General features: G+C 44.9%; 4 protein-coding genes and 1 long non-coding RNA gene across 31 annotated transcripts; 2 read left to right on the forward strand and 3 right to left on the reverse strand.

Annotated features, from left to right (window-relative positions):
• Positions 1-2142: 2142 nt before the first annotated feature.
• RUSC2 (RUN and SH3 domain containing 2) lies at positions 2143-72616 on the forward strand. 11 transcript variants are annotated; one of them, XM_072841819.1, is made up of 15 exons: positions 2172-2476; positions 20439-20529; positions 30236-30385; positions 34194-34310; positions 57911-60007; positions 65510-66139; positions 66374-66559; positions 66729-66869; positions 67809-67885; positions 68090-68264; positions 68353-68458; positions 70331-70377; positions 70798-71605; positions 71698-71835; positions 71917-72616. In XM_072841819.1, the coding sequence occupies exons 5-15, from the start codon at positions 57979-57981 to the stop codon at positions 72116-72118; spliced, it is 4539 nt and encodes a 1512-aa protein (XP_072697920.1). In that variant the 5' UTR covers positions 2172-2476; positions 20439-20529; positions 30236-30385; positions 34194-34310; positions 57911-57978; the 3' UTR covers positions 72119-72616. The 11 variants fall into 11 exon arrangements, with proteins under 11 accessions (XP_072697926.1, XP_072697923.1, XP_072697928.1 ...); XM_072841826.1 differs by having other exon boundaries at positions 65900-66139; XM_072841825.1 differs by lacking the exons at positions 30236-30385; positions 34194-34310 and adding an exon at positions 22135-22188 and having other exon boundaries at positions 2143-2476.
• Positions 59559-66133, reverse strand: LOC140641652 (uncharacterized). The gene is made up of 2 exons (XR_012038276.1): positions 62441-66133; positions 59559-61792 (listed from the first exon to the last, which is right to left on the reverse strand). It is a non-coding gene; the product is annotated as an uncharacterized lncRNA (long non-coding RNA).
• Positions 69146-93778, reverse strand: CIMIP2B (ciliary microtubule inner protein 2B). 16 transcript variants are annotated; one of them, XM_072841859.1, is made up of 12 exons: positions 92570-93778; positions 90710-90793; positions 89742-90214; positions 78409-78522; positions 76201-76348; positions 75434-75566; positions 74524-74653; positions 73909-74099; positions 73602-73819; positions 73337-73388; positions 73065-73262; positions 69146-72812 (listed from the first exon to the last, which is right to left on the reverse strand). In XM_072841859.1, the coding sequence occupies exons 7-12, from the start codon at positions 74583-74585 to the stop codon at positions 72724-72726; spliced, it is 810 nt and encodes a 269-aa protein (XP_072697960.1). In that variant the 5' UTR covers positions 74586-74653; positions 75434-75566; positions 76201-76348; positions 78409-78522; positions 89742-90214; positions 90710-90793; positions 92570-93778; the 3' UTR covers positions 69146-72723. The 16 variants fall into 16 exon arrangements, with proteins under 16 accessions (XP_072697960.1, XP_072697949.1, XP_072697947.1 ...); XM_072841848.1 differs by having other exon boundaries at positions 73909-74132; positions 89808-90214; positions 92570-93777; XM_072841846.1 differs by having other exon boundaries at positions 73909-74132; positions 92570-93777.
• TESK1 (testis associated actin remodelling kinase 1) lies at positions 92856-98652 on the forward strand. Of its 2 annotated transcripts, none has more exons than XM_072841836.1 (11): positions 92856-93067; positions 93754-94543; positions 94656-94777; positions 94908-94956; positions 95480-95626; positions 95954-96036; positions 96214-96304; positions 96557-96640; positions 96793-96882; positions 97024-97138; positions 97472-98652. In XM_072841836.1, the coding sequence occupies exons 2-11, from the start codon at positions 94325-94327 to the stop codon at positions 98356-98358; spliced, it is 1887 nt and encodes a 628-aa protein (XP_072697937.1). In that variant the 5' UTR covers positions 92856-93067; positions 93754-94324; the 3' UTR covers positions 98359-98652. The 2 variants fall into 2 exon arrangements, with proteins under 2 accessions (XP_072697937.1, XP_072697938.1); XM_072841837.1 differs by lacking the exon at positions 92856-93067 and adding an exon at positions 93159-93310.
• On the reverse strand, positions 98588-106407 carry CD72 (CD72 molecule). Its single transcript, XM_072841843.1, has 9 exons — positions 106178-106407; positions 105984-106091; positions 105255-105326; positions 104619-104708; positions 103739-104074; positions 100816-100967; positions 100073-100191; positions 99210-99356; positions 98588-98938 (listed from the first exon to the last, which is right to left on the reverse strand). The coding sequence occupies exons 1-8, from the start codon at positions 106257-106259 to the stop codon at positions 99215-99217; spliced, it is 1101 nt and encodes a 366-aa protein (XP_072697944.1). The 5' UTR covers positions 106260-106407; the 3' UTR covers positions 98588-98938; positions 99210-99214.
• Between the last annotated feature and the right edge of the window lie 6504 nt (positions 106408-112911).

The raw sequence follows: 112911 nt of genomic DNA on the forward strand, positions 1-112911 counted from the left end.
ATCTTACTGGCTTCCTCACTAATTAGTGAATTTAATATGTGGGCTTTTTTTGTTTTTGTTTCTTTTGTATAAGACTCATGATTTTACCTTGTTAAAAAGTATCCCTTAACACAAATAACAGGGGTAACCTATGCTTCCTGAAGACAAAAATGAGACTATATGAAAGGATAGAAAGATGTGCCATGAACCCAAGGCAGGAATCAAGCTGAACCTCAGAAGTGGAACCTACTGCTAGAAGATCACCCAAGAACCTGAGGAGTAGTCTCTTTGTATCTAGACTTGGATCCTCTCTTTGCAACAGATTGATCGTTCTCAGCAAACTGGTTTTTTCTTTGCTACTTAGGCCATTTGGAAAGTAAAAGATGGTCACGGCTCTCAAATTTCCATTGTAAGTCCAACCATGAGTAAGGGTATAGCTCTGCCCCAATTCCAAATTCTCAGGGAAGGGATTCAATTGGCCTAGTTTGGGTTAAGTCCCTCTCCTGGACCACTTAACTATACAAGCATACAGCTTTTGACTGGTCTCCCTACTAGCAGTCCTAGCCCTCTCCACGTCCCCCTCAGAATTTTATTTCTAAAATTCAAATTTGACTTGTCATTCCTCTGACTGCGTAAAGCCCCTCAGTGTCTCTCCACTGCTTACAGGATGACCCATAACTCTTTAGTATGTCATAGGAGGTTCTTCAACACACACCTGACCATTTCTGCTGTGCTCTCTCCATTGTATCCCACACTTCAATCATATCAGTTATTTTGCTACTCTGTTCTTTTGCACGCGCTGATTTCCCCACACCTTTTATCTCCTACTCATTCTTCAAAACTTCTGTGAAACCTGAGGATGCATTACACAGTATAACATTTTGACTTTGACCCAAAACTATGTGAGTGGTAGGATCTCAGTCTCTAACTCTTTCACTGAGCATGGAACCAAGTGAGCTAATTATTTGCTGAATGACTGCCTGCCCTCCCCCCACTTTGGCTGGAAGAAGGAGACAACAGATCCTCAAAGTCCCACATACATCCTGCCTGCCATGAGAAGCAGAAGAGCATGAGTTCTCTTAAAGAAAAAAAAAAAAAATTCTTGACACTTGTTAAAGATGGTAAGGCAGACCTTAAGGAGCATCACAATAGGTATGGGACCCATTGCAATGGAATCTTGCAGTAGGGGAGGCTGAGCTCAACTCAAACACCAAAAAGCACAGTGGGCATTTTATAGCCAAGGGGCAGAGTAGGGGTCAGCGGATACAAAATTAGTCTTTGGTCTTTGCAGACAGCTATAATATGATTCTGTAGCTTATAAACAACAGAAATTTATTTCTCACAGTTCTGGAGGCTAGAAATCCCAGATCAGAGTGCCAGCATGGTGAGGCTCCCTTCTCCAGATGTGGATTGGGCTAGGGACTTCTGAGAGATGTCTTCCCTAAGAGCACTAGTCCAATTCATGTGCCTCAAGAGATTTATCACTTCTCAAAGGCCCTGCTTCCTAGCACCATCACCTCTGGAGGTATTTCAGTGTGTGAATTTCTGAGACACACAAAACATTCATACCACGGATAGCAATGCCAGGAAGGTCTCAGAATTCTTGCTAAAGGCCAGGGTGGTAAGATATGGAAGGTGATCAGATACCAAATTGGGTGGGGGATTCTCACCAGACTGACTTAGCAGGATTCTTGCTCAAACTGGATTCTACAGGGAAGCCCAAGGTCAGGCCTAGTCCAGCAGAGGAGCCTGACTCAAGTTTTGGTCCAAGGAGAGTGTCTTTGTCAGTTCCAGGTTTTACCAGGGCTTCTTAACCCTGGCGATTACACGGGGTACTTTTAAAAACATCAAAGCTTGGGCGCCACCCAACGACCACTACACTCCCATCCCAGTGATCCTGACGGAGACCTGAGGTCAGGCCTTGGTTTTACTGCTCTATTGGGAGTTTCTGCTCTCCCGAAGAGGTTGTGCTGGAGTGCCAGGGTTAAGAACTGCTGCTTCGGGCGAAGGTGGGTGTGCAAACACACCCAACTGCGAAGCTATTAGCCCCGCGCCCACGGTCCACGGGGTTCCCGAGCACCCGAGCGGCGCAGGCGGCGCCCCACCCCGCGGGGGGGCGGGGCGAGGCGGGGGCGGGGCCGCGGAGGGCGGGGCCGCGGCCGAAGCCTCGCCGCTCCCCTCGCGGGAAAGCACTGCGCGTGACTCGCTGCGCCCATCGCCGCAAGAAGCGGGGGAGGTGGGCGAGCACCGCCGGCCGGGAGGACCGAACCAACGCGCCGTCCGCGGGGGCGGCATGAGGGCAACCCAGATCGGACCATCGGTGCCGCGGCTGCAGGGGGGACTGGACATTACCACCCCGGCTGGAGAGGAGGGGGACGCCGGCCTGTCCCGGCTGCTGCGCGACCCCAGGAGGGCGCGAGACGCCGCCGCCGCCCCGCCGCCGCCGCCAACACCCTCACCGCCGGCACCTTAGGATCACGCTGAGGCGAGAAACGAGGTAGGGACGCCTCTTTGGGGTTGGCGGGGTCCGGAAGACCCGTTGCCCTCACGTTCCAAGTGATCCCTTAGGAGAAAGCCCTGGGTGCGTCCCCGCCCTTCCCCTCACCCTGCGCGCTGGCCCTTCATCCGCACCCTCCGGGTCCGCTCCCACCCTCCGGACCGACCAGACCTGCCCTCCTCCTGACCCTTCTGCTCTACCATCCGCTGAACCCTCAAGCACCAAGGACCAAATATTCCTTTGGGCGTCACCCCAGATCCACCCCAACCGTCTCCTCAAACTGTCCCTTCGGTGGCACCCTCAGCTGACTCCCCCGTCATCGTTGTACCCACATCTCCTGTGGCAGCCCTGGGGGGGAGCGCAGGCGCCGAGCACCGAGCCCCAGGACTGTTGACGGGATGGGGGCCTCCTTGCAGCCAGTGCCAGCCGGGCCCTCTGTGCCCCCCCGCCCCTTTGACCTCCCTAGCGGGTATCCGCCTGAGCCAGGCTAGATCTCTCACTCTCACCTTCGGAAAACGCCTGACATTTTGCCCGACAAGTCCCGCCGCCACTGCATTTACCAGCTTCGAAGGGCATGGTGATCCCGCGCCCAGGGCTGGCTGGGGACTGCCAGGCTGGCCCAGCAGACAGCAGGGAGCCGTCCTGGAGGCAAAGACCACACTCTATTCGTTTGTACCCCAGCTCCCCAACACTGTGCCTGACACACGTTTGCACTCAGTTAATATTTGATGGGTGGATAAATGAATGAAGGAGCCCAATGCAGAAGGTACAAGGCAGAGTGCTTTGGTGGGAAAGGTGTCTCTAGGCACATGAAGAGGGGAAAAGGAAGAGCATCTGGAGGGTTATTTGCGCTACTCATATCAGGAGCCTAAAACTGAATATACTCAGTCTTTCAATTCATGAATCTAATTTAATCAGGTAGGACCTTCTATGTATCAGATGTTTTCCACTAACCTTCTGTGTACTGAAAAAAAGTCAGAGCTGGGTACTGCAGAAATTCTTACTGGTAAGTGCCTTAGAGGCTGCCCAGATAATCTTGAAAGAGCTTTTGCCCAAGCGACCTGCTACTCTTGTCCTAGAGACTAACTACTCCCTGTGGGGAAATATTCTGGAGGTCAGCCACAGCCTTTAAAGCTGACTCAGTGTAGCCTGTCAGCTGGTGCTTCAGGACAGGTTGAGGAATAAAATCCCTCATTGGTTTTTGCCCTTTAGCTCCTGGATACCCCCACCGTCGCCCCTGAGAGATTGGAGTGGTAGACATCCCAGGCAGGCCTAATATGATTAAGATCAAATATTCCTAAATACTACTGTAGTATGATCAGGCCATATGGGGCCATTTATGGCCTCTCAGTAGACCTGAGTCAGACAGGGATTACCACTATGTGAACAGTATCAGTAATATATGAGAATGTGAGCCTTTTAAAGATGGAATTCTCAAAGAACAGCCTGAAACCTGTTTTTGTTGATTCTTAGGAGGATAACCTGAACAGATTCAGATTCCTGAAGGTGAGACAGGGTTCAGAGACCTCAGTTTTGGCCCAGGTTCTGTAGGGGAAGTAGATGACACTGCAGAGTGATGAAAAAATGGCTGGGAAGCTGTAGGAGTTGATAAGCTGAAAGTAGTTGCCTGACCAGTAGTGGCATTATTGTAACTGGGGCTCAAAGTATTAGTAAGTACAAATAATTATTGGAGTTTCTAGGAGGCAGTGATACAGCTTTGGGGAAGGAAGAGAGATCCCACCACTATCCCTATATTGTTACCTATGCTCCTCCTTTTGCTTACGCTTACCACCTTTGTTTCTCTTCCACTTTGAGCCAGGTCAAAATCTGATTTCCTCTGATTGTTTTAAGTGTTGAAAGTTCTTTTTTTTTTTTTTTTTTTTAATTTTTTTTTTAAATTTTATTTATTTATGATAGTCACAGAGAGAGAGAGAGAGAGGCAGAGACACAGGCAGAGGGAGAAGCAGGCTCCATGCACCGGGAGCCCGACGTGGGACTCGATCCCGGGTCTCCAGGATCGCGCCCTGGGCCAAAGGCAGGCGCCAAACCGCTGCGCCACCCAGGGATCCCTGAAAGTTCTTTTTTGAGGCCTGGCCTAACAAGAAGCTGAGTATGTCCTCACCCATTTCTAGCTTTGATTTATCCTTCTCCATTTTCTCTTTTTTCCCACTCTCTGATCTGCCTTTATAAAGTAAGTCTTGGACCATAGAAACCCAAAGCAGGGAGGGGCTCCCAAACTGGAGTCCACATGGGCATTGCATCTGGAGACCAATACCTTTTTTGGTGGGGAAGGTAAAACCAATACATTTTTTTTAAGATTTTATTTATTTATTCATGAGAGACAGAGAGAGAGAGAGAGAGAGAGAGAGAGAGAGGCAGAGACACAGGCAGAGGAAGAAGCAGGCTCCATGCAGGGAGCCTGACATGGGACTCCATCCTGGGTCTCCAGGATCACGCCCAGGGCTCAAGGCGGCGCCAAACCACTGAGCCACCCAGGCTGCCCGAAACCAATACATTTTTAAGGAGCTTTTTTACTTTCATCTGTCTAGGCTCCCTATTAAGTAAGACCTCAGCCCAGAACACTCTGGATTTTTTAATTTATTTTCTCTTCAACTTACAATACTTCAGAGTGTTGCCAGATAAAATACAAGATGCCAAGTTAAATTTGAATTTCAGGTAAACAATAAAGTGTCCTGTATTTTTGTTTGCTAAATCTGGCAACCCTAGTTCATGGGGAGGCTTGTGTGTTCTAATTTTCTCTCTGCAAACTTAGGACAATAACTCACCCTTCTGTTACTCATACACAATGACTGAGCACTCTATTAAAAGTCACTTGACTGGGATGGTTCATGACACATTAGGTAAGGACAGGCTCTATAGAGATAGTATGATTGATCAATGTTTGGGTTACCCGAAAAACACTTACTCGGACACTGGCATATAATATTATAGTACTTGTCAAATGAGTCTGTCATGTAAAATGACCATATTATTTTGAGTGGCCAGATGTCAACATGGCTCTGAGAGAGATAGCTAGGAGTGGAGATGAGAGTGGGATAGGGGGTAGATTTCTAACAAAAAAGTGTAACTTGTAGCAGAACCTCTCCTACTGCATTAACTCTTTTTTTTTAAATTATGGTTATATATATATATATACACACACACACACAACATAAAATTTACCATTTTAACTATTCTTTTTTTTAATCCTTTTTTTTCATCATAATAACTATACTTTTGAATTTCCATCCCTTATCCCCCCATTCCCTTTCCCACCTCCTCTCTGGTAACCATCAGTTTGTTCTCTATAGTTAAGAGTCTCAGGGCTCCTGGGTAGCTCAGTCAGTTAAGTGTCCAGCATGATTTGGGCTCAGGTCATGATCTCAGGGTTGTGAGATGGAGCTCCATGTCAGGCTCTGCACTGGGGGCATAGTGCCTGCTTACTATTCTCTCTTCCTCACCGTCTGCCCCTCCCCCACTCCGGTCTCTTAAAAAAGTCTGTTTCATGGTTGTCTCTTTTTTTTTCATTTGTTCATTTGTTTCATTTCTTAACTTCCACATATGATTAAGATCTTATGGTATTTGTCTTTCTCTGACTGACTTATTTTGCTTAGCACTATGCTCTCTAGTTCTATCTGTGTTGTTGCAAATGGTAAGATCTCATTCTTTTTTATAACTGAATAATATTCCGTTATATATATATATATATATATATATATATATATATATATCTCACATCTTCTTTGTCCATTCATCTCTTGATGGACTTAGGCTGCTTCCATAGTTTGGCTACTGTAAATAATGCTGCAATAAACATAGGAATGGGAGTACCTGAGTGGCTCAGTAGGTTGGGCATCTGCCTTTGGCTTAGGTCATGATCTAGGGTCCTGGGATCGAGCCCCACATTGGGCTCCCTGCTCAGCTGTGAATCTGCTTCTCCCTCTGCCCCTCCCCCTGCTCATGCTTGTGCATATGAGTGCTCTCCCTCTCTCTCTGAAATAAGTAAATAAATTTTTAAAAAATAAAAATAAAAAACTTAAGAATGCATGTATCCCATGAAATTAGTGTTTTTGTATTTTTTGGATAAATACCGAGTAGTACAATTACTGGATCATGGGGTAGTTCTAATTTTAATTTTTTGAGGAAACCCCATACTGTTTTCCATAGTGGCTGCACCAGTTTGCATTCCCATCAACAGTGCAACCTTTTTTCCACATCCTTACCAATGCTTGTTGTTTCTTGTGTTTTGATTTTAGCCATTCTGACAGGTGTGAGGTGATATCTCATTGTGGTTTTGTTTGCATTTCCCTGATGAGTGATGTTGAGCATCTTTTCACGTGTCTGTTGGCTATCTGTATATCTTCTTTGGAGAAATTTTAACCACTCCGAAGTGTACAGTTCAGTGGCATTAAGTATATTCACACTGTTATCCATCCATCACCACTATCCATCTATATATAAAATTTTTCATCTTCTCAAACTGAAACCCCATACTCTTTTCCCCAGAGCCTCTGACAACATTCTGCTTTCTTTTTTTATGAATTTGACTATTCTAGATACTTCATATAAGTTAAACCATATTATATTTCTGTGACTAGTTTATTTCTTTTACCATAATGTCTTCGGGGTTCATCCATTTTGCAGCTCGTATCTGAATTTCCTTCCTTTTTAAGGCTGAATAATAGTCATTGATATATATACCACATTCTACTTATTCATTCATTTATTAATGGACACTTGGGTTGCTTCCACCTTTTAGCTATTGTGAATAATGCTGCTATGAACATGAGTGTACAAATATCTATTCGAGTCCCTGCTTGTAATTCTTTTAGATATATACCCAAAAATGGAATTGCTGAATTATATGATCATTTTATGTTCACTTTCTTTGAAGAACCAGCAGATTGTTTTCCACAGGCTCTACTATTTTACATTCCCACCAGCAATATAAAAGGTTCCAGTTCTTCCACATCCTTGCCAACACTTGTTATTTCTGTTTTTGTTTTTGTTTTGTTTTTAGTAACAAAAGGTTGTGAAATGGTATTTCATTGTGGTTTTGATTTGTACTTCTTTAATGGTTAGGGATGCTGAGCATCTTTTCATGGGGTTATTGTCTACTTTTATATTTTCTTTAGAGAAATGTCTCTTAACATCCTTTGCCCATTTTTTAAGTGGGTTACATGTCTTTATTGTTGAGTTGTGGGGGTTCTTTATATAATCTGGATAGAAGTCCTTATCAGATATATCATATGCAAATATATTCTCCCATTCTGTGAATTGCCTTTTCACTTTGTTGATTGTCCTTTGATGCACAAAAGTTTTAAATTTTGGCGAAATCCAGTTTATCTGTTTTTTCTTTTGTTGCCTGTGCTTTTGGTGCAACATATAAGAAATGATTGCCAAATTCAGTGTCACAAAGTTTTTCCCTTATATTTTGTTCTAAGTTTTTTATAGTTTCATGTCTTATGGTTAAGTCTATGATCCATTTTGAGTTAATTTTTGTATATAGTGTAAGACAAAAGCCCAACTTCATTCTTTTGCATGTGGATATCAATTTTTCCAATACCATTTTTTTTCCAATACCATTTATTGAAAAGACTGCCCTTTCCCCATCAAATAGTCCTAGCATTCTTTTTTTTTTTAAGAAATTTTTTTAAGATTTTATTTATTTATTCATGAGAGAGAGAGAGAGAGAAAGGCAAAGACACAAGCAGGCTCCATGCAGGAACCCGACGTGGGACTCGATCCCGGGTCTCCAGGATCACGCCCTGGGCAGAAGGCGGCGCTAAACCACTGAGCTGCCCTAGTCCTAGCATTCTTGTCAAAAATCATTTGACCAGATATGCCAGAGTTTATTTCCAGGCTCTCTATTCTATTCCATTGGTTTATATGTCTGTATTTATGCCAATACCACACTCTTTTGATTACTATAGCTTTGTAGTAAGTGTCACAATTAGGAAATGGGAGCCTTCCAACTTTATTCTTCTTTTTAAAGATTGTTTTGTGGGATACCTGGGTGTCTCAGTGGTTGAGCGAGCATCTTCCTTTGGCTCAGACCATGATCCCGAGGTCCTGGGATCAAGTCCTGCATCAGGCCCCCCTCAGAAAGTCTGCTTCTTCCTCTGCCTATGTCTTTGCTCTATGTGTTTCTCATGAATAAATAAATAAAATCTAAAAAAAAAAAAACTTGTTTTGCTATTCAGGATCCCTTAAGATTCCATATGAATTTTAAGATAGATTTTTCTATTTCTGCAAAAAATACTATCAGGATTTTGAAAATGATTGCATTGAATCTGCAGATCACTTTGGGTAGTATTGAGATTTTTTTTTTATTAATGTGGAAAGAACACTTAACGATGTATTGTTGACTATAGGTACTTTGTTGTACAGCAGATCCCTAGAGCTTATTCATCTTACTTGTCTGAAACTTGATACCTATTGAACAGCAACTCCCCATTTCCCTGTCTCCTAGCCCTTGGCAACCATAATTCCACTTTTTTTCTCCACTTTTTCATTAATTAATTATCTATTGTATATACCTCATGTAAGTGAAATCAGGTTTTCTTTTCTGTACTTAGATTATTTCACATAGCATAATGTCTCTTTATGTTGTCATACATTGCAGGTTCTGACATTTTACTGTTTTAAGTCTTATAATCCATGAACACAGGATATCTATTTATTTGTGTTTTCTTTCATTTTTTCCTCCAATTTTTTTATAGTTTTTATTGTACAAGTCTTTTACCTCTTTGATTAAACTTACTCCTAGGTATTTTATTCTTTTTGATGTTATTGTAAATGAAATTGTTTTTTTTCATTTCCTTTTCATATTGTTCTTTGCTGGTGTATAGAAACACAACAGATTTTTATGTGTTGATTTTGTATCCTGCAGCTCTGCCAGATAATTTACTAGTTCTAAGAGTTTTTTTCCTTGTAAGATCATGTCATCTTTTTCTTGCCTTTTGAATAGAAGTATGTTTGATGATTTGTTATGCAAGTCCTTAACAGAGAACAAAGAACAAAAGAGAACAAAACTGAGAACAAAACTATATATTAGCCTAGTATATCAGTATTCATAGTGAATCATTAAGAAAAAGTTTTAAAAAATAAAAAGTTAAGTTATAACCTATATACTGTATACAAAACAAAGTGTATAAGTAAAAATGTACCTTTAAAAAAAAAAAAGAGGGATCCCTGGGTGGCGCAGCGGTTTGGCGCCTGCCTTTGGCCCAGGGCGCGATCCTGGAGATCCGGGATCGAATCCCACATCAGGCTCCCGGTGCATGGAGCCTGCTTCTCTCTCTGCCTCGCTCTCTCTCTGTGACTATCATAAATGAATAAAAAATTTTAAAAAATAATAAAGTAAACATGTGGCTTAAAAAAAAAAAAAGATTTTATTTATTCATTTGTGAAAGAGAGAACCTGCGCGCATGTGCGGACGTGCACATGTGCTAGCTGGGGGAGGAGCAAGCGGACCCTACCGTGATCTCTGACACAGGCCTGTATGACCCTGAGATGATGACCTGAGCTGAAATCAAGAGTCGGGCACTTAACCAACTGACCCACCCAGGTGCTCCAGTAAAAGTGTATTTTAAAAGGAGTTTTACCAAGGGTCCCTGGGTGGCGCAGCAGTTTGGCGCCTGCCTTTGGCCCAGGGCACAGTCCTAGAGACCTGGGATCGAATCCCACATTGGGCTTCCGGTGCATGGAGCCTGCTTCTCCCTCTGCCATGCTTCTGCCTATCTCTCTCTCTCTCTCTCTATCATAAGTAAATAAATAAAAGGAGTTTTACCAAAATATCTAAAGTGGTATTGTTTTTTTGTTTTTTTTGTTTTTTTTTTTTTAAAGACTTTATTTACTTATTCAAGAGCGGGGAAAGTGCCAGAGAGCACAAGGGGGTGGGGGACAGCAGAGGAAGAGGGAGAAGCAGGCTCCCTGTTGAGCAGAGACCTCAATGTTGAGCTCCATCCCAGGATCCTGGGATCATGACGTGAGCCAAAGGCAGACACTTAACCAATTGAGCCACGCAGGCACCCCCCAAATATCTGAAGTTTCTTAAAAATTAATTTTGATACTTCAAGAAGAAATCCTCTGTTCTCTAGAATTCTTGATTTAATAGGATAATCTTTTATCTCCTCCAGGAAGATAAGACATCAAGCTTTGAAGTATCTGCTGTTTTTCATTTGTGTGAAGTCCTATAGTCAAGGGCAATGGATTGATAACTGAGTAGAGAGAAAAACAGGTCCAGGCAACTTCTGGCTAGACTTTAGTTATCTTAGGATCCAAAGTCTATACTTAACTTGCTTAACTTAGTAACCTAAAATCTATATTTAACTTGTTTATTGTTTTTTATACTTTTGTACTTTCTTTTCTTGTACAACTCTTTTTAAAAATAAAATATAGGCTTATATTTATTTAGTGTACTCAGGGAGAAATGGAAAGTTATTTTTATCCATACTCAGGTAAAGAAAAAAAAGGATAGCAGTCTTCCTAAACTCAGAATAGATAGGGTTCAGGTGACCCTAAGGAAAGAAAGCAAAAACTCAAGAAGGGAAAGTTGAGGACCTACTGCTGATCCCATTCATTATGGAGTTCTCTTACAAAATATTATTTCCTTGTTTTTTAAAGTGTTGTGTTCCATTTACTTAAGGATACAGCCAGGTTTTGGGGCACTTGGGTGGCTCAGTCAGTTAAGTGCCTGCCTTCAGCTCAGGTCATGATCTGGGGCCGGGGTCAAGCCTGGTGTTGGGCTCCCTGCTGAGCAGGGAGTCTGCTTCTCCCTCTGCCTCTCCCCACTACTTGTGCTTGCTCTCTCTCCAATAAATAAATAAATAATATTAAAAAATATATATACAGCTGAGCTCTTTTTATCCAAACTAACCTATTCTCTGCGGGTTCTGTATAGCTAGAGTTTTTTCTATAAGACTAATCATTTCCTTTAAATACCCCCCAAAGCATAATAATTTAAATTTTTCTGTCTCACTTATATATTACTATATAACAAACCACCCCAGAACTTAGTGACTTAAAACAATGATTGATAACATCCCACAATTTTGTGAGTTGGCTTGGTGGTTTTTTTGCAGTTCCAAAAGGGGAGTTCTAGAAATATTTTTATATATATATATTTTTAATTTTTATTTTAAGTGGGCTCCACACTCAACATGGGGCGTGAATGCAAGACCCTGAGATCAAGTCACATGATCTCTCCTGACTGAGCCAGCCAGGCGCCCTCCCCCTTCTTTTAACGTAACATATTTTTTTAACTTTTTAAAATTTTTATAGGAGTTCTAGAATTTTTTTTTTTTTTTTTTAATATAGAATCCACACCCAGTGTGGAGCCCAACTCGGGCCTTGAACTCACTACCCTGAGCTGAGATCAAGGTCTGAGCTGAAATCAAGAGTTGGATGCTTAACTGACTGAGCCACCCAGGCACCCCAGGAGTTCTAGAAATATTTTGAATAGGAGCCCTACTGGAATGAATTAAATCTTTTAAGGTAACTACTTTGAAGCATGTCTCTTACTTGGTTGTACTAGCCTACTAGTCTATTTCTTTAAAATTTTATTTTCTTTCTACTTATGGCTATAGTTAACTTCTGAGATAATGTAGTGGTTATTTCAGTTTATAGGCTGATTTCTGTAATGTGCTTTGCTTGAGATCCAACACAGCAACCTACAACATCATTAGTTTATTCATCCCTAATGATAGTGATTGGAAAAGGGAGGCCTGGAAGCCTGAGGCCTGCCTCATTATGTATTCGTGAGTCCTTTCTAAACAACCAAGTGGTAGTAATAGTTAACAAGGGTCATTGATCTCTGGGGAACAAAAGACAGCTGTGGCTTTGTGTTGGTTTGTGAAGATCTGTAGTAGAGAATCGCAATCTTGTTTTAGAGGGGAGTTCTTTGTTTAAATATTCCACAAGAAAGTGGAGACAAAAAGATAAAATCTGAGCTGTTTTGGTTGAAGGCAAGGAGTTGGGGAAATAGAGTCTAACCTGGTTCTCTCTTTCCCTCCTTTCCTCTCCATCCCCTTCATCTACCTTTCTTTCAGTCCCCTGAAAGAGCTTTGTAAAGCACAATTTGAAAGCCACTGATAAAGATGTTTCTCCTGCTAAGCCATGTCTCCAAAGTAGAAACATGTTCAAATAAATGGTTGAATAGGAGTTCCCATCATCTTCGATTGACCACCCACCAATAGCCAATCATGGTTTGAGAGAAGGATAACCAAAATGTGCTCGGCACATTTGATTCCTAAATTCCTATATGAAATTGATAGCTTTAATTTAACAGACTGCATCAAACTAGGAAAATGAATTATAGATATCTTTTGCCCCTTAATCTAAGACCTGTGCTAACTTGTTGACCCTTTTTAGCCCAAAGCCAAGGAAAATTTTTCTAGCCATACTTTCTTGTTTATAGTATATTTAATATCTTTTATTCCGCTTCTTTTTTTAAAAAAAGATTTTATTTATTTATTAATGAGAGATACAGAGAGAGAGAGAGAGAGGCAGAGACACAGGCAGAGGGAGAAGCAGGCTCCATGCAGAGAGCCCAATGTGGGACTCGATCCTGGGACTCCAGGATCACACCCTGGGCCAAAGGCAGGCGCTAAACCACTCAGCCACCCAGGGATCCCCAGTATATAAAAAATTTTGTTTTTTAGACTATTTCATAATAATGTATATGCTTTAAAATATATACACTGAACATTGGGGAGCTCTGCACCTCCTTCCTTTTGAGTACTCTTAGCCTCTTTGCCCAGTTTCCTCTAGATGTCCTTTTCAAACTTGAGTGTGCATAAAAATCACCTAGATCACTTTTGAAATTCTGATTCAGTAAGTCTGGCTTGAAGCCAAGTATTTACCTTTCTAATAATAAATTCCCAATGAAGCTGATTCTACTGGTCCATCGACCACACTCTGAGAACTACTGTTAGATCCACACTCTAATCTCAGCCTCTTAATCAGTGATTCTCAGAGTTGATCAAGTGTAAAAGCTTTTTTTAGAGGGTGGCGGGTGCAGGTGGGGGAAGCTCCATGTAGAGGACCCAAGAATTGAAGGCAAATAGTGCCACTGTCTAAGAGTGTTATTTGGGGCATATCATTTCCACACTGGATTTTCTTCCTTTGGAGATTAGGACTATAAATCTCTCACTCATTCAAGATTAAAGGATTGTGGAGAACAGTTCTCAGGAAATGCTATTAATTGCCCAGACTTTAACCTAGAAAATATTTAAGCTTAAATGTCTTTTTATGGAGAAAGATGAAGTGAAAGGTATTGTGACATTTTCCCTTTGAAACTTGAAGCAAAATCTTGTCTATTTTTAAGAATGTTTTCTGAAAAATATATTGTATTTTTTTCTTATTATAGATAAATATGCTCACCATGGAGAATCTAAAAAATAAAGACAAGTATAAAGTAAAAGTATACCACTGAACAGTTCTTGAAAGCTACGTTTTTTTAAATTGAGGTGTAGTTGACATACAACATTAGTTGTATTATATATTAGTTTCAGGTGTACAACATAATGGTTTCAGAGGTGATGAAAATATTACAAAATTAGATTGTGCTGATGGTTGCACAACCCTATGAATATGCTAAAAATCATTGAATTGTACATTTTTATTTTAAAGATTTTATTTATTTATTCATGATAGTCACACAGAGAGAGAGAGAGAGGCAGAGACACAGGCAGAGGGAGAAGCAGGCTCCATGCAGGGAGCCCGATGTAGGATTCGATCCCGGGTCTCCAGGATCGCGCCCCCGGGCCAAAGACAGGCGCCAAACCGCTGCGCCACCCAGGGATCCCGAATTGTACATTTTTAATACGTGAGATGTATGGTATGTTAATTATATGTCAGTAAAACAATTTTACATTTATATAATTTACATATAAAAATTCATTTGTGGGATCCCTGGGTGGCGCAGCGGTTTGGCGCCTGCCTTTGGCCCAGGGCGCGATCCTGTAGACCCAGGATCAAATCCCACGTCAGGCTCCCGGTGCATGGAGCCTGCTTCTCCCTCTGCCTGTGTCTCTGCCTCTCTCTCTCTCTCTCTCTCTCTCTCTCTGTGACTATCATAAATAAATAAAAATTTAAAAAAAATTCATTTGTACATAAGGATAAAGGCAAAGTTTGAGGCCCTTTGTGAATGTCAGACTGAACCAAAGGTCTGGTCTCCCTGTTCTTTAGGCTGTTTTCTATCATATATTCATGTACCTCACACAATGTCTGACAAATAATATAAGCTCAAAAAATATTTATGTAATGAATGAATTATGGTAACTGAACTGACTTAAACCTTGTTAAGCAAATCTACATTCCTGAGGGTTTTTTTTTTTAAGATTTTATTTATTTATTCATGATAGATACACACAGAGAGAGAGAGAGGCAGAGACACAGGCAGAGGGAGAAGCAGGCTCCATGCCGGGAGCCTGACGCGGGACTTGATCCCGGGACTTGATCCCGGGACTCCAGGATCGTGCCCTGGACCAAAGGCAGGCTCTAAACCACTGAGCCACCCAGGGATCCCTCCTGAGGCTTTTTTGCTTTCACCAAAGATCCATAAATTTAGTAAACATCTACAGAAATTCTAGCCTGGCCCCAGGATGAGTTTGGTTTTGACCCTATAAAACAAGTTTTAATGAAGATAGAATGGTCAATTAACACTAGTAGACTGGATAAAGATCTTACAAAAAGAAGATCTATAAATCAAGCTGAACATGAGCATAAGTAGAAGTTTTAAAAAATAAGATACATTAAAACAATTTAAAAATAAAATAATAAAATAAATTTAAATCACCTGTAATCCCATCTGCTTATCCTTTCTGTTTACACACATATATAAATTTTTTTAGGAATGTAATTATAGCATTAAAATTATTTTGTAGGGACGTCTGGGTGGCTCAGCAGTTGGGCGCCTGCCTTCCGCCCAGGTCGTGATCCCGGAATCCGGGATCAAGTCCTGCATCAGGCTCCCTGTGAGGAGCCTGCTTCTCCCTCTGCCTGTGTCTCTGCCTCAATCTCTCTCTCTCTCTCTCATTCTGTCTCTCATGAATAAATAAATAAATAAATCTTTAAAACAAATTATTTTGTATTCTAGTTTCTTTTTTTTTAACTTTTAATTTTTTTTTTTTTTTAAGATTTTATTTATTGGGCAGCCCTGGTGGCGCAGCGGTTTAGCGCCGCCTGCAGCCCAGGGCGTGATCCTGGAGACCCTGGATCGAGTCCCACGTCAGGCTCTCTGTATGATGCCTGCTTCTCCCTCTGCCTGTGTCTCTGCCTCTCTCTCTCTGAATAAATAAATAAAATCTTAAAAAAAATTTATTTATTCATTTGAGAGAGCTTATTGAGAGAGCACAAGCAGTGGAGAGGGAGACACACACTCCTCACTGAGCAGGGAGCCCCATGCAAGGCTTAGTCCCAGGAACCTCTTAACTGACTGAGCCTACCCAGGCGCCCCGTATTCTACTTTCTTTTAACTAATATTATTTCATAAGCATTTTTCCATGTTGCTATGTAGGCTCTATGGTTTATGGCTTAGTGTATTCCATTCATTTGTTGGAGTATCCTCAATGGTAGCCCTTTAGCTTCATTCACATTACAATTATTCTCTTAAAAATATATTTGTCTAGTAAAACCCTAACCCTGAAAGAACATAACCCCTCACCTTCCCTCTGTCTGTATTCAAATAGCTACACATTGCTGGAGAAAATTGTACAGCCCAGCAGATTTATTATCACTTTAAATTCATTATCACCCAATTTATGTTGGCCAGCAAGCTTACTATATTTTTCTAAGTTGTTCCTCCACTCTTTATAACAAACATTTTATACTTTCACTACCTTTATAACCTCTTACCCTCCTTTTTTCCTTCCATTCTCTCAGTTGATGACCTTGACTCATGAACTGCAGAAAGAAAAAATAAGTCCTAAAACATGAACTCTCTGACTTTCTACTACCAATCTGCAAATATCTATACAGCCATCCTCTCTTCACTAGTTGGAATTAAGGAAATATCCCAGGTCCCAACAAAGGCTAATCCCTCCCTGATACACTAGATTGCACATCCTCCTACGTTATCTTTTTTTTTTTTTTTTTTAGATTTTATTTATTCATAGAGACACAGAGAGAGAGAGGGGGGGGCAGAGGAACAGGCAGAGGGAGAAGCAGGCTTCATGCAGGGAGTCCTATGTGGGACTCGATCTAGGGTCCCCAGGATCACACCCCAGGTTGCAGGCGGCGCTAAACTGCTGTGCCACCGGGACTGCCCCTACATTATCTTTTTAATCATTGTAGAACCCTGAAATGTTTGCAGTTGATTCGCTGCCCCATGACTCTTTCCCCATTGAAACCAAACAGAGTTTATTTCGGAGAGTTTATCTAACTTCTTCCCCACTGGCCTCTGAAAGTTAACATAGCTGGATATGATGGTTGAGATGATGATAGCCATCCTAATAGAATATCTGAATGACGTGCTGAGGCTCTGAGTTAACTATCCCCACAATAACTCTACCTCTAGCCTTCTTGATAGATATGACTAATAAACTTCCTCCATTGTTTAAGCTGTTTTGAGATTGTTTTTTATGCCCATGCAACACAGAGTATTATACCTAAATGATACATTGTTTAAGCTACCCCAAATAAATCTGTATCCTGAGTAAAAAAAAAAGTGTGATTGCTATATAGATGGAACCTCAAGACAATTACCACTCCTGCCCACCCTTTCTGATCTGTTTGCTGATCCTAAGTTCAACCTATTTAGAAATTCTGGAGCTACTACTGCTTCTCAGGATATTGCTTATCATTTAATTCCTCTCTTTTCTAAATCTTCAACATCAGTGGGGAAGAAATAAGAAAAAAGAAGGAAAGGAGGGAAGGAAGAGGAAGGAAAAGAAGAAAGGAAGGAAGGAAGGAAGGCAGATAAGTGCATTTCCCAGAATTGAAGAACATGAGACTCCAAATTGAAAGTCTGGGCCCACTGTGTACCCAATACAACAAATAGAAATAACCTACCCAAGCGTACCTCAACATCACAGTTTGGAACCCTGGAGATTTGAAGAAATTCCAAAACTCTTCTTTAGAAAAAAAAAATTATATACAAATATCAGGAATCAGAATGGCATTGGGCTGAACAATAATGGAATCTAATTAGCGAGCAATAGAGCGGTGCTTTCGAATTTCTGAGAAGAATTGATTTCTGGGCACCTTTGGCTCAGATCGAGATCTTGGGGTCCTGTAATTAAGTTCCACATCAGGCTCTCCATAGGGAGGCTGCTTCTTCCTCTGCCTATGTCTCTGCCTCTCTCTGTGTGTCTCTCATGAATAAATAAAATCTTAAAAAATAAAAATGAAAAAAGAATTGATTTCCCTCTCTCTTATTTTTTTTAATTTTTATTTATTTATGATAGTCACACACACACACACACACACACACAGAGGCAGAGACAGAAGCAGGCTCCGTGCACCAGGAGCCCGACATGGGATTCAATCCCAGGTCTCCAGGATCGCGCCCTGGGCCAAAGGCAAGCGCCAAACCGCTGCACCACCCAGGGATCCCTTCTCTCTCTCTCTCTTTTAAATTAGGCTCCATGCCCAACATGGAGCTTGAACTCATGACCCTGAGATCAAGACCTGAGCTGAAACGAAGAGTCAGACACTTAACTGACTGAACCATCCAGGTGCCCCAGAAGAATTTCTAGCCTAGGATTTTATGCACAACCAAATTATCATCTGTGAAAGTTTAAGCTATATATTTTCAGACATTCATTTAAAAAATGTTCCTTCTGTGTATTATTTCTTAGGAGACTACTACTAAAGGATATGCTCCAGCAAAAAGGGGAGAGTAAAGAAGAAAGAAAAAAAAAAAAAACTGTGGGTTCTAGAACCTAGAGCAACTAGCATAAGAGAAAGGCAAAGGAAATTCCTAGGATGATGATAAAGAGAAGCCCAGCATGATAGTAGTGTCATAAGTGCAGAAAGGAGTCCATTCAGAATGCATCAGGAGAACAGAAAGTTCCAGGAGGATCTTTCAGGGAAAAAGCCAAAAAACCTGTATTTGACCATTTGGAAAATTATATTGAGAGGGATTTTTACTATTCTGCTATACAATTTGGGAAGAATTAGGGACAAATGTGTACCAAACTAAACCAAAAGAGTCTCAAGTATTAAAAACTATAAATTAGGGGATGCATAGGTGACTCGGTGATTGAGCATCTGCCTTCTGCCCAGGGCATGATCCCGAGAGTCCCAGGATCGAGTCCCACATCAGTCTCCCTGCATGGAGCCTGCTTCTCTCTCTGCCTATATCTCTGCCTCTCTCTGTGTGTCTCTCATGTATAAATAAATAAAGTTTTTTAAAAAATAAAAACTATAAATTATATAATAATAGTGAGGTCCACTGACTACCAAGTCACAGTAAGCAGATGTTATAGTTTAACCAGAAATTGTGAAGAAGGTGGGTGTGAAATTGCTGAGTGTTTATCTTTTATATTAGGAGTCAAAAGAAAATGTTTAAAACCAAGAAATAGCTAAATAAGCATATTATTTATAAACATGGACATAAATGCCAGCTGAGACAGCTAAAAGATTTGAAAGTAGTGGTCTCTGGAGAATGACACAGGTGAGAAAGGTAGAGCAGAGGATTGTTATTTTTCATTATAAGTGTGAAATAGTCTTTAACTTTGTAACCATATCCATCTATCAATTAGATAAAATAAATATTAATTTTTAAAAAATCCTTTGACCCCACATCACCCTCGTGGTACTGTCCCATTTCCCTACTCTCTACTTTTTACTTCTCTACTCTCTTTAACAGCTAACCTTCCTTGGCCATCTGTGCTGTCTCCGCTACTCAATTTTTTTTCATTCATTCATTCATTCATTTATTGAGAAAAAGAGAGATGTGCAGGGCTGGAGGAGGAGGGAAGGAAGAGAGAGAGAATCTTAAGTAGGTTCCATGCCTAGCGCATAGCCTAACGTAGGGCTTGATCTCACAACCCTGAGATCATGACCTGAGCCAAAATCAAGAGTCAGATATTTAACCCACTGAGTTACCCAATCACCCCTACATTCACTTTTGAACCATCTTCTGTCTAACTTCATTTCCCACCACTCCCCTGAAATGATTTATATCAAGATCACCAGTGAAATCCAGGTTGTCAAATATGATGAACACTTGCAGCCACAGTGGCTTCCTTTCACTTTTCCCAAGATATTCCCAAGTACTAACCATTTTCTTCCTCCAGCCTTTCCCACATGTCATTCTCTCTGCCTAGAATGTTTTTCCCCCACGCTTAACCTGTTTAACTTCCTTTTAACTCACCTTTCATGGATCAACTTAGACGTTTTATCAGAAAGGCCTTCCCTGACTTCTTAACCAGTGCTTTAATTAGTCTTAAGCAAGTCCTCCTAATACCCTATACTACTTTTCATGACATTTATCACACTTAGTAATTATATTTTTATTTGTGTGATTGTCTGTTTTCCTTCAGTAGTTTGTAAGCTCAGTGAGGACAGGGATAAAATCCCTTTTGTTCACCATTGTATTCCTAGCAATAGTCTCAATTCCTGACCCATAGGGATCTTTGCCCAGAGATTGAATATAACCCTTGAAAATGATGTAGAAGGAGAGCCTAGAATTAAAGTAATAATTATAGGAATTGAAAGAGAGGATAGACTAGAAAGACTTTTCTACCACAGAAGCTATAGGGCTTGGGGAGAGTCACCCTTGGGGATGGTACATGTCTGGAAATAATTAAATCTTTTTAGGAGACTGTTGTCAGTCCATGAGTTTATGTGGAGGACTCACTTTCACTATGTTCTGCTGACACTGAGCGATTCCGGTAGTCCAGGGCCTGAATTCACTGTGTTCACTGGTTAGGAAATTCTTGATTCACAGATAAGTTGCAAACTTACTCTAATGTTCTTTCTTTGTATTCCTTTGGGATGTTTCCTGGGACAGAGCCACTTTACAACTTAGGGGATAAAGAACAGAGCCATGAAGAAAGGTTAAAGGAATTTGAGATGTTACGCCTATTGAAAAGAAAACACAGGTATGATGGTGACAAGATTCCCTGTTGTAAATTAGTAAATTGAATAGTAGTACAGTCTCGAAAAGGTAATAGGAGGGATTGGGTTCAAGAAGAGATTCTTGACTCACGTTTATTATATTTGCCATTTACCAAGCCCTCACTAAATACCAGTCACTGTACCAGAAGTTTTCTGTACTTCTAACTCCCACCACCACCCCATAAGAGAGGTATTATTATCCCCATTTTATAAGTGAAGAAAGTCAGGCTGAGGAGAATCAAATAACTTGCCTTGGGGCACCTGGGTGGCTCAGGTTGAGGGTCTGCCTTTGGCTCAGGTTGTGATCCCATGGTCCTGGATCAAGTCCCACATCCGGCTCCCTTCAGGGATCCTGCTTCTCCCTCTGCCTATATCTCTGCCTCTCTCTGTGTGTTTCTCATGAGTAAATAAATAAATAAAATCTTTAAAAAAAATAACTTGCCCCATGCTGCAGAATTAGTTCTTAAGAGCAGAATTACATACCAACCTTTTCATAACTCTCTCTGTTGACCAGAAAGAAAAAAAAAAAAATGAATGGTCTATAGCTAGGAAGAGCAAACCAGGGCTCTGTTTCTTCACTGTAATGGATGGTAATTTTCTAGCTGAAGTGATTTCCATAAACAATATGAAGTAAGCAGGGACTGAACTCTAGCGAAATGAATGGCCATAAAAGTAGAGTTCAACTGGGAGCAGAGTATTGATAGAGTCTAGTGACTCCTTCAAGGACTAGAGTTTTCAGTTCAAATACAGATCATTTCAGTTGCCAAATCAGTGTAAACTGATCTCTCATTAACAAATATGTTAACTGGCCTCCCTGGACAGAGCTTGCTTTTATGGATTAGCTGTCTTTCCCTTGAATGTAGCATATTCCAAAGGCCTACTTCATAGATCATTTGGTCATAGTTATTATTTGTTTAGTCTCCCCGGGTGAACTATAAGCTCCATGAAGGAAAGCACCAGGTCTGTTCTGATGGCATAATACAGTATCTGGCACTTCATAGTATTCAGTCAGTTTATTGACTGATTCATCTAGTCCTTGTGCAAGACTTTGGCATCTGAGGTTCTTCAGGCCACAGGCAAATTCCTCTATACATCTGCCTAAAGTATGGAGAAAGAAGCCCTTCCAAAGCCCTGCTGGTATGCTTCTAGGTCAAGCTATTAGATTTCCCAGACCTGGCCTCTTTTGAGTGAGCCCCAAAGACTTGATTCTGTTTGGGCTCTGGTTTTGGCAATGGGGCTTGTCCTTGTTCTGAAATTTTAACAGCGGGTAGATCAGGCTGTTTCCAGGAGAACTCAGTGGGTCCACAACTCAGGGACAATGGATGGAGTTCAGTTCCTGCTTTCTTTGCTGGAACCTCCCCATCTCTGCCCAGAGATATCTCCAGTATAGGTTGGCCAGTCAGGAAATTCCAAGCTCTTTTCCTGAAACTCTAAATAGCTTGAGGAATCTCTCCAGCTGGAGTTGGAAAAGCTCCCAGCAGAGAGCTGGGTCTTACATAACTTTATAGACTGACCATTTTTAGGAAAAAAACAAACTGTTCCTCAGCTAGCGCTGGACTCTTAGAGATACATCCTGCATTCTTTCCTAGATGCTCAGCAGCCCCACTGGAGGCAGCTCATAGAACGGAATTGAAGACCAACGGGTGAGGTTAAAAGGGGGGAGATGAAGAAAGAGGAGGAGGTGTGGTCTGTCATTCTGGCTGGAACATGCTGTACTAGTTCTGTAGCTTCAGCTCTCGCTAGCAGTAGAGGGAGTTCAGAGCTGTGTGTGAGGGAGGCTCTGGGAGAGGAATTATACCTAGGCATACTCACCCTGCACTTCCAGAACCCAGCCACTGCACTCACTTGGTCCTCCCAGCACCCCACACCCCAAAAAGGAGTAGAACTAGTGTGTAAATATGTCTACCACGGTCATAAACCAAATTCTGCTCTGGAGAAAAAAGTTTTTTTCCAGTTTAATTTGGTGAAGATTCAGTTCCTCCTTAGTTCAATTCAGTGAACATGTTGAGCTACATGGCAGGTTCTATACTAGGTTAAGTGACTACTGAGATGAGCAAGACTCTATCCTTAACCTGCAGCCAAGAAGAGAGGAAATGTATATACTAATTATAATGTACTTCTTTGCTTTTTTTTTTATTAAGATTTTTATTTATTTATTTGAGAGAGAGCATGTGAGAGAGAGCAGGAGCAGAGGGAGGGGCAGACTCCCCACTAAGCAAGGAGCCCCATGCTGGGCTCAATCCTAGGACCCCAAAATCATGGCCTGAGCCGAAAGCAAAACACTTAAGTGACTGAGCCACCCAAGTGTCCCTATACTTCTTTGCTTTATAGTTCTTTGTACTTCATGTAATTCTTGTGTTCTTAACTCTTGTAAAGATAACCATCAAGTTTATGTCTACCTGTGAACTAGCTAATTCAAGATAAACAAAAATACAAGAAAATGTCCCCTCTTCAAAGATGTGACCAGTTACTTTACCAAATTATTCATGAAAGGGGCAGGCACAAGTTTTAAGAACATTCTCACCTTAATTAGTTGTTTTTATTTCCATAATTTTCTCAAGCTAACGTAAGGCATTTTAGAACTTTGAATATAACTTAGATCTTCTAAAATAACGAATAGCTTTCTCAACAAATTATAATTTGCCCTAGAACATGCCTAGAGTTTCTTCTTCTCTGAAATAGATGTTAGGCACTTAATAAATACTTGTTGCCTCAGTACAGGTGTCTGTCCTCTTTTGGCTATAAATGGGTGGTCCCTCATGTCTCCTATGATGATATGGTCCATGAGGCGCAGACCCTCCAGCCTAAAAGGATCCTAATTGGCCTAAAAGAATCATCAGCCCATTTACTGCCAGAAAACTCAAAATACAGATAAAGAAAAAGAACTAAATGTGTATACATTTTTAAAAAATAAAAATGGGAAAAAATAAGAAATAAAAAAATAAAAATAAAAATGGGATCACACCATGAATTGTACCTTATAAGTTACTTTATTAAAAAACTATATCATGATATAATTAATTTTAAAAACTATATCATGGAACATAGGGGAAGGGAAGGAAAAACAAAATAAGACGATAAATAAAACCATAAGAGACTCTTAACAATTAGAAACAAACTGAGGGTCACTGGAGGGGAGGTGGGTGAGGGGATGAGGTAACTGGGTAATGGGCATTAAGGAGGGCACTTGATGTGATGAGCACTGGGTGTTATATGCAACTGATGAATCACTAAATTCTACCCCTGAAACTAATAATACATTATATGTTAATTAAATTGAATTTAAATAAAATGTTTTTAATCCTGAAAAAAACCCTGTATTATGGACATAGTTTCTTCTCAACAACTGTTCTAAAACAATATTTTTTTTATGTGTTGTAGAATATTTCATTATGGCTACCTCATAATTTATCTAATCAATACACTAATGACAGAGCACTTAGAATAATTTTTTAAATTTTTGCTTCTATAAATGGTGCATCAGCAATCATCCTTATGTATATATCCTAATGTACTTTTATCATGTTATTTCTTTTAAATTTATTTTCTAGAAGTAGACTGAGGAGAATACTTATTTCAAATTCTGATACATGTTGCTTAGCTGCCCTCTTGAAAATTTCATTCATTCAAAAATGTTTATGTATGCCAGACTCTGTCTGGGGATATAATAGTTTTGGGAAATATAATAGTGAATAATGAGGGCAGCCCCAGTGGCACAGCAGTTTAGCGCCGCCTGCAGCTCAGGGTGTGATCCTGGAGACCAGGGATCGAGTCCCACATCGGGCTCCCTGCATGGAGCCTGCTTCTCCCTCTGCCTGTGTCTCTCCCTCTCTCTCTATCGCTCATGAATAAATAAATATAAAAATTAAAAAAAATAGTAGATAATGATAGACAAGGTTCCTGTCCTATGGAGCTTGCCTGTCTAGCATTACAAGCTAAATAAACAATTCTAAAACACAGTACAGAGAAGCTCAAGGTGCTTTGGGAGCGTGTAACCAGGGCACATAATGTGGTCTAGGAAAAGCCATTGAACGTGTAATGTTTCAACTGAAAACCTGAAGGATGAATAAGAGTTGGCCAAATTGAGGGGCCATGTTCCAATCAATAAAGAGGTAAATTTAGATATAACTACAGGGCAAGGTAGGAATGGCAAAAGATGAGACCAGAGAGGTAAATTATGAAGGTCAGACTACAGAGTTTGAATTTTTTGGAAAATCTTTGAATATTTTTAAGCAAAAAGATGATACAAATAGTCTTCATTTTCAAAGAATGGTGCTGGGAAAGGAGATCAGGTTAGAGGTTGATGTAGGAGTTCAGACAACTGGTAAGTATAGCTTAGTCTTGGGTAGTAGCATTGGGGGTGGAGATGGGTGGATAGAGACTTAGTGGTTATTGGGATGTAGAATATATAAAGTGGAAGTAGACAGGAGTAACAGAAACCCAAAACTAAGGACTTAAATAATATCAGAGTTTATTTTTCAACAAAAACAACAAAAATGCAGAGGTAGACAGTCCTAGGCTGGTATGCAGCTCTGTAGTCTAAATGAGAGACTCAGGCTCCTTCTGATTTTTTTGCTCTAATATACCTAGGCCATCTTTGTGGTTCAAGATGGCTACTATAGTTCTAGCCATCATACCTACCTTCCTGATATCAGGATGGAGGAAGGCAAGAAGGATATACTTTGTTCATCATAAAGAGATTACCCAGAATTCTCACAACACTTTGACCATAACTTAGTCAAATAGTCACTCCTATCTAAAAGAAGAAGAATTTTCAGTTGGAAAACATTATACCCAGCTGAATATCAGGATTCTGTTAATTCGAAAGAGAAAGGGAGAATAGATGTTTGACTGGCAACTAACAATCTGGGGCTTCGGAAGGTGGGGAACTACAATTCGGCCAAATTGATTACAAGATAACATTGATTACACAAAGATATACCACTATTGAAAAGAGACTTATTTGGCAATTAGGCAAAGATTTACATGGTAAAATCCTATTTATTGTTGTCAAAGAAGAAACAAGTGTTAGTTCAGATAAGGCCCCAGTTTACGTGTGAATATACCTATATTGATTTGACCTGAATCACTGTCACACAAAATCGTCATGCTTGTGATTTTAAGCACCTTGTCATTCATTAGTATTCAGACTATAGAAAAGAACCAACCAGGACACCTCACTGGCCTAGTTGGAGGAGCATGAGACTCTTGGTCTCGGGGTTGTGAGTTCAAGCCCCACATCAGGTATAGAGATTACTTAAATCAATAAATATTTTAAGAAAAAGAAAAGAGCAGACCAACAGATTGCTGCTATTTAGAACAAAAAACTAAACAGGACTCAGATGAAGACATTTGCTTATTGTTCTTCTCCACCAAGGATATTAGGAGTGTATTACAGTAGAAAAAGCAAGGGCTTTGGAGCGAGTCTGACAAGAATTCCAAGCCCAACTCCCCTACTTTCTAGCTCAGTGGCATTGGATAAAGTTATGTCTGCCAGAGCCTTGGTTTCCTCAGCTGCAGAATAGGGGAAATGATAGCTACTTTGTTGGGGTGCCTGGGTGGCTCAGTCAGGTAAATGTCTGCCTTCAGCTCAGGTCATGGTCTCAGGCTCCCTGATCCTGCTCTCTCTTGCTCTCTCTCTGTCTCTCGAATAAGTAAATAAAATCCGTAGAAGGAAAAAATAATAGCTACTAATACTAAAATCTTTAGTTGTAAGTCTTTTACTTCTTTCTAATCCATTTTATGTGGGGAGGCATAACTCCCAACTATTCCTGACCCTGTGCACACTGTCCTTAGGTTGCTTCTGTAGCATTTTGAACCAGTTTATAAAACCTGTAGCTGTGATAGAGGCTAAATTCACAGTCATCCCTAAGTTTTTGATCAAAAATGAGTTCATCTCCCCTACCCCCCCTCCACCACCTCTCATCCATATTTACCATGTCTACACCCTTCTGACTGTTGATAGTTTCCTTGCTATCCACAACCATACCACATACAGAAATGGAAGGGATGGGGAAGAGAGGAGGACTTGGGACCTCAGCCAATTCAAGTGTGGGTTGGGACCTCGGAGCAAGGAAACAAAAACAAAAACAGGCCTTGCAGAGGCATGGTATAGTATTATTAGGCAGAAATAGAAAGATGAGACTGTTTATGGCTCTGTCTGCACTCCAGAATGCTAATGCAACACGCTAAATTCCACAAATGTTTTTTAGGTGCTTTTTTTAAAAAAAGGAATTAGCCTGTCTGTTAGCTCCAATGCAAATAACCTTAGAATTCTTCCTTCACATTCCTCAGTGGCTCCTTAGAGGGGAGTGCCTCTGAAATACACACATCAGCCCTGCAGGAAGTGGAAAGAGGATCTCTGGGCAGGCTCAGCAGATCAGAATTTGGAGATCCAGACCTTGAATAGATAGGCCTTTAAGGTCTAGAGGCAGCATATTATGGCCCACAAACTGAAAATAGTTTTTACGTTTTTAAAGAACTGTGAAACAAAACAAAACACACACACGTGGCCCATGAAAGCCTGAATATTTCCTCTTTGGCCCTTTACATATCTACACATAGAGTTTGCTACACAGAGGGTGGGTCTCACCAGAGGCTGCAGGATGTCAGAACATTTGTTTTGAATCCCAGCATAGACACTTGCAGAACAAGAGGTGTCAGCATCATTGAAGAACAGATTTCTAGTTCTCCTGTTCATGAGTTCTGGAGACCTGGCAAACTAACCCCATAGTCAGAGATTGCTAGGCTAGAAAGAGGGAAGGCTTGTGTTGGGTTTGGAATATAGTGTTGCCTTTGTTCTAACTGAGCAGTGGAACTCATCCTTTCATTAATGTTGCTTTCTCAGGCCTTAGGCTAAGTCCAGTTGCTAAGTACTGATGCTAAATGCTGTATCACTGGGATACAAGCCTCAGATCAGTATCCTGGGCTTGGGCATTGGGAGAATTAGATTTGTAGATAGAGCAAGTGGATGAGTCTAGGTGTTTCTTTCTGCTTGCATGTTTTTACTTTCTCCGTTACACATTAGTGGAAATTAATACCTTCTGTCTAGGTAAGCAGATTCCTAACTATTTCAACTGTACTTCAAACCGGAAGTAGGGGTTATAGGCCTGAAGGAAAGAAACTACACTTTCCAGCATGGCCACCATGACCTGAAAAGCCAGGGCTCCACACCTATATGCATGAATGACAATTATATTTCTAGAATACTTTGGTTCAGAGAATTTACAGCATTTACATTTGCTACTACTTTTTTTTTTTTTTAGCTTTTATTTACTGGGGTGCCTGGGTGGCTCAGCGGTTGAGCATTTGCCTTTAGCTCAGGTCTTGATCCTGGGGTCCTGGGATCAAGACCTGCATTGGGCTTCCTGCAGGGAGTCTGCTTCTCCCTCTGCCTATGTTTGCCTCTCTTTCTCTCTGTCTCTCATGAATAAATACATAAAATCTAAAAAAAAAGGGGGGGGTCATGTGTTTATTTATTTGAAAGAAAGAAAGAGAGCGTACACAAGCAAGGGGAGCAGCAGGCAGGAGAGGAAGAAGCAGGCTACCCACAGGAGCAGGGAGCGTGATGTGGGTCTCAAACTCAGGACCATGGGGTCATGACCTGAGCCAAAAGCAGATGCTTAACCAACTAAGCCGCCCAGGTGCCCCTGTTGCTACTTATTTTTTTTTAAAGATTTTATTTATTCATTCATGAGAGACACAGAAAGAGAGGCAGAGACATAGGCAGAGGGAGAAGCAGGCTCCCTGCGGGGAGCCCGATGCGGAACTCGATCCCAGAACCTTGGGATCACACCCTGAGCCAAAGGCAGATTCTCAACCACTGAGCCACTCAGGCATCCCTCTACTTATTATTTTAATTTCTTAGATATTTTGCCTTGCCACAACTGCCAGAAGATGGATACAATGAGCCCCTTTACCTTTGAGAGGATAGGTACTCTGCCCCGAGATGACCCAGCAGGTCTGAGAAAAACCAAGAATGAAAGCAGTGTTCCTGTCCTTGGGCATCTTGCCACTATCCTGGGCATGAGTAGCTTCCAGATAAAGCTGAGCTCAAATCCCATGTCTCTAGTGATCAAATCTGGTTGTTTCTGAGACTGCATTGTTGTTCTGATGACCAGGTAGATAAGCCTTGAATAAAAGGGAAAAAAAAATGTATTGAATGAGTGGCTCACCAGCCTACCTTCTTGCCAGCACCCTGGATGCCGAAGGTAATGATATGTTGTGTCACTGATGATGGTTATGAGTCAGCCACAGGCAGGAAGATGATGGAGTCACTGTTACTGTGCATTTGGCTGCTTGGCTGCTTTCTTTGTACTTCAGCATTCCTACCTGGTGTGTGGTACATTTTTATCATTCCACAGCAGTCTGCTGTGCACATGGCCCCTTAGTAGGTTATTTACATTGGCTATCCAGCTGTCAGACTTCTCACATCCCTATCTGCCTAATAGGGCAAGATGAAATCTGAATTAGAAGCTGCCTTTCTTTTTTTTTTTTTTTAACTTTTTTTTAAAATTTATTTATGATAGTCACAGAGAGAGAGAGAGAGAGGCAGAGACATAGGCAGAGGGAGAAGCAGGCTCCATGCACCGGGAGCCCAACGTGGGTCTCCAGGATCGCACCCTGGGCCAAAGGCAGGCGCTAAACCGCTGCGCCACCCAGGGATCCCTAGAAGCTGCCTTTCAGAGAGACTAGTGGGATATCCACAGAGTTCCAGAGACTGTAGTCAAAGTGCAAGGTCCCTAAGACAGACCCCAATCTATAGGCCTTGAGGGATAAAAATGCTTTCAGGAAAGATTTTCTGGGTACTGGCTCCAGGTCAGAAAGGTGAGGGCTGGTTTCTTGGTGTTTCTCTCCTGTTGTGTCATGTTTAGGAAGAGCTCTGGCAAAATAAATTTTCAAGGGATTTGATCTGCCTGCTAAAAACTCTATGCAAACCAATTAAGGATCAGCCTAACCAATTATTGTTTCAGATATCAGCACTTATCTGGGACTTGTGACTGATAAGGCTGAGCTTCTGGTTAGTTGAGTAACAGTCTTTTTTTTTTTTTTTTTTTTTTTTTAGATTTTATTTGACAAACAGAGAGAGTGCGAGCACAAACAGGGGGAGAGGCAGAGGGAGAGGGACAAGCAGGTTCCCTGCTGAGCAGGAAGTCTGATGTGGGGCTCAATTCCAGGACCCCAGGATCGTGACCTGAGCTGAAAACAGATGTTTAACCAACTGAGCTACCCAGGTGCCCCAAGTGACAGTCTTTTCTTGACTTTATTCAGATCATTTCAGTGCAGCTAGTTTATATCACGTATATATGTGTACACCCTTCCAAAACAGTGTATTAAGTCTTTTGTGCAGGGCCTGTATGACTCTTGCTAGAAAGAGCAGTTCTCAGTTGAAGTCTTCCTGCTCCCAGAAATTTTGGACCAGACAGCTGGACGTGTGACAGCTCTGTTTGTTTCCTTTTCCCTTCCTTGTCTCTGTGAATTCTGAACTGTTTTTCAACAAGGCTCACTTCCCTCAGAATCCAACTTAGCATCCTAGAGAAGAAGCCTGAGGCCACTCTTATAGCAGGAAGCTGTCCTAGATTTGAGCAGTAACCAGTAGAACTTGATACTGACGCCAGAGTGTAAAAATAAACACCTCCTACAGTGCTGTCTTAATCCGTTGGCATCAGAGTTGCTATTATTAACCCATAGGCCTCATAGGCAGCTGTGATGGGCAGACAACAGCCTGGACAGACCTATCCTGCCAGCTTGGGATCAGACTGTTTCCTTGCTACATCTACTGGGATCTGATCTGGGGCCCCTGGAGAAGCACCATCAGTCTGGGAGCATGCCCCACAACAGGTAATACTAGAGATGGATTAGTATCTTTGGTTTAGGAGAGTTTTAGGCTTTACAGCCAGCCTGCCAGTCCTGCCAGAATGAAATCGGCACAGGCTGACTGATTGAGTCCTAGTGCAGGGGAAGGAGAAATTAAACATAGCTCTTTCCATTTCCTTTGGATCTTTTTAAGAGGTTTTGCCTACCAGTTCCCTGGATCTGGAGTCTGTAGGTTTTCTGGGAAATTGAGAAAGAAGAGAGGAAAGGATTCCAATGATCATCTGCCAAAAGTATAATAATAGTGACCATGACTGACTGAGTGCTTACCTTGTGTAGGGCACTTTGCATGCAATATCTTATTTAATTCTACCTCAAGCCTTTGTTTTTATTTTTTATTTTTTTTTATTTATGATAGTCACACAGAGAGAGAGAGAGAGAGAGAGAGAGAGAGAGGCAGAGACACAGGCAGAGGGAGAAGCAGGCTTCATGCACTGGGAGCCCGACGTGGGACTCGATCCCGGGTCTCCAGGATCGCGCCCTGGGCCAAAGGCAGGCGCCAAACCACTGCGCCACCCAGGGATCCCCCTACCTCAAGCCTTTGAAGGAAGATATAACAGCTCTACACATGAGGAAGCAGAAGTCTAGTGAAGTTGAGTAACTTCTCAAAGTCCATAGCTAGCAAGTAGTATGTCACACTTGAATCCAGCCCTGTCAACATCAAAATCCATGCTCTGAATCATTCAGAACCTATGCTCCTGAATACTCAGGATTCAGGCCAGCCCCTAGCCAACCTGCTTTTAAGATTTGTTTAAGTATACATCAGTTACTCTCCTTTTAGTCTTATAACTAAAGCAAATATAGTATCTGATACACAGAAATGGTCTTTGCTGCCACCTGCTAGTGAGGCAGTCCCAGTGCTCTTCACCAAGCATGGTGAGCTGGACTCAGAGACTATTTTCTAAAGTCTATCAGAAGATAACTCACCTTTGGGAAAAGTCTTTGACTCTGACAGAGAATTCTCAGGGACTAGGACCCCTCTACTAAGAAAAAGGCCAGACTGGAACCTAGTTCCCTAAGGGAGCAAGGCTTTAATGGCTTCTAGCAGTCATGCTGAGGGAGGAGTGTTCTTGGATGGTAATATTTCCTTGAAGAGTAGCTAGACTTCTTTTTTGTTTTTTTTGTTTTGTTTTGTTTTTTGTTTGTTTGTTTTTTAGACTTCTTTTTCTTCTTTCTCTTATCTCCCCCACCCTGTCTCCACAACTGGCTTGTGTAATTCAATCTAGATTCTTCTCATAGTCCACTGTGCACTTGTGGCCTTTTATATACAGCTTTTGATAGACTGATAGGACGGCAGTTTACCAGCCTGCGTGCCTCAGTCCACTGCCTTGGGGGAGGGGGAGCAGAGAACACTCTGACTTTGCTTCCTGGAGCTTAGGATCCAAAAGGAACAGCCAAAGAAGAAACATTGGGCCTTTTTTGTCCCATTGAACTTGTTCCTGCAAATACACACTTGAGAGCTGTCCTCTTAGCAGAGCACCCCGAGCTGGGCCTTTGATGGTCCATCTCTGACACACTGTCTCTGGTTTTGGTGGTTTGCTCCTCCCTTGCTGCTCACCTACAGCCAGCATTGGAAGGTTTAATCTCCCTATCTTCATCCTCATCCCCGCAGCTGAAGAACCTGGTCTGTCAAGGTAGGAACTAAATCTTTCCTAATTCTCTGTAGTCTTTCTCTCTCTCCCTAACCCACATCCTCAAAACAGATAGGTAAGTTTTATAGGAAATCCTCAATCTCTAGAGACTTCTAACTGTAGGAGTGAGAAGGCAGGCAGGCACTTGGAGGTAGGGGTGTGTGTGTGTGTGTGTGTGTGTCTGTGTCTGTGTATTTTTGTTGTAAGGCAAGAGGGTGAACTGAAGGACATTAATTAGCACCCTGCATAGGAACCTTTCCTTGGGCCCAAGGTTTTAATTTGGCTTTGTTTGTAATTAGAGCTGAAAGGGATCCTTAAGAGGTCATGTGATTGAACCTTCTGCCAAATAGGTGCTATGAGTTGAACTAAGGAAGGAGTCAAATAGTTGACCTACTGGAGAATGTTATACACTTGCTGGCTGGATGAGTAGAAGAATTTTTTTTCTAGGTATTACCTCTTTTGAGCAAAGAGAGACCCTGGGACAAAGCTAGGTTTATTATTACCAGATTTTGATGGAATAAAGGAAAGGAGGAACCCTTTACAGCTCAGTGTGGGCCAGTGGCTTCTAGTTTATTCTTTTCCTGGTTGTAATTCCCAGTGCTGCAGTCTCCATTCATTGAATTGGAGCCTTGGGAGCTTCACACACAGCTGAACCTGGGAAGGAAAAGGCTTGGTGCCTACCAGAGGTTCCACCTCTGGACATTGTGCCAGTGATTTTTATTACATTAAAAGTGTCTGCATATTTCCAGTCCATAAGGGAGGAGATAGACTTGGGGAAAAGAAGATATACCCACACCAGGTGGTCCTAAGAAAAAGCCCATTCTATTTCAGAACCAGGCCTTTTCTCTAGTGTTTGTATTCGACTTTAGGGAATGGACTTTGAGCTGAACCTTTCTGTAACATAATTTGAGAAGCTGAAAGCAAAACAAGCCCTGTGCTTCGAAAGAGGATTCTATATTAGGGAGTCCTGATAAGGAAGCAGCTGGGTGTGTCTGGGACAACCCTTCAGGCCTCTTCCAGCACGCTCCCAGCATGCTGGCTGGCCTCATTTGGAGTCCAAAATAACATAATATCAGTTCAGAACAGTGGCCTCCTCAGCTAGGAGTAGCTACATGAAACCAGGAAGAAAGATGATTTCTGGGCATTCGCTGCTATTTCTATTTCATTTGTGGAATCAGACTACTGATGCCATAGCCAGATGCTCTCAGGCCTCCAACAGCCTGTTTTTTCTTTGCTTGTAACTCAGTGCAGACACCCACAGGAATCACTATCACCACCAATTCAGAATCTCTGAATTCTTTTTTTTTTTTTTTTTAAGATTTTATTTATTCATGAGAGACAGGCAGAGACATAGGCAGAGGGAGAAGCAGACTTCCTGCAGGGAGCCCGATGCAGGACTCAATCCTCGGACCCCAGGATCATGCCTTGAGCCAAAGGCAGGTGCTCAACCACTGAGCCACCCAGATGTCCCTAAATGTCTGAATTCTCTGAACATCTCTCACACATTTCAAAGAGAAGTACTTATCTTCTGTACTCAGAAGTAAATCTACTATTAATGTAGCTAATAGACCTTGTTTTCCAGACCTGTTTGATTTGGGAGCCATGAAGAAAAAAGAAATGATTTCTATCAGTTAATCATTTGTTTCACATTCCATTTCCCCAACCCAACAAAGCATGTTGGTCAGTCTTGCCTTTGCCTTTGCCTTTGCCTTTGCCTTTGCCTTTGCCTTTGCCTTTGCCTTTGCCTAGAGGTTTTCAGAATTTCTCCCTCTAAGCCCTGGGGTTCTCTGAAGTGCTGTTGGGGACCCACAGTGGAGAGAGAGATTTGGAGTGTAAGGGGCATCAGGCCTACCCTGCTTCAACCAGAGTAGCTCTATTTTATGTATGAGGGCTGAAAAAGTTTGAAACCACTGTTCTAACCCTTATCTCACATCCTGAACTGTCTTTCTTGCTGTCTTAACCCTCTGCAGAAATATGTTGGTAATGATTTTAACAAAATTATGAGCCCCTGAGGTTGGGCTCTTACCCCTGAACATCCAGCACAGCATTATACACAGTAGGATGCTTGTGGTTTGATTGCTTGCTTGTTTGGCTGAGTAACTCCTGAGATATTAATTAATTGCTTCAATATGCTTCTAAATCAGGGAGAAGTATACAGTAGTCATCCACAGTTTTACTCTCCGAGGTTTCAGTTAACCCATGCACGTTTAGCCATGGTCCCTCCAGAAGCAGATGGTCCTCCTCCTGATAGTTGTCAAAAGGTCAGTAGCTGCAGTGCTTTATCACAGTGCCTATGTCTTTCATCTCACTTCATCATCACAAAGGAATTTTGTCATCTCACAAGAAGAATAAATGCAATACAATAAGGTATTTTGAAAGAGACCATATTCACATAACTTTTATTATAGTGTGTTGTTAAAATTGTTCTATTTTATTAGTTATTGTTAATCTCTTGCTATGCCTAATTTGTACATTAAACTACCATAGGTATGTATATATAGGAAAATATATATATTTTGTTGTTGTAAGGCAAACAAGGTTGGTATTATTGATTTTGATGCTCACATTGTCATATATATATATAGTTTGGTGCCATCTATGGTTTCAGGCATCTACTAGTAGTCTCAGAACATATCCCCTGCAGATAAAGGGAGGCTACTGTAGAGTATATCATAGTTTATTTAATTTGGTATGATTTGACTACTTCTGATCTTTCCTATTGGAATCAATCATGCAGTTTATGGTGAAAACATGGCCCAAGGTGTTACCTAATATAGGTTGTTGCTGGTGTACAGGATATCTGACTAGGTCACAAGCAGAAGTTGATTTCCAAAGAAGAGTGTCCTGAGGTTAAAGGTAGGCAGAGTATTATTGGGAAAGGCTGGGGGCAGAGGTCTTCTAAGATCACATAGTCTTATCTATGTTTAAATACTGCTTGCTTTCACTAAAAATTACCTGCCTAAATAGTTTCCAAAACTATTCAGTATCTTGACTGTGGAAAATGCAGATCTTTTTTTTTTTTCACTGAGCTACGCTTATAACAACATCCAGACTGTTTATCTACAGCCTCCAGTATATAACTGAATATCTTTGGGGGTTTTTTTGTGCTTTATTTTGTTTTTAATTGACATATGTTTTATGAAACTTATATATACATTTAATTTTTTAAAAAGTCAAATAATAGAAAAAAGATATTAGTGGGCAGACTAGCAAAATCTAAATAGTTGGCAAGTTTAGTTAATAGTAATATGTTCATTGTTAATTTCTTTGTTTTGACAAATGTATGAGGATTATGTAATGGTAATAGGGTACTGGTTGAAGGGCATATAGGAACTCTGAACTATATTTGATAGTTCAAAAATTAATTCAAAATAAATAGTTTTGGGCAGCCCCGGTGGTGCAGCGGTTTAGCGCCGCCTGCAGCCCACGGTGTGATCCTGGAGACCAGGGATCGAGTCCCACATTAGGCTCCCTGCATGGAGCCTGCTTCTCCCTCTGCCTGTGTCTCTGCCTCTCTCTCTCACACTCTGTATCTCTCATGAGTAAATAAAATAAAATCTTTTAAAAAAATAAGAATAAATAGTTTCTTTTTGGGGAGCATGAATGGCTCAGTCAGTTAAGCATCCTACTCTTGATTTCAGCTCAGGTCTTGATCTCAGGGTCGTGAGTTCAAGCCCCATGTTGGGCTCCACGCTGGGCCTAGAGCCTACTTTAAAAAGTAAAAATAAAGAACACCGGGTGGCTCAGCAATTGGGCATCTGCCTTTGGCTCAGGGTATGATCCGAGAGTCCCAGGATCTAGTCCCACATCAGGCTTCCTGCCTGAGTGGCTCAGTCAGTTAAGCCTCTGCCTTCACCTCAGGTCATGATTGCCAGAAGCCCCACATGAAGCCTGCTGAGTGGGGAGCCTGCTTCTCCCTCTGCCTATGTCTCTGCCTCTCTCTTTGTCTCTCATGAATAAATAAAATCTTTTTTTTAAAAAAAGTAAAAATAAAATAGTTAACGTTTATACACAGCAATAAAGGTCTTCACAATGAAAAAAAAAGCCAACTATTGCCAGATATGGGACAATCTGAGCATCAAAATCAATAATACCAACAATAGGTTACAACTCATTCAATTTTTTTAAAAAAGCCCAAGATTCTATACTGATACCAAAGGAAGGGAGGGAAGAAGAGAAGTGGAAGGGAGGGAGGGAGGGAGGGAGAGAGAGAGAGAGAGAGAGAGAGAGAGAGAGAGAAGAAAGAAAGAAAGAAAGAAAGAAAGAAAGAAAGAAAGAAAATTTTTTCTTGTATTTAGAATGCCAGCTAATAAATGTAGAAAGAATAATAGCTGATTCAGACAAAAATCATCAATGGATGTTAACATTTTTTAAAATTTTTAAAGATTTTTATTGAAAAAGCATACACGAGGGAGTCGTAGGGAAGGGGCAGAAGAAGAGGGAAAAGCAGGATCCCCACTCAGCAGGCTCCATGTGGGGCTTCTAGCAATCATGACCTGAGGTGAAGGCAGAGGCTTAACTGACTGAGCCACCCAGGTGCCTGAATGCTAGCATTTTTAAAGAGCAATAGCAGTGCTTTACATTTCTATAAAATACTTATTTTTAGAGCAATTTCACACACTGTTTTGAGTGTTCACATCTGTATCTGGGAGTATAATGTATCCCCCTTTAACCTTCACATTCCTTTTTTCACCTAGTGACACCCCCCCCCCCTGTAAAACAGCCTGGTCCAGGAATAGGAATGTTTAGTAGCCAGTGGTTATATTCACATATGTTTTATTTTCACCATCTCTAGATCTCTGTAATAATCTCCTGCTATTTGATTATCTTTGAGATTTTATCTTTTATTTAAAACATTTCATACAGGGACGCCTGGGTGGCTCAGCGATTGAGCGCCTCCCTTTGGCCCAGGGCGTGATCCTGGAGTCCCTGGATGAGTCCCACATTGAGCTCCCTGTGTGGAGCCTGCTTCTCTCTCTCTGCCTGTGTCTCTGCCTCTCTCTCTCTGTGTCTCTCATGAATAAATATATAAAATCTTGGAGGAAAAGAAAAAAAGTAATGCCCTTTAAATCTGTTATTTGAGGGCACTTGGGTGGCTCAGTCAGTTAAGCATCTGCCTTCAGCTCAAGTCATGATCCCAGGATCTTGGGATCAAGGCCCCACCCTCGGGCTCTCTGCTGAGCCTGCTTTTCCCTCTCCCTCTGCTTGCCACTCCACCTACCTGTGCTCTCTCTCTCTGTCAAATAAATAAAATCTTTTAAAAAAAATCTGTTATTTGGTGTTTTCTCTGTTATTCATTCATGGTGTCTTGCTTCTATGTGTATTTGTGATCTTTGATATAAATTCATTTTGTTTACTCTTTAATTTTGAGAATCCTGTCTACTTAAGCTGGGGTAGTTTCTTCCAATGAAAAAGCTAAGGAGGAACCACCAGTCCTGGATCACTTGAACATACTTCAAGGGTCTCAACTTAATGTGGGAGTCTCAGTTCAACCCACCAGCTTTTAGCGGTCCAAAGCTTGTCATGTCATTCTGACCACAATTAGAATGTTTTGGGAATTGGTCCACAAGGAACCCTGACCTTCCTCCTTACTTACTCCACAGCTCATGATTTTTCCCCTTTTTTGGGATGGGGGATTAGCCTTAGAGATTTCTCCTATTTACTGTGAGCCCTGAAATGCATTAAAATATATATTCTAGGGCAGCCCGGGTGGCTCAGCGGTTTAGTGCCTGCCTTCAGCCCAGGGTGTGATCCTGGAGACCTGGGATCGAGTCAGTCCCACATCAGGCTTCCTGCACGGAGCCTGCTTCTCCCTCTGCCTGTGTCTCTGCCTCTCTTTCTCTCTGTGTCTCTTATGAATAAATAAATAAAATCTTTAAAATATATATATATATATACATATATATATTCTACAAGATCTAGTGGGTTTTTCCAGTAGAAAGGACTCCTTTAATATCTTGTTCGCCATATTCAGGAAGTAGTCTCTCTGTACAATTTGATATCCTAATTTTCTATTAGTTTTTTTTCTATTAGTTTTTAAGCCTTTTTCTATATCAACCGTCATAAATACCCAATTCTATTGGATATTTAGAATATTTTTATTTTTTTTACTGTTGCAAGTAATACTGCAGTGAACATCATTGTGGAAATGTAAAATAAATCGGGGGTTAAGGATATTAAGAAAAAGCATAACTGTTATTCTAGGCAGGCGTTGCAAACTCAAATGCTTTATAGGATACTGGAAAATAATGCAAATGAATAAGGTGAAGCAGTGAAGCTGTCTACGTACAAAAGACCATAAGAAGTGATGGGAACATGTCAACCTGAAGGGCACAAGCCTATCTTATGAGGGTAGCCCTTCTTAACTCCAGCCAGTTGTTACCATCTAGAAATGAGGGCCTGGTATGGTCAGTTCTGATTCTTCAAGCAAGACAAACTGGAGATCCAGGTATTTATTATTATTATTATTTTTTAGAAATCTCCAAAATTTTTATGGTGGCATATTTACTGCACAAGCCACATAAAACCTGTTGACACACAGGATGTGACTGTCAGGTTGTCACTTCGAAATGTATGCTCTAGGGACAGGGTGGATAGAGCGCATGCTCTATCATGACTGGGTAGGGAAGTGCTGACTGGAGACACAGCTGCTTAGTCATCTTTCCATCCTCAGTATGAAAATAGAGGGAAATGAGGGGTTAAGAGCTTAAGATCTTGGCATTGAGGATTTTTTTTTACTAAGGCTCAGCTTTTTGGTTTTCATCTTCTTCTCTCCTCTCCTCTCCTCTCCCCCTTCTCATCAGATGTGCTGTTCTCAGGCTAAGCTAAGCTCCCCAAAGAGCTTGGATCCAGCTAGCCTGCTGGGCTTGCCATCCAGTAGCTTTATTAAATAAACATCAGTAGTGCCCTACTAAGTTCCAAGGCTTTGTGCTAACAATTATTACGAACATATGAGACAACCCAACCCTGTAAAAGTGTACTGTCATCAAGAGAAAAATAAAATAAACTGACCAATATTTGGTTACCAAATGAGTTATGCAGACTATTGAAGAAGTTCAGAAGAAATTTTCCATGATTAAAAAAAGCTTCTAGACATAGTAGATTTTGAGCTAGCTTCTTAAAAAAAAAAAAAAGGCAAAGGAAATAGGGAGAGGGCACTCCAGATACCTTCCCAGTGTGAGTGAGCCACAACTCAGAATTCTAAATAATTTGGCATGTGATGTAACATGATTGGATAAATAAGAAGGAACTTTGAAAGTTTGAAAGTCACATTAAGGAATTTGGATTATCCTGTAGGCAGTGGGGAGCCATTGAAGACTTTAGTAATAAGGTGATATATTGAAGGCAGTGCTTTGGGGATATTAATCTTGGGTCATTATATAGGATAGCTGGGAGGAAAGAGCCACAATAAAAGCCATAAAACTAGTATTAAGACCATATAATGATTCAGAGGAGAGGTTAGTGCAGATCTGAATTAGAATGATAGAAGTAAGGGTGGGAACTTGAAAATCAATATAATGAGTGATTAAGAACACTGACTTTAGGGATCCCTGGGTGGCGCAGGGGTTTGGTGCCTGCCTTTGGCCCAGGGCGCGATCCTGAACACCCGGGATCGAATCCCACGTCGGGCTCCTGGTGCATGGAGCCTGCTTTCCCCTCTGCCTGTGTTTCTGCCTCTCTCTCTTTCTCTCTCTGTGACTATCATAAATAAATAAACATTTAATAAAAAAAAAAAAAAGAACACTGACTTTAGAATCAGACAGATCCGTCCGTATCTGAGTCCCAGATTAGATATTTACTGACTGTGTTACATTAGGAAGATTATTTAACATCCCTGAGCCTCATTTCTCATCCATAAAATAGAGATAATAATACTTAGCTTAGAGAGTGGTTATATAGATTAAATGAGATGATGTAAGTAAGTGCTTAGCATAATAGTTAGAATATAGTAAAAGTACAATAAATTATTAGGTCAATGCCTAAAACTTTGGGGAAAAAGACTCAGCATGACTTGGTGATTGTCTGAATGTAAAGAGAGTCCAGATGACTTAGCATTTTCAGGCTTGTGTTACTGATAGTTCCAAGAAAGCTAATTTAAAACAGAAAACTCAGTTTGACTTTGGATATGTTGAACTTGAGGTAATGGTGAAAAGCGTCTGAGTAGGCTGTTAGAGATTTGATTCTAGAACTTCTGGAAGAATGTAAGATGCGGAAACCAGCAGCACAATGGTGAGGGCCAAACATCTTCTCAAGTTGGAAAGACTTCAGATCTTAGCCTTGCAGTAAGTCTAGATTTTTTTTTTCATTGTTATTTTTAAAAATCTTAAAATTTGAGTATAGTTTACTATAAATCTACATTTAAATGTGTGCCAGGAATTGCTTTGTTAAACAATAAAGAATGAAACAAGAAGAGATACTAGGAAGATTGGTGTATAGAAGAAGCCAAAGGGAGAAAAGGGTTTCAATAGTAGAAGATGGCTAAGTGTCAGAAAATTTAAATAGTGTAAGTTCAAAATTAAACTATTTCCGACAGGCCAAGTATTATAAGAAGACACACTTCTGGTAGTTAAGAAATGACTAAGAAGAAAGTAAAGCTAACATGGTCTATTCTTTTAAAAATTATTGTGTTTGACAAAAAAGGAAAGAGGGCATTGTCTGAGGTCCTTTGGTTGGCATGCCAGTGATGCCAGAAATGCCTCTGCTTTTTGTACACCTGAAATTCCACCAGCCCCACGCAGTTACAGAGCCTTTGAAGACTTCTATCTCTGTGGAGCTGAGCAACACTATTCACTGGGCTCCTGCTTTTTCTATTTAACAGTTTTATCGAGATATAATTGATGTACCATGTTTCATCAGCTAAAGTATACAATTTAGTTGTTTTTAGCATATTCAGAGAGCAACCATCACACAATCTAATTTTAGCACATTTGCATCATCCCACAAAGAAACCCCATACTTGTGAACAATCACTCCCTATTTTCCCCTTCCCCTGGCAACCACTAAACTACTTTTGCCTCCACACATTTGCCTAATCTGGACATTTCATATAAATGCAGTCAAACCATATGTGACTTTTTGTATTTGGCTTCTTTCACTTAGCAGGTTTCCAAGGTTTATCTATGTTGTAGCGTGTTTCAATACTTTATTCCTTTTTTTTGTTGAATAGTATTCCATTTTATGAACATACCACATTTTATTTATCCATGTATTGAAAGACACCTGGGTTGTTTCCACTTTTTGGCTATCATGAATAATGCTCTGTACATTCATATGTAAGCTTTTGTGTGAACATATGTTTTCATTTCTTTTGGGTCTATATCTAGGGGTAGAATTCCTGGGTCATATGGTAACTCTATATTTAACATTTTAAGGAACTTAGAGACTGTTTTCCAATGTGATTACACCATTTTACAGCCCTCCCAGTGATATATGAGGGTTCTGATTTCTCTACATCATCACTTGTTACTGTTTGTCTTACATATTTTAGCTATTCTAGTAGGGTGAAGCAGTATCTCATTTTAGTTTTGACTTCCACTTCCTTAATTAACAAATGCTGTTGGGATTCTTTTATGTGCTTATTGACCATTTATATATCTTCTTTGGAGAAACATCTATTCAAATACTTTGCCTATTTTTTTAATTGAGTTATATGTCCTTTTACTGTTGAGTTGTAAGAGTTCTTTATATATTCTGTATAGAAATCCCTTATCAGAAATATGATTTGCAAGTATTTTCTCCCATCCTATGGGTTGTGCTTTCACTATCTTGATTGTGTCCTTTAAAGCAAAGCTTTAAATTCTTTTTTTTTTTTTTTAAGATTTATTTATTTATTTATTCAGAGAGAGCGAAAGAGAGGCAGAGACACAGGCAGAGAGATAAGCAGGCTCCATGCAGGGAGCCCGACGTGGGACTCGATCCTGGGTCTCCCAGGTCTCCAGGATCACACCCCGGGCTGCAGGTGGCGCTAAACCGCTGCACCACTGGGGCTGCCCAAAGCTTTAAATTCTTAAGTCTGCTTTGTGAGAGTGTGTGTGTGTGTGTGTGTGTGTGTGTGTGTGTGTGTGTGTTTTGTCACTTGTACTTTTGGTATTGTGTCTAAGAATATATTGCCTAACTCAAGGTTATGAAGTTATTCCTTTTTTTAAAGCTTTCTTTTAATAGACCTCCCCTCCACTCCGCACATGAATAGCAGGGGTCTTCTAAGCTTTTTGAGTCAGATCTGCCTACCTCTCACTCTCACTTACTCTCAAGGCCATTCCTTTTTATACTACTCTTGTTCAACAAGACTTGACTAACCACATTGTACCTGGCAAGCACTGTGCTGGGTTTTGTAGGAAACAATAAAAATGATTCTGTCTTGAGCAAAGATGAATTTAACTTGGACTTTGCGGTTAAAAGAGACATTAAGGGATCCCTGGGTGGCGCAGCGGTTTGGCGCCTGCCTTTGGCCCAGGGCGCGATTCTGGAGACCCGGAATCGAATCCCACGTCGGGCTCCCGGAGCATGGAGCCTGCTTCTCCCTCTGCCTATGTCTCTGCCTCTCTCTCTCTCTCTCTGTGTGACTATCATAAATAAATAAAAATTAAAAAAAAATTAAAAAAAAGTTCAAACTCCTTAACATATTTAAAAAAAATAAATAAATAAAAGAGACATTAAGATAGATATGAAAAAAGAACAGGGGCATCTAGGTGGCTCAGTGGTTGAGCATCTGCCTTTGGCTCGGGTTGTGATCCTGGGGTCCTGGGATTGAGTCTCACATCAGACTTCCTGCAGGGAACCTGCTTCCCCCTCTGCCTATGTCTCTGCCTCTCTCTGTGTCCCTCATGAATAAATCAATTAAATATTAAAAAAAAAAGAAAAAGAACTTTAAACATATCAAATGATTTAATCAAAATTGATCATGGACTGATGATGATATTTTTTGATGAAGTTTGCATCAATGTGCAATGAAATGAGAAAAATAATGACTATGCTTTCTCTTATGCAATGATTGTAGTTGATATAAAGTTTTATTACTATTTTTTTAATGATGCTACTTGGCAATGTAAGAAATTGGCAATCCCATATTGATCTACTAGTTTTTGTGGGATTCTTTTCTTGTCTATAAAACCAACAACTTGGCAGCCACAGTTCAGAAAGCAGAGAGATTCTTTCTGGTTCAGGGGTAATCAGTGAAGACTTGATGGAGGAGTTGATCTGGACCTTATAGATTTTGGATAATTCTCAATAGAGCCAAGCGTAACAGGTAGGAGAAAGTGAGCAAAGGCAGCAGAATGGAAATGAAATTATGAGACAGGTTTAAGGGACTACATGGTGGGGTGTTATGTAGAGAATGACTAGATAGATAGCCAAGATGGAGGACCTTGAAAGCCAAAGTGAGTTTGAATTTGATTCTCTGGGTAATGGGAAACCATTAAAAGAAGCAAGAAGAGTGACATATGAAAGAAAGATGGTACTTTAAGGAGGTGAATCTGGCAGTAGTGGAAGGTAAATTGCAGGTGAGAATACTAATAAGTAGCCAGTTGAGGTTTATAATGTGAAATATTTATATATTGCTTCTAGCCAGAAAATAACTTGATCTTTCATCAAAAGCACTATAGGTCTTTGGCAGTAGTGGGTTAAATGTAGGTGATGATGTGGTGAAGTAAGCCAAGCACTGAAAATATGAAAACTGCCACCTTCGACAGGCAACTAGAAACATTTCCTAAGTAGTGGCTCTCCTGTGATACATGGCTTAGCCTCACAGAAATTTTGGGGACAAAGACCCTGGGCCTAGAGCTTTTATAGTAAGAAACTAGAACTCTAAGCACTTGGTCATGGATATTTTGCCCTAACCTAAAGCTGCTTATCCAGCCCACTTTGAGGTCTCTATCAGGGGAGAGAGAAGTATAGCCATACCTCAAAGATATTGCGGATTCTGTTCTAGATCATTGAAATAAAATGAATATTGCAATAAAGCAAGTCAAATGAATATTTTGATTTCTCAGTGTATATGTAAGTAATTATACTATACTATAGTCTGTTAAGTATAGTAATAGCATTAGCAATACTATAGCAGTATGTCTTTAAAAATGTATATACCTTAGTTAAAAAATACTTTATTGCTAAAAATGTTAGCCATCATCTGAGCTTTCAACAAACTGTAATCTTTTTGCTGGTGGAGGATCTTGCCCTCAATGTTGACGGCTGCTAATTAACCAGGGTGGTGGTTGCTGAAGGTTGGGGCAGCTGTGGCAAGCTCTTAAATAAGGCAATAAAAGGGGCACCTGGGTGGCTCATTCTGGTTAAGCATCAGACTTTAGCTCAGGTCCTAATTTCAGGGTCCTGGATCAAACCCTGAGTCAGGCTCTCTGGTCAGCAGGAAATCTGCTTGTCTCTCTACCCACTCCCCCTCCCAACTTGTGCTCACGCTCATGCTCCCTCTCTTTCAAAAAAAATACGTAAATAAAATCTTTTTAAAAAATAAAAAAAATAAGGGGCACCTGGGTGGCTCAGTTAAGCATCTGCCTTCAACTCAGGTCATGGTCCCAGGGTCCTGGGATCCAGCCCCACATGAGGCTCCCCCACTCAGCAGGGACTCTACTTCTCCCTCTCCCTCTACCCCTACCCCTGCTCATGCTCTCTCTCATTTACTCTCAAATAAATAAATAAAATCTTTAAAAAACAAATAAATATAAATACATAAATAAAATGACAATGAAGTTTGCCTTATCTATTGACTCCTCCTTTCCAAGCAATTGCACTGTTGCGTTTGATGCTGTTTGGTAGTATTTTACCCATAATAGAATTTCTTTTGAAATTGGAGTCCGTTCTCTCAGACCTTGCTGCTGCTTTATCAATTAAGTTTATATAAATTCTAAATTAATTGTTGTCATTTCACCAGCCTTCACAGCATCTCCACCAAGAGTAGATTTCATCTCAAGAACCACTTTCTTTGCTTATCCATAAGGAGAAACTGCTCATCCATTAAAGTTTTATCCTGAGATTATAGCAATTCAGACACATCTTCAGGCTCCACTTCGAATTCTAGTTCCCTTGCTATTTCCATCACATCTGCACTTACTTCCTCCACTGAAGTCTTTTTTTTTTAATTTATTTTTTATTGGTGTTCAATTTACTAACATACAGAATAACCCCCAGTGCCCGTCACCCATTCACTCCCACCCCCCGCCCTCCTCCCCTTCTACCACCCCTAGTTCATTTCCCAGAGTTAGCAGTCTTTACGTTGTCTCCCTTTCTGATATTTCCCACACATTTCTTCTCTCCACTGAAGTCTTGAACCCCTCAAAGTCATCTGTGAGGGTTGGAATGAGCTTCTTCCAAACTCCTGGTAATGTTGATATTTTGACCTCTTCTCATAAATTATGAATGTTCTTAATGGCATCCAGAATGGTGAATCCTTTGCAGAAAGTTTTCAATCAATTTTGCCCAGATCCATCAGAAGAATCCTCATCTGTGGCAGCTATAGCCTGACGAAACGTATTTCTTAAACAATAAGGCTTGAAAGTTGAAATGACTCCTCCATCCATGGGCTGCAGGGTGGATGTTTTGTTCGCAGGCTTGAAAACAACATTAATGTCATTGTACATCTCCATCAGAGCTCTTGGGTGACCAGATGCCTTGTCAATGAGCAGTAATATTTTGAAAGGAATCTTTTTTATGAGCAGTAGGTCTCAACAGTAAGCTTAAAATATTCAGCAAACCATGCTGTCAACAGATGTGCTGTCATCTGGGCTTTGTTCCATTTACAGATCACAGGTAGATTAAATTGAGCATAATCCTTAAGGGCTCTAGGATTTTCAGAATGGTAACAAACACTGTTTCAACTTAAGTCACCAGCTGCGTTAGCCCTTAGCAAGAGAGTCAGCCTGTCCTCTGAAGTTTGAAGCCAGACATTGACTTCTCCTCTATAGCTATGAAAGTCCTAGAAGGCATCTTCTTCCAATATAAGGCTGTTTTGTCTTCATTGAAAATCTGTAGTTTAGTGCAGCCACCTTCATGAATTCTCTTAGCTGGATCTTCTGAGAACTTGGTGCAGCCTCTACATCAGCACTTCCATGGAGACAGTTTGGTTCCCTAAACCTCATGAAGCAACCTCTGCTAGCTTCCAACTTTCTTCTGTAGCTTCCTCACCTCTGTCAGCCCTCATAGAATTGAAGAGATTAGGGCCTTGCTCCGAATGAGGTTTTTGCTTAAGGGAATGTGGTGGCTGATCTTCTATCCAGACCACTAAAACTTTCTCCATATCAGCAATAAGGCTGTTTTGCTTTCTTATGACTCATGTGTTTAGCAGGGTAGCACTTTTAATTTCCTTCAAAAACTTTCTTTTGCATATACAATGTAGATAAATGTTTGGCACAGAGGACTAGCTTTTAACACATTTTCCTGACTAGCGTAATCATTTCTGGCTTTTAATTTAAAATGAGAGAGAGACAACTCCTCCTTTCATTTGAACACTTTGAGGCCATTGTAAGGTTATTAATTGGCCTAATTTGAATATTGCTGTGTCTCAAGGAAGAGGGAGGCCCACAGGAAAGAAGAGAGGTGAACGGCCAGTCAGTAGGGCAGTCAGAACACATACAACATTTAAGTTCGCTATCTTATTACATGGCGCCCCAAAACAATTAACAATAGTTACATCAAGAATCACTCACCACAAGTCACCATAACAAAAATGACAATAATTTAAAAGTTTGAAATATTGTGAGAATTACTAAAATATGACACAGAGACACAAAATGAGTAAATGCTGTTTGAAAAATGGCACCAATAGATTTGCTCCACGCAGTGTTGCCACAAACCTTCAATTTGTAAAAAAAAAAAAAAAAAAAAAACCTTAAAAAAATTTTAAATGCAGTATTGAAAGCATAGTAAAACGAAGCTCAATGAAAAGGGTATGCATGTACAGTGACACCATATCTGCTGCTTTCCAGCTCCCTCTGAGGATCACTAATTGTCCATTTTAGGAAGCGGCCTCCCTCTTTCCTTCTCTTCCTCACTGTTTCCTGCTTCATAGGATCAAGGTGCCATGGCCCCTCCAACAGGTCAAGGTTGGAGGTAGGTTTGGGGGTCTTCACCTGCTTCTATACTCTCTACAACTCTGTACATCTCAGCGGATTGTCGATGGCCCCATGGGTCTCATAGAGAATGGGAGAAGCAATAAGGGAAAGAAACTACATCTCTTCTGGATCCTAGTGGTGGTTTCATAGTCCTGGCCAGTGGGCCCCAGGCTTCTTTCTAGGGACCTGAAATCCAAGGGCTTGGCTGTGGAATCCAGATACTGGTCAACACTGAGAGGAGACTGTAGGCAGGTTTAGTGCTTAGAGGCCAACCCTAGCTTGTGACTGTCTTTGTGTTCAAGGGCGGGAGCAGGGGGCAGTGGCATGAAGTGGACAGAAAGTGTTGCTGCTTGCGGTACAACTGGCTCTGCCTGTGGCTTCTCCACTGGTTACTGATTCCCACAGAACTGGCCTAGAACCTGAGGACGGTGGAGCTTAGAAGGGGTGAAGAGCTCTGTAGGTCTACAGGTAGAACTGAGATTTTTCTCTGACTGAGGGGAGACCACTCCCTTTCCTTAGCCTTCCTTTCCCTCTGAAAATAAGCTTTCTGGCCCCTCAGCCTGGCCAAATGGATTCTGTCTCAACACAGGCCCAGCTGGAGCCCGCTCAGCACTTGTCCAAAAACTAATGTAGGTGAAAGAAGGTGGCTATTCCAGCCACACTAACAGGCCCTCTGAAAATCCAGACACTGAATTGGACCTTGTGTTAGGAAGGGTCCCATAGCCAGGTTGGTCCTAAGGTTCACCACCACCCTGTGTATAGAAGGCTGCCTATGGCCCAGTCTCCCTTTTTTCTGAGACAGACCTCATTTCTCTGAAGAGGCACACCCTAAAAAGCCTAGTGCTAAGCCTCACCGGAATCCACAAGGACTCTACCTGCCAGTAGAATGATGACCGGTCCTTGCAACCTCCCTTCAGGGTTCAGGAACCCCCTCCCAGTCTGGCTACTCCACCCTGGGGCTAGTCTGGAATCTTGGTGAAAGGAAAAAGCTGGAAAACAAGAAGTCATTCAGAGTGGGTTGAAGAGAGGAGGGAGAGGTTTCTGGCTAAGATCTAAAAGGAGGGGCCTAAGGGAAGGAAGGAAGCTCTAAGCCTCTGCCCAGACTTTTTCCCTGAGACTCCTAAGGACAAGAGAGAAGCTAGGCCCAGCTCTCTCCCCAATCTTCCTTGCCGCCTTGAGAGTGCTCAGTCTTCCAGCACCGACTGCCCTCTGTGGCTGACTCCGTTCTCTCCCCTCCCCCTTCCCCAGGCTGAAGGGCCCACGGGGACTGACGGGGAGGGAGGCTGAGTGGCTGTACTGTGGGCATGCCTGCTCCTCTCCCTTCCCCCTTCCCTTAGCAGCAACGTCACCGCAGCACCAGTGGCAGCGGCGGCGGCGGCAAGGATATTGGGGCTGGGATTGCGCAGCCTCCCTGCATTAGCAACGATGCCATTGTATTAGCAGAAATCAGATCTTAGGAAATCGGTTCAGTTCCCCCTGTGTGATCTCGTGGAACAATGCCTCAGCAGGAACTGTCAAGGTAGAGCTTGGTGGGAGTGCAAACGGAAAGGAAGCCTCCGGTACAGCTCAAGGCTCCTTACAGAGGTAAGGCTCAGCGGAGCTGGGGGAGGGGCAGGGCAGAGACGCTGGATAACCGACCAGCACATTTGGGCCCTGGCTTCTGAGGGTTGGCTTTGTCTTTCCGAAAGAGAGGGAGAGAGCGAGCGAATGAGAGTGCAAGCAGGAGAGCAAACATTAGCCGAGCTTGTCCTTGCATATATTTGGGCTGTGGTGCAGAGGCTTGGGCCAATGCTATTTTGTCAAGCAGCAAAAGATCCCCTTCTTCCGTTCTGGGCGTTTCTACTGAAGCTGCTATAGTGTGGGCCAGAGTGGAGGGGGTCAGATCTAGGAACAAAGGCTTAATGAGAGGAGACACCCCTAAAGCTATTATAAGTTTATGATAGAGAAAATTCAGGGATTCAAGCAGCTTTCGAGAGGAGCTGGGAAGCATCCAGCCCATTCTTCTTTGTCCATACACAAACATACATGCCTATAGACACACATACCATATTCTGGTGCCATGGGAGCCACCAGGCTCTTGGTGAGGATGGAATAAGAAAGAATGTTGACCAAGAGGTTCCCTGGTCTATTGGGGGAGTGTGGGGAGGCAATCACTGTAATGCCGCGAGTACCTGACCTGTTATAATCAGTGTCCTTATACAGACCTAGGTTCCTAACAAGAAGGGACCTGGGCATAAGCTGATACTCCCAAATGCACCCTCTTCCTCTCCTCCCTTTAGTCCTGCCCCAGAGAGGACCCAGACAGGAAAAAGGTTATCAATCCTCCTGATGCTCCTCATTAGACCTCAGGTCAAGGCCAGATTGTTAGAGAATGGCAGCTGAGTACCACTGTCTTCCCAGTCCTCCTTCAAGAGGCCAAAAAAAAAAAAAAGAGGGAAGGTGTTCTATGACTGGCAGACAGATGCTGATGACCAAAGAGAGGGCAGACCTTTCTTCTGGAGTATAGAACATTTTCCTGCCCAGAGTTACCCTATTGCTGAGCAGATAGAGTTGCTTAAATTCCCATTTCCATTGACCACCTTGGCAGATGATTCAAAAACCTGCTAATAGGTGTCAGTGGTTCCACATTGTGCAAATGTGTAGTTGGGGAATACACTGGGAAGTTGTGGGAGGGTGTTACTTCCCAGGAAGCATCTCAGAATGTGAACTACAGAACAGGGGAAAGGCCATGGGGACTACCAGTGGGGCAGGGAGGTGAGGGCTGAGAGCTGAGATAGGAGGTGGATTGAAGAGTGTTGAATAACACTCCCATTACTGGGGCAGTAGTATGAGGGGATGGATAGGTTCAAAGAATAGAGAAGTGGGTAAGTACATGTTACATAAGTGGAAGCCAGGGTGGAGGCCTGTACAGGAAAGGAAGGAAGCAGCCGCTCTAGTAGCAGGGTAGATGCCGGCACTTTGGGAAGAGGGTGTGGCCCTGGTCATTTTCTTTGGGAGACAGTTGCAGTGGAAAGAATTAAGAACTGGGCAGAAGGGCAGACCTGAGTTTGTGTCCCATCTCACCTGTGTATCTGTGGGCAAACTGCCTACTCCTGCTATGCTTCAGTTTTCTCATGTTAAAATGGGAATGATTATGCCTACTTTAAAAGATTATAGTGGTGGGGCACCTGGGTGCATCAGTCGGCTAAGCATCTGACTCTTGATTTTGGCTCAGGTTATGATCTCAGGGTTGCCAAGCCCCATATGGGGTTCTGTGCTCAACAGGGAGTCTGCTTCGGCATTCTCTCTCTCCCTCTCCCTCTGTTCCTCCCCACTCCTCGTACTCTCTCTCTTAAATAAATCTTTAAAAAATTACATGGAACTAGAGATGATATATGTAAATCACCTGGCATGTAAGAGCTCAATAAATGATCACTAATAAATAGTATTATTATGATAGGCCAGGAGACACCCATATGGGATAGCAGCCAGGTAAAGGGCTCCCATGGAAAGCTTCCCTGGTTCTGAGAGTTAGACTTCATAAATTTATTCTGGCTAAACCCACCACTATCTACCATAGCTAGAGGGCCCATCTTCTGAGCACTTTCTTCCACTTCCTTCCTATTCTGGATTCTCTATTTCTTCCCCATCTTCATCTCCCATGTCTCTCCATTTAATCAGGGTACAGGATAAGTCTGGAATGAGCTCTTCTACCCCATTGTTTTTTCTTCTACTTTGTTAGAGCTCATGGGCCACAATATTAAACTTTTATTGTTTTAGAACAAGTCACTCCCAAGAAAGAAGTCTAAGAGGTATGTTCTGTGTGGTGTTTGAAATAAAGTCACGTATACAGTATACTGTGATTACATTCTTAACTGATCAAAGTTAAGATTCCTGAGTCCTGTCAAAATCTGTCATTTATTCACTGTGTGATCTTGGGCAAATCCTTTTGTTTTTCTGGTTGTCGATTTCCTTGTTTTTTAAAATGAAAGTAGCTCTGTCTACTTTGGTGAGTTGTGAGGATTAGTGAGATGACATATATTTTAAAAAGTGCTTTGCAAAAAATGCGCAAGTTTCAGGGGGTGGGGGGCATAAGTACAAAATCTCAGGATGTCTGCAAAACTTCACCTTAGTTCACTGAGCTAGAGTTGTTTGTGAAGGAACTATTGGCAGGCATTTCCCTTGGTTGTGTGGAAATCAGGGAAGAATAAGACCTAAGATACAAAAATATAAAACGAATCAACCAGCGATAAGAGCATTACAGTTAAAATAGGATTCAACACAACTTAAATGTAAAAGCTAAAATTATACAGCTTTTGGGGAGTGGGGGGAGAAAATTTTCTTTATGATCTTGAGATATGCAAATATTTTTTAGATAGGACACAGTTTTTACCATAAAAGAAAAAACCAGATAAATGGGATTTTATAAAATTAAAAACTTCCATTAATTAAAAAGCACCATCACGAAAACAAATGATCAAGCCACAGGCTGAGAGAAAATATTCTCAAGATATGTTTGACAAAGGAAATTTCTCCTACAACTCGGAGATCCCTGGGTGGCTCAGTGGCTTAGCGCCTGCCTTTGGCCCAGGGCATGATCCTGGAGTCCCAGGATGAAGTCCTGCATCAGGCTTCCTGCATGGAGTCTGCTTCTCCGTCTGCCTGTCTCTGCCTCTCTCTCTCTGTGCCTCTCTCATGAACAAATAAATAAAATCTTTTAAAAATTAAAAAAATAAAAACTCCTACAACTCAAAAATAAAAAGACAGTCAAGTTTTTAAATGGGTAAAATAGGAGTCCACAAATGACCAAACACCTACCATGTTCCCAGCTCTATGTATAGGTTCCAGGGACACAAAGTTGACTATATTCCAGTTTCTGATCTCAGGGAATGCACTGTAGTTTGGGGGACAGATACATAAACAAAACATTATAACTGTCTGCCAAACAACTCCAGCCAAAGTTTCTTCATCATCTTCTGTATTCATTTATTCTCTACCCCTGGTTTACAGGATCAACCTTCTAGACTCTGTGTCACTGTTTTTCCATTTCAAAGCATGTATGACTCAGTAATAGTTTTGTGGATCAGAATCATAAGTTCTTTACTTGTGAATGCCACTTGAAAATGGTGCTTTAGGGGCACCTGGGTGGCTCAGTGGTTGAGCATCTGCCTTCGGCTCAGGTTGTGATCTTGGGGTCCTGGGATCAAATCCCATATCAGGCATATGGGATGTCTCTCATAAATAAATATATAAAATCTTTTTAAAAAAAAAGAAAATGGTGCGTTAAACGGGGGAGGTGCTGATATGCATTGAAGATCAAGTGATGACTATAGCCTATAGGTACTCCTAAAATGACTGCTATACGTACAAGACAGTTTTTTACACTTCTTTTAACCCAGGCCTCAGATGATAGCCTGGACTTTGGGGAAACCTAGTACTATATGAAGGGGAAGCTGCCCTCTCTGAGCCCTGAACCCACAGTATCTATATTCCTTAAAGAAAACAAAATGGGGCACCTGGGTGGTTCAATCAGTTAAGCGTCTGACCCTTGGTTTCACCTCAGGTCATAATCTTAGGGTTGTGAGATTGAGCCCCGTGTCAGGCTGTGTGCTGGGTATAGAGCCTGCTTAAGATTCTCTCTCTCACTCTCCCTCTACCGTGTGCCCCATCTCCAAAAAAAAGAAAGAGAGAGAACAAAACTTTAAATTATGTACATAATAGATATTTATTATATACAAGTTAGAAAATACGTTGATGAAGTTTACTGGAGGGGAGATGGTGGGAGGATGGGGTAATTGGATGATGGGCATTAAGGAGGGCATGTGATGTAACGAGCATTGGGTGTTATATGCAACTAATGAATCACTGATTCTACCTCTGAAACTAATAATACATTATATGTTAGTAAATTGAATTTAAGTTAAAAGGAAATACAGGGACACCTGGGTAGCTCAGCGGTTGAGCATCTGCCTTTGGCTCAAGGTGTGATCCCAGGTCCTGGGATCGAGTCTCGCTCCCCTGTGGGGAGCCTGCTTCTCCCTCTGCCTATGTCTCTGCCTCTCTCTGTCTCTCATGAATAAATAAATAAAATCTTTAAAAAAAAAAAAAAAGGAAATACAGATGAAACAGAAAGTAAAATTAAAAGTAATTCAAAATCACTCAACAGAGATAAGCACTATTAACATTTTGTTGTATATGCCTTCAAATTTTCTTTTATGCATATTGCTATGGTCTGAATATTTGTGTCTCTCAAAATTTATATGTTGAATCCAAACCCCCAAAGGTAGTGGTAGGACGAGGTAGGGCCTTGGGAGGTGATTAGCTCATGAGGGCAAAGCCCTCATGAATGGGATTAGTGCTCTTTAAAAACAGGCTCCAGAGAGATCCCTTGTCCCTTATACAATGTGAGGACACAGCTAGGAAGTGCCAGCTGTGAACCAGGAAGAGGACAGAATACAGTCATTCTGTACCTTGATCTTGGACTTCGCAGCCTCCAGAATCATGAGAAATAAATCTCTGCTGTTTATAAGCATCTGAGATATTTTGTGAAAGCAGCCTGAACTAAGACAAAAATAGACATATATTTATTTACAAAAATGGTGTCGTACTCTACATGCTGCTTGTAATCTGCAGTTTCACTTAATATTTTTGTGAACGTTTTCCCAAGTCAGTAATCATATTAAACATTATTTTCATGATCTTCTGCTCTGCACTTTTTTTATTGTTATTATTGGAATTTTAAGTTGTTTCCAACTTTCTGTTATCCTTGTGGCATACATATTTGAACCCAAGTTTTCTTGGTGAAGGAAGAGAAGAGATGGGGAGGAGTGAAGGGGAAATTATTTCATGTACCTCATAGCTAAATTTCCTAAAAATCCTCTTTATTTCTCTCAACAAAATCCCATACTTTAAGGCAGCTTTCCCTCTTCTCTTTCTCAGCTTGTCTCTGCAAATGCCAAATTCCTCCACTGTTCAACACCCATTCTCTTCCTCACCTCTCTTTTCCTCTTCTCATAAATCCTAATCCTTTTTTCTATTTAAAAGAAAAGGTTTTAGATAACAGCTTTGCTCAAATATAATTCACATACCATAAAAATGTGTAGTTTTGATTTTACTCATAGACTTTCATAATTAACACCACTGTCTGATTTCAGAATATTTTCATCACCTCAGAAAGAACCTCCATCATTAGAAGTCACTGCCCATTCCCTAGTCCCCCAGTTCCTGGTAACCACTAATCTATTTTCTTTTTCTGTGGATTTGCCTATTCTGGACATTTCACATAAATGGAATCATACATTATACAAAGAAGCCTTTTATGCCTGGCTTCTTTCACTTAGCTTTTTGAGGTTCATTCATGTTGTAGCATGGATCACTACTTGATTCCTTTTATTGCTAAATAATATTCCATTGCATGTATATATCACATTTTTTTATCATCAGTTTTTTTGTTAAAGCTTTATCTATCTATACATATCTATCTATCTATCTATCTATCTATCTATCTATCTATCTATACATTTGCTCAGTTTATAGAGCATGTAACTCTTGAGCCCTGCACTGGGTGAAGAGATTACTTTAAATCTTTAGGGACGCCTGGGTGGCTCAGTGGTTAAGTGTCTACCTTCAGCTCAAGGCGTGATCCTGGACTTCCAGGATTGAGTCCCACTTCGGTCCCTGCATGGAGCCTGCTTCTCCCTCTGCTGTGTCTCTGACGCTCTCTCTCTCTCTCTGTCTCTCATGAATAAATAAATAAAATCTTTTTTTAAAAAATAAATAAAAATTTGGGCAGCCTGGGTGGCTCAGCAGTTTAGCGACGCCTTCAGCCCAGGGCGTGATCCTGAAGACCCGGGATCAAGTCCCATGTCAGGTTCCCTGCATGGAGCCTGCTTCTCTCTCTGCCTGTGTCTCTGCCTCTCTCTGTCTCTCTCATAATAAATAAATAAAATCTAAAATAAATAAATAAATAAATAAATAAAATTTAAAGAAATAAAATAGAATCTTTAGGGGCACCTGGGTGGCTCAGTGGTTGAGCATCTGCCTTTGTCTCAGGGTATGATCCCGGGGTCCTGGAATCAAGTCCCACATCAGGCTCCCCACAGGGAGCGTGCTTCTCCCTCTGCTTATGTCTCTGCCTGTCTCTGTGTGTCTCTCATGAATAAATAAAATATTTTTTAAAATAATAAAATAGATTTTTTTAAAAAGAAAAGAAAAAAGGAAAACCAAATTTAAAAAATAAGTAAGCTTTACATCCAGTATGGGGCTTGAACTCACAACCCTGAGATCAGGAGTCATACGTTCTACCAACTGAGCCATCCAGGTGCCCTTATGTCACATTATGTTTATCCGTTCATCTGTTAATGGACAATAGCTTGTTCCAACTTTCTTGGCTACTGTGAACAATGCTACTGTGAATATTCATATATAAGCTTTTGTGTGAACATGTGTTTTCATTTCTCTTGGGGATATACCTAGAAGTAGAATTGCTGGGTTATATGGTAACTCTGTTTAACATTTTAAGGAACTGTCAGACTGTTTTTCCAAAGTGGCTGTACCATTTTATAATGCCTCCAGGAAGGTTTGAGGATTCAATTTGTCCACATCCTCATCAACATTTGTAATTGTCTTTTATCTTAAGACATCGTAATGGGGGTAAAGTGGTATCTCAATGTGGTTTTCATTTCTCCAATGACTAGTGATGTTGAGCATCATTTCATGTGTTTATTGGCCATTTGTAAGTTTTCTTTTTTTATGAATCAAATTTTATTTCAAAATGTAAACCATATGTAAGTTTTCTCTGGAGAAATGTCTATTCAGGTTCTTTGCTCAGTTTTCAGTTGGGTTTTATGTCTTTTTATTGTTGAGTTGTAACAGTTCTTCATATATTTTGATTAGAAGTCTCTACAGATATTTTCTCCCATTTTGTGAGTTGTCTTTTCTTGATGGTATCCTTTGAGGCACAAACGATTTTAATTTTTCTGAAGTGTACCTTGTCTATTTTCTTACTTGTCCCTTGTGCTTTTGGTGTCATATCTAAGAAACCATCACCCAATCCCAAGATAACAAATATTTATTCCCATGTTTTCTTCTATAACTTGAACCTTGAAGCTCAGTTTACCTCTCTGACTTCCTCCTTTCTCCATATTAACTCATTACCCCCATCAACTCACAAAGGGTTTGAAGTCCAACAAAGAAGTCTTCCTCTCAGAAAGGAAAGGAGGAAAAAAGAGGATAAATACCTGCTTTTTCATTTTGATGTAATTTAATTTATAAAAAAAAAACTTTAAACTGTATTCCTCACGCAAAGATTTATTAGCCACTTGGATGTTTTCATTTATATATTGCCTGTTCATATCCTTGGGCATGTGTGACTTGCCTAGATCTTTTCTGTACTCTACACAAAGAGCTGTGATCCTATAATCTAAATGAGTTAAATTTTTAAAAATTGGTTGTATTAAGCATTCAACTAAATGACAGAGAACTTAGGCAGTGGGGAATTTAGATTCACAGTGGGTAGAAGAAAACAACAGGAATAAAAAGGGAAGGAAGAGAAATGAATGAATTAGCAGAAATTAGATATGAGGAGTCTGAGCAAGTAAGAACTATTAGGACTTGAACTTGGTAGCACAGGAGACTAGAATTTGAGGGAGCCATTCTGCCATAATCTGACCAGCACACCGGAGAAGCTCAGAATGGGCTCTGTGTCCTTGGGGCCAGGAGACCTTGAATAGGAGAGAACTTTACCTTAGCCTATCAGAGGAAAAACTGAGAAGAAAGACTTTCTAGGGGACCCCTGTAGTGAAAGTTCTGGGCTGAAACTGGACAGAATTTGGGCACTTCAGAAGATCTGTATCCTGAGCTGGACAAGAATATATTATGCCTATCATGTTTTCTAGACCTTCTGTGTGCCTGAGTGATACAAAAGAGTTAGAAATTGACACCTAGGCCCTCTTAGAAGGAAGAAGTTGGCATCAGCCACACTTGTCGTCACTCTAATGCCCAACTCAGTCTCTGTGTTCAAGAAGCTCCGGGACAGGGGTGCCTGGCTGGCTCAGTCACTGGAGCATGTGACTCCTGATCTCAGGGTTGTGAGTTCCAGCCCCATGTTGGGTGTAGAGATTACTTAAAAATAGAATCTTGAAAAAAGAAAAAATAGATAAAAGCTTCAGGACAGTAGTAGGGAGAGTGAGCATCGTTACCCCATAGCCATCAGAGAGAGACAGGAATTCTGGGGCTCAGAGGAAAAGAAAATGAGGTGACGTAGGGGCAAATGATACAGAATATTTTAAAATAGTTTTCTTGCAAAATTATAGCATATTGCTATGAGTCCATGATATGGTATTCATGATTTTCCCCTTATCTGAGAGCCTGCAAGCTGTAGCTGTGTCTAAGGCATCTCTCTATCCCCCTCAGCGCCAAGCACCATTTCAGTCATCCTAGATTATTTTTCTAAGTTATGTACTAGTCATACTCTTTTGTACTTGGGACTAGTCATTGTTCACTGCTAAGAACATGTCTTTGAAAGAAAAGGAGAAAGTGCTGTCCTTGAGATCGCCAATGTAGGTGGCATTAAAAAGGGGTTTGCCTTTTGTCACAAGTGAATGCATGGCCAAATGAAGGGGATACTCAAGAGCCGGACCTGTGCAGTACAGAAAGTATGGTGGGGTAGCCCTGCCCCATCAGGCTGTGTTGTTATCAAGCTCCATTTTGACTCTGAGTCTTTTTCCTCTTGGGCTCTCCATCTGAACATGCTATGGGAAAGGGCATGTCCCTGACTTCCAGGGAGGTGACATTAGGTTCCCTTTCTTTCCCTCTCTCTCCAGGTGCCAAGCTCTCCTGATGAAATGTGTTCTGCCCCACTGGGCTCCGGGGGCAGTGTCTGGTGCTGTTGATGCCCTTGTTCGAAATTTCCAGAATGGATAGTCCCCCAAAGCTGACTGGAGAGACCCTCATCGTCCACCACATCCCCCTGGTGCACTGTCAAGTCCCAGATAGGCAGTGCTGTGGAGGGGCAAGTGGAGGTAGTGGGAGCACAAGACCCAATCCTTTCTGCCCTCCTGACCTGGGCATCACCCAGCCTGATCAAGACCTAGGACAAGCTGACTCGCTGCTCTTCAACAGTCTGCACTCTGCTCCTGGGGGATCCACACGGCCTGCAGACAGCACGAAGAGTAGAGTTCGGGATGGAAGAGGCCCTGGAGCCCCTAAACGACACAACCCTTTCCTGCTGCAAGAGAGTGTGGCTGAGCCAGGACTCGGCAACCTATATGATGACAGCATTGGTGATAGCGCCACCCAGCAGTCCTTCCACTTGCATGGGGCTGGTCAGCCCACCTTCCATCTATCCCCTTTCCAGCTGCCACCACCTGGCCCTAGAGTGGGCAGGCCATGGGGGGCAACACGTAGTCGGGCTGGAGTAGTGGAGGGGCAGGAACAGGAGCCAGTGGCCACTGTGGATCCCCAGCACTGCAGCACTAGCCACTGCTGCCGGCCAGACCTAGAAGCAGAGACCATGGAGCTGGATGAGTGTGGGGGACCTGGTGGGAGTGGCAGTGGGGGTGGAGCCAGTGATACCTCTGGCTTTTCCTTTGATCAGGAATGGAAGCTCAGTTCAGATGAGTCGCCAAGGAACCCAGGATGCTCAGGCTCAGGACCTCAGCACTGCCGCTGCAGTAGCACATCTAGTCAGTCCGAGGCAGCTGACCAGTCCATGGGCTATGTGAGTGACTCCTCCTGCAACAGCTCAGATGGTGTGCTAGTCACGTTCAGCACCCTCTACAACAAGATGCATGGCAACTCCCGTGCCAATCTCAACTCCGCCCCACAGTCTTGCAGCAACTCTTCCTTCTGCAGCCACTCAGACCCGGGCGCCTTCTATCTGGACCTGCAGCCCTCTCCAGCCGAGTCTAAGATGTCTTGTGAGTCCCACCACCCTGACAGCGGAGGAAGGGAAGGGAGCTATGGCTGTCCTCATGCCTCATCTCCTGAGCTAGATGCCAACTGCAACTCCTACCGCCCACACTGTGAGCCCTGCCCAGCTGTGGCTGACCTCACAGCCTGCTTCCAGAGCCAGGCCCGTCTTGTTGTGGCCACACAGAATTACTATAAACTTGTCACCTGTGACCTGTCCTCTCAGTCATCCCCAAGCCCAGCTGGCTCTTCCATTACCAGCTGCTCTGAGGAACACACCAAGATCAGCCCTGCACCTGGCCCAGGCCCAGACCCTGGCCCCAGCCAGCCCTCTGAGTATTACCTATTCCAGAGGCCAGAAGTCCAGCCAGAGGAACAAGGAGCAGTGGGTTCCTCAGTGGAAGCAGCAACTCCTGTGGGCCCCACTGTGATTGAGGGGCAAGTGTACACTAACACTTCACCCCCCAACCTTAGCACTGGACGCCAGCGCTCTCGAAGCTGTGATCGCAGCCTCGCGCGCAGCCCTCCTGTCCGCCTGGGCTCACTGGAACGCATGTTGAGTTGCCCAGTGCGCCTGAGTGAGGGTCCTGCAGCCCTCGCTGGGACTGGCTCCCCGCCTCGGCGGGTCACCTCCTTTGCTGAGCTCGCCAAGGGCCGGAAGAAAGTTGCAGGCTCCGGCTCCCCGCCACTTCGAGTGAGCATTGGGGACTCCTCCCAGGAGTTCTCACCCATCCAAGAAGCCCAACAAGATAGGGTAGGCCCACTGGATGAGGGCACTCGCTGTAGCCACAGCCTACCACCCATGCCTTTGGGGCCGGGCATGGACCTAGTTGGCCCAGAGTCCTGGTCTACCCAGGTCTGTCAGGGCCCCCAGTCCAGTGAGGTGCCACCTGCTAGCCTCAGAGCTGCTGGGCAAGGCCCCCTGGCCCAGCTGATGGATCCAGGGCCTGCTCTCCCAGGGAGCCCAGCCAACAGCCATACCCAGAAGGATACAAGAGCTAGAGCTGACGGTAAGGAACCTAGAGGCTGGAGAATACCAGGATATATGCATGGCCTCCTCAGTGATTGGGGCCCTGGCAACACCCCATCCATAACCACTGAAGTTTCCTCAGTCTAGATCAATCATCTTTCCAGTCCAGGTCATGTCCTACAGTTGGGGGTGGGGGGTGGATAAAAAAAAATAGAGGATAAAATGTACACTGAAATTTTCGGGACTTAGAGAATGACATATTGGAAAGGAAGTGCACAGAAGATTGTGGTTTTAAGTCTGGATGACTGGAAAGATGATGGTACATGGATAGGGACCGCAAACACTAACGTAAAGTAGGTTTCCTAGAAAAGGGATAAGGCCCAAGTTTAGTCTGGGACATTTAGGTATTTGCAGCGCTTAAGGAATATGTCCCATAGGCAACCCACAGTGGTTGTCAGTGAAGTTCATTCTTTGATCAGTGATTGTTGCCGCTCTTTAAAGAGCCTGAAACCAGACACTTGACCATTAAGCTGCCTGGGCCTGCCCTTTCCCTATTTATTTTATTACATTTAAGTAATTTTATAAACACTCTAGGTGAAATGCTGGCAATAGATACGAGGGACAGTCTCTGCCCTCAAGGAATTCTAAGGATGAAAACAGAAAAGGAAGCATAATTAAAACAGAGATGACTGGGGTGCCCTGGTGACTCAGTTGGTTAAGCCCCCAGCTCTTGATCTCAACTCCGGTCTCAATCTCAGGATCGTGAGTTCAAGCCCTGAGTTGGAGGTTACTTAAAAACAAAAACCAGAGATGACAGTATACAATACTGGTCTGTGAGAAGGATCTCTAAACAGACTAAAATGTAGAAGGACTGCTAACATAATTTAGATTTAAAACCAGCCTAGAAAGATGATGAGGAATAGGCTTTGTAGAGACTTGTAAGAAAAAGTCTATACAAAACCACCAAAGTACAGAATAACCTGATGCTTTTCAGAAACTGCAGATAATTTGGTTTAGCCATGGTGTGGTATGGATAGAACTATTTTATTCAGGGAAGTGAAATTTGTTTTTAACAGTTTATGGCATGTTTTCATTTGCATTTTAGAAAGGTCACTCACTGGTTGTTTAGAAAGATCACTCCACTGAAAGGTGGATTGGAAAGGATGTCCCGGGGGTCCAGAGATCACCATGATCAGAGTCATCAGAATAACAGATGTAGTTGAAGCTTTGAGTGGATGGGAGCACCGGGGAGAACGTATAGAGTTGTGAAGGGAACCAGGGCAGAGAGCCCTGAGGATACAGTAATTGAAGGGTGAGCAGAACAACACCTAAAGGTTCTGAGAAGAATTAGGAAAAGAAAAGGGAAACTAGGAGAGAATGAAGGCCCACGCAGTGGAGGAAGAGGAAGTTTCAAACAAGAGTTTGGGTTCAACAAAGTTTTGAAGAGAAATCATTGGCATTAATGAGGCTGAAGAATCCTGAGAGTAACATTTGGGAGTAGTGAGGGTGGAAGCCAAATCTCAGAGGGTTTGGAAGGAGAGATAAAGCGAGGGAAGGGGAGATAGAGGGAAATGTGCTGTGCTGTAGCCTCTGGTTGGGTCCATTGGCCTCTCAAAACCATAAACGGTGTTACCTCTGCTATTAGGGAGACTCAGACACAGAGGAGCTGCCCTCAGGGTGGCAGATGAAAGGGGATAAAGGGGATCAGAAACAGCAGATTGGCCAGAGTCCTTTGGAACCCACTCCCTTCTTAGACTTCACCGTCTGGCGGGGGTTTCTAGACACAGGCGATGCTGTAGCAGGCATTTTGCGGGCAAGAACAGTCCTGGTCAGAGATGGAAGAGGTATTAAAAGTGTTGTTTTATTGGGTAAGACTTTTCATATAGAGATGCTATTCTGTTCCATAAGTCTTCAGTGACCTCCCACAGGGCTCTTCTCTCTTTTCTATATGTTTTTTTAAAATGAAAGAATGAGGGAAGCCTGGGTTGCTCAGCCGTTGAGCATCTGCCTTTGGCTCAGGGCGTGATCCCAGAGTCCTGGGATCGAGTCCCACATCGGGCTCCCTGCATGGGGCCTGTTTCTCCCTCTGCCTGTGTCTCTGCCTCTCTCTCTCTCTCGAATAAATAAATAAAATCTTTTTTAAGAAATTAAAATAAAAAAATAAAATTAAAGAATGAGTGATAATTCAATGAATTCATGAATGACAAAAGAAGCTGAGATCTCTTTGAGATCCTGAGCAGCAGAGTCAAGATTCAAAAAGATCTTACCAAACCTGGAAAAAAAACAAAAGCAGGGACCCCTGTGAAGTTTGATAGGTAAGCTGTACTTGAATTGATCTGGAATATTTAATTGATTGCACACTCAGAATGAGGCAGCAGTTTGGAAGGGCTTCCAAATAGTTAAAATGATATATTCATTGATAGACTCCAGAAGGGAGAAGCTGATAGTCCTTGACCATTCAGTTAGTGCTCACCTGCAAGTTCTGGGCTCTCCATTTGAAGAAGGGACTGAGAGACTGGAGCTGTGTCACCTACAAAACAGCAGACTTGGGTGACTGTGGTCTCTGACTCCAATTTTCTCAAGTGCTGTCACATAGAAAAGTGAGAAACCTTAGTCTCTGTATTCCCTGGGGACAAAACTGAGACCCACTCCCCAGATGAGGTCCCTCCTTCCTCTCTGATCTCGTTCCTCTGCCTCAAACCTTATCCTGGGGACTGAGGGAGGATTTTTTATTTTTTTATTTTTAAAGATTCTGTTTATTTATTCATGAGACACACAGAGAGAGAGAGAGGCACAGACACAGGCAGAGGGAGAAGCAGGCTCCATGCAGGGAGCCTGATGTGGGACTCAATCCCAGGTCTCCAGGATCACACCCCGGGGCTGAAGGCAGTGTTAAACCACTGAGCCACCTGGGCTGCCCTGGGGAGGATTTTCTAAAGAGTAGAAATAAACAGTCCAATTCAAAGATACTTTATACCAGGGGTATAATAAAGCTATGGCTGGGAAGGCCTAATCTGATAGCCAGGGTCAGTTTAGCCTTGAAATTTGATATTTTAAAAAATGGAAAGGAAGGGAAGGAGGCATTCCCAGCAGGAAAAGCTGTGTGCTTAAAGATGGGAATGGGGTGGGAAGAATGGTGTCAATGAGAATGGCAGGTGTGGAAGTTTGAGGGAAGAGCAGCCTAATTGGTGGTAGGTGTGGATACCCATTTGCGAAGATTAGACTTTATTCTGTGGGCAATAGGGCCACAGGGGATAAAACTGGTATTTTAGGAAGCAATCTGATTTATGTAAGAAAATTTGGATGCAGTGAGATGAGGCTGAACCAAGGGTGACAGTGAGGATTCATTCATTTAACAAATATTTATTCAGTACCTACTATGTACTGGCCTCTATTCTAGGCACTGGGGATATATCAGTGAACAATTCAAAAACTCTGCTTTTTTGGAGCCCTTATGAGGAATAATAGATCATAAACAAGATCATTTCTAACAGTGACAAAATGCTAAAAAGAAAATAAACAGGATAGTGAGACAAAGTGTGACTTGTGAGAGGACTCGGTTGGGCACCACTGAGGAGGTGATGTTTGAGTTGATGCCTGAATAATGAGATGATTTCTGGCAGAATGGCAGGTGCAAAAGACCCTTGAATGTTAATGAACTTGGCTTGTTCAAGGACAGAAGGAAGTGTGGCTGAAGGAGCTAGTAAGCAAGGGAGAATGACAAAGGTTGCTCTCTAAGCACAGATTGGGGATCACAGGAGGATATAGTTTGAACATGCGCCCTGGGAAGACTGTGAAGCCCCTCCCTAACGGGGTTGTGATCACCATCCTCTTAAGACTCACTGGAAAAAAAAAGAAAAAAGAAAAAAACCTCACTGGAGTAAATAAATGGGAAAAGATGAGGGATACCATTTCCTATGTAGTGCAAAGTGATAGAACATTATTAGGCCCTAAGTCAGACTCTGACTCAGAAGCCTAGCTCTGCCACCATCTATCTGTGTGCCTTTGGGCAAACGACATTATCTCTCTAAATTTCCAATACCTCATCTGTCAGGTAAGGATATTAATTCTGTCTCACCGATGTGTTGAGCCAGAGTTGTGGTAGCGAGCCACGCCCAGGGATTCTGGCTCCGTAGATGCTTATAGCGCCACCTTGTGTCATTCAGATGTTTTCAGTGTGCGCAGTGTTTTGTTAGAAACCCAACTCCTACCTGCAGGCAACCCAGCTGTGCAGTATCTTGGAGTTTTGTGTTTAGTTCTAAGCCCCATGTCTTGAGAGACGCTGACCTGAAGACTGGCCGAAAGAACAGGAGAGGACCAATCCTGAGGACCACAGCTCTGTGTAGAGGGAACAAATGTCAGTCCTAAGGCTCCAATGCCAGGATCATGAAAGAATGGGAACGGGATGGATAGAGGTGACGGGATGCTGATTCCAGATGCAAATAAAGATTACAGTTAGATTTGATTAAGAATGAAATGAGTTGGCTTTAGTGGAGACAGGCGATGATGAGCAAAAGCTTAAAGTAAACGGTATCTTACTCTGAAAACCTGTGGCTCTAACTCCAACTCTTTAGACCTTAGAAACAAAGGATATGGTAGTTCTGTCATTGACAGAAATGGAAGTTATCTTAGGAAAGGTGAAAAATGAACTGCTTTAAAATAAATAACAAGGGCAGCCCCTGTGGCATAGCAGTTTAGTGCCTTCTACAGCCCGGGGTGTGATCCTGGAGACCTGGGATCGAGTCCCATGCCAGGCTCCTTGCATGGAATCTGCTTCTCCCTATGCCTGCTTCTCCCTCTGCCCGTGACTCTGCCTTTCTCTCTCTCTATGAATAAATAAATAAAATATTTTAAAAATAATAAATAGCAAATTGGCGGGGAGGGGCAGAGGGAAAGCAAGAATCTTTTTGTTTTTTCTTTATTAGATTTTATTTGAGAGAAAGAGAGAGCACATGCAGGGGAAGAAGGAGAGAGAGAATCTCCAGCAGACTCCCTGCTGAGCACAGAGCCTAACATGGGGCTCGATTTCTCTACCCATGAGATCATGACCTGAGCCAAAATCAAGAATCAGATGCTTAACATACTGAGCCACCCAGGCACCCTTAAAATAGCAAAATTTAAGTGAAAGCATAATCCTCAAGCAGAATGACCCATAGATCAGGTGGAAGGTTGGGGCTAACACTGCAGGTTCAGAAGTCATCCATATGAATGTCTGAACTTGAATGCAGGGGAGAAAGTATAAAGGGAGAAGGGAGCCTTAAGACAGACCCACCCTTGAAGTCAAGAAAATGAAGAAGGGGTGAATAGTCAAGAGTACAAGAGAGCTCAGCATCATGAAAACAATAGAAAAAGTTTTAGATGGGAGGAGCACTGTCATATTCCCAAACTTGGATCTCCCTTAACCCATTCTATTCCTACAACCCAGATCCTGCCCATCTCTTCCCCTCTCCCCAGTGAGCATCGTCTGTCTGCTGCTTTGCTTCCTCTCGTGGGGGTCTCAGGGTCTGTCTGTCTGATTTCTCCTCCATCACTGTTGCCACAGGGGGTGGTGCGGAGAGCCGACCAGTCCTTCGCTACAGCAAGGAACAGAGGCCAACCACGCTGCCCATCCAGCCCTTTGTGTTCCAGCACCACTTCCCCAAGCAGTTGGCCAAGGCCCGGGCCCTCCACAGCCTTTCCCAGCTCTACAGCCTCTCTGGCTGCAGCCGTGCACAGCAGCCTGCCTCACTGGCTGCCTCCACTGCTCAAGCCCCAACCCTAGCTTCCTCTGGGGAATCACAGGCACCCACCAACAGAGGTGCCAGGAAAGCTGGGCCTGAGCCAGAAACTTCACGGCCGTCACCCCTGGGTAGCTACTCCCCCATCCGCAGTGCTGGCCCCTTTGGGCCCAGCACCGACTCTTCTGCTTCCACCTCGTGCTCCCCTCCTCCAGAGCAGGCCACAGCCACAGAAAGCCCACCCCCATGGAGCCACTCCTGTCCTCCTGTTGCCCGGCCTGCCACCTCCCAGCAGCCACAGAAGGAGGATCAGAAGATACTGACCTTGGCTGAGTACCGTCTCCATGGAACAGGAAGCTTGCCTCCTCTGGGCTCCTGGAGATCGAGCCTCAGTCGAGCAGAAAGTCTAGCCCGGGGAGGTGGTGAAGGCAGCATGGCCTCCAGGCCCAATAACGGTATGAGCTTTACCCTCCACCATAGGCATTTCCACCCTCCACCCCCTTGATTGGTGTCTTATACTCCAGCCTGGGGTCAAGGGTTAAAATGTTTGCATATCCTTCCCCAGCATCTATGGATAATACCCACATACTCCCAGCCCTCGTATATTATATGGGCCCACGGGGTGGATACGAAATGCTGTCTCCTGCTAATTCTTGCCCTTCTCTTCTGCTAATCTCTTTTGCTTTCAGCCAACCACTTATCCCCTCAAGCACTCAAGTGGCGAGAATACAGGAGAAAGAACCCGTTAGGGCCACCTGGATTGTCAGGGAGCCTAGACCGACGGCCACAGGAAGCTCGGCTGGCCCGAAGGAACCCCATCTTTGAGTTCCCTGGCTCCTTCAGTGCTGCTGGCCATCTGAACTATCGGCTGAATGGTGTGTGGGCCCGGTCCCCAGTGTACCCAGGGCAGGCTCTACTACAGCTGGGCAGGGCTAGAGAAGGGGTCAGTCCCAAAGGAACATGTCTCAGAGGGTATGAGCACAGAACTGAACTGCAACTCTTAGAAGGAGAGTTGCTTGAGATTGATTTTTCTCTTCTTTCCAGGTCAAATAGTGAAGCCATTACCACTGACTTGCCCTGACTTCCAAGACCCCTTCTCCTTGACTGAGAAGCCTCCAGCTGAGTTTTGTCTGTCCCCAGATGGCAACTCAGAGGCCATTTCCATTGACCTGCTTCAGAAAAAAGGTGAATATTAAGCCCAGCTCAGGCCAGGAATTCTGTTGTCAGTACCTATTTATGCTTATTGCCCTGCTATCTAGCCCTCCAGAATATTTCCCTATCTTAGGACCCCAAGTGCTAGGAAGGAATTAACACAGGAATTGGGGCAAGAGATAGAAGTCCGTGCATTATGTATGACAAGCATGCATGAGTGCGTGAGGATCATTTATCAAATCCTTAAGAATCAGGCATCAGTCTCTTACCCCAGGGAGCTAAGTCGAGTGAGGAGACTGCCATGTCACAAATAAATGGCTGTGTGCTCTAATGCTCCAAGTACTAGAGGCCTAACAGCTTGGGCAAGCATGATGGTAACATCTACTAAGATATTGAGCAAGTAAGGGACCACTGGACTGGGAAAGAGCTGTTTCAGTGAGATGATGGGGAAAGAATTGAGCAGAATGTAGTTATGTCTTTTGGGTGGACAAGGAAGTTGAATTGATGACCGATGGCCTCTGTTCTCTGGGGGAAATAGAACCCAGGGCTTGAGACGAGGGGTGAAGATTTGGCAATGTGAGAGTATAGCAGAGGGTACCACAAATCACATATCCGAGAAATGCCCTTGTCCGTCACTGCTCTGAGTGGCCCTGGACTTTCTCTGGCAGCCACTAGCCTGGTTTCTCAGAGCAGAGAAGATGGGTAGTTAGCTTGATCCAGGACTGGAGTGAGAGGGTCTTGAAGAAGCAGTCACTGAGATGGGTCCACTGGTGGGGAAAACATTACAAGGCTTGAGAACTGGGCAAAACCAGGAAGGGGCCAGGGTCTAGTCCTCGGTAAGATGGGGACCCATGTACAGGGACAGAGAGAGATAGTGAACATTCCACCCCCTCCACTTCCACCAACGGCTCAGTTTCAATTGAGTTGCCCAGGGACTCACTTAGGAACGAATCATGGAATCCTTACTTGCAGGGCTAGTGAAGGCGGTTAACACTGCTGTGGACCTCATCGTGGCCCATTTTGGCACAAGCCGGGATCCTGGAGTGAAGGTAGGCAAGAACCTGTGGAGAGCTGAGGTCTACCTTGCTGATCCTCACCCATTCTGTGCTACCACCTTCTGCTCTCTTGCACCTAGAACCCAGAATTGGGTACATCGGGAAGGGAATCACAAGAAAAACATGCTGAGGTCTAAGAAAGTCAGGTCCAAGGCCAGGCCTCAGATGATTCCCTGTTCTTCTCTACTGCATCCACAGGCAAAGCTGGGGAACAGTTCTGTGAGCCCCAATGTGGGCCACCTGGTTCTGAAGTACCTGTGCCCCGCAGTCCAGGCTGTGCTGGAGGATGGGCTCAAGGCCTTTGTGCTAGATGTCATCATTGGGCAACGTAAGAACATGCCGTGGAGTGTGGTTGAGGCTTCCACACAGCTAGGTAAATGCTGGGGGGCAAGAGGAGGACCCTAGGCTGAGATTTGGATCCAGGAGACGGGGCATGTGACTGTGTACTCTGGCTTCCTCAGGCCCGTCCACCAAGGTCCTGCATGGCCTCTACAACAAGGTCAGCCAATTCCCAGAGCTCACCAGTCACACCATGCGTTTCAACGCCTTCATTCTCGGCCTACTCAAGTGAGTGTGTGGGGCAGCAAGAATGGCAAAGCAGACCTGCAGGATCTGCGGCCAGGGCCCAGGCTCACTTTCTCCCCATCCAGCTACAGCCTCTCTCATCAGGTCCCTGGTTTCCCACCACACCCACAACCCTCTGGCACTGATCAGCAACATGGTCTTTTGCTTTTATAAATCTGTATTCTGGTTTATTTGGAAATTAATCTGGTTCTCTGGATATTGTAAACCTTGAACCAGTCAATTCCAGCATGACTTCCAAATCTTGCCCACCATAAGTCTACCTTGAAATCCATATCATAGTATTCTTCATTCTCAAGTCTGGGCCTGGGTCATTCCCTTCGGGATGTGTACCCTACACTCTTACTCAGTAGCTGCCCTGACTTCTTGGGTCCTATGCAAACCAGCTCCATTCTAGAGGGAAGTCATTGGCTTGTGAAACACATGTTCACCACCCCTCCCCACAACATCCCCACTGACTTTCTTTAAAAAAAAAAAAGATTGGGATCCCTGGGTGGCGCAGCGGTTTGGCGCCTGCCTTTGGCCCAGGGCGCGATCCTGGAGACCCGGGATCGAATCCCACATCGGGCTCCCTGCATGGAGCCTGCTTCTCCCTCTGCCTGTGTCTCTGCCTCTCTCTCTCTCTCTGTGTGACTATCATGAATAAATAAATAAAATCTTTAAAAAAAAAAAAAAAAAAAAAAAGATTATTTATCTATTCATGAGAGACACACCGGGGTGGGGAGGGCGGGGAAGCAGACTCCATGCAGGAAGGCCGACGTGGGGCTCCATCCTGGGTCTCCAGGATCCGGCCCTGGGCTGAAGGCAGCGCTAAACTGAGCCACCTGGGCCACCCCCCACTTTCCAGAACTATTTTACATGAAATGAACCAGTAGGGGCACCTGGGTGGCTCAGTCAGTTAAGCATCTGCCTTTGGCTCAGGTCATGATCTCAGGGTCCCCCCCTCAGGCTCTCTGTTCAGCGGGAAGCCTGCTTCTCCCTCTGCGTCTCCACCTGCTTGTGCTCTCTCTCTCTCTTCCTCTCTCAAATAAATACATCAAATCTTTTTAAAATTACAAACTTTTTTTTTTTTTAATGATAGTCATTTACACACAGAGAAAGAGAGAGGCAGAGGGAGAAGCAGGCTCCATATGGGGAGCCCCACGCGGGACTCGATCCCAGGTCTCCAGGATTGCGCCCTGGGCCAAAGGCAGGCACTAAACCGCTGCGCCACCCAGGGATCCCAAAATACAAACATTTTTAATGAAGACAGTGTTTTGTGTCAGATAAGTAGATAAATGGTTTTTTGTTTTTTGTTTTTTTTTTAAAGAGCATCTGGGTGGCTCAGTGGTTGAGCATCTGCCTTTGGCTCAGGGCATGATCCTGGGGTCCTGGGATCAAGTCCCATGTCAGGCTCCCTGCAGGGAGCCTGCTTCTCCCTCTGCCTCTGTCTCTACCTCTCTCTCTCTCTCTCTCTCCCTCTCATGAATAAATAAAATCTTTTTTTTGTATTTTTTTTATTGGAGTTCGATTTGCCAACATATAGTGTAACACCCAGTGCTCATCCCACCAAGTGCCCCACTTAGTGCCCGTCACCCAGTCACCCCATCCCCCCGCCCACCTCCCTTTCCACTACCCCTTCTTCATTTCCCAGAGTTAGGAGTCTCTCATGTTTAGCCACCCTCTCTGATTTTTCTCACTCATTTTCTTAAAAAAAAATAATAACTAAAAAAAAAAAATGAACCAGGTAGCATCCCTGCCATTGAAAGAAAATGTTCACCTATGTCTCAGCCCTATGTCTGAGCCCCTTTCTCCTTTGTACCTTATCATCTGGCTGTTTCCACACAAGATTCAGCTCTCTCTACCTATTTCCTACAGCATCCGGTCCCTGGAGTTCTGGTTTAATCACCTCTATAACCACGAAGGTAAGGCCCGAAACACTGCTCTCTGTTGCAAATTCAATATAGGCCAGACTTCAGGGGCTTAGAAGAGGGAGGCACAGCTCTGTAGAGATGGTAGAGGTGGGGAGGGCAACCACCCAAGCTTTTGTCTTCAGAGTGTGGGCTTCCACCCCAGTCTTCCCCCAGCTTCTACTTATGTTAGAGTTTTGGAGTCAGCAGGATACTCAGGCAATCTGGAAGCCAGGGTGGCCCGGAACCACCCCCCACACCTCTCCCCTGAACTTAGGGCCACCACTTAGGGTAGCAGAGGTCATGAGGCAGCCTCCGTTGCAGTGGAGCACACCTGAGTGTCCAGCAGCTCTGCCGGGGCGGCCTCTGGGGGGCCCGTTCCAGGCCAGGGTCTGCTTCTCTGTGGGGCTCAGGCCCTCTCTCCTGCTCCCCTAGATATCATCCAGACCCACTACCAACCATGGGGCTTCCTGAGTGCAGCGCACACCGTGTGCCCCGGCCTCTTCGAGGAGCTGCTGCTGCTGCTACAGCCCCTAGCCCTGCTGCCCTTCAGCCTTGACTTGCTGTTCCAGCACCGGCTCCTGCAAAGTGGGCAGCAGCAGCGGCAGCACAAGGAGCTGCTGCGGGTGTCCCAGGACCTGCTGCTGTCTGCGCACTCAACACTGCAGCTGGCCCGGGCCAGGGGCCAGGAGGGGCCCGGAGACGTGGACAGGGCGGTCCACGGGGAGCGGGTGAAGGGGGTGGGCGCCCCTGAAGGTGGAGAGGACGAGGAGGAAGACGAGACAGAAGAGGTGGCAGAGGCTGCAGGGGGCTCAGGGCGCGGCAGGTGGGCCCGAGGCGGGCAGGCCGGCTGGTGGTACCAACTCATGCAGAGCTCCCAGGTCTACATCGACGGCTCCACTGAGGGCTCTAGGTTCCCCCGTGGGGGCACCAGTAGCAGCATTGAGAAAAAGAAAGGGGCCGGAGGCGGGGGACCACCCCCGCGAGAGGGAGTCGTCGAGGGGGCAGAGGCCTGCCCTGCCCCGGAGGAGACCCTCGGCCGGGACAGGGGCTGGCCCTTCTGGATGGGGAGCCCCCCTGATTCTGTGCTGGCTGAGCTGAGGCGCAGCCGGGAGAGGGAGGGGTCCACTGCCCCCCCAGCAGAAAATGAGGAAGGAGCCTCAGAGCCTTCCCCTGGGGGCATCAAGTGGGGACATCTCTTTGGCTCCCGAAAGGCTCAGCGGGAGACCCGGCCCACAAACAGGTGAGAGGCAGCCCGTGGTGTGGATGGAGGGATTTGGGGAGCCTGATTAAGCCAGGGCACGGATAGATAGAGCCCTGGCTGCTCTCCCCTAGGCTCCCCTCCGACTGGCTGAGCCTGGACAAGTCCATGTTCCAACTAGTGGCACAGACAGTGGGTGCCCGCCGAGATCCGGAGCCCAAGGAGAGCCTGCAGGACCCACACTCTCCAGTCTTGCCGTCCAAGCCTCCGTGGTAAGCCCAGGAAGACAGGACTGGGGGGCTGGGTTTGGCTTTGGGTGGGGTTTCTCTGACCTCCATTTGTTGTTTCCCCAGCGAGGTGAAGGCACTGTGCCATCATCTGGCCACAGGCCCTGGACAGCTGAGCTTCCACAAGGGAGATATCCTACGAGTGCTGGGGCCAGCTGGAGGAGACTGGCTGCGCTGCAGCCGTGGCCCTGACACCGGCCTGGTGCCTCTGGCCTATGTGACCTTGACCCCAACTCCAAGTCCAACCCCTGGAAGCAGCCAAAACTGAGGCCCTGTGCATGCTGGTGGCCTCAGGGACCCTCATAACCCCTGACTTGGAGCCTGAGAGCCCTTCCCAAGCCCTCTGGCTTGGCCACAGAGAGTAGACTGAGAGCTGGGGGCCATACATCCCTGTGCTCAGTGTTAATTACTCCCCATTAACTGTCCCAGTGACCTCATCCAGACCTCCACCCAGGAAAGGAGGGAAGGGATGCAGCACTGGGCTGCCAGGATTTCCCTGGCCCATCTGGGCCAGCCCCTCCATAGATATGGATAAGCACTTCCCTATGAAGGGAGGTGACCAGAGACCCATTTGCAGGGTTCCCTAGGCCAGGTGATGAGGAGGAAAGGTGACAGTATTGGGGCCAGCTCCCTAAGCCCCCAAATGTAAATAAGCTGTGGCCAGTGCCTGGTGGTCAGAAGAGGGAGGAGGAGCCCAGGCTTCTGTTTATGTATTTATTTATTTATTTATTACACCTATTAATAAAAAAGGTGCTCGGCCTCCAAACCATTTCTCTTTGTGCCTCCCCCTCCACCCTCGGGCCCAGCTCTCTTCCTTCCAAAAGGATGTCTGGGATAGGAAGAAAGAGAAGAGAGACTTTGGAGTCCAGGTACCTACACCAGGAGCTGCTTCTGGAGGGTGGTGAGACCTAGTGCATCATGGGTGAGATGCCCATATGTGCGCCCGAACTGGAACTTATATCCTGTATGGACAAGAGTCTTGTCACTTGTAGCCAGTGGTGTGGAGAGCCATTTTTTTTTTTCTCAGCTAGTGCCTAAGCCCTCCGAAATCTGGTCCCAACTTCGCAGTGTGAGCTCTTTCTCTGCCCAGTGAGAAAGCTGAACTACATGATCCAAGCCGCCCCCCCCCCATACCTATTAGTTCCAGCCCCTAAAACCACTTTCACCCATTCCACACACAAAAATATTCCAGTCCCCTCTGGGGCTATCCATACCTGGCACATAGCCCCCATAATTAGGTAAAAGGCCCAGGTCCTGAGGGTAGGTCCTAGAAAGTGGAGGGAGATGGCTGGGATCCTTCTGGGGTCTGTCCCCTGAGTACATCTGTCCAAATTCCTGCAATGCCCGGCTGGTGAGCACAGGAAAGCTGGAGCCGAAGAGGAAGCGGGCACGGGGCACATAACCAGTGAAGCCTGGGGGGATGGGAACACTGAGTCAGGACCTCCTGGGGGCCTCCCCCTGTCTTTGATCATCCCCTATTTCTCACCTGGCATGAAGAACTTGCGAGGATCTTTGTCATCCATGGAATAGGGGGAAGCCTTGTGAGGAGAAGTCGGCAGAGAAAAAATAAGGCTGTAAGATTCAGCCCCTGCTCTAACAGAAGCTCCCTTGGATGGTAGAGCTGGCAGTCAAGCCCACATCCCCTGTACCCCCAGCCATGCTACTCATGGCCACCCTAGGCCTGGCCACACAGAGGTTGACTCCCCACTTCACCCCCGCCCCTGCATTCCTTCCAGCCTTCTTGGTCTCACTTGTTCTGTCTCTTGCCCCAGCTCTGGCTCCTTCTCTGCCTCTCGCTCTGGCTCCAGCTTTGGCTCTTGGTCTTTCTCCACATCTTTTGTACCGTTGGCCTCCCTTGGCGGCTCTGGACTCCCTTGTCCCCCAGACCACCGTGTGAAATCATTTAGAGCCTCAGCCCAGACCTGGCTGCAGTTCTTGGCAAAGATGAACTGTGCCTGGGGTACAAAACCTAGGTGGGAGGGGGCCAGGAAGATTCCGATCAGTGTTTGGGGTACACATTCTGGGCTGGGAACACCTGTTCAGACTGTCCGTACATACCTGTGTACCCAGGGATCATGCCGGAGCTGAGCCTTTCATGCCGGCGCCTGACAGGCAGCCTTCTCCTGGGAACCTCAGGAGACGCTGGTGGCCGGATGGGAGGCAGAAGTGTGCGATGGGCAGGGGGCCAGGCTAGGCCAGGAAATCCTCGAAGTAGCTGACCGGTCATTTGCCCATAGGTCTGGCCCATGCTGAACCGAAGTAGGGGGCAGTGTCCAGTGTACCTGTGGCACAGGACTCACCCACTCACCTCTAGACTCCCCCCACTCCATCACCCCCAGAGATAGGAACAGAGACCTCTGAAGGCCTGATTTTTTTCAAGATTCAGCTGTGCATATATGTGGAGCAGCCATTTCCCAGTTCTCTGGGTTTTCAACCCTTCCCCTCTGCTGTCACCCTGTTACCATGGAGAAGACAACACAGAGCTTCATGGCAGGCCCAGCTACCACCATCCCCTTGCTCTTCCTTTTCCATCCAACACCATAAGTATCTCAGCCCAGGGTGCACCACACCAGTTTGTGTACTGGCCCCCAAGGTCTGGGTGGCACAACCCTCATGGCCTTATACCCCTATTCCCAGAAGCAAGCAGGGGTGTGCTCTGGGTAGAAGTCTTACCCCGGGATATAATGAGCATTCTGAGGGTTCAGCCCTGGTATGGAGGTGCTGGCCACAGCCATGGGAATCCAGGCAGTTCCTTTGTTACCCTTGGAGCAGGAGCTGTAGGCTGTGTGTACTGTGTCCAGGGCTGTGGGGCGGAGCCAGAGGCAGGAGGTGGTACCAAGGGAAGAGAGGGGAGGAGGCGCTAGTGAAGTAACTGCCAGGGCCAATGGCAGCAGAACAGAAGGTGGGGGACCTCACTGGTTTGTGAGCTCCAGAACTACTTGCAGTAGACCATGTGGGGGCAGGGACAAGACTGAGTGTGGCCTTCCTGTTCCAGGGAGCAAAGGAAGCCCTAAGGTGAGAGATGGGAGGACAACCCTTCCTTCTTAAACCCCCTCCTGAAGACACATGGGTGCTGCTCTTTGTGTTGGTTGAAAGTGACAAAGTTCCTGGGAAAAGCGGGTCTCTGAGGGGAGCCAGAGGGAGGTGACTGAGAGAAAAAGGAACCTAGAGACTTTTAAGCAGTGACATTCAGTTTATTTCCAATCATTTAATTTGACAAGCATCATTTATTGAATACTCACGATCATCTGGATTATCATCCAACAAATAATGCCATGCTCTGCGAGGCAGAAAAGCTAAGCTCCACATGACTTCAGCCAAGTCATGTAGTATCTCTGAACTTTTTACAAAGTGCAGATACTAGGATTTATCTCACTACTGTTCTGAGGCTCAAATTAGCATATACAAATGTGTTTTGTAACAGTCAAGACCATGAAGTGAGAAAGGGGAGGTTGGAGGGGAAAGAGCACAGAAGGTCACACCGTCATGGGCTCCTACTAGCTTGTGGCCTTGAGCCAACCTTACCTTCTCTGAGCAGGCAACTTAACTTCCGCTGAATGTCCGGAATGCCTGCGTGACTCACCTGTTGAGCGTCTGCCTTCGGCTCAGGGCGTGATCCCAGATCCAGGATCCAGTCCCACATCAGGCTCCTTACAGGAAGCCTGCTTCTCCCTCTGTCTGTGTCTCTGCCTCTCTCTGTCTCTCCTGAATAAAATCTTAAAAAAAAAAAACTTTCTGAATGTGACTTCCCTAAACTTGAACGTAAGATTAAAATAACCTAACCTACCAGGGTGCTGTTAAGGATAAAGTCAGTATGGGAAAGAATTTACTCAGGACCTGGCACTCAGCTACTAAAGTTTTCTTCCCTATTGTCTAATATTTTCTCTAAGCTTCTAACACATATGGGAGATCTGTGAATGGTTAGTAAATTCAGCGGATATGGATTTTCTTACTGTGAGAGTTCAAGGAAAGGAAGACGGTAATACTGGGTTTTAAGACTAGGGGACAAATTAGAATTTGTTAAGAAAACAATTCAGGGGGTGCCTGCCTGACTCACTTGGTAGCGCATGCAACTCTTGAGTTCAAGCCCCACACTGGCTACAAGAGCTTAATTTAAAAAAATTTTAAAAAAATTAAAAAAAAGGAAAAGAAAAAACAATTCTAGTTGTTTTTCTAAGGGCAGAGAGGTACGGACCAGAAAGAAGAGCTCTCAGAGAAGGAGGAACATGACTGGAACTCAACTCTGAGGCTGAGTCAAGGCCAGCTCCTTGAGCCTTGACTTGAAGAGCCTCTGCTCTTCTCCCCACTTGAGTGTGACATGCCCAGGCTGACCAAGCGTGTGTCACTGACCTGCAGATTGCACAGGAGCACTGGGCCCCAAGGAATACATTTCACGTTCCTCACTGTTCTGCCAATGGTGGCCTTGGCATGTGTTATTTAGAGTGACAGTTGTAGACTTGGCTCACTCTTAGGGATAAATGCTAGATGGAGATGGGAACTGCAGGGAGAGCACAGAAAAGCAGCAGTGTGTCAAGGTTAACAAGCTAGACTTTTGGATTCTGTAACAGACACTGCTGGTTACATACAGCATGCCTATTTCCTACCCCCATCTCCTTTCTTCCTACAGAACCTTAATGTTGTTCTATGGAGCAGCCAGGAATTTGAGGGAAGCTTGGAGCCAGCCCTAGGAATGAGTATTGATTAGTCTGAGCCCACCCTAGTGGTCCTGTTCCCCTTGCCAGTGATTAGTGAGGCATGGGCTTATGGCATTCCAGACAATAAAGGGAGGTCTGCCAGGATAAGACAGGGTCCTCAGAAAAGTAAGCAAGTTAAAATGCCCTTTAAAAAGATGCATGAGGGGATCCCTGGGTAGCTCAGTGGTTTGGCGCCTGCCTTTGGCCCAGCTTGGTCAAGCATGTGACTTGATTTTGGCTCAGATCATGATCTCAGGGCAGCCCGGGTGGCTCAGCAGTTTGGCGCCGCCTTCAGCCCAGGGCCTAATCCTGGAGACCCAGGATCGAGTCCCACGGTCGGCTTCCCTGCATGGAGCATGCTTCTCCCTCTGCCTGTGTCTCTGCCTCTCTCTCTCTCTCTGTGTCTCTCATGAATTAATAAATAAAATCTTTAAAAAAAAAAAAAAAGATCATGATCTCAAGGTCGTGAGATCAAGCCCAGCATCAGGCTCCATGCTCAGCTCAGAGTTTGCCTAAGACTATCTCTCCCTCTCCCCGACAAATAAATAAATAAATCTTTTTTTTAAAAAGCAGGACAAAGGATCCCTGGGTGGCTCCACGGTTTAGTGCCTGCCTTTGGCCCAGGGCGTGATCCTGGAGTCCCGGGATCGAGTCCTGCATCAGGCTCCCTGCATGAAGCCTGCTTCTCCCTCTGCCTGTGTCTCTGCCTGTGTGTGTGTGTGTGTGTGTGTGTGTGTGTGTGTGTGTGTGTGTGTCTCATGAATAAATAAATTCAAAATAAATAAATAAATTCTTTAAAAAAAAAAGCATGACAAATTAGAAAGATGGACACAGAGGAATGATGTCCTTTCCTGCCTCTAGAATTTCTATGGATGTGATAACAGAACTTTGGTGGGCATCATGAAATCTTGTAGAAAGCTAGGCTAACCTGGGAACAAAGCCTGAATACAGCAAGAATGGATGATAGAGTAGAAAGGCCTGGGTCCTTGATGAGCCACTGAATTAACCAACCTTTTTATATGAAATAATTTTATTATTGTTAAGGCCAATTAAGTTATATTTTACTTGGAGCCCAACACATCATAATATAAAAATAAAAACAAATGGGATCCCTGGGTGGCCCAGGGCATGATCCTGGAGTCCCAGGATCGAGTCCCACATCAGGCTCCCTGCATGGAGCCTGCTTCTCTCTCTCTCTATCTCTCTCTATCTCTCACTCTCTCTTTCTCTGTCTCTCATGAATAAATGGAATCTTTAAAAAATGATATTAAAATAAAATAAAAATAAACAACAAAAACAAAATCCTAGCTTCATGAGAGATAAGGACCTAGACCATATTCATCTCATGGAGCCTCATTCTCTTATCCATAAAATGGGGACACTAATGTTACTGCTTCATTGAGTAGGACAAAATAGCAGAAGATAGTAGCACGAGATGATACATAAAGAGCAACTGGCCCAGTGTCTAGCTGATGTTAAGTGCCAACTAAATAGTAATTCCTAGTGTTTGGTTGGGATTTGGTGGGAATGGGAGGAAGGGGAAGGGCTGAGGACAGTAACAGAATTTGGGGGTTCAGGGGAAAGCATGTGAAGCTGAGAAATTGAAAGGTCAGTGTGAAAGTGGGTTATAGACTAGAATGTAGAGACTAGAACAAATTCTGTAGAACTGACCACGGTAATTAGAATCCGTGTGTGAATTAGTACAAGGTAGGAAACAGGCCACAATTAGTTTAGATTTGTGTTGATGAAGAAACCGTCCACTCCTTTTATGAAATGGCCTGTAACTATTGTTTCCATCTGTGTAAACAATATTTCTAAGACCCTGAAGAGGGATCCCTGGGTGGCTCAGCAGTTTAGCACCTGCCTTCGGCTCAGGGCATGATCCTGGGGTCCTGGGATCGAGTCCCGCGTCGGGCTCCCTGCATGGAGCCTGCTTCTCCCTCTGCCTCTCTGTCTCTCATGAATAAATAAATAAAATCTAAAAAAAAAAAAAAAAAGACCCTGAAGATCCAAAAAGTGTTTTAACCTGGGTAAGAAGTGAAAGAACTAGCTGAGGGGTCCACAGGAATGCTCATTGCCTCTGTGCCCCCTATTCTAGGGGACAGTCACCATGGCAACCCAGCCCCAGCTTGCTCCTGGGGGAGCCACACAGCCAATGCTGGTGGAGAGAAGGTTTCACTGGGATTACACCAGTGACCCCACAAAATGGGGGTCTAGTTAGGAAAGCCACGACGGTGCCCTGACCATTCCACACAACCTGTGAGGTCTCCGAAACAGCAGTCTGTAACTTTCTGTGGTTCTGCCTTTGATCCTGACCAGGAATTGCTATAAAATTCCATATATGTACAAATAACAAATTATATTGTATAACTGAAACTAATGTTACATTAGTTTCAACTATATCTCAATTTTTAAAAACCAATCAGAATATTTATCAAAAAAAATTTTCAGATGGATCCCACATCAGTCTATAAAACAATACTGGGCAAGCATAAATACCCTCAATGAATGAAGATGAATAAAAAGAAAATCATGGAGTCCTTTAAAAAAATTCCTCAGACAAAGAGACCACCAAAAGTGAAACAAGATGTGAAAAGAATAAACTCCAAAAGATTACATACAACATAACACCTTTTTAATTAAAATAATTGGACACAATGATTCAATAATTCCACTTCTGGGAATTTACCCAAAGACAATGAAAATATTAATTCAAAAGATATCTGCACCCCAATCTATGTTCATTGCAGCATTATTTACAGTAGCCAAGATATGGAAGCAATCTAAGTGTCCACTGATAGATGAATAAGAAGATGTGCTGTATATATATATATATGTATATATACATACACACACACAGTGGAATGTTACTCAGCCATAGAAAAAGAATGAAATCTTGCCATTTGCAAAAACCTGGATACATCTAGAGGTATTATACTAAGTGAAGTAAGTCAGACCGAGAATGACAAATGCCACATGATTTCCCTTATATGTGGAATCTAGAAAACAAAACAAATGAATGAACAAATAGAAATAGATTCATAAATATAGAGAACAAAGTGGTAGTAGCCAGAGAGGAGGGGTGAAAGAGGCCAACAGAAATACACAGAAAGGGGGAGATGCAACAAAACTACATTAAAAGGAAAGCAAGGTAATGATGAGCCTGAGTTTCAGATGCCTACCTACCTCACAGGGAGTGAGACAAAATGGGAAGAGAGACCATACAGTTAGGTGTATGTTATTGTCGAGTCTCAGTTTTTGTTTGAGATAGTGGCTTCATAAATGCTTATTATTATACATTAATAATTAAAGCAGGACCAATGATGAGACTGTACCATAAACCAAGGATTATACCCAAATCTGGGCATTTGACATCCAAGAGGTAGGGTGGGGATGGGAGGAATCTAAGTGGAAATGACCAGAAACAGTGGTACTGACTGGTAGATTTTAATATACCCTCAAAATATTAAAAAGGAATACCAGAAACTGAATAAAGACAAATTATTAGCTATACACAGGGATCCTTAAAAACTGGTTATATAGCCTAGTCCTGACAAGAGCATGCGACAAATAGCCCAGGTTTGGGAAAATCACTTCAAGTCTCTGAGCCACATCTCTAAAATGAAAGAGACGTACTGGATGGTTATTAAGACTCTAGTTCTGGGGCACCTGGCTGGCTCAGTCAGTGGAGCATGCGACTCTCAATCTGAGGTTGTGAGTTTGAGCCTCTTGTTGAGTGTGAAGACTACTTAAAAATAAAATCTTAAAAAAAATAAAAATAAAAATAAATAAAATCTTAAAAAAAAAAAAAAAACTTTCCAACTCTGACTCCTTTCTCTATTTGCCAATGCAAATGTTTTAGGGGCTTAAAAAAACCACATTTTCAAAAAAATAACAAACTTTTTTTTTTTTTTTTTTTTTTAATTTTTTTATTTATTTATGATAGTTACAGAGAGAGAGAGAGAGGCAGAGACACAGGCAGAGGGAGAAGCAGGCTCCATGCACCGGAAGCCCGACGTGGGACTCGATCCCGGGTCTCCAGGATCGCGCCCTGGGCCAAAGGCAGGCACCAAACCGCTGCGCCACCCAGGGATCCCAACAAACTTTTTTTTTAAATAACAAACTTTGACATGCTTTCAGAGTCATTTCTAAATGCAACTATATTTGTAAAGTTCCATACAGTTTCAATGATCTTTAAAATGTGCATTTTCCTCCTAGGATGCAGTTCCAATTGAATCTTATTCAACTATAAGTTTTCCTGAAAATAGGCCAACTATCTGGATATCACTGCTCTGAGCACAGAGGATGGATCAAAGCAAAGGAACTGGCACAGTCTCCTTCTGGCCTTTTTACATGTATAATATTCTTCAAATCCACAAGGATCAACATTAATTCATTCAGTCCACTAACATATTGAACATTTCTGCCAGGCAATTACCTTCTGATGAATACAGAGATGAATAGATTAATTAATAGATGAAATCCTGACCTCAGTGATTTTACAATTTTAAAGAAGAGACAGAGGTACAGAGAAAATCAAAACACAGTAAATGCCACAATGGAGATTTATTTAAACAAAAATATTACCTTTTAGGGTGCCTAGGTGGCTCAAATCAGTTAAGCACCTGACTTTTGATCTCAGCTCAGGTCTTGATCTCAGGGCCAGGAGTTCAAGCTCCACATTAGGCTCCATGCCAGGCCTGGAGTCTACATTTAAATTAAAAAAAAAAAAAAAAAAAACAGGGACCCCTGGGTGGCCCAGCAGTTGAGCATCTGCCTTTGGCTCAGGGTGTGATCCCTGGGATCAAGTCCTGCATTGGGCTTCCTGCATGGAGCCTGCTTCTCCCTCTCCCTGTGTCATGGAGGCTGCTTCTCCCTCTGCCTACGTCTCTGCCTCTCTCTCTGTGTCTCTCATGAATAAATAAATAAAATATATATTTTTTAATTCTACCTTATAACAAGCCACAAAGAAAAATCTCAAAAATCCTAACGAGCGGGATCCCTGGGTGGCGCAGCGGTTTGGCGCCTGCCTTTGGCCCAGGGCGCGATCCTGGAGACCCGGGATCGAATCCCACGTCGGGCTCCCGGTGCATGGAGCCTGCTTCTCCCTCTGCCTGTGTCTCTGCCTCTCTCTCTCTCACTGTGTGCCTATCATAAATAAATAAAAAAAAAAAAAAAAAAAAAAAATCCTAACGAGCACAAAATAATCAAGCCACATTTTCTCACACAAACTTGTAAATGAAAAATAAAAATTAGGTTAAACAAACAAAAACACAAACACTATGACTTTTTAAAATTTATTTTATTTAAGTAGGCTCCTCCCCCCGCAGTATGGGGCTTAAACTCATGACCCTGAGGTCAAGAGTCACATGCTCCACCAACTGAGCCAGCCAGATACCTCGAAGACATTTTTTAAATGCCTTCTTAAATGATTCTTGGGGCAAAGAAAAAAAGCATGATTACACACCATCACTTAGAGATAAATAACAAGTGAGAATTCAATCAAAGCTGAATTCAGAGGCAATTTTTTTAAAGATGTATTTATTTGAGAGTGAGCAAGCTAATGTGGGGAGGGACAGAGGGAAAGGGAGAGACTCTTAAGCAGATTCCCCAATGAACAAGTATCTGTTTTGGGGTTCTATCCCAGGACCCCGAGATCATGACCTGAGCAGAAATCAAGAGTCAGACGCTTAGCCAGCTGAGCCCCTTCAGAGGCCATTTTTAGCCTCAAGTGCATACTGACATCACGACTAAGAACACAGGCTTCTATCTGAAAGTCTCACTTACTAGCTGTACAACCTTGGGTAAACTGGTAGACCTCCCTGGATGTCTTTTCCTTTCATCTATAAAATCCTTAAGTAAGGATTAACTTCAATGGTACAAGTAAAGCAGGGTTGCTGGCACCTAATAAACTGTTGATAATATTGCTTAATAAGCATTCCAGTGGGAGTAGGGTTTGTGACAACAAACAACTGTCTGCTCTCCTGGCCCAAGTACAGGAACAGGGTCAAGAGTGAGAGGAAGAGAGATTATCTTAAAGATGAATTTGATGTACCCACAGCAAGAACTGTACAGCCTACTTGGTGGCTTCATGGAAACTGGAATTGAGAAACTTGAAAGCTGATAGGAGCTAAGGCAGTTTTTTTTTTCACTTGTTCCTCCCTAGGGCCACATGCTTCTCTCTGCAAATTTGCTTACTTTTCTCTCTCCCCCTCATTCTCTCGCTCGATCCACAATCTGTCTCTCCCTTTCCCAAATGGATTTATCTGCCACCATGAGTTTCTATTCCCTCATAATTTCAGTGTGCTTGTGGCTCATCAGGAAATGAGCTCCTCTTCCCCCCACCATCTCTATAACAGTGATTTCTTAAGCAAGGATGTGCTTCAGAATTACCTAGAGTGTTGTTTCTAAACATATTCATGGCTGGCCCCATCCAGGTTATTCTGGGAATTAGGGCCCTGGTATACATTTTTTTTAACTTTTTTAATTTAGGAAAAAAAAATCAACCTACAGAAAAATCTCAATAAAAATAAAACCTAAAAAAACAAAACAAAACAAAACAAAAAAACACCAAAAACCTTTACGAGGCGCCTGAGTGGCTCAATCAATTAAACGTCTGCCTTCGACTCAGGTCATGATCTCAGGGTCCTGGGACTGAGCCCACATCAGGCTCCCTGCTCAGTGGGGAGTCTGCTTCTCCCTCTGCTCACCGCCCCCCAGCTCATGCCCATTCTCTCTCTCCCCCCCGCTCTGTCTCTCTCAAAAATAAATAAAATATTTTAAAAATGTATAACCTTTACCGAGATTTACCAATTGTTAACATTTTGCAGCTTGGAAGTAAGATTCCATGTGCCCAGGAAGAAAGGAGAAGCAGATATAGATGAATACTGATAGCTATACCACCTCTGTCTCTAAAGCCTGGCCTCACAGCAGATAAGTTGGCTGCCCTTACCAATCAGCTGTGCTGAAGGAGGCAGGTGGTCATGTGCTGCAGACTGTGATGACTTCAGCAGAATAGGCTACAGACAGACTAGCCAGGTAAACAAGTCTAAAACCAACTAACTAAATTAGCTAATAAATAGTCAACTCAAGAAGCTAGAAAAAGAGGAACATCATAAGCTAAGGAAAAGGAGGAAAAATTTATGAAGCTAACAATAGACACCGATAGATCAGAAATCAGAAAAACAATAGAAATGATTTTTCTAAGAGCTGTTTTTTAAAAAAGACAACATAGCAAACTACTGGCACAGCTAGCCAAAAGAAAAGACTACACAAACCCCCTAAGTGTCATGAGGAAGTGGCTAAAAACATAGTCACACAGGAATTATTTTAATTATAAAAGAATACTAAGTGAAATTCCATGTAACTAAACCAAAAGTCTCAGTGCAATTAATATTGTCTGGGAAAATATAAATCAAAACCCAAAATGAGGGACGCCTAGGTGGCTCAGCAGTTGGCGTCTGCCTTTGACACAGGGCGTGATCCTGGAGTCCTGGGATCAACTCCCACATCGGGCTTCATGCATGGAGCCTGCTTCTCCCTCTGCCTGTGTCCCTGCCTCTCTCTGTGTCTCATGAATAAATAAAATCTTAAAAAAAAAAAAAGATACAGAACATCGAATAAATAGACATAGAAGAACCTGAAAAAGTGGTCAAAGTAGATGCCCCCTACCAAAAGACCCACATCACACTTAATTTACCTACTTAGTATTTACATAATTCAAGGCCTGGCATATTCAAGACCTGGCAACCACCCTTAAGTTATACAGATGAAAAATCCTAAATAAAACATCAAACCAGGGAGATAGCAAATAGCAGCATGCTTGTCTGTTCTCCTCCAATCCAATGGTATAGATACCACTAAATGATCATGGCCCTCTTTCTGCAAGTTTCTGGAAGATAGTATAACTTGAGTGATTTCTGCCAAAGGCTCAGCATAAAGGAGAGCTGGCCATTAAGGGCAGATACTTTATCTATTTTGTTCACAAGTGTATCTCTAGCATGAAGCACAGCTGTCTGGCATATAATATGAGCTAAACAAAACCCAGCAATATTGTAAAGGAATAATATATATTAAGATTAGTAATATTCTAGGACTAAAGCAATGATTGAACTGGAAAACCTATCATGTGGTTAACATGAATAAACCAAAAGAAATAGCCATTCCATCACTCTACCAGACACTGGGGAAATCTTTTATAAAATTAAATATCCATTTGTGATTTTTAAAAGGCTTTTTAGTAAACCAGGAATAGAAACATGAAAAAAAATATTTGAAATGAACAACCAACATCAAACTACATCAAAGAGAAGAGCCAGGGCCAGAACTGACAAACAGATATTGTACCAAATCTAATTAACTAGTCACTTAGGGGAATGTTACTGTGAGGTTTCTGAAAAAAAGTAGCAGAAAAAAAAAAAAAAAAAAAAAAAAAAAAAGTAGCAGAAAAAAGTACTAAGGATCAGCTATGTGTAAGATGGGGTGCCTGGATGGCTCAGTTGATTAAGCATCTGCCTTCAGCTCAAGTCGTGATCTCAGGGTCCTGGGATCGAGCCCTACATCTTGAATCTCGGGCTTCCTGCTCAGTGGGGAGTCTGCTTCTCACTCTCCCTCTGCCCCTCCACCCTGCTCATGTTCTGTCTCTCTCTCAAATAAATAAAATCTTTTAAAAAATCAATTATCAATAGCTTTCTTACTAGCCAGCACTACCAGTTAGATGTCCTATTGGGGAACTTCCACCTCCATCACTACAGAAGATTAAGTGTTTTTCAGAGGATTACCCAAAGCAAATCAACTACCTAAGGTTTAGGTAACTGTGTTCACCTTTCAACAATTTGACTAGATTGTAATCCCTAGAGCAGCCACTAAGAAAGTAACTGAAATATGTGGTAAAAAAAAATAATAATAAGGGACGCCTGGGTGGCTCAGCAGTTGAGTGTCTGCCTTTGGCCCAGGGCATGATCCTGGAGTCCCAGGATGGAGTCCCACATAGGGCTCCCTGCAGGGAACCTGCTTCTCCCTCTGCCTATGTCTCTGTCTCTCTCTTTCTCTCTCTCTCTCTGTCTCTCATGAATAAATAAAATCTTAAAAAACAAGAAGAAGAAAACTAGAATGATACACTAAAAAATGTTAGTTTAAACCAAACAAAAAAAAATAAAAATAAAAATAAAAAATAAACCAAACAAAGGTAGTAAAGGAGGAACAGATGAACAACACATCAAAGGGACATGAGGCAATGAAAAAGTATGTCCACACAAAAACCTGTACATGTATGTTCATAGGAGCATCATTCATAATAGCCAAAAAGTGGAAACAACCCAATGACAATCAGCCAATGAACAGATAAACATGGTATATTCACACAATGGAATATTATTCAGCAATTTTTACTGAATTAAGTAATTGAATTAAGGATGAAGTACTAATGATACTATCACATGGATAAACCTTGCAAACATTATGCTCAGTGAAAGTAAGATAGAAGAGCCCATATAGGGATCCCTGGGTGGCGCAGCAGTTTAGCGCCTGCCTTTGGCCCAGGGCGCGATCCTGGAGACCTGGGATCGAATCCCACGTCGGGCTCCCGGTGAATGGAGCCTGCTTCTCCCTCTGCCTATGTCTCTGCCTCTCTCTCTCTCTCTCTCTCTCTGTGTGTGACTATCATAAATAAATAAAAATTAAAAAAAAAGAAGAGCCCATATATTGCATGATTCCATGAAATGTCCAAAAAGGCAAATCTATACAATGAGAAAGTTAACTGATAGTTGGTTAGGACTATGAGTGGGAATATAGGGAGTCATTGCCAGTAGACATGAAGTTTCTTCTTGGGATGATGAAAATATTCTAGAACTGATTGTGATAGTTCCAAAACTCAGTGAGTGTAACAAAAACCACGGGAGGCCTGGGTGGCTCAGCAGTTGAGCGTCTGCCTTCGGCTCAAGGTGGATTCCGGTCTGGGATCGAGTTCCATATCGGGCTCCCTGCAAGGAGCCTGCTTCTCCTTCTGCCTGTGTCTCTGCTTCTCTCTGTGTGTCTTTCATGAATAAATATATAAAGTCTTAAAAAGAAAAAAAAACACTGAATTAAATGGTATTTCAATTATATCTCAATATAAAACTGATAAAAGGGACGCCTGGGTGGTTCAGTGGTTGAGCATCTGCCTTTGGCTCAGGGTGTGGTCCCTGGGGTCCAGGGGTGGGGTTCCTTGCGAGGAGCCTGCTTTTCTCCTTCTGCCTGTGTCTCTGCCTCTCTCTCTCTCTGTGTGTCTCATGAACAAATAAAATCTTAAAAAAAAACCCTAATAAATACCAAAAAAAAAAGCAACCCAAACTTAATAATACAGATGGAGAAGGAGGAGGAGGGGGAAAACAGGAATGAGAAGAAAAACATCAAGATCAAGTTAGGTTTACTCTATAAATGCAGAGTTGGTTTAATTTTAGAAAATTAATTAATATCCTGTATCATTGTTTAGAAGTCTTTTCTCCCTTCCTACCATCCCCACTATAGACAAAGTATACTCTGGGCTTGGCCATAGGACTTACTTTGGCCACTAGAATGTTGACAGTCATGTTAGAACCCAAAGACATGAAAGCAGTTGCAAAACCATACATGTCTTCTTACCTTTTTTCCATCACCATGAGAAGAACATGCCCAGACTATCTGGCTATTCCCAGGTAGAGAGACAGATGGTACAAAGCAAAATACTCTAGCTAATCCTAGTTCAGAATGCTGACCTCAGTCAACCCACTGATTTATGAGAATTAGTAATTGTTGTTTTATGCCCCTGGATTTTTTAAGATATATTTATTGGAGCGCCTGGATGTCTCAGTCAGTTGAGCATCTAACTCTTGATTTTGCTCAGATCATGATCTCAGGGTCCTGAAATCAAGTTCTGCATTGGGCTCTCCATGAGTGAGCATGGAGCCTGCTTGAGATTCTCTCTCTCTCTTCTACCCTTTCCCCTGCGGCACTTTCTCTCTCAAAAAAAAAAAAAAAATTAAGATTTATTGGGTGGCTCAGTGGTTGATCAGCTGCCTTTGGCTCAGGGTGTTATCCCAGATTCCCAGGATCAGGTCCCACATCGGGCTCCTTGCATGGAGCCTACTTCTCCTCCCTCTGCCTCTCTTTCTTGTGTCTCTCGTGAATAAATAAATAAAATCTTTTTTAAAAAAAGATTTTATTTATTTATTCGATAGAAAGAGAGGGCCAGCAGGGGTAGGAACAAAGGAAGAGGGAGACAAGCAGACTCCCTGCCCCTCCTGAGCAGAGAGCCTGTTTGGGGCTCAATCCCAGGACCTCAGGATCAGCACATGAGCTGAAGTCAGACTCTCAACCAACTGAGCCACCCAGGCACCCCATATCCTTTTTTTAGGATTTATTTATTTATTTTAGAGAAAACGAGAGAGAGCAAGCTCGAGTACATGTAATTGATATTCATGAAACAGCTCTTCCTAAGGTCAAATAATCTTATATCCCTAGAAGCTAGATTGTGGTCTCTAAAAACCACTTCCAATTAAGAGGAACTATGAATCATTGAAAAAAATAGCTGATACTACCTCTAGTCCAGAAGTGCACAAAATGAGCCTGGAACATTTTACCCTATCAAATAGCAAGAAACCTTAAGGGTTGTATCAAAAGGACTCAGGAGCCAATTTGAATAAGTTCCCCCTGGTCAAAATAGGACAATTTAAAAATGATAAAAACACAAAGATAAAATTTGTCAATTTAATAATAAACTTTCTGTATGGCAAAATAAATAAATAAAATTTAAAAGATCCAAATTGGTTTTATTTTTTTTTAAAGATTTTATTTATTTATTCATGAGAGACACAGAGAGAGGGAGAGGCAGAGATAGAGGCAGAGGGAGAAGCAGGCTCCATGCAGGAAGCCGGACATGGGACTGGATCTCCAGGATCATGTCCTGGACTGAAGGTGGCGCTAAACCACTGAGCCACCAGGGCTGCCCCAAATTGGTTTAAAAAAAAAAAAAGATAAAAACAGCCCATGATTGAGACACATCATACATGTGTTAAATTATAAGTTCATAATGGTACTATAAAAAAAAAAAAAAAAAAAACTCTCAGAGGGGCACCTGGGAGGCTCAGTGGTTCAGCATCTGCCTTCAGCTCAGGCCATGATCCTGGGGTCCTGGGATTGGTCCCACATCAGGCATCCCACAGAGAGCCTGCTTCTCCCTCTGCCTATATCTCTCTGTGTGCCTCTCATGAATAAATAAATAAAATCTTAAAAGAAATGCTTGGGTAACTCAGTCAGTTAACTTTTGATTTTGGCTCAGGTTATGATCTGAGGATCATGTAATTGAGCCCTGCCTCGGGCTCCACACTGAACATGGAGCTTGCTTAAGATTCTCCCTCCCCCTCTCCCTCTGCCCCCCCCCCCTGCTCACATGCTTTCTCTAAAAAACAAAACAAAACAAAAACGGACATTAAAAAAAAAAAAAACTCACTTTTTTTTTTTTTAAACTTTTTTTTTTTTTTTTTTTTTAATTTTTATTCATTTATGATAGTCACAGAGAGAGAGAGAGAGGTGCAGAGACACAGACAGAGGGAGAAGCAGGCTCCATGCACCGGGAGCCCGACGTGGGATTCGATCCCGGGTCTCCAGGATCGCGCCCTGGGCCAAAGGCAGGCGCCAAACCGCTGCGCCACCCAGGGATCCCCAAAAAACTCACTTTTTGAGGATGCAAGGGAACCAATTCACTAAAAGCTAGTAAAATAAAAGGAAAACAAGCATTTTTCTTGTCTTTCCTACATGAAATATATCTCTGGGTAACAACCAAGTGTGGAAGTTTCTCTTTGTAGAGAAAGGAAGGAAGAATAGAATGAGAATATTATTTTCTAACTCCTACAGTAATGAAACTAGAGCAGTGGTTCTCAATCAGGAACAATTCTGTCCCCCAAAGGGACAACTGGCAATGCCTAGAGACATTTTTGATGTCACAACCAGGAGAGCTGCTACTGGCATCCAGTGGGTAGAGACGAGGGATGCTGCTAAACCTCCTACAATGCATAGCCAGCCACCCAACAATAAAGAATTATCTGGCCCAAAGTCTCAATTGTGCCACGTTTGAGAAACTGGTCTGGACAAGGGTCATCAACGTTTTCCTCACAAAAAGGCCACTCTATGCCTCCTGATAAGAGTCCTAACCAAAAAATAAAAATAAAAATAAAAACTCACCTATGAATTAGTTTTGCCAAAATAATCAAATCTGAATTTAAGTCTCGGGCAGCCCGGGTGGCTCACCAGTTTAGTGCCACTTTCCACCCAGAGCGTGATCCTGGAGACCCAGGATCGAGTCCCACGTTGGGCTCCCTGCATGGAGCCTGCTTCTCTGCCTGTGTCTCTGCCTCTCTCTCTCTCTCTCTCTCTCTCTCTCGAATAATAAATAAATAAAATATTTTTAAAAATATAAAAATATAAAAATAAATTTAAGTCTCTAGCAATCTACCAGAAATATATGGGACTGAGAAACATGCTAAATTATACCAGAAGCAGGTCAGAAAAATTCAGACTTAGAGAAACTCTATAGGACAAATGACATGGTTACTTTAAAAAAAAAATAAACAGGAGCACTTAGCTGGCTTAATCGATGGAGCATCCGACTCTTGATCTCAAGGTTCTAAGTTTAAGTGCCACGTTGGGTGTAGAGACTATTTTAAAAAAAATATTTAAACAAAGACAGTAAGGGGAAAAAAGGTGGAGGATGAACTTAAATACTTAAAAAGATTTAAGAGATATATCAGGTATGAAGTATAGACCTTATTTGACTTTTAATATTTTAACTAAATATTTATAAGGCAATAGGGGAAATGTGAGCAAATAGATACTTGATATTAAGGAATTATTGGGGGTTTTTAGATATGACATGGTACTGTGATTTTGTTTTAAAGAAGAATCCTTATCTTTTAGAGATAACATACTGAAATATTTATTAATGAAATAATATCAGAAATATACACCAGATAATTAGTTGGGGTAAGAGAATATATATGAAACAAGATTGGCTCTGAATTGATCTTTGGAGAACCACTGGCATACGAGGTACATGAAAGCAGGCACTTCACCTCAGCCAGGACACTTATGGCAACAGTACAATGAGGCATGGGTAAGTGATTTTGCACAAGGGTCTCCACAAATGGTCTTACCCAAGGTCAATAAGGATTCACTGTTCTTTCTCTATTGTTCTTCTTTTTTTTTTTTTCATGTTTGACATTTTCCATCATAAAAGTCTGAAAAACAACAACAAAAGGATCTTCTAATAGCCTGAGGATACGTAAACTTTATCTTAGCAGACCCCCTACTACTATTTAATGCTGTTCATTATTCCACTTTGCCTAAATTCCCCATTCCTTGGATTCCATGGCACCAGCCCTTCTAGATTCACTTCCTATCTTTCAGCTTGTTTCTTCTCAGGCTCCTTCATGGAATTCTCTTTATCCACCCACCTATTTATTTATTTATTTATGGATTTTATTTATTTGAGAGAGAGAGAGAGAGAGAGCACAAGTGGGAGGAGGGGCAGAGGGCAAGAGAGAAGTGGACTCCCTGATGAGCAGGAAGCCAGAAGCAGGGCTCCATCCCAGGGACCTGGGACCATGACCTGAGCCAAAGTCAGACGCTTAACTGACTGAGCCACCCAGGTGCCCCCCACCCACCCTTTTAATGTTGGTGTTCCCCAGGACCGTCAGCCCATTTCTCCCCCTCTTTACACCCTACTTGGATGATGGCATTTACCTTCATAGTTTCCTTTATCATCACCCCTTTTCTTATGGCAATCACGTCTTCCCCACCCAAACTTTCCTCCTCCTGGATTCTTTATCTCAGTTGATATCATGCAGTCATCTAAGGTACTAACTTAAAAATGATCCTGGCTGGAGTGCCAGTGTAGCTCAGGCAGTTAAGCATCTGCCTTCAGCTCAGGTCATCATTTCCAGGTCCTGGCATTGAGCCCCACATCCGGCACCCTGCTCAGGGAGGGGGACTCTCTCTCTCCCTCTCCCTCACCCCCTATTAGTGCTCTCTCTATTTCTCTCTCAAATAAATAAATAAAATCTTAAATTAAAAAAAAAAAAAAAAAAAACATCCTGGCGGATGCTTTCTCTCCACTGAACTGACTGACTCTGGATGCCAAATCAATCAGCAAGTTTTCCCGTAGTGGTTGAATGTTTCCTCCTCTCCTTCCCTGTTATCCCTATCCTAGTTGTCTGTCATCCTCTCCTGACTGAAACATGGGCAGTCTCCCTGCCTCCATACCACAACCACAGTGAGCTTTCTAAACCAGGATCCTGGCTCTCTGCTTGGAATTACTACCACCGCCAACAGTAACCCTCAAACTCAGATCAAGAGTCAGATATATGTGAGTTACCAATTATAACGTTATTTTAGCAAAACGAAGCAGAAATTCCTAGTGTTTATAGAACTCACACCACTATAGAAATCAAACTTACAAATTAAATAGTTGTGGCTGCTAAAATTAAGGTGATGACTGGGTTTGTTTTGCTGAAAGCAAATCGCCTCTGGAAGAATGAATATGATGTACAAGACCCAAGCATATGCTGTTCTCAAGACTGGCCCATCTCCACTGGCTCCAGGATGACTGAATTTCTCTCATCCTCTCTCCAAATGTGGTACGGTGCACCAGGCCTTCTTCCGACTCCAATGCATCGTTTATAGCTAAGACTGCTTTTTCTCTACTCATTAGCCCTGAACAATTCTTTTCTGTTTTTAAGACTTTCATTTATTTACTCATGAGGCAGAGGCCTAGGCAGAGGGAGAAGCAGGCTCCCTGCGGGGATCCCCGTGCGGGACTCGATCCCACGACCCCAGGATCACGACCTGAGCCAAAGGCAGCCGCTCACCCACTGAGCCGCCCTGGCGCCCCAGCCCTGGGCAATTCAATCGAACTCGGCTCCAACGCTCACAGACACGGGCCAGAACTCTGTTAGAAGGCGAGCACCCCCACACGGATGCGGCCTGTACTTGTATTAATTTCCTTTCCGTCTTACCACAAAAATAGAAATGCGGTACTGGAGAATTTTTGAACAGACTTCACCCTTCCTCCCGCAAGCTCTGTCGCAGCCCGTTTGGCTCCGGGGACCTGCAGCCTCCACGCCCGCCGCCCTCCTTTCCGCCGCTAGGTGGCAAGCTGCTCACTGCCGCCCACCCCCGCGGCCCCGGAGGCGTCGGCCGGATCCAGCGACGTCACTCTAATCCCTGGCGGTAGTTGGCTATTTCGCCGACGCCCGGGGGGGAGGGGCAGCCAGCGGAGAACCGGAAGCTCTGGGTACGGCGGGTGCGCGGGGCGTGCGCGTTCCGGGCCCAGCGCCGACGGGAAGGAGGCCGGCTGCAGCTCTCCCTCTAGCCGGAGGGGGCAGACCGGATTCCTACGAGGTGGAGGGCCGAACCCTCCCGAGGCGGTCACACTCCTAAGGGCTGGGGCGCACGGAGGGGAGGAGCCACGTTGAGAGGAGGGGTCACAAAGACCGGTGGCGTCTCTCTGAGAGGTGGGGTCTCGTTGTGAGGGAGGAACACACAGAGGAGGGACGTCGCCGGGAGGGGTCCCGGCGCCGCTGACGGCGGCTCTCTCTGGAGAAACGGTCGCCCTGCGGGGAGGGGTCTCACTGAGGGAAGGGGAAGGGCCCCTCGGGGGGCGGGGCTTCTGCTGAGGGGCGGGACCCCACGGAAGGAGGGGCTTCCGGGCAGGTGGAGGCTTCTCTGCCGAGAGATAGGGCCGTTTGCTGGAAAGAGTAAGGGGAAGGTTCGGGCCGGGTGGTCACCGGGCGGATACCCCTCTGCTCCTTTGAACTGTGTTCCAGGGAGGCAGGATGGAGTAGGGAGGTGTGCGGGGCCACACCGGGGACGGACTGGCCACAGGCTCGCGAGGGCATCGGAGCCGCCCGAGAGGGGCAAAGGTGTCCGGGAATCCAGAGGCGCAGGGGTGGAGACCTGGGAGATGGGCAGGCCGGGCCAGAGCGGGGGCCGGGAAGGCAGGCAGGCTGCTGGGCTCCCTCCGACCGTGGCTGGCCCGGAAGGGGCTACTTTTCTGCCCCGCTGGTCCACGGAGCCCAGGAATCCGGCGGCGTCCTGAGCCCGGCTCTCAAGTCCGTGGCCTGAGGGTGGGAAGAGAGAAAGGGCAGCTGGAAGACACCCGAGCCGCGCGTACGCGCAACCAGCCCGTAATTTCCTTCAGCCATTTAGCTCGGGCCTGAACTCTCTTGGCCCCAACGTCCCAGACCCGCTCGCCTAGGGTGTCGCGGTCACCGCTTGCGGGGTGCCTACCTGAGGGGGCGTGGCCGCTGCCCGGGGGCCGGGCTGGAAGGAGTTAAGCGGAGGCCCGGCTCAGCCCCGCCCCCGGCAGGCCGCGGAGCCTGAGCCCCAGCGGCGAAGCGGAGCAGCGGCCGCCCGCCCGCCCGCCAGCCCGCCCGCCTCCGCCTGCGGGGAGCCCGCCCGCCGCCCGCCGCCCGCCGCCCGCCGCCCGCCGCCCGCCTGCCCGCCGGCGCCCAGGAGAGCCGCCGCCACCGCCCGGCCCAGGCCCAGGCCCAGGCCCTACGCAGAGCGAAGCGGAGCGGCGTCTACCCGGGCCCTGCAAGCCGGCGCGGCGGGGGCGGGCCCAAGATCTTCCGCGGATCTTCCATTCTCCAGGGCGGGAGCGGGAGCCCCGGCGTCCGGGATCGGGCTGGGCGCACGCCCATGGCAAGCGCGGCCTGCCCGGGCCCCGGGGACCCTGCCATGTGAGGCAGGCCCGGGCTGGGGGCCCGGCCATGGCCGGGGAACGGCCCCCACTGCGGGGCCCTGGGCCAGGGCCCGGAGAGGCCCCGGGGGAGGGGCCCCCGGGGCCGGGGGGCACGGGTGGAGGCCCTGGCCGGGGCCGCCCCTCCTCCTACCGGGCTCTCCGCAGCGCCGTGTCCAGCCTGGCGCGCGTGGACGATTTCCACTGCGCCGAAAAGATCGGGGCCGGCTTCTTCTCTGAGGTCTATAAGGTAGGATCAGCAGAGAGGGCAGAGGGGCGGGACCGAGCCTTAGACGGGAGGCTGGAACTAGGGGACCCAGACCCGGACACCCCGCGCGACCTGGCGGATCTGCCGTCCCCAGGTTAGGCACCGACAGTCAGGGCAAGTCATGGTGCTGAAAATGAACAGACTCCCCAGTAACCGAGGAAACACGCTACGGGAGGTGCAGCTGATGAACCGGCTCCGACACCCCAACATCCTAAGGTGAGCGGCCCCGGCCGCTTGCTGAGAAGCTTGCTGGGAGAAGAGGAAAGATCCCGCGGGAAAAGCGGGAACTGTAGAGGGGCCTGGACTCTTAACAGTCTACCCTTCTATCTTCCCCATCCTCTTCCAGGTTCATGGGGGTCTGTGTGCACCAGGGGCAGCTGCACGCTCTTACAGAGGTGAGGATGGGCCCGGAAGGAGGGGACCACCACCACCACCACCACCACCACCACCACCACCGCCACCACCTAGGGGGGAGAGAGTCAGGGCCAAGTGCATCTACAGAGGAATAATGAGAGGCAGCAGGACCTCCTCCCATGAGAGGCTTCCCTGAACTTCCCTTTGGGCTAACCACAAATAAAATGCCTCAGTTGGTTACATTCTCTATGTGTGCTCTAACAGTGCTGTCCAACAGAACTTTCCACAGTGATGAAAATGTTCTACAGCTGCATGTGGCAGTAGAAATATGACTAGTGTGGCTGAGGAACTAAATGTTTAATTTTATTTGAACTTAATAATTTAAACAGTTGTTCATGTCTTGGACAGGACAGCCCTAGAAGATGAGTGGGGAGGGACCTTAGAGCACAGACTCACCCTTCTGACCTTTGCGATCCTCCTGAGTGTCCTCTGACTTACAAGTGGGAGACCTAGAGTACAGATGGAAATCTTGACACTCATTCTTCATCTCCTTCTATGCCCCAGTATATGAATGGGGGGACTCTGGAACAGCTGCTCAGCTCCCCGGAACCTCTATCCTGGCCTGTCAGGCTCCGCCTGGCTCTGGACATTGCCCGTGGCCTGCGGTACCTGCATGCCAAAGGTGTATTCCACCGAGACCTAACATCCAAGGTAGGCTGGCCAGGTGAATAGAGGCATGAAAGGGATTTGAGACTGTTACACTATAACTGGCCCCCTGATGTTGGAATGTGGATAGTAGACAAGTTACGATGTTGGAGTAACAAGGCACTGGAGAATGGGGACTGGGGGGGAGGGAGCTCTGAGGGGCTAAGCATGCTATGTTTGAAGTGATAATATTGAAAGATTGGGGTACACTGGAGAACTGGGAGGTCAGAGAGAGTTGAGGTTACTCTGGAGTGATAGGGCTTTAGGGTATATATACTAGGAGATCAGAGAACAGAAGGTGATGGGTATGTGGGGATGCTATGTGTATGTCAGAACTGTCTGATACGACGGGAAGACCGAGGCTTCACGGCTGTTGTGGGTGACTTCGGGCTGGCTGAAAAGATTCCTGTGTATAGGTGAGGTGAATGCTCCTGTGCCCCCCCAAAAAAAACTTTCTAGAAGGTCCCTATCTAAGTGAAGCCCCCAGAGACAGTTCCTTTGGAGTGGGGAGGGGGCTGACCTCATCCCCTTTTGTTTAGGGGGGGGGGTGTCTGAGTGGGATGTTTCTGATCACTCTGCCCCTACCCCTGCAGGGAAGGGGTAAGAAAGGAGCCATTGGCTGTGGTAGGTTCTCCATACTGGATGGCTCCAGAGGTGTTGCGGGGTGAGCTGTATGATGAGAAGGTAAGACATCAAGCCTTCAGATTCCAAGGCCTTCCAGGGACCCTTGAGATACTTTTATAAGGCCCCATCCCAAGTTCTTTAACAGCCATACTGAATATTTAGGAGACCCCCAAACCCCCCCGCTCAGCCCCTCATAGGCACCTCTCCAACACATGAAACCAGCAAGACTTCCCCCAAATTCTGGAATATTCTGACAAAATCCTGACATGAAAACTATCAGTTCCTCCCAATGACATTCTCTCCTCTTCCCAGGCCGATGTCTTTGCATTTGGGATTGTCCTCTGTGAGCTCATCGCGAGAGTACCTGCAGACCCGGATTACCTGCCCCGAACTGAGGTGAATGATGTCTCCAGGTTTGAAAAGGAGGCACGCCAGACTGGGCAGCTTTTAACCAAGGAGGGTTCCCTGGAGGTTGAGGTCCTGATTGGGGGTCAGAAGGAGAACCCAAGGGAGGCAGACTTGAAGGCTCCGCCTCTCTGTTCCTGCAGGACTTTGGCCTGGACGTGCCTGCTTTCCGGACCCTGGTGGGGGATGACTGCCCGCTACCCTTCCTGCTCCTGGCCATCCATTGCTGCAGTGTAAGAGCCTCACTCTCTTTCTGCCCACCACCCCCATCCGTCAGTTGGCAAGGCTTTCCTGCTCCAGGTGGTGGGAGGAAAATGTAGAGACCTTCTTTTGGAGGAGCATTGAATGAAGCTATCCCTGTTTCCACCCATCAGATGGAACCTAGCACTCGTGCTCCCTTCACCGAGATCACCCAGCACCTGGAATGGATCCTGGAGCAGCTGCCTGAGCCAGCCCCTGTCCCCAGGGCTCCCCTGACACACAATCAGAGTAAGTGAGCATGACCCTGACCCAACTGAATTCCTTTTACCTCTCTTCCTTAGAATTCAAGGAATTAAGACTACGTGTATTTGAGTTGAGAAGTGGGAGTGGTGAAAGGATATCTCAAATAAGACATTTTCAAATTCTAGAGCCAAGGGAGGGAAGAAGGAAAGAAGAGGTAAGGGAGGGCTAGAGGTGACATCCCCCCCTCTCCCCGTCCAGAGTACCCAGTGGGACTCCCTCTTATAAGCTCTAGTTCCACCAACCTCCTGGTGAATAATGAGGCCTCAAGGAGCTACAATGAATGCTGAGAACAGTAACCACAAACTTCTCTGTTTACAGGGTCTGTTTCAAGAGGGGGTCCCTCAGCCACACTTCCTAGGCCAGACCCCCGGCTTTCCCGAAGCCGGTCAGACCTCTTCCTGCCCCCATCACCAGAATCACCCCCCAACTGGGGGGACAATCTGACTCGAGTCAACCCCTTCTCACTCCGGGAAGACCTCAGGGGAGGCAAGATCAAGCTGTTGGACACACCCAGCAAGCCAGTTGCCCCCCTGCCCCTTGTACCGCCATCACCACTGCCCTCCATGCAGCTGCCCTCAGTGACCGCTCCAGAGACCCTGGTCCAGCCTGGGACACCTGCCCGTCGCTGCCGCTCACTACCATCATCCCCTGAGCTTCCCCGACGTATGGAGACAGCACTGCCAGGTCCTGGCCCTCCCACTGTGGGCCCCTCGGCTGAAGAAAGAATGGAGTGTGAGGGCAGTAGCCCTGAGCCAGAACCCCCAGGACCGGCTCCCCAGCTGCCCCTGGCCGTGGCCACAGACAACTTCATCAGCACTTGTTCCTCGGCCTCCCAGCCCTGGTCCCCTAGACCAGGACCTGCCCTTAACAACAACCCCCCAGCTGTGGTGGTCAGCTCCCCGCAAGGCTGGGCTGGGGAGCCGTGGAACCGGGCCCAGCATAGCCTTCCCCGGGCAGCGGCCCTGGAGCGGACAGAGCCCTCGCCGCCCCCTTCAGCTCCCCGGGAGTCTGATGAGGGGCTGCCTTGCCCCGGCTGCTGTCTTGGCCCTTTCAGCTTTGGCTTCCTATCCATGTGCCCTCGCCCCACACCAGCTGTTGCCCGCTACCGCAACCTGAACTGTGAGGCGGGCAGTCTCCTCTGCCACCGAGGGCACCACGCCAAGCCTCCCACACCCGGTCTGCAGCTGCCTGGGGCGCGCTCTTAGCGGTGGGGCCTGTGGTCTCTGGCCTCCAACCTTGGCCTTCAGGATGCCCCGTGAGGACAGAGCACACACATTGGATGGTGCCAGCCCCAGATGGGCTGACCGCCTCCTCTCCCCACATAGAGGAACCTCAGCATGGACTCACGAGACAGAACATTTCCTCTCTGGCCCCTGGGCTTGCTCTCCCGTGGGCGATCACTGAACCAGACAAAGCATTGCTGACACATGAGACTAACACGTGCAAATTATTTAAAAATATTTCAATAAAACTGCCTGGCTGGCTCCGGGCTGCCCTTATCCACTCAGCCCATGCGCCCTCCTCCACCCTCCCTGCAAGTCCACAATGGGAAATTCCTCGGGAGGCCAAAATCTCTTCTGGAGACTTCTTCACCCAGTTCCCAAAGCACTCCAGTTTCTGGGATGGGATTTCAAGCAGACAGCAGGCTGGCTAGGAGTGTTGGGCATGGATCAGCCCTTGGCTGGGCACTGTCCAGGCAGAGTGGGGGCATGCTGGAGGGAGATGATCTTAGGGTGTGCAGATGGCAGTCGGGTGAGGGCCACAGGCTCTTGTTGGCATAAGTACCTGTAAGAGTAAGGCGTCAGCTCAATGGTTGTTGCTAAGGACACATCCAGCTCATCCCACCTCCCTGGACAGCCACATTGGCAGCCTCCCAGTGGTTCTAAGCCTTCCCTGCCCAACCTCCCCCCCCCGCCCCCGCCCCCACCAAACAGACCGAGATTCTGAAGGCGGTAGAGGTGACCAGCTCTCTTGGGCATAAATTTTACCCCTGCTCTGAGTCCCTTTCCCTGCCTGCTCCCCAACTCCAATGACTCAGTGGATCCCTCATGCTTACCCAACTCAGGTCAAAATGTGGTCCTCATCCGGATGCTTGAAAGCTGCCATCTCACAGATGCAGGGAAGAAGAGAAGTACAGACCTCCGGCAGCATTTTTAGCCGACTACTTTGTACCTTGTAACATCTTGAGACTTGACCATAATACCTAAAGGGTGGTGAGGTAGAACTGGGATAAGCTCTGCCCCCCCACCCAAGCCCACCCTCCCTTTTCTCCCCTTGCCCCGCGTTAAACACCATGAAGTCCTAACCCGCCTTGCCTGCCTAAGGCCTCATTTGAGTGTGGTTCAGGGACAGATGTCTACTCTAACCCAAAGAGGCTTTGGGCCTGGGGGAAGGAAAAATCACCTAAGATCTTAAAAATGGAAACTCCAGTTGGGGAATGTAGATGACTCCCCTGTCTCAGGGTCCCTGGAGTTGATCTTCAAAGTTGCCTCACTGCTCCCTACCTCACCTAAGGCAACTCTAGTCCCCCGAGAGGCCCTGACTGAGAAGGTGCCACCTCAGTTTGGGTAGCCTTGTCAATGGATGGGAAGTTAGAATGCCAGGGTTTATGAGCTATGAAGTCCTAGCTAAAGCCTCAGCTGCTTCAAGACAAAAATGATGTGGGTCCCAACCTAGTAACTTAAAAAAAAAAAAAAGTACCTGAGACTGCCAGGTACTGGGGAGGGGACAGTGAATAAGACTATCCTAAAGAGTTATTAAGTAAAGGAAAAGGATTAGTAGGTAATTACAATATTGATTTGCGAAAGAATTTTGGGGGTAGGACCTCCCAAAACTTTGGGAGCAGAAGGGGAATCTCATTGCTATGTCTTTATGAAGGAATTATGAGTTGAATATTCCCAGGAGTCCTAACAGACTTACCCAGAGCCTCTTTTATTGTCACCCTGCTGCCACTTCTTAAGAAAGCTGTGAACAACCCAAAATGAACCAGGCGGACTAATTTGTGTCAACATCTTCCACGCTCTGTTGCCATATGCAATCTGAGGGGCGATTCAGAGAGACAAGAGGTATGTAGAGAATGATGAGGAATATTCCAGTGGATGGGGGACAGCATAGGATGGAGGGGATGTGGGCTGATGGACGAAAATGAACACTATAAGGAGGTCCCTGAGCTTTGACAAGAGGACTGTCTCTGTCTGACATGCATAACATCACCTCATCGGTGACCTGTCCCTGCTGCCTTCAAGTGCCACCTTGCAGATGCAGGCTGGCCCTTCAGTTCACCTTGCTGCTGGGTAAGAATTTCTGCTAGTCTTTGAAGGGGAGTCCTTCTGTGGGCTGCTCTGATCATAAGGAGCCAATCCCTACAATCCAGCCCACCAGATATGGGATCTCTCTGCTTGAGAGGCCAAGAGAGTCAAAGAAGCTGTTAAACAGCCCTGTAGTGTTGACCAGAAAGCCAAGGTGAGAAACAGGTTAAAGTAAAGAAGGTTCATGAGCTTCAACTCTCGTGCCAACTCCAGTCAGTTGGTAGGGGCTGCCTGGAGCAGTGTGCTGAGAAGCTGCACAGAAAAGGGACGCATGCAATGCCATTCCTGACTCAATGACATCTACCCCTTTACTTCACAGTACCCACTACAGTCTGCCAGTAAGGGTATGCTTACCGTATGAGAATAAACAGAACTTTCACTGAATTCGGCCAGGTCAGAGGACAGGGATTTACAGTGATTTCGGCTCTCCTCCCAACTTCTCTCCGTATATGAGATGTAAAAGCAACTCCTCTCATTCAGTATCCATCCCATGGGACAGCAGTTGTCTACAAACCAGAGAGAATGTGACAGCACAGCCCAGACCCGAAGGGAGATCTCTCTGTTTGGGAGGAGACTGACGACCCTGCAATCTGGTCGCTAACAGTGCCCACCTTGGTCTAATCCCAGCATCTTCACTCATTCCTAGCCCTTCGTCTTTGCGGATCTGTATTGGGCCTCCCCTGGTAATCCCATTCCTATGCAGATTTAGTAAAAGTCTTTAATATTCACAACAGCACTCCTTAACAACAGTCTGAGGGGTTTATCTTAATAGGGTGGTGATACTATTCTCAATTTCTGAATGATTGCAGTCCCCTCACCCCCTACACTTTGGCTGGCTTCACCTGGGCCGCCCCATAAGTGTTCATCAGCCTCTTATTCATCTCAGGAGCTCCTTACAGCATTCCTCACTGCATATTCGAAACTTGCCCACACCCTCCAAGTTGCCAGCCACCTCCTTCCCCCTCTCTCCACTCTTCCACAAGTAATAACTTTGGTTCTTGTACTGCTGAAATCGTCAGACACTTGATGTGAACTCTCTCCATTTCCCTCCCTTCCACCTCAAAATCCAACTCTTCTCTGTTCCTGATTATCTCTAAGCAATAAACATCCCTCTTACCCTCATAGCCCATACCCCAATCTGAGCTCCTCATCCCAACCCACATCTCTCATTGCTTTGTTCCATGAGTCCTACCTGTGTCACTCAAAGATCCTTCCTTCCCCAGCTCCCTCTCTTCTATCTACATTTTCTCATGTCCTCGCCCAGCTACCCTCTTGAGTTTCTGTCCTATGGCAACTAAAAAGAATACAAAGTCAGTGTGGCCAAATGAAAGAGGGTGAAGGGTAAGTGGCATGCTGAAAGATAGGCAGGGATCTTGGAAGCCAGGCCAAGGATTTTCTTATTTTCATATTACCAGGAAGAGTAAGTCAATGTTGGGTTTTACATAGAGGAATTTTGTTATTGGCTATATTCCAAGTGTTTGGGCACAGTGCTGGACATATATAGTGTGCATTCCATAACTTTTGATGTGATTAATTAACTGGAATGACATGATCAGATTTTCGTTTTGAAAGGACTGCCCTGGCTGCCACATGAAAAGTGGATGGGGGGATCCCTGGGTGGCGCAGCGGTTTGGCGCCTGCCTTTGGCCCAGGGCGCGATCCTGGAGACCCGGGATCGAATCCCACGTCAGGCTCCCCGTGCATGGAGCCTGCTTCTCCTTCTGCCTGTGTCTCTGCCTCTCTCTCTCTCTCTCTCTCTCTGTGACTATCATAAATTAAAAAAAAAAAAAAAGATTTAAAAAGAAAAGTGGATGGGGACGGCAGGGGTGAGGATGGGGGTGGAGAGGGATGTTTAGGAGAAATGATGCAGCAAGTTGTTGCCTTTATCCTTGCAAAAGATGAGGGTGAGCAAAAATGTGAATGGACATATAGATTCGGTGGTGAAAAATGGAGGGAATTTTTCTGACAGAGTAAGGCACCTGCTGAAAGTGACAGAGAGGATGGTAGGGTAAGGAGCCATCATAGAGAGCAAGCCGAGCACTGCACAGCTTCTGAGCAGCACTGAGCAACTGGCTGAGGTTGAGGCTAGCGTTTTGGCGGCACCAAGCAAATGCTTGCACAATGTGGAACACTTGGGTGCAGGCCTGGGCAAGGTGGGCAGTTCATCCAGAGCTGAGATTGCCAGTCTGTGCACCAGGACAACAGAAAAAATGAGTGGTTGAAGTGGTTGAAGTGATGGGTCCCAGAAGCCAAGATGGGTGGAGAGAAGTGACAGCTGATGCAAAGCGAAGAAATGGGAGATGTGGGTTGGAGGCCTCACTAAGGTTAAAGAAGGTGGGGAAAGCCTGGAGGAGGCAGCTGCAGTCAGCGTGGAGGTCTGAAACCAGCCTTCGAGCAGAAGAGCAGTTCAGGATGCTGAGGGAATGGGGGCAGCGATGCCTGTGACTGAGGGTCAATGAGAATGAGAAGGCTAAAGACATGAGAGCTGGGTGTCTGCACATCATCTCACCGTCTTAAGCCTTGGGGGAGTATCCCAATGCCCCCTGAGCTAGACAGAGCCTAACCTGGACCATAGGTAGCCAGTCCACAAACATTCCAGTCACCTAGGGCCCGGTTCCCTGCCTCAAACCTCAGCCTGCTTCTTGCCCAGCCTCTCCCCTTTTATGCGGCCTCCTCCCTCATCCCCCCCCCCCCCCACACACACACACACATACTGCCTGGGCTCCTGCCTTCAAAATAGATGAACTCTCCACCCCAGCTCCCTACCCCACATTACCCCCACCCACCTCATCCTGAGTGCTACCCACGCTTGAGAGCTTTAGCTACCTTGCCCCACCACCAGCCTGCACTTCATCAATCAGTAATTTTAACCCCTGGGGAATCTCAGATGTAGCGAGAAATAATTAAAGCTACAGACCCTCTTTTTAGAAAAATGTGTAAACAACCAATTTCACAACCCAATTCAGGGGCTTCTCAGATCTTTGACACTGATATCAAGCCATGGGAGACCTGAGTTTGGTGCTTTGGACAGTGTGATCTGCATTGTTGGCTGCCACCCTCCTCCCTCCTGCAGGATCTGCCTTAGAGTTAGGTGAGTCACCCTAAATCTGGAATGCACCTTGATCCTCCTCTCTGTTGGCCACCACTCTCATTTGCTATCCCTTTCCTCAACAACCCAATGGCTCCCTGCCAGATAGACCCCTGCCAGGAGTGTCTCTTCACTTCAATCCATCCCTCACAGCAGACCCTCCCATCTCTCCTCTCCCGGAGCAGATACCTGATAAGGGGCATCTGAATAAGAGCTTCAGTGTGTCCCGAAAGCTGCTCAGCCTCTGCTCCAAGGTCTTCCTTTGCTCCTCCTCACTTTGCAAGGCCTCCTTTGTCTTCTCCCTCTCAGACTGGCAGGCCTGTAACTGCTCTTGGGTGGCCTGGCAAACCCTCTGTTCCTCCTGTAGTGCTTCCTGACTCTGGGCTAGTTCCCTCCTGGACCCCTGTAGATCCTCTTCCCTCTTCCCCAACTGGGTTATCTTCAGGTGGAGCTGCTGCCTTAGGCTGCTGTTAGTGGTTTCCAGAACCCTGTTGGTCTGCTGGAGCTGCTGAGAAACCTGCAGATCTGTTCGGCCATAATGAGAGATTTGAAGAACATCTTCTTCAGCTATGCCCTGGTACCCTGACTCTTCAGCGTCAGTCCTTTTTCTGCTTCTTTTTTTTTTTTTAAAGATTTATTTATTTATTTATTCATGATAGACACAGAGATTGAGAGAAAGGCAGAGACACAGGAGGAGGGAGAAGCAGGCTCCACACCGGGAGCCCGAGGCAGGACTCGATCCCAGGACTCCAGGATCGCGCCCTGGGCCAAAGGCAGGCGCCAAACCGCTGAGTAACCCAGGGATCCCCGTTTTTCTGCTTCTTGCAAATTTTTGCATAACAGGCTGAAATGTAAGATCTGACTGCCTAAAGCTTAAGGAGGTACTGGGTTAGGTAAGGACAATTTAGGAAGACATGGCACTCTAAAACAGACCTGGCTGGAAACCAGACAAAAAGCTAAGCATGTAGTGGTAGTGACTGGGCCCTGCCCAGAGGAAGGGCAGCTGTTGGGGAGAGTAGGGGAGAATATTGCTCAGGGTACATGGGCAGTGGGGGACAGTCATACTCACAGTGCACTCCCAGGCAGATGGTGGCCACCCCCAACAGCAGGCAGGTGAGGAGCAGGCCAAGAAAGAGGTACTGCATACAGGCTGCACGGCCTTAGGGAGACAGTGGGATGAAGGGCAGAGAGCCCCAGGAAAGTTTGTAGGCTGCGGGGCTGAGTGAGTGGGGATATTCACGGGAAAGAGTATCCCTCAGAGGACTGGTGCTGGTATGGTGGGGTTCGTCGGGTCGTGAGTTTCCGCAGGTAGCGGAAGGAAGGTGTTCCAGAATAAGGGCTGGAATCGTTACTGGTAAGGATTGAGGAGCGATACCTGGTGGGATGGGAACAAATCCCAGACGGGGACAGAGGACAGGGGGTATGTGCACGGGGACACCGTAAAGGGGGAGGAGGGAAGATCTGGGTCAACCTGGGGGAATGATACACACGGGTATGGGGGTGAAGGGGCGGGGAGGGGGCCTCGGGGCTGCCCGCCGCGCCCAGAGCGCTGCTCCCCGAGCTCACTCCCGGGAGCCGACCCGCGCACCGCCGGGCCCGGCACCGGCCCAGGCCAGCCCCCCCGCCGCGCGACCCTCGCCGCCCCCCTGCGCTGCCCCGCCCTGCAGCCGGGGGCGCGCGCCGGCGGGGAGGGCCCGCGACTCACCCGCGAGGAGCCGCCCGGCAGCCGGTGACGTCACGGAGCCCCAGGACGCAGTTGGCTGCTCTGCCTGGAGCCCTGCGGACCCGCGGCGACTCGAGTTCGAAGTCGGGAAGCCCCGGGAAATTCCCCTTCTTCCCACCAGCTCCCCCTCTCCCCTTCCCCGGCGCCCCCCCCCCCCCGCCCCGTCCCCAGTCCGGTCCCGGACGCCTTCGGCGACGTCTGTGATGCTCGGGGACACCCTTAGCACTCTCCGGAGTCCCGCATCTCCCCCAGGACTCCTGTCTCTCCTGGGTCTTACTGCATCCGCTCTCCCGGGACCCCCTCCTTTCCCTCCTGGGTCTCCCCTTAGGTTTCTTTCAGCACTGCCCGCATCCGCGTTTCCCAACCGTCTCCCCAGAAGTGCTCTCATCCCTCTCCCCTACCCTTTCTCTGTCCCGTGACTTCCCGTTTCCCATCCGAATTCATCTCCCCACAGGGGCTGCCCCAATCTCTCCCCGCAGCCCCTGTCACCCCTTTGGGATCTCCACCTTGGCCCTGGGCTCTTTATTCTTCCCTGGCTCCCATTTATCCACGGGTCATTCTTCTCTCTCCTAAGCACCCCCTCCTTTCCCAGGGATATTGTGCCGCCCCCCCCCCCCCCCCCCCAAGGATACCTGGACTCCCAGCTCAAGACACAGACACACGCTCACACAGCCCGCCCGGTCACACACACATTCTCTGGGCTCTCCGTACCTGCTTTGTCTCCTACTCCAGAAGAAGCCAAACTCAAGGGCCCACCTGAGACTGAGGACACTTGTACATTCTCATAGGTAAGCTCCTCATCCTCATCAGTCCCTGGGTCTGAAGAGAGAAATGGTGGAGGTGAGGGTGGGGTCATGAGGGAGCCTGGGGATGCGGAATCAAGGAGATGCCTTGCCCACCCTTACCCTGTCCTAACTGGCTGGAGATGCTCTTCTTCAGGGGAGCCTTCACGAACCGCAGGTCTGCATAGGTGATGGCCTCAGCCATTGCCCTGAGCAACCCGGCTCCCACCCGTCTACCCTTTCTTCCACCAGCCCCAGAGCTTCCCACTCTCCCCTCTGTCCCTTCACACTCGGAGGCTCTGTCTTCCTTCTGTGACTGCACAGCTTAGTGCTTTACCCTCTGACTTCCAGTTGCAAAAGAGGAAGATGTCAGCAAGTGTCAGACACAGATGGGTTCAATGAAGCATATGGCATCCTTGAGCCTCTGCCAGAGGGACAGGGGATGGGAAACTGAAGTCCAGAACATGGGGTTGCAGCATGGAGGTGTCACTGGATCACTATTCAGGCCCATCCCTGTGTCCTGCCTGTGCTCCCCCTTCATGCACCCCAGACCCGCTTTGGCAGCGCTGGGCTCTAAATACTTGTCCTCCTGGTCATCTACCCTGATTTGCCCTATGCTGCTCTGTCCATGGGCTTATCTATGTGTTGTCAGAGCTCTTTGGTGCCTGACTAAACCCAGAGGATCTCCCCAGTCATTGCTGCAGAGTGGAGCTCCAGCCTCCACATCATATTGGAGGGGTCCTAGTGTGGAGCCCTTGCTCCTCATCATCCTGGGGTTCCCAGCAGGTATGGGTTCCCAGAAAGGGGCCCTCGATTTGGTGGAGCTCATTTCCCTATCAGTTTGGAGGCTGGTGGGCGGGGGAGACCCTCCCACTCCTGCTGTTGTCCTGCAGAGCTGCTAAGGATCTCACACATAGGGAGGCTCTCACTCCAAAGCCCTTCCTGAGAATGTGGCAGGCCTTTGGAGGATGCAGAGGAGCTAGGACCACACAGTTTCTCTTCTACAAACTCCCCTAGATTCCCTCTTCACAGCCTTTCCCTGGCCTTGTCCACCCTTGTTCCCTACCCATCACACCGTTGGCCAGTCAGTCCCTTCCTCATCCCATCCTACCCCATGCTGGACTCAGGGCATCCTGTGTCCCAACATCTGAGCTAGATGCAGTGAGCTGAGTCCAGGAGGCACAGGCTTGGGGATAGGCCCGGGCTGGGGGTAAGGATGAGGGACAGCCCCTAGCTCATGCACCTTTGGAAAAGCCTGCAGCACTGACCCCTTATGCACCCTTGTGGGGACCCGGGGGGCAGGTGAACAAAGGAGTTGGGTGGGGATGAGAGGGCAGCAGCTGCTTAGACAGAATGGAGGCAAGGAAACAACAGGGCTGGGTGCTGAGCACACAGACACTGGATTTGAGGCTTTGATATTTTCTTGGTCTGGATTTGGTTGTTTTATTTTTTTTACTTTCCTAGTAAAGTTCTTTCCTTATAAAGCCTTAACATTGTGCCCTTACACCCAGCCCCGAGGGCAAAGGGGGTATTTGTGGGAGAAGAGTCAGGGCTAGGAGGCCCTCGTGGCTGGTGAAGGCCTGGCTGACAGAAGGGAGGAGGAGGGAGGACTGTTGAGCAGTGGTTCAGAGGTGCTCCCTAACATTCTCTTACCAAGCTATGACTCCAGAAGGGCTTGCTTCCACCGGTGGAAAGAGGCTGAGACAAGACATGATACGTAGGTGGGAAAAAAAACCCCTTGCTGTGGGTGGCATCTGCCCCCGCAGAACCTCTTCACACATTGCACCTGTGGGGAGGAAGAAGGAAGGAGAAAGAGGTCCTCACCACATGCTAGCAGCTGTGGTGTAGGACTAGTGGTGTGTAGAGGGGTGCCATCAGGGCCCCGTGGGGCTCCTGAGAGCTCTACTCGACAGCACCACCCAGCCTTCCCAGAAAAAGGATCTAGTGCAGTAGAAAAGTACAGTTGTCACCTGAGAATAGGCAGGTGTACATGTGTGTGAGTGTGCACGTGTGAGCATGCATCCTTGGATTTGGCCATCTGTGGAGGTGTGTGTGTGTGAGGTGAGAATCTATGGCAAGACCTGCTGGGAGGATGAAGCTCAGAGAATTCTGGGGGCTGAAGGGTGCCCATGATGGCTGTTATCTTTTTCCATGGCAAGGAATGATGAGCCGTTTGTAGAAAAGTCTTAAAAGGCCATGGGGACAGATGATAGATGTATTTATTTTCTCAGGCTCACCATTTCCTAAGGTGACCCTGCAGCTATTAACCGTCCTTGCTTAATTAAAGTTTCCAACAACCGGGTCCCCTCCCCCAGTCATCCTATCAGGGCTTCCTCCAGAGAACAGACCATGGTGCGTGTTGGTGGCTCCCTGGGGGCCTCAGGGGCCTGTGAGACTGAGTGGGAGCCTATAGAGCAGCTGGGGGCAGGGGTGCAGGGTCAGTCAGGGTACTTGGAGTGGGGTACGGGGGCCAGGGCAGCACCTATGTAGACCTGTTGCAGGAGTATTTGCAGAAATTCAGTAAACTGTAGATAATGCCCTTGTTTTCAGAACCAATACACAAGTGAACATGGCCTGGATAGCAGATAAAATGCCAAACCAAGTTTTCAGTATGTGCTCAAAAATAATAAATAAAACCAAAAGAAAAAAAAAAGAATCAATGGATATGCTGGCTAAATGGGCCCTTGGAAAGGCTTTAGAAGGTAGGGCATCCAAATGCAACCTGAGTGAGTTAGACTGCATTTCCACAATGGCATGGGTGCATTAAGAAGACCTGGCCTGTGTCTCCTTCCTCCTTAGCTCTTTTGGTGATGGTTACACATGCCCTATGACACTCTGCTTTCCTTTCCAGTGCCTTCTTTTCTGAATAGGATGTGAGAGCGGGATCCTTCTTCCCCATGTGTGTCACATGCGGTCTTTGCAAAATTGACATTCACATTACCTTTCAAGACTGGACATCACGAAGGACGCCTGTAACTTAGGCTGGGCCTCACCTGCCCAAATGTCAGGAGAGCCTGCTGGCTTTTTAGAGCCAAGGGGCCAGTGCTGTGCATTTCAGCTTTTCTGTAACCATTAGAGCATGTGAGCATCTACAGGACAGACACCAAAACCCACACCTTGCTCTCTCTTGGCCTCTGCGCTGTGTATTATTACAGGGCTCTGGGTTGGAAAAGTAGACAAGAGGAGGGAGCCCAGCTATGAGGGCACTAGAAAAGAATTTGCTGTGTGGAAAGGGGCTCATCTGTAAAAACTTTGGTGAAATCCAGCTCACATCTAAAAGTAAAAGAAGTCTCCTGAGACCCTGAAAGTCAGGTTATATCCATCTCCGTAACTTTAATCCACCGGTGCCAGGAGGCTCTAATCCATAGACAGATCATGGCAGGCAGGATAATGGCCTCTCCTAAATGTTCACACTTGAATCCCTAGAACCCGTGGATATGTTCTTTTACTTGACAAAAATGTGAATGTGGCTAAGGACTTATTGCATTTGGTAAAACGTCCAAGAGGTATTGAATAATAAGAATAATAGCAAGCATCTCTGTCTAAATGTTTATTTTAATGGAAGTGGTTTTAGTATTTCACCATTGAGGACAATATTTGCTGTTAGGTTTTAGTAAAAAGTCTTTATTATATTCCAGCAGTTTTCCTCTTTTTCATTTTTACTTAGAATTTTTATTAGGAATTGTATTAAATTTTGCTGGCTCTAAATATTAAATATGGGAGCTTTTCTTCTTTTCCTGTAGTTTTGACTAGATTAAATGGCATAGAAATTATCATTATTTAAGAATAAACAAAACTTGGGTGTCTGGGTGGTTGGTTTAGTTAAGCATCTGACTTTAGCTCAGATCATACTCAGGGTCCTGGGATTGAGCCCCATTTCAGACTCCCTGCTCAGTGAGGAGTCTGCTTCTCTCTCTCCCTCTGCCCCTTCCCCCTGCTTGTTCTCTCTCTTTCTCTTTTTCTCTCTTTCAAAAAAAAGTAAGAATAGATAAATCTTAGTTCTGGTCCCCTTTGAATGCAGTCTTTCCAGAAATAGGTCTATAATCACCTTCTTATTCTAATCTTTTCTAAGGTAGGTTGAGCTATTCAAGCTTTCTTCTTTCTCTTGGGCCAGTTTTGGTCATTTACAATTTTCTTGAAATGTATCCATTTCCTCTAAATATTCTTTTCTTTTTTAAAGATTTTATTTATTTATTCATGAGAGACATAGAGAGAGAGGCAGAGACATAGGCAGAGGGAGAAGCAGGCTCTATGCAGGGAGCCCGATGTGGGACTTGATCCCCAGACCCTGGAATCACGTCCTAGGCCCAAGGCAAATGCTCAACCACTGAGCCATCCAGGCGTCCCGCATCCCTCCTCTAAATTTTCAAGTTAGTTGATGAGAAATTTTAAGTTGCACATTTATATACTTTTTTTAATGTTTTGTTTCTCGGAACTAATCTTGCCTTTTTTACTCTTTTTTTCTCTGTGCTTATAAGAGATTTGTCTACTTTATTAGCCCTTTTATTTTTAAAATTTTAAAAAGATTTTACTTGGGGGATCCCTGGGTGGCGCAGCGGTTTGGCGCCTGCCTTTGACCCAGGGCACGATCCTGGAGACCCGGGACCGAGTCCCGCGTCGGGCTCCCGGCGCATGGAGCCTGCTTCTCCCTCTGCCTATGTCTCTGCCTCTCTCTCTCTGTGTGACTATCATAAATAAATAAAAATTTAAAAAAAAGATTTTACTTATTTATTTGAGAGTGAGCACTAGCGGGGCAGCGGCAGAGTAGCAGAGGAAGGAGAAGCAGGTTCCCTGCCATGCAGGGTTCAATCCCAATCCCAGGTGCGGTGCTGCGCTTGATCCCAGGACCCTGAGATCATGACCCAAGCTGAAGGCAGATTCTTAACCCACTGAGCCACACAGGTGCCCAGGTGCCCCTTTATTAGCCCTTTTAAAGAACTTTTTAAAATTTATGCTTTTTAGTATAAACAAAACAAAAAGTTTGTTCTCCATTTCATTCATGTCAGCTTTTAATATTTCCTGATTAATTTTGGTTTCTTACTCTTTTTATAATTTATTGAACTAAATACTCCCCTTATTCTCTCTCTCTCTCTCTCTCTCTCTCTCTCTCTCTTTAAGCTTGCTATCTTATAGCATTTCAGAGATACAGGGTAATTAAGAGGGTATCCAGTCTTACACTATTTTTTCATTCAGTGTTTACATTTTGTAAATACTATAATGTTGTTCTCTTTTATTTTTTTTGTTGTTGTTCTCTTTTAAAACCAGCTTTATAAAAAAAATAAAAATAAAAATAAAATAAAACCAGCTTTATAATATTGTAATTTACATGCAATAAATTTTATAAATTTTAAGTGTACAATCCTATGAGTTTTGATAAATGTATTCAGTCACATAACCACTACCACAATCAAGATACAGAAGATTCCCATCACCCCGAAAGTTCCCTTCTAACCCTTTGCAAGCAATCTTCACACCACTTCTAGCCGGCAACTTAAATTCCCCTCGTCGGATACTAGTATTACAGAAAGAAGTGGCTTCCTGTTGATCTCTCTGGTACTCCTTTCCCATGTCTTTATTTTGAATCTTTCTTGACCACTTTGCTTTAAGTATATTTCTTCTAAGTAGTATTGACCAGAATTTGATTTATAACAAAGTCACAGAGTCTTTTAATGGAATAATTCAGTCCACTCATATTTTTTTTAAGATTTTATTTATTCTTGAGAGACAAAGAGAGAGGCAGAGACATAAACAGAGGGAGAAGCAGGTTCCTCATTGGAAGCCCAATGTGGGACTCGATCCCTGGACCTGGGATCACACCCTGAGCCAAAGGCAGACGCTCAACCGCTGAGCCACCCAGGCGTCCCCACTCATATTTATTATAGTAAGTGATGTATTTGATTTATTTCCATCTTACTTGTTTTTAAATGTGTAAACATTGTTGTGAACTCTTCTTTTCTTTACCTTTGCTGGATTGAATGAATAGCCATTCATCCCATTTTCTCCTTGTTAATTTGGAGTTTGTCATTCTATTAATAGTTGCCATCCCTTGTCCTGTTCTCTTAAATAGATGCATATGATTGTTCTAGAACTATTTCCATCATACTCTACTTATCTTCTACTTCCTCCCCACCATCTAAGATATGGCCTTTAGATTACTTTCACTACCTCTCTCCTCCTCCTCCTCCACCTCCTTCTCCTCCTCCTCCTCCTCCCCCCTCAGATCTTCAGATCTTGGAACACTCACTTTCCCTCACTGCCTGATTTCAGAGTTCTACTGAGATAACTTAGCCCTTATTAGAATTTCCCTCACATATTCCTTTTGTTTCAAGAGTATTTAGCATTTATGTGACATGTATAAATATATAGAAATATAGATATAAATATATAGATCATGGTTCGTTACACTTCACTGTTTTCTTTCCTCTTCCCTTGAGCTTCCCCTATCTTGAAGTCTGTTCTAATTCATTTGTTGTTTCGTTAAGAGTCTCTTCTTCAAATAATTTCTCACATGAGACAATGAGTGATTTTTGTAAATTTTCACCTTTCTTTCCCCCTTTGTTAGGTCCTGGTTGCAGGCCTTTTCTTTCATTACCTAATGTTCAGTTTTGCTGTCTCAATTGACTTCGAGGGTTGCAATAAGAACAACTCTCCTTTTTGTCTGGAAATGTGTAACATGCCTCCTATCCTTAGAGTTCAGGAATTTTAACCAAGTATAGGGCTAAGTCTTTTTTCAGCTCAGGGACATCTCATGTTATTATTTAATTATAATATCTCCTCTCCTATTGCTTTTCTCCTGGAACTCCTCAAATTTGCCAGCTAAATCTCCTGAGTCTGTTTCAGTCTCCCGTCTTTCACCA

This window comes from Canis lupus, chromosome 10, assembly GCF_048164855.1.
Source record: "Canis lupus baileyi chromosome 10, mCanLup2.hap1, whole genome shotgun sequence".
In the NCBI taxonomy this organism is placed as follows: Eukaryota; Metazoa; Chordata; class Mammalia; order Carnivora; family Canidae; genus Canis; species Canis lupus.

Bases quoted from the DNA above. Each gene is read 5' to 3' on its own strand.
- RUSC2 (XM_072841825.1), top strand. From the start codon at position 57,979: ATGCCCTTGTTCGAAATTTCCAGAATGGATAGTCCCCCAAAGCTGACT. The intron at 60,008-65,509 runs GTAAGGAACCTA...CTGTTGCCACAG, and splicing joins TACAAGAGCTAGAGCTGACG to GGGGTGGTGCGGAGAGCCGA. The intron at 67,886-68,089 runs GTAGGCAAGAAC...CTGCATCCACAG, and splicing joins GCCGGGATCCTGGAGTGAAG to GCAAAGCTGGGGAACAGTTC.
- CIMIP2B (XM_072841858.1), bottom strand. From the start codon at position 74,585: ATGGCTGTGGCCAGCACCTCCATACCAGGGCTGAACCCTCAGAATGCT. The intron at 73,820-73,908 runs GTATGTACGGAC...CCTCCCACCTAG, and splicing joins CATGATCCCTGGGTACACAG to GTTTTGTACCCCAGGCACAG. The intron at 73,263-73,336 runs GTGAGAAATAGG...CCATCCCCCCAG, and splicing joins TCGCAAGTTCTTCATGCCAG to GCTTCACTGGTTATGTGCCC.
- TESK1 (XM_072841836.1), top strand. From the start codon at position 94,325: ATGGCCGGGGAACGGCCCCCACTGCGGGGCCCTGGGCCAGGGCCCGGA. The intron at 94,544-94,655 runs GTAGGATCAGCA...TGCCGTCCCCAG, and splicing joins TCTTCTCTGAGGTCTATAAG to GTTAGGCACCGACAGTCAGG. The intron at 97,139-97,471 runs GTAAGTGAGCAT...CTCTGTTTACAG, and splicing joins TCCCCTGACACACAATCAGA to GGTCTGTTTCAAGAGGGGGT.
- CD72 (XM_072841843.1), bottom strand. From the start codon at position 106,259: ATGGCTGAGGCCATCACCTATGCAGACCTGCGGTTCGTGAAGGCTCCC. The intron at 104,075-104,618 runs GTGAGTATGACT...ATGGCCGAACAG, and splicing joins CATCTGCCTGGGAGTGCACT to ATCTGCAGGTTTCTCAGCAG. The intron at 100,192-100,815 runs GTAAGCATACCC...ATCGCCCCTCAG, and splicing joins GTTCTGTTTATTCTCATACG to ATTGCATATGGCAACAGAGC.